The 127,402-nt window shown below is 41.2% G+C and overlaps 3 protein-coding genes across 3 annotated transcripts; all 3 read left to right on the top strand.

The window, feature by feature from the left end:
* Positions 1–26,141: 26,141 nt before the first annotated feature.
* emilin1a (elastin microfibril interfacer 1a) lies at positions 26,142–58,557 on the top strand. The gene is made up of 12 exons (XM_055044348.1): positions 26,142–26,511; positions 43,404–43,520; positions 46,867–47,054; positions 47,151–47,250; positions 47,677–47,785; positions 48,564–48,746; positions 50,395–51,672; positions 53,080–53,494; positions 53,827–53,943; positions 55,179–55,196; positions 55,303–55,428; positions 55,806–58,557. Exons 1-12 carry the CDS (start codon positions 26,399–26,401, stop codon positions 56,114–56,116), a joined length of 3,075 nt encoding a protein of 1,024 aa, XP_054900323.1. The 5' UTR covers positions 26,142–26,398; the 3' UTR covers positions 56,117–58,557.
* A 118-nt stretch (positions 58,558–58,675) lies between these two features.
* ankef1a (ankyrin repeat and EF-hand domain containing 1a) lies at positions 58,676–73,254 on the top strand. The gene is made up of 11 exons (XM_055044349.1): positions 58,676–59,491; positions 61,856–62,063; positions 62,535–62,696; positions 64,706–64,905; positions 65,002–65,151; positions 65,508–65,631; positions 65,939–66,764; positions 67,864–68,090; positions 68,315–68,382; positions 72,632–72,787; positions 72,920–73,254. The coding sequence occupies exons 2-11, from the start codon at positions 61,874–61,876 to the stop codon at positions 73,109–73,111; spliced, it is 2,295 nt and encodes a 764-aa protein (XP_054900324.1). The 5' UTR covers positions 58,676–59,491; positions 61,856–61,873; the 3' UTR covers positions 73,112–73,254.
* A 14,823-nt stretch (positions 73,255–88,077) lies between these two features.
* snap25a (synaptosome associated protein 25a) lies at positions 88,078–123,832 on the top strand. Its single transcript, XM_055044262.1, has 8 exons — positions 88,078–88,296; positions 107,310–107,453; positions 108,974–109,015; positions 111,627–111,675; positions 115,385–115,502; positions 119,946–120,065; positions 120,868–121,012; positions 122,038–123,832. The coding sequence occupies exons 2-8, from the start codon at positions 107,382–107,384 to the stop codon at positions 122,104–122,106; spliced, it is 615 nt and encodes a 204-aa protein (XP_054900237.1). The 5' UTR covers positions 88,078–88,296; positions 107,310–107,381; the 3' UTR covers positions 122,107–123,832.
* The last annotated feature ends 3,570 nt before the right edge of the window (positions 123,833–127,402 follow it).

Here is a 127,402-nt window from a genome sequence, read left to right as displayed (position 1 = left end):
CCACCAACTGCCGCTCCGCTAGAGCGGAGAATGAAGTGGATTTTTGACCCCAAACTAACAAATCGCTGTCACGACCACAAATATTGCGCTATCGGTATGAAACTCGGACATGACATCGATACGAATGTCGCTCCGGTAAAATGTTACGGTTTTCTGTCAAGGTGCTTTAGAGCAAAATCAAGTTCCAGCCTAACTGACGCTCTCCACCATATATTTTCATACTTTTATGGAAAATTTCAGACCTCAGCGCACACCATTTTTCTCTCATCACTGCAATTACTGTGAATGAGCTACAGATATAAATTGCAGGACTATCGGAGACGACAAATAGCTCTCTCAAACGCTTCAAACGGTTTTCCGATACGTATTACGGTTCCCGAACGGCAAGGAGTTGTTCGGGCTGCTTTTTCCATTAAAACTGACTTGGAGTCTCACATCTGCCTCACACACAAATGACAGTTGACCTCCTCTTTAGAACTACAATTCCTGAAGGTTAGAACTACAACATGGCGGAACACTCAGTGCCTACAAAAGAGGTCAGAGCTGATTGTCAGAACTACAACATGGCGGAACTGTCAGTTACTACTGAGGGATGAGCTGGCCTTTAGAACTACATTGTGTTTGGGCTTTTTATAACGGATTTTAAGCAACCATTGTTACACACAGGATTAATGTGGCAATTTTAAATTAAGCTTAATTAAAATTTCAAAATAAAAGCCCTGACATTCTTTTATATCATGTAATTGCTCTCTTGGGCATTATGTGACTTTTTTAACAAAACCACTGTTAAACTTTGGATTATTTTGGACATTTAAAATGAAGTTTAATGAAAATTTTAAAATAAAAGCCTTAAGATTCCTTTCTGGTTCATGCCTATTTAGTGAAAATGGCTGCCTCAGACTGACAGAATTATGTCTCCCCCTGTCTGACTCCATTACCATAGCAACAGAACACAAAGGGGCCAGCTGATGAGGACTACAAAAACGCATCACTGTAGTTCTAACTATGGCTGAACTCAGAGGAAAAAGTTTAACTTTAGAACTGCTTGTGTTTTGGGCCTAACTCATTTTAACCAACCATTGTTACACATGGAATTAGTGTGGCAATTTTAAATTAAGCTTTAAAAAAATTCAAAATAAAAGCCTTGACAAGTTTTCCATCAAGTAAGTCTTCTTTTAACCATTATCTAACTGTTACACATGGGCTTACATTGGCCATTTAAAATCAAGCTAAATGAAAATTAGCGCCGGGTCTTATCTTTTTCTCTCAAGTTAGGGCACTGTCTTGCGCAGCAAGACAGTGTCTTCGTGTCCCGTGTCTTCGTCTCCTCCCGAGTCGTCGCCTCCTAGTGCTCCTCCCGAGTCGCTGCAGCACGAGAGTGCAAGTCACTCTATACTTGCACTCTGCAGACCTGCCTGTTCAAATCTTTCTCATCTGGGAGGAGACGGCTTGATACGCACGTTCGCTGCGTATCATAGGAGTAAACAACAGTGGCTTTTTGGTGGTCGCCGTTCCTACTGACATCCCAATACCTGGACTGGGCAGTGCTGACACAAGTTTAAATCTCTCGAAGTGTTTGATGTCTGTCAATTTTATTGCTGTATTCAACTTATTCATGTAGTTCTTAAAACACAAATAGTTGTTCGTGATGTATAGGACTCTGTAACCGCTGAATTTTTTTTATTGCTTTTCTGTCTCTATTTACCATACAGCAGTGCCAGCCGGTCTTATACTCAGGCAGAGGTTGCTCACTCTCGGGAATGCCAAAAATCTCATGAAAAAGTCTTTTCTTTTTCCCGAAATGGAACGGGCTGTCACCGTTTCTGAAATGAGCAGCACTGAAGCTGCTCAGTCGAGCCCTTGCAGCAGCAAACCGACTGCTTAGGCTGTGGCGCTTGTGGTCGGCGTGATCCTTCTGCAGCTGTGAGTCGGTGGGTAAACGTTCCCAGAGAATTAAGAAGGTGTCATAACGCTCCTTTAGCACGGGGTAACTGTTAAAGATGAAGTCCACGATGAAGAACTTCAACCCGGCAGAAAGAACTAAGATGGTTCCCATCATCTGATAACGTAAGAAGCTCGTGAAGAAAAAGAACACCCACAGTAAAACGTAGAACTTCATCGTTATCTTTGGCTTGACCCACATGAACAAATTTTTTCTCTTCTCGAGGGTGTCGGCCATAAGTCCAAACAGGTTCTGGGCTTGATGAAGAACGTCCCTAATCTGATGGAGCTTCTCTCTGAAAGATGGGTTTGCTTTCGGAAGTCCCAGTGGCTGAGTCAGCTGCGGTACGATGTTCCACTTGATCTTCCAGCCTTTGCTTATTAAATAATTCAAGGACAGGCGGAGAATTATCAGCAGCAGCAACATGGAGATGGTCCAGCCATGCCACGCTGTGTACATGTATGCGAAGAACCAAAATGTAGAGAAATACCCAGAGGTCCAGTTCAGCAAGGCATCCAGGTCATTGAAGATATTTTGCAGAGGTACTGCATCACGTTCCACGCGTTTCATATTTTCTTCCAGCTTCTTGTGATTCAGTTCATCCTCTTTCTTCACAATCCCCTCCTCTGGTTGGACGAGTAGGTCTTCAAAGTATTCTTCACATTGATGGGACAAGCTTTTCCAATAGGTGCTCAACACAGACTCGTTCTCGTTTGGACGTGGCGGTATGTCAGCTGACTCAGGTGAAGAACCCTCAACTTTTGTCTGATGTCTGCGGTGTTCTTTCCTCAGTTCCCGTTTAAGTAAACCTATGTATTTTTCATCATTTTCAAGCTTCTTCATCAGGAGCTCTTGTTCTTGCAAAGACTCTTGCAGCTGTCTTTGTATTTTTTTGATATCCCCGGCTGACGCAGATAGCCCAGGAATAATGTGGCTTTCCTGCTCCTGTTCTGAATCAGAATCGCTGAGCTCTGGGTCTCTGTGCCAAGATCGTACCTTTGTCAATTCCTCATCACTGGAGTCCAGTGAGTTTCGCGAAAAATTAATTTTCTTGAAACACTTTGCCATTTTTGCTGCTGTGGACTGGAGTCTCTGTCAGAACTTTATGGGCTCAATTTTGGGATCAGTTCTGCATGAGTCACGCTGAAATAAGGACTAAATACTGAAATAATAAGTAATACTTTTTGTTTATTTAACATGAAGAGATTAACAGTAGATTTCTATGTGATTGAACTTTTGCGTTTGTGGTTTTCCGCTCCAGCGCCCTCAAAACCCTGAATAGGATCGCCGCCCATCTCGTCAAATAGGGAGTCGTCCCATTTTTGGCCGTTAAACATGCGTCCCATGTTGAACCGATACGTAACTGTCCCATAGACACGCCGATAATAAACACATCAACATTAAGTTTAACAATAATGACCAAAACAAAACACACTAAATATTAAGGTCAGTTATGCTGTCGTAGCGTTCAGGACCCCTGAACACTACGGACTGATGCTGAACGTCACGGTTGCCTAGAGACAGGCACTATATATACACTATATATATATATTTTTTTTGGGGGGGCAAATCTCTTTTCACATTATTGGGCCTTAATTTGAGGAAGATTACAATATTTTAAGAGTTGCAACCAAATGTTAACACATATCATATAGAAAGAAACAACCCTGTTTTTCTGTCTATCATTAAATCAGATGAAACTTTCCCTGTTTTAGACAATTTCAGATTGTTTGTATTTGCTGAATGCCAGAATCAGGGGAGAGAAAACAAGCCCATTTATACATGTGCTGGAGTTCCACTGGTAACAGCCGAATATTCATTCAACATAACTTATTGGGAGGTTTTTGAAATGGCTTCTTTCCAGACACCAAAAAAAACATAAAATTGTTGCCAAAAATGTCTGTGTGATTTATTTTAAGCACTTGGGCTGTTTTTTTTTTTTTTTAGAAGTAGTTGATACCCAAATGGAAGTGAATTTTGCATAAGTCCTCATTTAGGGCAAATTTAATGTCATTCAGAGAGAAAATGGGTTTTATGTATTTTTAGACTTTGTGGAGAAGTTTGTGGTTCCCACTTGACACTGAGGGGTGATGGCTGGTTTCAGGCAGAGCAGCTTCAAGAGTTGGAGCAGAGGCCAGTTCCCATCACCAGTTGAGCCCAGAACAAAGTGAAAACTAGACAATTTTCTTTAAATACAGCAAACTTTCAAAATCTCTGATGGTTTAGCAAAAAGGGAGGCAGACGTTTCCAAAACAATTGGAAGAAATTTTGAGATAATCTGAGAAATTTTCTAAAAAAAAAAAAAACTTGGAAATTTTCAACATTTGAAACTCAGAGAATTCAAAAGGTTGAATGTTTTTGACAATATTTTTTTTTTTGCTAGAACCTTCCTGACATTAATCCAAAAAATTCAGAATTTTGTTTTCTAGCAATTTTTCAACTTTTCAAATGCAGAAATTCATTTCAGAAAATTGACTCATTTCGGCCATTTTTAATCAACACTGCAAAAAACAGAATTTTTTCTCTGGCTTATAGTACAAGTACCTTGAAATACTAATTCAAACTAATTTACTCTAATTGACAAATAACTTATCAGCAAAATAACAGAGTTTATTTCGAGTCAATAATTTCTCAATACTGGTGAAAATGTAGCAGATCATTTCACAACATAGAAAATGTCTTATGAGTAAAATAATCTGCCTGTCCGGGTTGCTAGGCGACGGGTTTTCTATAGAATATTTGTTTCTGGTTACATCTGGTTTAAATCGAACACATTGTTTTCTAAAAAAAAAACCCAAAAGATTGCGAGACTGTGGGGAAAGTTTTTCCCCAAACAACATAGACGCTACCGCAACGATTTCTAAGTTCAGAGATTTTATGTTTTTTTATTTTTATGTTTTTCATGTGAACTCAAGTACTGCACCTTTAGTTTAATTGGCAGTTCGGGCTGGGATTTATCAAAGTTCCCCCCGAAAAAACATTTAAAGTGTGAAAACATTGGAAGTGATCTGATCCAGATTTCTCTGCGAGGCCGCACCATCTGGTTCAGAGAAATACACACTAACCGACAGAAGGTCTGCCTCAAATAGCTCTTAAAACAACCAATACACCACAACTGTTGCCCTGAGCGCTGTCAAACATTCCTGTGTTTGTTTTTTGAAGGCAGATCATTTCAGTTTTGCACTTGTTGCCTCCCTTACCCTGGCAGACTGTTGCTCTAAGACGGATAGGACAATATCTTCCTGCTTGGGACTAGATAACAGCTTGTTGAGGGGAAGAAAAAGCAGATGGTGGAACTGGGGAAAAACTGGAGAGACAGACAAGAAGCAGATTTTCTGTCTCTTCAGTCTCTCAAGACCCAAGTAGAAGACGTTCCCTCTCAACAAGAGAAGCTACGCGGCGGGAAGTGAAAAATAACCTGGATGGTTCTTTTGTCAAAGTGTTGGCACAGTGCAGACCTCATGTCCCATGGCTGAATGCAAATAATTGTAAAAGTGACCAAATGATAAAAAAAGACACTTATGTCCCATATAGTTTAAGTTCCACGTGTGTTTTCTGGATTGTTTGTTAAAACCTTGCGCAATTTGTTTTAATGCGACAGCAAAAAATTAACATGTTCTATGTGATAAACCAACAAAAACTAGTGCATAGCCATAATTTCAATAAAAGCGGTGCATGTTTCACAACTTAACATATAAAAAGTGGGGCCTCCATGGTACAGTGTAACCATTCCCCTTTAGTTGGATACACATAAATAAAATCCAGACAAAGTAACTGAATTCTCAGGTCCCAAAAGCATTGGAATAAAGTACTAAAAATATTTTTCTCCCTGGCAGATCTGACCAAAGTGTTTCTTCTCACTGGTAGTAAGATGTAGAGACGCCCAGCCAGAGTCATACTTGAAACTGACAGAAAGATTGGAGTGATGGCAAGTTAGCCTTCAACCTCAGAGACTCGTCAAAATACCAGTGTGTTCCTTGCTGAAATGCCAATAAAGATTTCTCCATTAATTATTGAGGAATGTTGAAAAACTTAAAACCTCATTTAAATTGACTGATTCTTGTAATGGTTTTTGTGGCACTATTTACAGGGGAGAGGGTTTGGTAGGAGAACAGGGGGGGAAAAAACATGCAAAGTTCCCAGGGTTGGGAATTGAAACCCTGGAAGGCTGTGCCAAGCACTAACAGGCTCCGTAGACGCAGTGCCCCACATCGATATATTCTTTTAAGACCTGTCTCAGTTCCTATCCAAACAAACTTCTTGGTTGAATGAAAATTGTTGCACATCTACCTTTACCAGGGTCATGAATTATCATGTAGTCTACCTGTGGGTAATTTATTATCAGTGTAAATCCAGCTGTTCAGGAAAGTCCTCTGAGGTTTGTTAGTGAACCTAATTACGGTGGTTCAGGCGTGCTGAAGCAGGACATATTTAAAAGTAGCAGGAAGCCGGCCCTAAGGGCTGGAGTTTGACACCTGTGGCATAGACCAAGATAAAATGGTGCATGATTGTGAAGTAAAATAAAACTGATACATTAAAAATCACCTTCAGATGACTTGTTTACATTTTTTCACAAGCCATGTACCGTAGGGGACTCAAGGACATCACCACGCTACACCACACCCTACGATACCATACCAAGGTAACTTACTTATTGGACCGTCCTATACTGTACCTCACCATACCACCCTATACTATACCGTACTGTACCTTACCTTACTGTGCCTTTCCTTGCCATGCCTTAGCCTTGCCTTGCCGTGCCATGCCCTATCGTATCATATCGAATTGTATTGTGCCAGGCCATGTGTGTCCCTGTCTTAGCTCTATCACGGACTGATGACATTGTTCAGGGTGCAACCCCACGCCTCTGGGATAGACACTAACCCAACATGACCCTAAAGTGGGTTCAGAAATTCTGCAGCATTTTAATGTACTTGCATTGCAGCAATGACTGATAAGTCCTGGTTGAGCTTTCTTTGGTTGTGTGTAGATACACATCAAATGGAGAAAATAAACACCAGGAACCCAAACTATGTTACAGTTAGTTACCACTTGCCTGAAAAAAAAAAAAAAAGAGTTTCGGCATCACTATTAGTCCAATCTTCGATGCTAAAAGCTCTCCTAGATTATCAGGCTAGCCAAGCAAATATAAGAGCACCGTTATGCAAAAGTTAATTTGAAACATACATAGCTCCATCTGGTCCACTGCTACTGGTCCTTGATCCTGAAAAATGGACACATTGAGGGATTCAAGGTTTTCACCTGACAGAGACCATAACTATCCAGTGACCACTGCCCTCCCAAACAGGAAAATGGCTGTTTTTCAAACTGTCACACTGCACCTTTTTAAAGGAAGTGTGGAATGATTATACTGCACCAAAGGGAGTGGGATTCAGGCTTAGGGGGAGGGCAATGGTTGGGAGGACCCAGCGTGAAATGTGCTGGCAGTGTGGGAGTGTTTGATGTGTGTTACGGTGTCTGCAAGGTCTATTACTTAAGCTGAGGGGGAAACAATACTCTATGATGACTACTGGTGCTGTGTGTGTGTGAGTTTGTGTGGTAATTTCACCTCTGCTTTGTGCTTTTACTCTCAGGGCCGAACATAAAAGACGGTCTTACTCTGTTGTTCAGAGTCTCTCAGCTTTACAAGTCCCAGCAGGAGCCCATCACCGAACAAAGTGCATTTAAGAAACAGTCCTATTTTTTCTTGGCTGCATTCCCACCAGACGTCTTTAGTTCTCTTTAATCAAACTCTAGATTGTTGGTTCAGAAAGTCCGGCTTGTTTGCAGAGGTGTTAATGCGCAATCGAACTCTGATGCGGACCAAAAGAAGTGAACTCTGGTCCGCCTCGTCTCTGATTGAAGTGAATTCTGGCGTGGTTCGAAAGCATATCTAATCGCCAGGTGCTCCAAAAGCAGCAAGGTAAGTATAGCGCAGAGCATTCTGGGTAAATACAACCTAAACAAATGCAAGAGGCTAACATTTGTGAGAGAAAAAGCTGGGTGAGCTTTTATTAAAGACAAAACAAAAATCCTACAACCGCTAAAATCTGACACTACTCTGTTTTTGTTTATGCTTCGTGAAGAAGGAAGTTGAGTTTTTGTCACTTTCAGAGGTTTTTCTGTTGCTTACTTCAGTGGTTCTTGGTGCAACGCCACCACAGGTGAGGAGGTCAACGAGATTATCAAAGGATTTTTAATCGTGCGGTGTGAAAACAAACTGCACCTGCTGAAAAATCAAACAAATGTTACAGTCTTGGTCCCCCGATCAAAACGAGTCTGGAATACTTCTGGAATACTGGAATTCCACACCTGGAATACCAGTACTGGAGTATTCCCAGGTTTTTTCGTGGAATATATCCCCAAATTAGTCATGGGAAAGTAAATATCAACATACCTTTGTTGTATGTCTTAAACAAAACAACCAAAAAAAGAATGAGTCAAAGGCATAAAAAATAATATTACATTAATGCCCAAGATAAGTTGATGTAAACTTCAGTCTTGATCTTTTAAATGAGAGGAAAATATGGAAAGACAAAAGCAGATCCTGTGCCATGTGAGCAGCGTCTTAGAGTGTGTGATGACAGTCAGTGTTGTCTGTCCCTTTAAGTGAGACTCATGGTTGAAGCTTTGCAGCCGTCTGTCCTGTCTGAGTTTGCGCAATGTTCCCTCAGGAGAGGCTCCCTGGACGTTCTCATAAAAGTGGTCAAATTAAAAGAAAATATATGGCTGACATTTCATAGGAATTTTTGATAACTTTCGGTGTTGGTTTGGATTTATGGCCTCCAGCTCTGTGGCGACTGGTTTGTTTCCCATGTATTTTCATTTCTATGTGTTTCCTGTCATTCATCTGAAACTTGGACAAAACATGAACACATTTTTTACTGCAATGTGTTTTTGTGGGATTTTATTAGGAGCTCACCAATAAATCAGCCCAGATTTTCTTCATTTCGGGAGACGGGAGATCGACCAAAGCAACGGGGAAACAGAAAAATCAGGGTGAACAACTATGGTCACTAAATTTGTCAAACCTCAGCCAAAAACTTTGATCTTTGAGATACAAAAGAACATAAAACGAGACCTTCATCGGTTTCTCTCGCCAGAGTTTTATTTAGTCTTCCTGGCTGATTTTATCTGTCTCTATTCATGTCATCTGTCACCTGAGACCATCCGCTGCCTGCACCCTTCCTGCCTTCAACAAATTTCCTGCCTGTGTTCCTGATGCGTGTCACTAAAAAAGCCCCCAAACCTCAGAAACTGTAAAAATACAGCCAGTCTCACGGTTGCGCCACCGAAACGTCCCATTGAGTTTCTGAACCAGTCCTGCAGAGTTGGGGTGGAGGGAGACTCCCAGATGACTGATCAGACTGGCTGTTTGAGAGGAGAATCATCCACAGCTGTAACAGCAGAGACGCTATGAGGAGGAAGCGTAGACATAACAGAGTCACCCAAACAAGGAAAGGTGAAATTCAACGAGAAGCCCAGGGAGGGGCGGCGGATGGAGGGATGGTTTAGAGTTTGGGTCGCTTGGTGTTTATGTGTTTTTGTGTCATTGGTCCGGACCTTCACACACACACATACACACACACAGACTAGCAAAAGCAACATTTACATTCGTCACAAACGATGGAGCCACACAAAGAAAAACTTGAAAAGAAAAATTTGAGGGAACAAAGTCAGAATATTGCGAGAATAACGTCATAATGTTGTGAGAATAAACTTGTATGAGAATAAAGTAGGAATAATATGAGAACATAGTCATAATATTTTGAGAATATATTCATAGTGCTATCATCATATTAAGAGAAAAAAGCTGAAATAATACAATCAAAAAGAATCAAATCAAAATATTGAGCTATTATGACTACTAGAAAGTAGTCCTAATATCAAAATATTGATCAAATTATGAGGATAAACCTGTGCAAGAATACAGAATTTTTATTTTCTCAGTTTGCATCGTAGCTGCATTCAGTATTTCAACTGTAACATGGTTTCAGCTCCTGATGCAGGTGTGAGTTGGACTCATATTATCGCCTGAACATGAGGAACTTTTCATCTCCGGGGAAGTTTAGAATCTCACTTGCGTTATGCAATAAAGTGACCAGCGAGACTTGAGATGTGGATCATTTGAAGGCTGTAGAGACTCTGCTGCACGAGGAGCTTATTGAATATGTATGGAATCCGATCCCGTTGGATACATTGAAGACTAACTTGGTCTGATGAAAGCAATAACTTAAAGGTTCTGAAGAAGAAATTCAAGTAGTTGAGGGTAGAACAGGAAGTCATGACGTTCTGTTCGGATGTCCGAGTACCTGCTGCGGGAAATCTAATAGATAATTGAACTTCGACTGGGAAAGTCAGAAGTCACGATTCAATATGGCCACCCCACATGTAGCACACTGTGACATGCCGGAGCAAACGTTGTATTTTACACTGGTTGTATGTGAAGCTGCACAGTCCTCCTCACACCGTCAGTGTGTGCAGTTTGCGTGTCTGCCCCAGAATTCGAGCAGCACAACGCCAGAATCCTTCTTTAATGTTGCTGCCAGGAAGTGGAGCCTCGGAGGCCAGCTGTGTGGGAAGAGCAGCCACCTGGACAAGGGCAGCAAACCAGAGCGAGGGAGGGCTCATGGCTTCGCGAGCAAAACTCTTTTTATCTCTGAGAACTAGCAGACGACTAGCTTCCAGCCGAGACAGTTCTCATGCTCTGCCATGACATCACCACCTTCCAGTCACTGAGCAATGGTCCCATTTCAAATAAACTGGTTTTGATGGGTTCAAGTGAAAGATCATCAGTTTAAAATGTTTTTAAAACCTTTTTTTTTTTCTTCTGAAACTATGTTGGGTTTTTTTTGTGTTTTTTTTTACATATTTGTTAAACATTTATATTTGTCAATGTTAACTAGCCTTAGCATTAACAGCCAGTGTGCTAGCTGCAGAAGCAGCAGAGAGCAAAAGGTGAAGAGAAGTATGATTGACAGCGCTAAGACCCGCCTCCTGGCTCCAATTGGTTGTTTCTAGTTGGAACGAGAAGGCAGAGGGACTCGATTTGTTTCACAAGTTATCTGTCTCAAACTGTCACAACATTGTGACAGTTTCAACAAATATGTTAAAAAAAAAAAAAAAAAAAAAACAAAAGAAATAGGCCTAGATTTATCCCAGGCTTTGTTCCTAAGCCACAAATGATTGTGTGAGAAAAACTTAAGTGCTTGAAGCAACAGCTCAAAGTCACCCGTCATGGTGAAACCTTCCCTTGTCATAAACGTTTTTGTATTTTTACTTTCACAAAAAACGTAATTTCGCCACCTTTTGCGCGATAACGGCTTACCAGCTGATGCGTGTCCGACCGTAAATCCTTCGCTGTTGTCACGAGTTGCACAACGACGCGGTGGAGACACCGACTAAGACTAGGTGGTCACTGGCTGACTGTTTGTGCAGCAGAAAGAATCCAGTCCCCTTGTTTACTTGACCCGGGCCTGCTGTTAAATGATAATGACCCACAGAGAGAGACTGTTTACAGAGAAATCTAACCAGGGCCAGAGCGTTATTAACGTCCGCCACTGGTGTTGTTACTAAGTCTCATTTTCAGCCTGGCTCATAAATGGGAGCAAGCTTCTGTTCTGCCTGGTCTGAAAATACTAAGTGATCGTGTGACTTCTTTCCCAGCCAAAATAAGCTAAGGAAGAAGTCACAGTCATGGTTCTCAGCTGACCTTCAGTGTCCTCCATCATGGCTTCAGTTAAAGCCATGATGGCTTTGTTTTGTCAAAAAAAAAATATATATATATACATGTGGCCTGTCAGAGCTAAAACAATATAAAATATTAGCATTAGCATCCTGGCTACAAACTGCAATAAATAGTCATCCTTTCAAGACATAGTTCACACTTTTAAAGGGGCGGTTTTATGCATTTTCCAGGTAAATAGTGTCATTTTATAGCACAAGTAAATGACTGTGTTACCTTCAGTTGTTATAAAATCTCCGTATATATCTATATATCTATGGCTGTGTGAGGCAGAAGCTTGGCTGGAGACTGCAGCTCCGGGGGAGGAGCTTTGTGTAAATAGGCGGGGCTTTGTGAGCGCAACCAGGGAGACATCCTAAATGGTTGCCATGGGAGATTCAAGGACTCCTAAAACATGCATGAAAGAATCAAAGCAACATTCCAGGTATGTTTTTCACGAGGGAACAACATTATAACAAGATGCAAACCTCAAAATAGTTGTTTTTACATAATTCTGCCCCTTTAACATAGGGATTTTGTTGACTAGTTGTTTATAGGAAGCAGCTTAGCAGCAGTGATGCAGACAGTTAATTAATGAGCCAGAAACCAGCTTTCCAATGCTGGATCTCAACCAACCTCACCTCTGGCTTGAAGAGCACACCTGGTATTTTGAACAGCCTCACAGAGTCCACGTCCTTCCAGGTACAACACCAGGAGACGCTGTTTTATAAGTAAATCCTGACATTCAGTCACGGTATAGCAAACCCTAGCGTTAGTGGCAGGCAGTCCTGGAGCTGCTTCTGTATGTGTATCCACTGTAACGCACCAGAGCCAGTTCATCTGGAGCTGGACTCTTGATTGCTTGCTGTCAATCAGTCATTTGATCCAAAGGTCAATCTAAAAGTTGAATCACAGCAGCGCACCAGGAGAGGAGTTTCGGGCCGCTGCTTTGGTCCATCAGCCCTGTGATTAGTAGCTTCAACTGAGCACTCCCCTGCAGACCTGCAGAGCTCAACTTCTGCTCATTTTCTCATCACAAATTCTATATAATCTGGGAAACAAAAGTCAATGTTGTAATTTAGTCAAACTGACGGACAGAAACACAGCCGGGTCCTCCGAACTCTCCTGCCGTCAAGCTTACAGTTTAAATCAAACATCAAACAGTTTGCAGTTGTTGCGTGTTACAAAGCTACCTCTCGGTCTGTGATCACGTCTCTTCAAAGATGCTGGATTTAACATTCAAAGCGTTTAGTTGGGAACCTGATTAGTCCAAGGCTTCAAAGACTAAGACACAAGTCACATAATTAATGGCTGCAGTCTGACACAGCTTAGAGAGTGGGCCTCGAAAGCAGTTCAGTCATTTCGTGTTGTTTCTTTTTTTTTTTTTACAGAACGAACATGATTTATTCACACATTAGATGCAACATGGCGACTGGAGCTTTGAGTCGGAGAACGTAAAGTGTTTGGGTTTGAATCATTGCTGCGTTCTCCTCTAACACTGACCCCTTCTTCTAGTCGAGGCGACTGTTCATTCAGAGCTCTTGGTGTTTTTTCCCTCTCCGTGAAATATCTTCCCGGTCTTTCCCTCCATTCGGCAGGTCCGCTGCTTTCAGTGTTACCGTCAGGGTTGGCTGTCTAGGACTGTAGAAGGACGTATGAATGCCCGGCTTTGTACGCTGCCACTTGTGGGCCGGGAACAAATCTAACTCTCTTACTGCTTAGGAGGAGCGGCCCTGGCTGACTGCTACTGTAGTAAAAAAAAAAGAAAAAAGATTTTTAATAGGGAAAGTCAAACTACCTTCTCAAGAGTCTATTGAGGCGCCTCTCATCAAAGCCTAGGGAGAGGCTGGGAAAGTTCTTGCTTTAATAAAAAGTAGGTTGTTACAGTTGGAGGGCTCAAGCAGTAGCACCATTTTACTTTCACTGCTGTAACTATTGGGGCTGTCTCTTCCAGGGAATTTTAGGCAGGAAGGAAAATAGAGGTGGAGGCGAGGAGTGCAGAGAGTAGGGAAATTACTGCCAGGTCTGTAAGAGTCAGTGACCAGCCCTGCTCCTGTGTGCGCATTCAGGTGGTGCGGCGGCTGGATCCGGTCCAGCTAAACGGGCCTCCAGGGCCGGCTTTAGGAGAGCGCTGACCTCACCAGAGCCATCCGCGGGGGACAAAGGGCGCCCTTTGAGAAAACAAAAATTCCAGGTTGCGGGAATCCAAAGTGAATGTGGTGAACGCTCTGTTTGCTTTGGATGGAGTTTCATTTTTTCCTCTCCTGCTCCGGCAGCCCAACTGCTCGTAGATGTTGATCAGGAAGGCCATGATGTCCTCACGCAAACTTCTTTCAATCTGTAGAGAAGCCCTGCATTCGAAATTATTTATTTCAGTTTTTCTATTGTAAAAGAAAATTTGTTTTTAAGCCGATTACTGTTTTTTTTTTATTTTTATGTCTTTCTCACCCTAACGCTCCTGCTGCTGCTGTCTGGTTGTTAAAGAAAGACTAAAGAGAGAATGAGTCAAGCAGTCAGGTTGAGACATGCAGTCAAGCACTGGTTTGACCTCAGAGACCTCAAACTCTAACGACTGGCATTACCTTTTAGAGAGTTCAGCGGCCACACCGAGTGTTTTGGGGGTCATTTCTCGTTAAATGTCGACACTTTAAAGCACTTGTCTCACACTCAGTTTTCCAGGGCTGCCGTCACGCAACCTTTGGATGTCTCTCTGGTTCAGCACACCTGGCTACAATATTAGCTCATTAGCAGAGCTTTGTGCAGCTTGACTGCATGCTAGTGAGGCATTTTAGCCATGTGATTCAAGTGTAGGACAAGGGACGCATGTAAAAGTTGTAGGACCCTGGCTTTTTAGGCTCACAACCACATAACATGTGGAAGATGGGATATTTTTGGCTATAGAATAGGAATCTGATGCTTGTTTAATATGTGAATGTCGCGTTGAGACAGCAGGAGGCAAAAAGCAATGGCCTCCTGCTGCCACAACCACAATACTGAGGAGGAGTTCAGCATCAACTGGTACATTTGTTTGTTGCAGGTTGCGCCGTCTACCTGATGCAGTATGTGCTCTTCTGTCACAATTGATGAAAAGGTTTCGACCTCAAGGTTGGAGTAAGAAATTACTGATTTTCAGTTCACCACCACACAAACTGTGGTCATTGATGAGGTTTTGAAAACTGAAACAAAGGTACTTTTTAAAGGGGTACTAACATGTCAAATCAACTTTTTTGAGTTTCACATCATGTTACAATGTTGCTCCCTCATCAAAAACATGCCTGGTGTGTTGCCTTATCTTCTCAAGCATGTTTGAGAAATCCTTTAATCTCCCATGGTAACCATTCAGCTAAGCGAATCGCCTCGGTGGACCGAGCCCAATATCAAAGCACTAAACGACAAAGTCACATTTCTTGTGTCAGATTTGATATGAAAGGCATTTTATACTTTTTGCTGTCATCCGTTTGAATGCTAGGTTGGTATTTTTGTGACTGTATTTACTGAAGAGATTGCTTCTGTTGGGGGATGGCATTATTGAATCTTTGGATAAAACTAAGATTGAATATGATGCCATTTCATTCTTTTCATTTCGTTTCACTTTTGTCCCTTTTTCACCAAAACAGCGATGGCGACTATCAACAGTCTGGTTTGTTCTTCCAGTCATCACATGCAGACAGAATCTGGGAAACATAAAACATGTGACATCCTGTGTCATTTTTAACCGTTTTTTTTTTTTTTTTTTTTTTTTGCTAAAACAGCATAAAAAGGTTCGTGGGAAGGATATAGGTGGGATCCAGTCGAAATATGTGAAAAAGAGTCCTGTTGTTTTGACAGAACTGTGAAAGAAGATGACTCTTGCCAGCAGTAAAAGATATCTGATTGTTGACCTTTGACCTGAGACAGCCCCAGGCCGTGTAGCACTACATCTCCTCCGTCTTTGCTTTGCGCTCCGCTTGAGATGCAGAGCAGAGCAAAACTGCAGCCAGACAGTTCAGAGTCCAGCAAAATCTCGCTATTTTGTTTTTTTTTTCTTCTTCTCTCTTTGAAGAACCCAGAGAATTTCACACCCCGTCACCAATTATCAGCACAAAGTACCAATAAGCACTCAGCGTCTGGCGAAGAGATGCAGACGGTGCGCCAGCACGGGATTGCTGGGAGATCGAGGAGAGGTTTTTCTCAAGGGGAACCAAACAAAACAGCAACAACAAAAACAGTAAAGCCTGCATGCGTTTGGGGTTCTGCGGAGAAAAATAGCAGTGAGGTCACCGCCGCACGCTGCGTGCGATCGCTGCAGACACGTGGTAGACATTAAGGGTCGAGTAAAGTGCTCCCAATGTGAGATATTTGGATGTTTTGTCTCTTCTGCACTTGTTTTTGCTCAATTAAAACTTGGGACCTGGACGAATTTCAAGGTCAGATTTTGGGGTCGGACATCTTTTCCTCTTCACATCCTGTCTGTCTTCCCGTTTCTACATCTGTGTGAGAAAATACTTTTTTTTATAAAGAACACCGCAACTGATCTAAACTTGTTAAGTGTATTTTTCCTCACTATGAAAGCGTTTTGCAGCTCAGGTTGGAGGTAGCTTCAGTCTGACCAACAGGCGTGGACAGTAAAGCTGTGAGTCCATGTGTGGTGAAGCGGGATGGGGGGGCTCCTGGTGCCTATAACCCCTGCAGTTCTTAATTCATTCTACCTCACACCCCCATAAACATCCTGCTGCAACTCCCTGGCGGTGTGTTTATGAGCTCACTCTCTTTGCTCTCTCTCTCTCACACACACACACACACACACACACACACACACACACATTGAAGCCCACACAGGAGCCCCCTGGCTTCCTCGTGAATGATAAAACTGGAATCGCAGCGCAAGGTGTGCCATCAAAGGCAGATATTAGCGTCGTAAAAATAAAAAGGAATGTTGAGCCATCAGCAATTATCCGAGAGGGAACCGTCGCACCTCGCTTTAATTTTCCACGCTGCACTGTGAGGCCCCCGGTAATAATCACCAGCCTTGTGTTTTGCAGGGGAAACAAGAGAGAAAGGGGGCTGCTGGGGTTGGGGTGGGTGGGGAGACACTCTGCAGATGTGCAGAGGGCTGAATAAACGCAAACTCGACAAACCGGAGAGGGTCGAGGCATCGTCTTGCTCGCGAGGGGATAATACCAGCCTGGCGCTGAGTCAACGCAGGACATCTGAAGACAAACATCCGTGATGATAAGGCCGGCGGGTAATGACTATAATGATGAGAAATTGTTTCCCCTGCTGCCCCGGCCCGCCCCGATATCATTGCCTCGCAAGTTTCAGCAGAGCGGGGCTTGGCATCAAAGGGGCCGAGGCCGGTCCACGGCTGTTTGTTTCCTCCCCTGAGTGATAGTGATGAGACGTTATCACGGGAAAATAAACGGAAGATCACCCTGAAGTGAGTCTTAGAAGCGTTCAAAGGGAAAGTGCATCGGGTTTTTTTTCCCTTTTGCAGACAAGGATTCAGCTTTGAAAATTTTGAAGACGCGTCCACAACTACTTAAAACTGAAAAAGCAGTAAATATCTTTAAGGAACTCACAACCGAAATGGATGTCAGATGAATTGTAATACATTTTTATTGCTGTGTGTGCTATTTCTCTCATATCTAGATGACTCCTACTGCTTGACATGTGTTTGGTAACGATGGACCCCAGGAAGAGAAGCTGGTGTAAAGCCATGAACTGGATGTTTGACAAAGGCACTGCCACTGGGGGGAAGAAAACCCCCGGGTGGGGGGCAGTGTGGGTAGTTCTCCAGCGATTTGTTTATGCAATGTGAATCTGTTTAAACACACACTGTATGCATAACCCGGCCACAAGTATTGATTTCGCCCTTCAAGGCATTGGGTCTAGGCAACACAGCGAACTGCAACACAAACTTAGTTTTGTTGGAGTTGCATGTTGATTCTGAAGCAAATTCAGGGATTGCTCTTGCAGCTGTGCTACCATGACAAATGTGCGCATATTTTGTCTATGTCAATTTTGCAATTGCGTTTTTCAGTTAAATAAGAAATTAAATTAAAATCACATGTAAATAAGCAACGGATGTAAACAGTTATGTAAGATATATTCATAATTCAGCGCTCATCATCTGTCAGCCAATCAGAGGAGACGTCAGCCATCTCATTCAGGAGCTGGAGTAACAAGCCCCGCCTTCTTGGGAATCCTTGCAGTCAGCCATTTTACAAGAGCGACGGATTCAACACAATAGAATCTGTAGTGCTGAACTATGCAGCGCTGTGAGAGCTCTGGAGGAGCCGGCTGCAGACTGTCCGAAAAAATGAAAATAAAAACAAACCATAATCCTCCCACCACTTCCTGTCGTCGTCTGTCGTTTTTGCATTTAGTAACATCTGACTGTTGATGACATGATGACGTGAATAAGGTTTTGATTGGTTTTACAGATACATCTGTTTTAATGCAACCAGTAAACCACATCATCCGACTGCAAAAATGTTTTTTTTTTTTGTTTGTTTTTTTAATTGTCGCGTCTCCATTAAGCAAATTTGCTTTGCACTTTCAATTTGTTCAGACACCGAGCTCAGTGGAGAACACACCTCAGAATGTGGAGTGTGACTTGGCGGGAGAAGTGCATAAATCAGCATAAAAGATAACAGTGTTAAGACAAAGCTCCAGAGTTTAGATTTCTCCTGAAGAAGGTGACTGAACTGAAATTCTGCAGACGGGCCGCGGGACCTCCTTTGGTGTGTGAAGACGCCAGAAGTCGTGATTTATAGTGCAACCAAAACCTTTGACTCCCGTCAGCAAACCGGATGACAAATGGCGAAACAACCTCAGTCAAACTTGACTCACCGCAGACACATTTAACTTTACGCTTTGCTTCCCTCTGTGTGACGAGACTTTTCTCCAAAGCGATGTAACTTCTGAGTCGGGATACGTTTCAGAAAGGAGAGCCTCCCTCTGTGTGAGGGAATCTGACAAACGTCTGGAGTGTTTGTTTAGGACTGCTACTACCACTACTATAGACTGAGTAATAAATTACTGTCTAACACAGGCCCAGGGAATAGTTTTCATGATATTTTCTTGCACATTTTGGTTAAATATCTGCAAGCTGCAAAGAAGTAGCCAATTCATTTTGTGTTGTGAACCTTGGACGTTGGGAAGGTCATTCCAGAGGTCGGATCTGTTCACCCTAAGTACAGTGTACAAAACTGAATCCTCCTTCAAATGCCTAAAAAGACTGAGACATTAAAACCCAAACAAGTAAAGCCTGATTATTTAACGAACACCTCAAAAAGGGCTGAAGATACCCTTTGAAAGTGTCTCCAGACGGCGCAACAACAGCTGGGGGTACTCTACAATAGCTGATGAAGACAATATACCCTGCCCTACGCAAGTGTGAAATGCGGGCCAAACCTCAAAGAATGTCAACAAGCATCGGAAACGGGCGCCAGTCAAACAGAACGGACACAAAGTCCAGATAAAGGGTTGGAGGAAGTGGCGGCTGGCAAGAATAAAGGAGGTACATTGAATGCAGCGCAGAACCTGCTATGTACACATAGTCAGGTGTACCGACATAAATATGTGAATGGGAAAATAGAAAAGCATGGTGTTTGTTTTGCTGTTTGCTAATCTTTCCTATTAATAACAGAGGGGACACGCTGGTTCCCCTGCAGGAATGTTAATCTTCCTAAGGGCTTGAGCCAAGAGTCCAGTGGCCCAGTGAGTAAACACTGCTCAGTTCAACGGGACTAACTACAGGTCATGGAGAAAAGATACAATCCTGGAAAAGAGGAAATAGAAGCTTCCTCTAAGGAATCTTTATGCTGCACTGCAGCCAAGTAAAAATGTGACAATACCAGACGTCCCCGTGTCCCTGAACCCCGTCTTCCACAGCATGGTGAACAGAAACAGGATGGCTCCTGTAGGAGGCCTGAGTTCTTTATTTACTACTTTGGCACTGATGGCATAGCTATTTTGAAAAAGTAACTTTTATCAGATTATTGATTATTCCTTGAAAAAGTAACTTAGTTACCGATTACTTGATTTGGAAAGTAACTAAGTTACATTATTTTAGTTACTTTCAGCAGCTGCTAACAACAGCAACGCTCCGCCACCTGTGAAAATGACATTGATCTTTGCCAATTCTTAATTGCACATTATTTTAAAATGTTAACATCAACTATGTGTCTCCACTTATATGGTTGAACTGAAGGGGAGATTGTTTAATGCTTACAGTACGAAAAGAAAAACGTTTGTAATTTGTGTGTGTGTTTGTGTGGTCTACTGTTGTTTGGAAAACTCTAAGAAGGATTTTAAAGCCCCCATCCCTGCCCCCAGCCTCCAGGTTCTGCGATACGGCCCTGTGTTTGCTGTCAGAGCGCAGCGCATAGAGCGCATAGATGGCTGCAGCACAGATTTGTGACATTAATCTTAATATTAATGATTATAATGCCGTTTAATTGCACAACTTTACAGACTGATGACGTGTCACTCATCTCAGGATGCAGGATGCTTGAAACTAAAAGTGAACCTGGAATCATGACCTACTTTCTGGTTAACTGGCCAATAACTTGTATCAAATTCTGAGATGGTCTGCCAATTCATATTTACTACTTCAATATGAAAAGTAATAATAAGACAAGGAGACAATGATGTCACATAAAAAGTAATATGACACGAGCCGTTAAAGACGGGACACTGCAAACTCAAAAGCCATGGAAAGTAAATAAATATCCTGAATAAAAACCTCTTTAATTCTGAAAATGACTTGCATCCTGGAGGGGAGGATTAAAGTGAGCTAGCCTATCAACACAAGGACTGGAAAGGGTGAGTAAAGAAGCATAATGGTTCACTTCTGAGGAAAAGCCCAGAGTGCCGATTTTCCGTAACTCTGACATGCATTACTCATTATTAAAAGGAAACGCTGTAAGAAAATGGTATTTATCTTGGAACAGCAGCCGTCTGTCTCTTGCTGTCACATTTCTTAAAAGTAAAACTAAGAAGCACTTTCATGCTCTATTCATATCAAAAACAGATCAGATGACATAAATTAGGCTTCACTGAAGATAGATTGAGCTCTTCTATTTTAAAACTGCTGCAACTGTGAGGGACATTGTCGCGTTTTCCCTTAAACAGACATGAAACAGACTTAATCTGTAGTCTGCAGGAAGATTAAACACCACATGGTGCACAGCACACAGAGAATTTCAATGTTGTTCAATGTTGTTACACTTACACTGCAAAAACACAAACACCAAGTATTTTGGTCTAGTTTCTAGAGCAAATATCTGGATCACCTTGAAATAAGACAAAACTAAGTTACAAGTAGCTTGTCAGCAAAATATAGGAGCTTATTTTAAGTAAATAATTCCTTAAAGACACAGTCTAATATATTTTCCAGGAACATAGCAAGTAACTGTTACCCTCAGTTGTTAGAAAAATGCTGTATATTAAGAAATTATATGACTTAGAATAAATATCATTTCCTAATATAAATCTCTTTAAAAAAACTGAAACTCTGACTTCAGGAAGTCATCACAATATAGAAACTGCAGCCCCGAGGAGGAGCTTCGCCTAGGAGGCGGGGCTAGGTCCCATCAGGCATTTTGCAGTGCTGAACGGTTGACACGGATATTCAGCGACTCCTCAAACATTCTCAAGGCAACACTCCAGGTACATTTTTGATGAGAGAATAATGTTATAACATGACACAAAGCTAAAAAAAAATGGATTTAGCATAATACTGCCCAGTTTATAAGGATAAAAATATACTAGTTCTATTGGTAAAGTATTTCACTTTAAACATTTTCCCATATTACAAGTGAAATGTGCCAGTGGAACCTATATTTTTTAATCAAGATTCAGGAATCACTGCCTTAAAACAAGCTTCTCTATCTTTCTGAAAAGTTATTTGTAAGTTATTTTTGTCTTACGTCAAGTATGCTAAGATATTTTGCATTAGAGACCAAAAATACTTTGTAAGATTTGCAGTGCAACAGCAGTATGACACATGATGAACCTCCGAGACTATAAAGTCGCTAAACCTGCTCGCATCCTCAACCAATTTAGGAATTTCTACAAATAAATAAGAGGAAGGCTTAAATTTGGAGAGGAAAGTCAATTTGGGACAGGAATTTGGCTAAATGTGTACAGGGTGGGACTGTCCATCTGAAGCTGTCTGGTATAATAGCTTCCACAGGATTTATTGTATTAAATAGAGGGGGCGTGAGTAGCAGTTTGTGCGTTCCTACATGATGAACGTCATTCCTCTTCACAACCTCCGCCCTAGCTTTCAGCCTCCTCCCGTAACAGTGCAGGCCCTTCTTCCATTTGGGTAGCGTCGTGCACCACGTGGCTCGTGGAGGCCCCTCATTTATTCTCAGCCTTATCACTTCAGGGCGGCCTGCTTAGTCTCTCACACCAGCCACACATCGTTTGAAAGGTACAGTAGCCATGCTCTTGCCTGCAGCTGTTTCTAATGAACCATGTGCTCTGCAGAAAGAGAGCTCTGGGCTTCCTGTGACTGAAAATGACTTTGTGCTTAGAGCGCCTTGCAAGGCATTCATACCAGTGAACTTCTTCACGTGCTGGCGTGTTACAACCACAGATTGCATCAACCTTCCAGACCTCTCAGGTCTTCCGGTTCTGGTCTGCTCTGCATCCCCAGAACCAGAACCAAGAGAGGAGAAGCAGCTTTCAGCATCTATGCACCAAAACTTTGGAACAAACTTCCAGAAAACTGTAAAACAGCAGAAACCCTGACTTCTTTTAAATCGCAATTAAAAACACATCTGTTTAGAATTGTTTTTGAAATGTAATATGTAACAATGTATTGTCTATTATATGTTGCATGACTTTGTGTTCTTGTGTTTATGATGTAAAGCACTTTGAAATGCCTTGCTGAAGTGTGCTATACAAATAAAATTTGATTGATTGATTGATTGATTAAAGGGGCAGTGCCATGTGAAACCTACTTTTTAGAGGTTTACATCTTGTTGTGACGTGATTCCCTTATCAAAAACATACCCGGAGTGTTGCTTTGATTCTTTCACGCATGTTTGAGAAATCCTTCAATTTCTTGTGGCAACTATTCAGCAGTGCAAAATGTCTGGTTGGACCTAGCCCCGCCTCTTAGGCGAAGCTCCTCCTCGGAGCTGCAGTTTCCATGCAGCTCCCTTTAACTTTAAGGCAAAGTTAAAGAGACAGAGACCCCATTTCAATTATAGACTCATTGCTCTGAGTGTTTGTATGATAGACCAACATAAAGTAGTGCAGAATTAAAGTGAAAAAAATACATATTTGAAAGCATTTATGCTTCAGAATCTAAAAAGTAGGACATGTATTTGTAATCAGCCACCAAATGCTGTTTCCCACTTACCTCGGAAGTTGGAACTCAGAGCTGGGTTTGATGTCACAGTGTTTCACTTCACAGAGTCGGAGAAGTCGGGATGTCAGCATGGAATTGATGGCAATACATCATTTTAAACTTTCAATAAACCTTGACCCGTAGCATTGTTTCAAGACACACTCTTGCAAGTGGCCATACTGAAACGCAAAGTTGGCATTACAAGTCGTAGCTAAGGGTAGTCGGAGTGGCTTTTGCTATCCAAGCGTAAAATCCGACTTGGGAAGGCATTCCAATTTATTTTTCCGACTTGGAAGTTGAAATTTTCCAGTTTCATACAACTGGAACGTAGCATGTCAGTCCTTAATCACTCCAAATCTTTCTTTAGGGGCATTAGAGTAAAATGCACCCTACGTTTTCCTTTCACTTCACAGTAATTCATTGTGTTCTGTTGATCTCTCCCAATAAAAATGTTATAGTCTGTGGTGGTGACATAAAAAGTTCTGCAAAAATTCAAGGGGTTTAAATCTCTTAGCAAATCATTCAAAGTCTTGTTTTTGCTCTACAAAAAAATTCAGGCGTCTCATTGCTGGGAATTCTACATTAAACTTGCATGGTTTGATTCACGAATGTCAAACACAGACATAAGGATGACAGAACAAGAAAAACAGAGCAACGTCTTGGCTGGTTTGGCCTCGTCAAACTGTGTACAAGATAATTTTTGTACTCATCCGATTCATGCTCCGAGCTCAAGTAAGCACAAAGTAACCAAGTATCTGTTTAAAATCACACACTAGCATGTGGCTGTGTGCTTCTGTTCTAGTCTCGTCTCAGTAAACTTGGCCCGGCTCTCTGTGGGGAGTGCTGTCACCGAGAAGCGGGGATTATTAGTGTTCTGATGGGAGGGCTGCTGAGCTGGGCATTCCTCTATAAAGGCTTTAAGAGACAATAAAAGTAAACAGAAATAAGAGCATGATGAAGGCGCTCTGGAAAGCTGATCAAAGGGAAGATGGCTGAACCGTTTCCAGGGGTGCATCCTTTCGATTCACACAGTGCCAACATCTGGAGTCCAGTTAGTTTGTCGAAATGTGTTTCAGTAAACTGCGCAGACAATCCACCGGAGAGACGTGGAATTCAAACCGACTTCTGGAACGCTGTGATACACAGCAGAGCTGCTGAGCCTGCAGCACCTATTTTTAACTTTTTGGCATCTAATGTACTCCAACTTTGGATCCACGTAACAACAGGGGGAAAGAAATGGTAGAAGGGGAAGTGAAGTGCAACATAAATCAAGGCCTGACATCAGGAGTGTCTCTTGGCTCCATGAAGACAACAACATCAATCACACCTTGGAAAACACCCTCCTTATCCAACTGATAAGGAGTTGCTACCTACATCCAGATTGCCCAGCTGGGTGTGTGTGCATGCGTGTGTGTGTGTGTTAGGTACATTTTGGACGGGAATGTGACTCACGGATGAAAAGGGACAGAAAACAGACAGGGTGAGTGTTTGAAGATCGACTTTGATGAGAAAGAGTGAGGCAAGGGCCATGTGTATCACTGGGAAAACATACACTTTGACCAATCCAAGTAACAGATTAGCTTTAAGGTCATTTCGACAAGAAGAACGACTAAATAGTAAATAGTACAAGTCGAGAAGAATCTACAATATGTTGTCTGTTAAAAAAAAATATTTTCACCCTTTTAACTTTTCCACATTGCAGCAACAAACATTCATGTTTACATTTGAGTCAAGATTGGTGAAAAACTAACATTAGCTTAAGTGCTATCAATATCATGTTGGCTTACACTAGCATGATGGCGACTTAGTCCATTCAGTAAGTCAACTTTAACCTGTAAGAAAAAATTAGCAAAAAAGCTAACATTAGCTTAAATAATATCAGTATCATATTGGCTTATACTAGCATGATGGCTAACATCAATATATTCCAATCAATTAACTTTAGCTTTTAAGTCAAAATTTAGCTAAAAAGGTAATGTTAGCTTAAATGCTACCAATATTATATTGACTTGTGCTAGCATGGTGGTTAACTTAGTCCATTCAGTTAATTAAAAATAGCTAAAAAGCTAATTAGTGTGTGAGTATTTTTGATGGTATGAAATAAACTGATACACACAAATATACACAAACTGTCATGTTGGACTTTATTCATAAAGGCTAACATGTCATGAATAAAGTGTTGCTCAACATTTATCTGTCAGTGGAACAAATGAACACTTTTGCCTGGCTGAATGTGCCTCTTGCAGTCTTCTGAAATGTGTAAAGTGTGACACGAGCCTTATAAGTGTTTTAATCTGATACTTGGAGTTGATTTAATTTATCCTTCCCTTTTCTCTCTTTTTTGAGTTTTCATTGTAAAGTATAAAAAAGCCAGATGAGGTCTCAGCAACTGATTATATGCTCTATAGCTATTAAAACCAATGCTAACTATGCTTTAGAATGTATATAAAGTCTCTACAGAGTCATTTGTGAAACAGGGATTGAGAATGGATAACCAAAAACAACATCATGTCCACCTTGTCTAATAGAATATCTTTTGCTTGTTGTACCACTTTTCTTTTTGTTAGACAGCAAATGTGTTTTACCAAAGAAGAGCGCTGGTGCTAACGTTTCTCTTTAACCGTAAGTTAGTTTCCTACATGAATATTCTGACTACTCAAGACTAATCCACACATCCACACTTTAAGGAAAGTAGCTGCCATTCAGCTCCATCATAAAGCAACCATGTGCCAGCGAGATGTAGCTTCAAGTAAGGCTGCAATTCGTTCTCCCGTTGCTCAAAAAGAAACAGTTTCAGCTGTATAATGTAATTGTGTAGTTTTCTGTAATAGTCTCTATGCTCGAGTCCTCGCTATAACAGCTTCCACCTGTTCCAAAGAACACAGTACGTGGGGGCTTGATTTCCTCAGCAGCGTTATTTACAGTAGATGTAAGATTACTTACTGGGAAGGTCCAGGAATATTCTTTTCACTGCCAGTGATGCGGTTTCTGTTGAATGTTAAAGCGAAACAGAAAAGGAAATAGGGCAGATTGGACGCGTATGCGCGCGCGGAGATGGGGTTAGGGAGGGCGCGTGCTGTCACACAGGGAGAGAGCGCGAGAGAGAGAGAGAGAGAGAGAGAGAGAGATAGACCCAGAGCTGCCATTCCGCCGCTGGAAGGTCTGGCAGGAAACTTTCTCATTCCTCTCCTCCTCAGCAGCAGCAGCAGTTCACCGTCTGAACCTCACATGTTCGGACCCAGCAGCCGGACCCGCTCACTCTAAAGCCATGGTTCTGCCGGTCCACGCTCCGTAGTAACGCTACTGAGGCTCGCGCACTCCGGGGGCGAACCTGAAGTAACCTGGAGACGCTTTGGACCTTCGTGACGGCGAGTTGTTTGGAACGATGGAGATTTTGCTTTGCCTCCTCGCCTTCGTGTTGACTCGGGAGGGTTCGGGTCTTGGATATGTCGCCGACTCCAGCGTTCAGGCGGGTCAGAGAGCGGCCAGCAGGCACAGGTGAGACCCCGGGGGGTTTTGGGGGTGGAAACATGATATTGTTTAATTCATAATTAAATCATGTTTGGACACCTCCACATATTTTGACGTCATTTGTGAAGTAAACTAATGAATCAATTATGAGTGTTTCCCCAAAACACTTTTTGTCTTTTCCTCACGTTCCAAATGGAAGATGACATTTTATTGGAATTTTATCCGATAGACCGACACGGCTGCATAAATAGGGCCGGGAAATTATCGTATCGTTTATCATTTATCTTGATAAGTTTATTGACAGGTTAAGATTTTTGATTTATCGTTATCACAATAATTTCCAGTTAATGTTAAAAAAAAGAAAAGAAAAACGCACTAAAATGTTATTTTTATTATTTTCTCCATTGTTTAATCCAGCATCAGTAATTAGAAGATTATTATTAAATGAAGTCTCTATATTAATCAGACTTCTTTAAGTTTGTGGCATCCTGCAGAAGCTTCTTTCAAATGGAAATAATTTTCAAGAGCAGAATTTATGTTTGTGGCGCTATAAATTTTGTCATGCAGTTACCTAAAAAAGAAGTACAAGGTAGTTTTAATCATTTTTTGACACTATCATAGGAATGCTGCGATAAAATTCTATGTCCATATCCCTGCATAAATTTTAAAGTAATCCCAAAAAGCATTATGTTTTCAAATTGGTTTTACAAACCTGAAATTGCATACAGTAATTTCAGGTTACTATATGCAACCTATTGTGAGTTATGAGGTGATGCTACAGTATTGTGAGTTATGAGGTGATGCTAAGTTGAACCACGTTTGGCTGAAAGATCACAGCTGCATGGTTTCAGTGTGTTTCTAAACCATGGTGCCACATGCGCAAATAATGTGCAGACTTAAGATTTTGTGCATTCTTCTTTTATGTACTTTTGAAGTCCTGCTGCAGGTTTCCAATTGGATTTAAGTTTGGACTTTGACTGGGCCGTCCTCAAATACAGATGCACTGGAAGATGAACCTCCGCCTTAGTCTCAGGTCTTCTGTTGCCTCTGACTGATTTCCATCCGGGATTGTCCTTTGTTCATTTCCCCAAACATCCTGACACCATGATGCTTCTGCTACTCAAGGTTTTGGACCAGAACAGCATGTGTTTACTGCCTCCTCCGTATGGCTTGTGACTGTACTAATATAGGCTTTATCTAAAAATTAAAACGGTCAACCTCGGCCTGTCAAATATTTCTTGTGGACTCTCTCTGTAGTTCCTTTCCTGTGATTGTCAGTTTACATGGACGGTCATGTCTGGCAGAGGTTTGCGGTTGCAGCATGCTCTACGTATGTGAACTCGGTGGGATATAATTTTATTATCTGCTTCCAACATTCGCTTTGACCTGCTTGCTGCGTCCCTTGGTCTTCATCATGCTGGTTCACTAAGAAACCTCTGAGTCTTTCATGGAACAGGCAGGTTACACTTCTAAGGGTTTTTGTTTGTTTAAAAACCATTTAACGCATGTCTGATTTTCCTTCCACTACACAATTTTGCCCCACTTTGTGTTGATCTATATTTGTCGTGTGAAATCTTAAGGAAATACATAGAAATGTCTGTTTGTAGCGGTCCAAAATTGAGTGAAACTACTTCTAAATGTGCTACATATCGATTTGTTATGATTTTAAACTCAGAAAAACATAATTTTCTGATTATTTAAAAGTGAACCTATGATTGATAAGTTCAATACAGTTGAATAAAGTGCCTTACCTTTGCAGAGAACCAATGAAAGGACCTCTGGAGTTACACATGCACTGACATTTCTTCTTTTTTCTTTTTTTTTTTTTTACAGGAAATGTCTCATTGGTTATTAGGACTCTTGCTCAGTGGGCGCTCTGAGTAAGAGCGCTGTGTGAGTGGGTGGGTGTGTTGGATGGTGTCGTGGGGATTCTTGGGATCCCTGAGATAGACAAGGACTGAGGACTACAAATATTTACTGTTCCAGAGCCTTTAGTGCAAGGTTTTCAGGGGGTCCATGACTTCTTTCTGAGGCCCTTCGCGTTGACCTGGTAGTGAAGGAATTCATTTCTCTAAGTCTGGAGGATTACGTTGACAAGGAAGTTGGGGGAGTAACACACTGCATGGATGGTTGTGATGAAATGGATCGAGAAGTGTCTTTTTTTTTCACCCCCTACTTTTGCCTCATATTTATTGTGACATAATTTATACCTTATGTGGGCTATAAATGAAATATTCTGAATTACAAACCTCAGCAGACTTTGGGTCAGTGTTTCAGCTGCTAATGGAACGCAAAGGAAATTATTTAGATTACAGTGATGAATAGTCGCTTACCGCCAAGATATGACTGTTTTTATTGTGCACCATTTTCCACCTTTAGAATACTGGGAAGAGGCCCACCACCACCATGAACGTAAATCTGTATGTACGTGTGTGCGTGTCCGTTGTGTGCTTGTAAATCAACAATTTAGCATACTTCAGTTAGCCAGATGAGTGGCGAACGGGATGGTGTGCATGTGCGAGTGTTACGGAGGTCACAACAGAAACATCCGTGTGAATGACTGACACGTCTCCCTCCATGTGGTGATCTTCTGCTTGTTTGCCTGCATGTGTTTGCACTTTGTGCACTCACAGCAGAGCTTTGACTAGGGTTTCCTGCTCAGTTTGGCTCAGTCGGCGGCTGCTGCTGCTTCTGCGGTTGCACTGGCTGCCTGAGTGATGAGATCTGGTCAATCTGTCGTTATACAAGGAGGCCGAGCTTTTGATTGCTGTGAAGGGAGGGAGGTAATGCGTTTGGAGAAGACAAGCAAACTGGATAAACTGAACTATTTTGTTTGGAGAAAATTGGAAGAAATGGTATTTGGGGTGAAAGTAAGCAAGCAGGCATGACAAGAGGGTATGAAAGTGCAACAAAAGGGGCAAAAGGGTCAGTTACATGACGGGAGAAAAGACAGGCTGATAGGGTGAAGTGGGGGCTTGGGTTGTTGATGTTGTTGAATGCCTTCTCTCTGAAGGAGTCTGCTTGACTGGCCTGTGCCTTCCACACAAACACACACAGTGACACATCAGGAGGAAGAATGCACTGGCCTGTGGCAATTCGGTTTGACATCTGTTTGAACTCAATTGATCTGTTTGACAGATGGGAGAAGTATTCCAAAAGTGGCAAAGGCTATTAGACAAGGTCTTGTGGGGGACCAGGAGGATCCAGAGCGGTTCAACACAACTCCTGCCAAAGTTTCAGTACAGCCTGTCATCCCATAAAATTTACCGAACAGGGCAGCGTAGTTCTGGCTAGACAAGTGAAGCAATTTTTGCTAATTTGATGAACAAGGTGTTCAATTCCCACTGGATGGTAGCAAGAAGTTGAAGTAGAAAAGGAGCAGGCCTGCCAAAGTTTTAAGCAAACATTGGCTGGCTTTATTTTAGTGAGTGTAAAAGTAGGAACTTTAATCTTACTTGGAGTCTATAATATCTGCGCTAACAGTGTAGCATAGGTCCATGAGGACATCCAAGGTCAACCATCACCTTAATAAAACACACAAAACTATTTCACCATATTATTGCACCTAAATACTAATTACTTTAGATTGAGTAATTAATCGAAAGTAATTACTTCAGATTACTTTAGATCTAAAGTAATCCAAACAAGCTGTCCAGCATGTTTGGTGAGCTGGTTTTGAGATTGGGTAATTAGATGCAATATTGAGTAATTAGACTCCTGAGCACAGGAGCCTGTGCTAAAGTCAGAGTTTAACAAAAATACTTGTTTTAGGATACCTGAATAAACTGAACACAAAAGCTTAACCAATGATTTGCCCCTCTCTAAGCTGGCTCATAAATCATCAGTCAGACTGGCCATAACCTGCAAAGATGTTTGGCTGCAAGAATAAAGTGAAAGCAACAGATGCTCGGAGTCGATGTAACTCATTCCACACAAAATAAGTGTCAGATATCTCCCTTTGTAAGGCGGATCTATTATGCACGTTTTGCATGTTTTTGTATATCCAGTTGGGTCTCAACTGCTTCTAAAAACAGCCCAAGCACTTAACAAAAAATCACCTATCCTTTTGTTGGCAATAAGCTAATGTTTTTTGGTGACTGGAAAATGAGCCGTTTCAAAAACCTCCCCAATTGTTCAGTCAGAATCGATGAGCACTGGACCACTACCTAGCATCCTCAGTAAAGCCCTGCCGCTCATATAGCCTTCCCAGTGGTGGTCAGCTGGTTTTACCTCTGTGTGCTCTGCGCAATTGCTACTGGCAAAGACAAGTGTTTTGTTGTTGACTTATTATCTAGAAGCCACTTGCTGGATTATTGTTGATTGTGCAGGAGTCTTCACTTCTGCTTTTCAAAGATGTACAGTTGTATATTTGCCCATCTGTCTGCAGCCATTTTCATGTGCGAATGTGATCGTTGAGTTGGGTGAGAACTTGGCCAGCGGCAACTTATTTGGATTTAAAGTGACAAGAGACCCTAAAACAGCTCATTCTGAAAGGAGCTGAAAATGGGTAGGACTGAGCAGACTAAAATCTCATTATACAAAGATGATTTTGTGCAAAAAAAAAAAAAGAACATGTTTTGTAGAACCCATAGATCTATCCTAACTTGTTCAACGAAGCATAATATGTCAAACACTTTTCACTTTATTTGTATTATTGCTACAGGAACTACTGTTAGCTGAAGTCCAGTGACCTGCTCTGTCTTGGTGCACTTTACAGTGATCTATTTATTTTAATAGAAAGAAATTGTTAGTGCAACAATAGTGACATGTTGAGTTTGCTTTGTAAACCCCTGGGCACTTTGTTGCAAATATGGTCTGTCATCGCCACATGACACCCAAAATGTACTCTCTGTTCCATAAATTATTTGAATGGGGTTGCGACTACTTCATTTTATGTTTCGAAGGGGTAACAGTGGCAAGTTAACTTTAACCCACCCCGTTCTGTTTTTGTTCTTTCAGAAACAGATTATACGTAGGCTTCTACAACTGTAAGCGTGCTGCTAAAGAGGCTGCAGATAAGTGTTTTTCACTAATAAGTGGGCCTCCACAGAGTATGACGTAATGTAGCACCAAAAAACCCATCCGTCTTTTTTTTTTCTCTCTCTCTCTCTCTGCTTGCATGCATTACCAGAGGCACCAAGAGAGTGTTGCCAAAAGGAGTTGTGGTAAAAATTGGAACAGGAACTCAGACAGGAATCAGGCTTGAAAGCACGGCAGAGTTTTGCCAGTATGGGCACAGGAGGCCAACAGCTGTCTGTAATTTAGCATCCATTAAAAACTGTCCCTGGGCAAAATAATGAATCTCAGTGGGTCTAGTGTGAAGAACTACAGTCTCTTGTTCTCCTCCTTTTGTGAATTCCTGGTGTTATATTGTGGGATAATAATAAACTACAATAGAATACTTTGTAGTGACAACGTCGGTGGGACAGATATCTGAACCAAACAATAAATGTTGATACAGATACTTCCTCAAAAGCTGGGACACTGGGTGAAATGGAAATAAGTCACTGAATATTACAGAAGTGATAAACCGTTGCACTTCTAAATCCAAATTTGCTTGTATAATATAAAAGACTCACACCGTAGTCTCATGGAAAATAGGTCTGTGCTTTCTTTTTCTTTTAATTTAAAACGTCTTGCAAGGCTTTAGATACACTGATAATAAAAACAGTTTAAGAGTAAACAATGACTTTAATAGGACTCAATTTCTGCCTGCTTTTGAGTGCGCACAGCTCCGGTTTTTGGCTCTGAGGACGGTTATGTCAGCCAGTTGGTCCAGACCTAAACACCTCTCACGGGTTTTCATTTAGGACCACCAAGGAGTCGAATTTTGTGGTTTTAAGTTATACATCTCAACAGCTATGGCTATAAAATGGAGATCACTTTGAAAATGACTGCAGCTCTCTACATTCTGCTTAGGTGGAATTCAACAAGGTTTACCTTTTAAACTGCAGAGGATATAAAGTAACCTCTGCAGTTTCCCACAGGTGGGCACTGCCAACTTAAAAGTTAGTTGTGCTAAGACTAAAGTGCTAACCATCAACATTAATACCAACACGTTATTTAGCTGAAGCTGAAGCTAAAGTGCTATACCAACATGGTGTTTATTTGCACACACCATCACCTGGCACCAATAGCCCCTCGCAGAAAACTGTCAAGGCTGAAATGAAGAGTTGACCGACTGGTATTATCTTAGTCTTAGATTGAGTAATTAGGTGCAATAAGATGGTGAAATTGTTTAGCAAAGACAACATGTTGTTGAAGCACACATTGCAGCAGAAAGCAGGCAGCTTGACTGGTGTGTTGAATGGAATCACTGTCTATCAAGGTGGAATCTGTTATGGAGCTGAAGTCCCATGGCAGGAAGACCTTTGAGCTGATCAGAGCGATCGCCCTAAACACGAGGCAGCACATCAATCACAATGTACATCAATGCTCCTGATGAACTCCTAAATCCTTCTTGTTTTATCTTGGTTGGTGATTCTGGAATTTATTAGACCGTAGCTTTCCTCCTTCTTCACAATGTGCAGCTTTAGAGGCTTGAGCAGGGTGACTCCCTTCCTTCAAGCACTATGAGAAGCTTTGATGTCTTCGTGTTAGACACAGGAAGCTGCAGTTTCCTTATGGCTTGAAGTAAACTTTTAATTTTGCCAGGGTCTGTCTTTTTTCACAAATATTACATAAACATAATATATTAACTTTTCTGAGCAGCCAGATCAGAGTTATGACCTGAACTTGATTGGGTGGAGTTAAAGATTAGGGTGACAGTAAGGAGGCCTTCCAACGTGAGGCAAGTCATCAAAATCCTTGTGGAATCATTCATAAAAGCTGGACAGCAATTCTAAGCGTTTGATAGTCGCAATAAATATTTTAGTACTGATTTCAGTCAACCACATTCTCATTTTTATTTTCCCATCATCACAATTTTTCCTCCCACTCTCTAAGAGGCTTTTAAGTTAAATAAGAACCTATGATCTGGAGGAGTGGGGGAGTAAAAGTCTGTGCAAATGACACATATATTATTTATATGCAGGGCAAGATACTGAAATGTAATAATTTATCAAATTCAAGTAGTTATATGTAATACTGTGATTATGACCTCAGTTAAATATATTGTGCAGCTCGAGAACAGACTAGATTTCCTCAAATCTTAGCTCAGATGTTGAGCAGCCGTGTAAAAGAAAGACTCTTCTATTTACTATTTTCAATGCCATAGAGATGTAATTGGTTGTTTTCATTTGATCATCACTGGTAGTTTTTTCTCTCATTAAAGTTAACGTGTCGCATTTTAAATAGAAAGGCAACATTCCCCTTTCAAATTAAATTCTTTTGGCACTGAAATGTGAACAGCAGCCTTTCGCAGTCGAACAGGATTAACGACAAAGCAGAGTTGAGTCCAATGTCTGAGTGAAGTGCTAGAGTTCTTCTTCACATGATTAACAAAAAGCAATACAAAAGTAGTTTAAGTTTGGAATTTTAAACAAGGCACTGCACTGATGTGGCCCCAAGCAACACACTCTTGTAGATGCTTATTGGTGAGTTTTAAAAGAAATGCTGTATAAGTGTGGAGCCATAAATATTTTGTACCCTTCCATCTTTCCAGATATCCATCAATTCATTGTTTTGTTTTGTGTTTTAGATTTGATTGGGGGACATTTATGTTCCTCTCCTAATATCTATCCCCCCTTTAAGGCTTTCCTTAATTCTGGTCCAGAAAGGACATATACTTCCTCCAGTTCGTTCTGTATCTGGCTCAAGGTCTCCTCCCAGCAGGCTGTGGACAGAAAACCTCAAAAGGGTGATGATGTGGTTCAGGACACTGATAAGTTCAGAAAAATTCAATCAAATACTGCATTACAGAGAAAGTACATGTCTAATCATTTGGAACCATGGAGAAATGTCCCATCATTATGTCGCCTCACATGTTCAGAAAAAAACAGGTTAGCATTTAGTCTTTTTTGTACACTTACATGTTCCAGTGTAAGAGGAAATGCTGTTAATGTCACAGTGAAATAAACTGGTGTGAGTTCAGGCAAAGTCAACAATTTGATCAACATATCAGGAGGGAGGATGTGTAGGCTGAGTTCAAAACTAGTTATTTCCAACTTTTTTGTAAATACCTTATGAGCCCCGACTCTGTGTCCTACTTCCACAAACAAACTAGCTCGACTTGAACAAGGAGAAGCCACAGCTATGTTGGAAAAAAAGAAAAAACCTTTGAAAAACAATCTTAGTTTCTTAGTCACGTGTGATTAAGTGATCTAGTTGCATAGTATCAATAGCAACAATTTAACAGTTTTCTGATCATATTAGAGGCATCACTTCCTTGCTTTAGTTTACCTCTTTTGGGTTGTTTCATGGCCCAGTTACTGACTTCCAGCGAACAGAACCGGATTCCACTTGCAAGTGATCCAAGACCTACATTTACAGGGAGACCGGGTCTTGACTTCTTGATCTATACCAGAGTTCAGTTTGTCAGTCCAAACAATACAGGTCCTTCTAAAGCAGACTGAACTGCTCTGATGTTAAAACCGCTTTAAAGACTCTGCACTCTTTCTGGTCCATCAGCTCTCTCAGTATCCATAGAGCCTCACATCTGAATGGTTTATGTCTTCAGAAACAGCTATAGTACATTGCTTAGCTATTTATTTCCTGCAATTCAAAGAGGAGGAATTAACTGTGTGTCACACATTCACACAGTTACACTGCATCGAAAGGTACCAATGTGTAATCAGGAAATAAAAGCATAACAGGATTTTCCTTTTCTTATGCACTTACAATCTATGTGTGATTTTTACACGATGTTAATTAACTTAGTACAGAAACTCTTTGCTTTTGGCAATGCTGTGGGAAAGGGAATGCATTCCAGGCTCCACCATTGTCACCTAATTAGCATATCTTCCAGCATTCATGGCATTCAAAAGCTTTTTTATGTTTAAATAAACTTTGAGTGGGCTGCGGAGGCTTGGACTGCCTCCCAACAGTTATCAAATCCCACCCTATAACAGAACAATTGAAACTATAAACCTCCTCTTAAAGCCTAAATGGAACAGCATGAGGAGCAAGGCTTCAGAGAGGATAGTAAAGTTTTAGCTAGCTGAGGGTCTTTTAGGGTGGCTGTTATTTTAAGGCTTTGTCCCGACTCAAACAAATGCTTCCATAAATGGCTTAAAGCGAAGCACCCAAAAAGAAAAAAAAAATCTCTTGAGATGTCAACACTTCATATCTGAGTAGTGATACTGAACCCAACGGCTGTATCAGAGACCTTCTGTGTATATCTTCTTGACCGTCAGGCTAAACAATCAGAGAGAGGGTTTACACAGACCTTCCGTCCCTCGATTTTGGAGCAGGAAAAGTCAGCACTCGCCTCTCTGGCTGTTTGTCTCTTGGAGTGTGATCACTCAGGCAGGAGGAGGGAGTTCACTCAAGTGTGTACGCTGTTGTCTGTGACAATATGTGTACCTTTGGGTTTGTATGTCTTTACAAGAGCGTCGTAGGGGTGCTTGACCTGAGTGGGTCGCAGTTCAAAGGACTAGATAGTCGCCCTCCCCAGGTCTGTGTCTGGGGGCTTTCCTTAAAAGCTTAATGAAAAGCTCCCTCAATAGGAACTGCCAAGTGATTGCTTTGTTAAATCATTGAACCTCAGCCTTCTTTTTTTGTTGAGGGGGCTTCGTTGATTCCCTCTTCCCCCCACATACTCTGTGTCACTTTTCCAACAGAATATTGCTCTTTCACCCCTCAGTCCTTCTTCCCTGTCATGCTCAAGCAGAGATGCTGTTGAGTGAAACGGACCCAGCATGTGTGGGTCGAGATGTCAGACTGCGACTTCCTGCTCGGCTCTAAAGCGTCTGACGTTTTATAAGAAACGAAGTTTATTGGGGGATAAAGCAATGCCCAGGCAGGTGCAGCGTTTCCACTCATGCTGAGTTATGGCTGTGTAAATAAAATTAAAACTCTTCAGCGGTCGGCTCACCGCTAGACACTTGGACTTGCTGTAATGAAGACCGACCAACTTGTCCAAGTTGCCATGTTTCCCGCTCGTATTTCTGTTTCGCGCCAATTGTGGTTGCTTACTTAGGATCATTTACATTTCAAGACGAGGTTGGACAATGCCATAAGCGTTTTTCACTTCACAAGAAAGAGGTAAAAGAAATTTTTGCAAAGCTTCGGAAAAAAACTGTTGATTAGTCCTTAAACTGTGCTTCTCATGCTTCAATAAGTCTATGTTGATGACACTAATCTGTTTGGTAAGGAATCTCAGTTCAGTGTAGAATAATCCACATAACAAATTTAATGTAAAGACTTGTGTAGCGCAATAATGTGAGTTAGCTGATGCAACAGTCAAGAACTGCTTTCTTTCTTACAATAGACAGTATATAATCACTGAGTTATGGCCTAAAGCGCACAGTTACACACCCAGAGCCCATAATGATAGCTAAAGCTACACTGTTTTCTTAAAAAACTACAGCTACAAGGTAAAAAGAAGTCAAAACACTATGATTAAGAAGTTGCTTAATTTGTATATCATGGAACAGGGTTATAATAACTTCTTGGCACAAGATCCCAGGTTGATAAAACACCTGAATACTTTCAGTCAAAGTTTAGTCTGTCTTGCAAAACAAAAAAGCTCTTTCACACTATTCCATTTCTGTCTTGTGTCTTAATTGTGTAGGAACAACCCTCCAGCGACTGCTATGCACTTCGTAACATCGCCGAGATAATTTGATGACCAGCTAAACCAAAGTGCCTGGGATTCTTTGGGCCGTGTTGGAAAATCCCAGCGCATTAACGCTGCTCTCGCGCTCCACGTGTATCTCGCCACTGTACAGGAAACGGAAACACGCAAACAGTCGTCACCCACTTCAAAATAAAAGCAACTCCTTGGAAGAGTTCTTGACAGTCAATGACCAATCCTTCAACACAGATGTTGAACTTTACTCAACTAAACGTTCACAAAACATCCAAATGAATTAGAACTTTAGAGTTTATTCAGGAAAGTTAATTTAGAGGAAGCTAAGCGTGCTAAACATTTGACAAGTTAGCAAAAGCTCTCAACAAACTGTTTTCACTAATACTCTGCAGCATTTCTGCATACATTAAGGTATTATACTGTGATACAAAAATGTGGGGTTTCAATTAGCTATAAGTACATTAATAAAACAATACAATATAAACAAATGTCACAGGAATGAATGAAACAAATTATTTTTGTGTGTTTGTTTACTCCTGTTTCTCACCTTTATGACACCTGGGAAGAAACCTTATGATTAAAGAGAGGAACCTTCATGGATGCTGCTTGCCTTTTTAAATTACAAAGCTATTTGGCCGTGTTCACGTGGATTTCTTGTTATTGTCATTATCTGTGGACGTGGTTTGTGGAGATTAAAATGATGGAAATGAAGTCAAGTTAATGAACTTTCTGTAGGAACATTTTCTCAGTTTTCATAGATTTATGGCACACTGAAGTGGTCAAAAAAACAAACTGAAGCAAACAAGAAAAAGGCCAGTTGAAGGCAGCACCCATGCAGCAGAAAGCCTGCGTGCAGGAACACGCACAAACAAACCTATTGTGTTGTTTTTTTTGGGGGGGAGAGGTCATGGTCCGTTGGCATTTTAAAGGCTCCTGTGACCTTTATTCAAACATGGAGAGTGACAGGAAGAACTCTCAGCCCATTTCATGTGGACCGCCCGCCCGCCCAGCCGGTTGAGCTGCCCAGGGCCAACGCCCACTCGCACTTAATTGCGCTTTACGCTCTCACTCGGTCCTGCTCTGACGAACACAAAGACTTCTCTCACAGAGTTCTGGGATGAAACGATGGAAAAAGAGCTGGCTGGCTGGGCGACACAGAGAGCGTGTGCGGACGCTGTGAAAACGGAGCCAGTTTGTAACGTGGATGAAGCGAATCTGTTTGGTCAGAAGCTTAAAAAAAGTGACAGATTGTTTGTGTAAGAGCAGTGGCTGCTCTCCATCAGATTAGATAAGGGCGTGCGAGTCGCCAGCTTTATCAGGGACCCGGCGGGTGTTGATAGTAAACTGGACAGAGGTTTCACTGAATCACCGTGTCAAAAACAACCCAGTTGGACCACATGAGAAAAAATCTGAACTGTTTTTTGTTTTTGTTTTTTTGCCATGTTTTCTCTTCTGTCTGTTTATTCAACTCCTGATGGCGATGTTAGATAATCTACTCTCCAACACGCACTGTATAATAAACAGAGACCGGAGCTGGATAAATGGACAAACCCATGGCAAAGTTAGAGCTCTTCTGATTTTGTTTAAGTCAGAACTGTTTTACCCAGAGCAGTTCTGATTTAAACAAAAAAGAAGCAACTAAATGTCTGAAAACCGCAGAAAACCAAAGCAAGAACGTAATATTGGATCACAGCACAAACCACAAATACAAAAAAAAAAAAAAATACATTCTAGAACTGTTTAGATAAGTGTTAGATTATTTCAGCCAAATGACATTCACTTATGCTGGAGCTGATTCTGGCTGCAGTCTGAGCTCGACTCTGTCTTTCAGCTTGCAGCAATATGATATGCTGTGAATGTACCAGATGAGCACAGTTTTCATTGGAAAGGCCTTCTCTACAAAGTCTTTCAATGTACTTACATTTTAAACAAAAGCAGGGGGATTCAGCGCAGAACCGTGTTTTATTTAGGGAGGTACTTTACAGAATAGTGACCTCAGGTCTAACTCACATGCTCTACTGTCCTGAAGCCATCATGACCTGTAACTTGTGTGACATAAACACCGTAGTCAGTAGCTTCCCCTGGACACCACCATATTCAGTTAGGTCCATCTTGTCTCTTAAACTATGGAAGTATTGTAAGCGGCAAGAATACCTTCGTACACAACTTGATTAACAAAAAAAACATTGATTTTTTTTCTTACATTTTGGACAAAATGAGCGGCTTTCATACACGAGGTCAAAATAAATCACCAGGTCCTGATGCAGCAGAACACTGCAAATTCCACACCTTTAATCCCAATACGCAAACATCATTCAGAACAGGTCCGCATAAAAGAGCAACATGCATCCTTCAAAGATGTGACAGGTCAAGGAATCCTCTTTTTTGGGGGGGCGATTTAGACCCATGTAAGGTTTTTCCAATACAGCGGCTTACGGAAAAGACAGAAAAGCTATTATGTTAAGTTTGGGATGCCAACTGGAGAGAAGTGCATCTTTGGAAAAATGTTTTCCTAAAAGAAAGCATGTGTGGCTTTCTTTTGGTTTGCTCCCACTGACGCTACCGTCAGAAAAGTAGAAAGGAGAATCGCACACTTTGCAATTCCGTCACGTAGTCTGGCTCTGGACCTGTTGCAGAGCAGTCTGGGCTCGGTTGTTTGTTTTTTTTTCTGCTGTTGATCTGGAGCTAAACCGATGTTTCCATGACGTGATGGTTTGTCGTGAATGCACTGATGACTGCAGTGGAAGAATCATTTTGAATTCCACAGTTGTAGATTTTTATTCTAGAAATATTTGACAATATTTCCTCAATTACCTGAACCTTGGGCTGGCTTTGGACCTTAGAAATCAAGTCTTTGCTTGAATAGCATGTTTGTTCCGTTTATTTTAGACAGATTTACCTCTTGAGCTCTTTGTTATTAATGCCTTCCTATTTTTTGGGTTGGGATGTGTTACAGGTAAAAATTCTGGAGAAAAACAAATCATGTAAATATTTCAGATTTATGCTGTCAATATTAAAAAATAAAAGTAAAGATAGAAAATACATTTTTAAAAATGTGGATTTTTGCACCACTATTGTAGATCTATATGATTAAAAGAAGTGCTGCTCAGATTGAAACAATTTCATTATCAACGTGTTGCTCATGTTCCCAATAGCATGACAGAAATACCTTTATTAACAGCAATGTATTGTCTTGTTTTGACAGTAACCATTGACACTCACTTATAGCGTTCCATTAATAATGTTTATTTTACACATACACTAACACGTAAACAGCAAGGTCATTGTGCCTGCTCGGTTAAAAGGATAAAAAGCAATGAGGCGGCTGGCTGGCAGCTAATTAGTCATGTTCACTTTCCCACGTTCATTACATGGAGGTCATGAGTGGGCTGTGGGGATCAAAACGTAATAACCTCTGCTGTCAGGACTGGAGAGGGTCCTAGAGAGGGACCACCTCCTCTCAGACTGGGAGAAGTAAAACATGAGGAAAGATAAAGCACATCATAAACAGTAACGGCTTGAAAGGAAACAGGTGCGGGGAAAAAACAGGAGCCGATTAAGGGAAACGCATCCAATGCTGGGAAAACCATGTGGACCTCTTAGATTGTTTTCACAGGTTGTCACAAAAATTTTTGCAGAACCTAATTTGACTAAAATTACAGCTAAATGCAAGGGCGCCCGCGCATGCTTAAAAAGTCTTCATTTCATGTATCTAAAATTATGGCTCTAGAATGTCTTAAATTCGTTTAAGATCAAAGTAAGTTGGCCTCAAATATGCTAATCACTCGTCTTAAATGTCGCCATGGCTATTTAATCCTTTACATTCAGGTAGATTCTTTTCCTGTGGCACGTTTCTATGAGGTTGAAGTTTGAGTCATGTGCGGACATCTTGACGCTAACTTGCTGCAGTCTCTGTTACGCTAATTTATCAGCAGTTGGCTGGATGACGTCACTTCTCTTGCCAACCCATGCAATGATACGACATGAACTCTGCAGTCGGAGGTTTTGTGGATTTTAAACATGGCGTTGAGCTGCTGAAGAATTTTATTCCTACAAAGTTGCCACAGGCAAGAAAAATACAGCTGAGAAAGAGGAGATTAAGGAAAAGCAGTAGAGCGTGGAACCAAGAGAACAGAGCCGCACATGCAGCTGTGATGACAGATAGGGAAAAGATTTAGGTCAACTGTGATCAATGTCTTCAACTAACTTTAAGAATGTGGCAAAATCTATCTGACCTGTACATTTTTTTATAATACAGGTCTTAAATGTCATTCTTAATGGTCTTCAAAGGTCTTCAGAAGTCTTAAATTTGAGTTGCACTGTAAATGTCTTTATAACTCGAGATTGAAAGCTTCACCTATTGTTCTTTACAAAGTGGAACAAACTGAACATCCATTTTAAGGCTCTCCACAGAGTCTCATTTAGTCTGGACTTTGACTGGGCCGTCCTGAAACACATATATGCTGTGATCTAAAACTATTCTATTTTTGTGATGACGAAAGGTGAATCCTTCTAAATTAAAAAAAAAAAAAAAACAAGGAAAACATGAAACCCTTTTTTATTTGGTCTTTTACAAGAAATCCATCAAAATGAATGGAAATTTGTATTTTGTAACGTGACAAATTGTAAGAAAGACGTAAAAAGAAAAATAGCCAGAATACAGCTGATCCAAAGAGGATGTAAAGCAAAATACAGAAGAGACGCGCTGGCACGCTACAAGACGCTTTGATGAAAGCTGCTGACTGACTTTCCAGGATGAACAAACTCCTTGTTTGCTCCGGCTCTTATCCAAAAGAGCAGCTCAGACTGACACTAATTATCCATAATAACATAGAAATACCAACACGGGGATTCTGGGAAGTATTGAGAATGACTGAACTGTGTTTTAAATAGTTCCGCTGCTGTTATCGGGAGATGCATCTCCAGAGGTCAGAGGAGGGAAGGGGGATGAAGACACACGCAGTACCCTGCAGGCGGCTGGAGAATGTGGGAGTGTTTCAGAAATGTTTTGGGTCGGAGCGTGATGCAGGAGATGCTCGATGCTAGTTTTACACGTTATTTGACTGTCTTGACTTCATGGGAGGTATTGTCTACTGATAGACAGAAACGTGGTTAAATATTTTAACTTGTCGTTCGTAGCCATGTGACATCTTCACAGTGGGAAAGAGTGGGAAAAGTGGCAGCAGACTGCGGTTTTTAGTGCATATTTAAATGACATATCACAAAATGTGGTCAGCGTTATTTCTTTGCCAGCATGTGTCCAATGTCCCCACGGCAACCAATTGCTTTACTGGGCGATGGTTGACAACGTTCACTGTTAATTCCATCAATTAGTAGGCCTAGGAGGGAGTAGGCCTGTCGCAATAAGCAATAAATCAATTCGTCACATGACAAATTAAAACGAGCTCAATAATTTCTACTTGAACAATTTCTCGATACTCTTTTCTCTCTTTCTAGCAAAAACTGGATGACTGAAGTCTTCAGCCTGTTGCTTTGGTCTCAAATAGCTCCTTTTTTGATGTGAGGTGAAGCCTCCATGGATCTGTCTTGCAGGATTAATGTCGGAAACTACCGCAAATTTTCAGGAATTTTGTCCAGTCGAGGTATTGGCAGCTCAGGACAGACTGGCACTTTTAGGCTGATAGTCAAAATGTTTTGGCTAGTAGGTTTATTTCCAAACTACTGCTGTTCTTTGAAAATGAGTTCAATGAAAGCGTTTGCAAATTTTGTCTAAGCCTGTTGAGTCCAAGACAAGGAGAAAGTTCTCTACAGACTAAAGTCATTCCTGCTTATTTCTACCATTTCCTTATGTTCATCTGGTTGGATCTATTGTTCGGTCACAGAAGGAAAACCTTTTCATAATGGGCTTCAAGGCAAAATGCTGGGAGTTTGCTCCAGTGAGTTTTTATTTTTTATTTTTATTTTTTAAAGATAGCAGTCCAAACACAACAATGATATGGTAGACTGTGTATGAGATTCAGTGGGGGCTGGTCAGCATTGGATAGAGAACACAATGGCAGTGTTTGTTTGAAACCACAGTTATCCTGAACTGATCTGACATCTGCACCCATTTCTGGAGTGCAGAATAACAGCCGAGTCCAAGATTTGAGATATTCATCTCAAAGTTATAGTTGGGCCTCGCAATCAACTAGTGCAATAGATTAGTCTTGATTTATTATTTTTGGGGTTTTTTGGGGGTCTTACCCGCATTTTGTTCTTTGTCCAACAGGAACTGGTGTGCTTATGTGGTGACGAGGACAGTGAGCTGCGTTATGGAGGACGGGGTGGAGACGTACGTCAAACCAGACTATCAGCGCTGTTCGTGGGGCCAGTGTCCCCGGATCCTGTGAGTATCCACTGCCTTTTTATGTCCTCTGGTTTCCCCTCTTCGCCAACTACAACATTAGCATCAATGTTCATCCTTGTCCTGCTAACTTCCTGTCCTCTGAATTTACATCCTCTCTTCATCCATCAGTTTCCTGCTTAGAAAAACTCATTTCCCTCAGCAGTTTTTGTTTCTACTGCCTTATGAGTCGACGGGAGGTTCTGGATGTAACTGAGCTCACCATATGATCTAACCTCAGGGTGTCATTATCCAGGCGCTAATGGCTAACGTTTTATGCTAATGTCTTACGAGTATGAAAGAGGGTGGACACACTGCTGAGTTTCAGACTCATTCAATGAATTAGAATATCAATGAAATGGACCATTTATTTAAGGAACTTTGTCACTACTTTATATAGATTAATCACACACAGATTGAAGTTTGAAAGCCTGTATTTCTGCTAATTATAATGATTTTCTGCTCACAGTTGATAAATACACAATGTTTGGAGTTAGCATATGGCGTCCAACCAATAAAAAAGCATTTTTGATACAGAGTCTTGGTGAAAAGTATTTTTAATACCTGCTTAACGGTTGTCAATTTTCAAAAGGTACTTTTAATCTGACAAACAATTGTTTTATGTTGCATATTTGAAATCTATTCCAGCTTTAGTGTGTCGTATTCTGTACAAAATTAACGTTTATTAGTCTTTGAGAAGGATGATGACGTTGTTATGCCATTATCAATATATTACTGGAGAATGGACTCAAATTGACAATATTATCATTTATCGTAATAATTTCGGAGACAATGTATCATCCAGTAAAATCTGTTGTTGTGACAGACCTACAGAGAGACATCAAAGGAAACAATTAGATCGGAGAACAGCCAAAATGGTCAAGATAAAGCCAATGATCAACCAATGATCAAGGTGATAAATGAAGGTCTGTGGTTACCATAATGATTAGAAAGTGCCTGTGTGAAGCAGAGCTGTAAACAATATGCCCCGGCAAACTCTCACTGTGGAAAAAACAACAGTGGCTGAAGAGGTTTCAATTTGCCAAAGAACACACTGACTTGGCTAAAGACAGCATTTTATGGATAAAAGCAACAGTGGCCTTGTTGAGTCTAGAGACTGCAGAAATGTTCTCAGATAAAAGATTTTCAGTCATGGTGGCTTGAGTCTTATGATATCCATATGATATTCTCATGCCGTTGTGTTGGGTTTATCGTTCACATATATGGGATCATGAATCGGTTTACAAGGAGACATCAAAGAGGAAATGCTTTCAAGTGGATGTTTGAACAAGTAATCCAGTGAACGAGAATCGTCTTGGTTCCAGACCAACATGAGCAATGCTATGGCGTGACCGATCTATCCCAAAATGACAGTTTATTGGTCTTTAAGAGGCCAAACTTGTTTTGTTATGCATATGGCTTTTATTTGGAAGCAAAAGTTAGTACAAAGTTTTTCAACTGTACTCACTTTTTCTAGACTCGGCGCTATTGATTTAAACCCAGCAGAATCATTTGAAGGAAGTTTTGCTGCAGTTTATCTTTTGCATGTTTCACTGAGCTGGTCAACCTATTGCTTTTGTCAGTTTTAATTTCTTTATCATTTATTTTACGTTGGCTGTTATACTTCTAATTGTAATTACTGAACAAATTACATTTGTGTTGTTTTTACATGTTTGACCAAACTTGTGAAGTTATTGGTGTATTTCAGTGGCTAAACCTCAGTTGTTTATGTTGGTGTGTCAGAAATGAAGAAAGTGGACCGTTGCACCCATAGTGCTTAGATGGAGTAATAGGAGAAGATTTAAGAAAAACCACACAGGCATCATAGGATCATGTTGCAGTGCAGAGACTTGGAGGTCTAGTCTAGTCTGCCTCCTGATTCGCTCCCAAAACTGCAAATCCACCACCAGAAATATGCTATTTTTGGGACTCTGCAAGCAATTTTTCCAAATGTGGACGTTGCGCTCGCATGAAAATCGTTACTCAAACACTGTCTGTGTTTCACCTCTTTTGAAGTTCTCCCTCTGTTTCGACCTTGACCCAGCCGTTTGATCCCCAGGCCTGCCAGGGGCCTCGGCGTAAACCCGGACTATGCTAAGAATGAAGCCAGTAGGGGCTCCAGGCACCACAATCTAGTCTTTCTTCTTAAAAACAATCTCTTCTTCATACCCTGGCTCTCCTCTGGCTTCTTTCTCTCTCTTCCTTCAGCTCCATAAGGCTCTCTCTATGCTTCTCCTCACAATGATTTATTTTTCCATCAGCTGACCTTTTTGTCACCTTGTTAAAACAGCCTTTGCAACCTTCAAGCCTATTTATGGATTGATACAAAAAGAGGATAAAAGTGGATGCCCTGGTCAGTGTGCCTCTAATGCCGCTTGCATCATGTATTGATATTTCTGGCTAAATCTGTCCTGTTTGTGGTACTTTGACTGCAACAGGGAGACTCTTTCAGCGTGGAGTTGAATGACACGTTCATGGGAAATCTGCAGCAGCGAGTTCCAAATAAAACATTTTACATATTTTTGGAGACCATTTATGAGCCAGTAACTCTGATTTAGTGTGAGATAAACGGAGTGGATTTCTGTTGGAAACTCATTGAGAAATAAAAGAGGCAGGAAGAACATTTTAAGCTCCGACAGCAGAGGTTATCCTGTGTGTCGGCTGATAGGCAGCCGTCTGTTCTGTGGATGCCAACAGTGAGCAAGAAAGTCTGAATGTTCAGGAACAGTTACGGCCTACGGATTGGGATACCGGGATCCCAGTGATGTCGAATTATAAATTGAACAAAAAAACAGGGAAATACATTTGCAGTCTCAAAATATGCCACAACTTCAAGCAGTTAGAAACGGGTACCAAGCCCGACTCAGCAAGTCTCTCCGCTCTTTTGAGTTATTCCTTATATTGGCAGTATTATGTAAAATCCACGTTTTTTTTTTTAGCTTTACATCATGATATGTTGTTATTTCCTAATCAAAAACCTGGAGTTTATTCTTTCACACGTTTGAAAAAAAATCCTTGAATCTCCATGGCAACCTAGCCCCCCTTTCAAGATACCTCCCCATCCAAGTTTCCAAGCCTCCTATCTTCTCCCCCACTCAGCTCCTTCAGACTAGCTTTTTATTGCTCTATTCCATGAAATGACTCAGAAATTAAGCCAAATTTGTGGCTTTTGCTGGGTTCTGTAATATTCCATTCCCAGTCGCTAAATTGGGAAGTGTTGGAAGAACGAAATGTTTCCTCCAATCAGAACCAGCAACGCTTCTTTGTGTTGGATCACACAAAAGTACCCCTGAAGTTACTTTCAACAAACAGTTTGATGAATAATTACTTCTTTTTCTGTCATCTCCAGTTACCGGACATACAGGAGGCCGAGGTACAAGGTAGCGTACAAGATGGTGACGGAAATGGAGTGGAAATGTTGCCACGGTTACTCAGGGGAAGACTGCCACCAGGGTCCGCATGGGACCCTTGACACTCGGGTCTACGGAGGGCAGACACAGACACCACAGCCCGGTGGTGGAAGGAAGGGCGAACAAGGTATAACGGTTTTAATTCCGTTTAAAAAGTAAAAAAAAAAAAGCTTGACTTCATGCTCCGTTCACATCCAGACTCTTTTCTTTTTCTCGATTTGAGGCGAGAGCGAGAGAATCCAGGAGCTGCAGGACACGATCACCGGACTCAAAAAAGAACTCCATGACATGAAGACCACCATTGACGGCATAAACCAAAAGCTGTACGTGAATGTTGTCCATCCATCAAGTGCGTGTGTTACTGGTGAAGTGCCGTCACCTGCAGGCTGCCGTCCTGTTTACGCCAAACCGGCCAGCACTAATATGTCCGTTTCTCTGCACTTCCTAAACCAAACATCTGTGCATAATTTACAATGTGTCAGTGTGTGTGACTGTTGGCCAGTTTTGGAGAGCAGACATCCTTCTCTTCTCAAATATACAGACTGGAAGAGACAAACAGTTCAATCTGAACAAGATAACATGATAGCATGTAAATAAACCACAGAATTAGTGGCTTCCTATTTGTCCACCTGACACTTCCCCGCTTCAGAAATGTGTTTAGAAGAAGTCGGACACTAAACACTTAGGTTTAGTGTTTTGTCACCGATCTTGATTTAGGTCTACGGACCGCTGCATGTTCTAATTTGCAGGCCCAGCCTGAACGGGGCCACCGTTCCTGCAGATTCAGCTCAGCCGTTCATGAAGGAAACCATCAACACCATCCAGACCAAGCTGGACCATCTCTACAACAGAACACAGGTGACCTGTAACATCGGCTTTAGTTCTGGTCTCTACGGCATTGTGCAAACTGAAATTACGAGAATGAATTTGCTCAATGGCATATTTTCCATCAAGCAATTTCGGAAAAAAAACTCACATTTTTCACTGGTGCTCTTTCCCAAACATAACTCGGTAAAAATTATCTTTGGAATTCAATTTGGTGTTCGTTTTATCTTAGCGCCTTTTCCCACAAGGATTTTGCTCTGGATGCTTTCTTTGGAAGACATGGCCTCTGTCTTTCAACCCTGCTCCTTAATCCAGACAGATAGACAACGCAGTAGATTGTTGTCAGATGTAGATCACAATCAGTACTTGTCAGAAATCTGTCCAGATCCTTCAGTATTATAATCCACTTTCTGTCCCGGGTTTTCATCACTCTCAGAGAAGCTTCCAGTTTGAGGAACGTCCCTGTTGTCCAAACGTGATGCAAACGTCTTTTTTGTCCAAAAGCTGATAAATGATCAAGTCATTCAAGAGAATGAAAAACTGCAACACAGCAGCACATCTACAAAAAGCCTTGTATTCTTGTTATGTTTAGTTTTTGTAAGAAAATTATCCATTCTGACGTGTTAGACTTATTGTCCTCTATCTTAGATCAAACCGTCCCCAAACGTTAAGAGACGGTTCGGATGTGTTTCTGTGCCCTGCTATTAAAATATCAAAAACTAAAAGCTGACTTTTGTACCATCCACCATGTCTGTCGCCTTAATTAACCCTGTAAGTCTATCACAGGCCATAATCTGATTCTGTGATTTAGGTCCACGATGAGACGCTGCTGAACATCAACAACCATTTGGTGAATGGAGGGGGAAATGAACTGGATGGAAATGTTGGGCCAGGAGGAGGAGGAGAAGGAGCAGGGGACCAGCTGAACATGCTGAAGGAGGAGATCCTGACTGAGCTGGAGCGAAGAGTTTCTCTGTCCTGCTCTTCATGTCAGGTACAGAAAATCAGACTGTAATCAGAACAAAAACCTATTCAGGTATTCAATTGTTCTGCTGCAATGATTATACTGCACTGCTCATGCAGCCTAAAGCAATAATGGAGTCATGCAGAGTGTTATGTATATAAAAAGAAACTTATAAAGGCACTGATAAAGTAAGTTAAAAATAAGTTAAAAGTTGGAACGGCAATATTCAATAGAAAAGTGTTGATTATATTTGCTATTTTGCAAACAGTGTTGCTCTTTACAAGATGCAAAAGGATTTAAACAAACAATGTATGGCACAAAAGAGAACAGTTTGTGAGTCTCTAATATAAGACTTAAGCCAATACTTTCAAGGGAGAGAGCAAAAAAATAAAAACTTCTGACATCTAGTGGTCTATAGTAAGATAGCAACCAACTAAAAAAAAAATGAACAAGAAAAAAAGCACGATGTGAACGTTTCCGAAATATTTGTATCGTCTTCACTCAGCCAGTTTTCTGCCCAAATCTCTGTTGTGTTTTTATATTTTTATATTTTGACAGGGTCAGCTTGCTAGTCATTTTCTGTTCCTTGATTTTCCTTTTTGTCTCTTGTCCTGTACTTGTTCTATCAGGGGATGTAATATGTTCCTTCTCTTCTGGAGAAGGATCCAAACGATCCTTCAAAGGAAAAGGAAACATAACCTTTTTATTAGCAGGCGGATTATTTTCTTTATGAATTATAGGCACGTTCCATGTTGTTGTTTACGTCCGGAAATGTCTTGCTTGTGCACAATGCCGGCAGTTAAAAAGACAATTATTTTACTTCCCATCCATAGTTGCGCTGCTGCAGTAGAACGGTTTCTGCTAACAAAATGAAACCTGGAGATGTATTATTATTCATGTAGAGCAGTGTGCCACAGCAAAGAAAACAATAGCTTAAAAAAACAACTTAAAACCACTCAAATTCTTTTTCCTCTCATTGTCTGTGTCACCTATACTACACGCCGACCCTTTGCCACAGCAACTGACTTACAACAGCGCCACTAGCAGGCAGAGCTGCTAGTGGCGCACCAACACCGAAAAACAGGCAAACATTTTCCACACAAGGACCAAAACATTCAGTCATATTTTCAGGTGTCAAGTGATCATCTGTGGTTCTTTAGCTGATTTAAACTCCTGATTCAATGGAGTTGGGTCGGTGTGTGGGTCGCCTTACTTTTTTAACTAATATGAAGCACACTGAATTCTGCACCACGTATTTGTCTTAAAGTTGTCAAAGTCAAGCTAGCATAGCTGACTTACTTTCCTCTCCCTTGGTATTTTTTTTTTAATTAAAACTTTTTACTGACCTGTAAAATGTAATGCTATTGAATTTTTTTGGATATTTGTTACAGTTTTAACATTTAACAGCAAATTACTGCGTTCATTTTTCGTTTCTATATTACACATACACTTAAGATTTAGCCCGTTATAATGACAACAGCTAAATCCACCATGTCTGTCGCCTTCTGTTGCAACATGAAGTCTTGTGTGTGTGACTTCATGTTGCAACCTGTCCATGCTGTTGCTGTCATTTCTGATGCTGAATTTCTGGCAATGGTAATTAGTCAAACTCTTTGTATGAGATGCTTGATGCCACAAACCAACAGTCCATTGTCCTAATAATGTTGTTTTCTTCTAGGTTGGTGTGGAGGACTTGAGACGGCAGCAGGCGGAGGACAGGGAAAGGATCAGAGCCTTGGAGAAGCTCATAAACTCCATGGACCAAAACATCAGGCGTGACTTGGAACTCTACCGCAGAGAAAACAAGCAATCCCAGACCTGCTGCAACACCATCACAGAGCTGGAGAAGAGGCTGTCGAGCATAGACCTTCGACTCACATCCACTTCGGACAAGTGTGAAATCATCAAAGGACGACTGGAGAAGGAGCTGGCTGGGGCGGGTGGAACAAAGGGAGGAGTCCCTGAGGATCGGTTCAACAGCAGGCTGAGAGAGATGGAAAAGAGATTCAACACCACGATGAGGAAGACAGAGCAGAAGTGCACCAACACTGGGAGCAGCTTGAAAGAAACCCTGCAAAGAGATTTCACCCAACTGCGTAACAACGTGTTTCTTCAACTAGATGACCACAGCTCTAAAATAGGAAAACTAGACTTGGAAGTTGCAGATCTCGGAGATACAGTGAGGGATCATAGCCGACGTTTGAGCCATCTGGAGAACGTTACAGTCTTCCTTGATAGAAAGCTAGCCTCAACCACAGAGATGTGCAGTGAGACCTGTGGGCACAACGGAAAAAACCCAACAACAGAGGAGACTGTGAAAACCTTGGAGTGGAGAGTTGTGACCAATCAGGAACACATCAAGAGGTTTAACAACACCCTGAACAACTTGTCTGTGACGGGAGACTCTCTGATTGACAGAGTGATTGACCTCACCAATGACATCAACAAGATAAAAGCAGTAACCGGACAGAACGGTGAACACTTCACCCGCATTGTCTCAGAGATCGACACACTGGGCAGAGATCTTGATGACTGTTTCGTTTGCCGCAACGTGGAGCAGGACCTGCGCTTTCTCACCAACGCCACAATGATCGGCCTGAACAAATGCCAGACAGAACTGACGGATCTGCGGAGAAAAGTTGACTCAGAGGAGTCCACCTGTTCTCAGGTTTGCTCCAACCTTCAGGAAGAGGTGGGACGTCTTAGGGAGGATGTGGAGGAATGTACGGGACAGTGCAAGACCAACATAAACGACTTGAAGAAACGGTTGGACGGTCATACTTTCCACAGCGGGAAATTAGGTGGGGATCTGAGGTCAGTCCAAGGAGAGCTGAACAATGTCATGATAACTTTTAACTCCATTAATAACACACTGAAGGACCTGGGACGGACTGTGAAGACACATAGTACCACGCTGACGGATCTATCCAGCACAAATTCAAACACCATTTCTGTGGTAAGCTAATGCAATATCACTGCGACTAAACTTAACACAGTACATTGCAATATTTTAAATGTTTATTAATAAAATGATGGCCCACGTATTTGCCCTTACTGTTGGTTAGTGTAAAATATTGCATATTAAACTTCTTGGTTTGATTTGCATCATAGCAATATCTGTACCTTTGCAGGAGGCTTAGCATTTTGGGTATTGAGACTGAGTGTCCTACTCTAAAGTCCTATTTAAAATGTTACGTTTAGTTCTAACAATATACCAGTATGTCTGGTTATCATTAGGTAGATGAAATTTATTCCTTGTTGGACAGGGACTTTAAGGTGAACATAGACACAAACCGTGGCTCAATAAATCAGTTTTAGCTTCTAAGTCTGTAAAATGCTCTTTACCAATGCCTAATGTTGTTCATGTGGTCACCATAATAAGTTTCTAATAGTTGGAAAGACCTCTGACCTGCCACTACTCTCCAAAAATAGTATCGCTTTTCTATGTTCTTCATTAGACGGCAACAGGACTTTTTTATCTAGATTATTGACATGTTCCATCTCTCATGCAAAAGACTTCTTTGGGTTTAATCGTATTTTTAAAAAAGAAAAACGTAGAACTTAAACATGGACGTCACCATTTGATGCCCTGTATCAGATTGTAGCTCTTAGCTAGTTTATATTAGCGTTCTCTTTATAGGTAAAATTTAGAAGAGAAACCGTAAGAACAGCGAAGAATCCAGATAATAATAGTTAACAAAAGGTACAAAGCCACCATAATACAGCAACATACTCTCATATGATCATGTCTTACTCAGCTGTAAGAAATTCAACACCAAGTATTCCATTTTAAAACATTACTGACAACAGCTCTGATTGGTCTTTGTCTTTTATTAATGAAACACAAAATTCAGTTTCTCATAAAGTCAAAACATTACTCCACTAATAAGACCACTAAAAGAAGTTTGTCAAAAAAAATGTTGACCCACTGAAAGTATACCCACGCACTGTACAGTGGATGAATTGTTTTGTTATAAAAACAAAATATTTAGAATTTCCTCGTCTAAGTATTTCTTCAGTGTCTCATGACCCCATTGACCAAAGCTACTCCATCATGCTGATTTGAAATATTTTCCACAGACTAAAACAGAACATCCATCAGATGATGGATCTATATTCTTATCTTCTTTATTTGTCTGTATGACATTAAAAATGTGTTTTCTGTGCACATTGTGAAAACATTGGACCACTCAAAAATCCTTCCTCGCTCTTTTGGAAGTTTGGAAGCACTACAGAAGAACAGCACAACCCTGCTGAGGATGAAGTGTGGCCGATACCATAGGAGAATAAATTGTGGCGAAGGCCTGCAACATAAAGCGACACTTTAAAACACAAACCAACACGATTGTGTTTTCTCTTCAAGGTGGAGGATTTGAGGAATGAGCTGACGGACCACGTCAACGACGCTGACGTCCGGTTCGGCAACCTGGGCAGAGAGATCCAGATTATCAGGAACAACTACGCCACAGAGGTGGGAGAGTGTCGGCGGTCCGGCGACGGCCTGGACCGAAGGCTCTCCAAGCTGGAGGGGGTCTGCGGCCGCCTGGACTTCTTCACAGACAGCCTGGAGCAAATCAAACAGGGCCTGAACAAACACGTGTCTGGCCTGTGGGGCTGCGTGAATGGCCTCAATGTCACTGTGACGTCCCAAGGAGAGCTCATTGACAACATCCAGACCGTCCAGCTGGACCGTGTCCACTCCAGGATACATATGCTCAACTCCTCTGTGCTGGACTTGGGAAGACAGTTCACCGTTTTCAGGGATCAGGACTTTAGGGGTGAGTTTCAGGGGAAAGGGAGCATGGGATTTCACTTTTGGACAAGGCGGATGCACATTAAGTAATGGAAGACATTAAAATAGACCAAAGAAAGAATCCAGGCTGTCATGTTTGAGAGAATTCACTTAAGAGCTTAGTAAAGTTTGTTGTCTTTCTAAAGGACGGCTTCTTGTAATCACACAGTGTGAAAGACACAGCTGGAGTCTCGCCAGGTTAAATGTCTTGGCTTTCCCGATGATGTGCCCGCCGTTTGAAGCTCCTCAGAACCATCAGCATTACTTAACAGGAGTTTGTGTGCGGTTTTTATGTCTCTAAATTGTCCTTTCTCTCAGGTCCCCCAGGGCCTCGAGGAGAGAGAGGTGAATCTGGACCACCGGGTCCTATCGGACCCCAAGGAAGAGTGGGACCTCCAGGCAGGGAAGGCAAACAAGGACTAGTGGGACCCCCAGGTACAAAAACACAAGAAATATGTTCAAGCAGTGATCTATAAAACATACACATTATACTGCGAGACTTTGTCACATTTAATGCTGAGTGTTATCATTTGTAACTCAGAATTGGGAAGTGAAAGAGCGATAATAGATGGTTCAAATTGATATTCTGAAGAGTGTGTCGCACATTTTTTCATCAGCTCCTTTAAAGCTACATGCAACTTTTACAAAAATATGTTTTGTACATAGTTGTACAAAACATGTCACTATGCTGTGACAGTTTGTTAGGAGACAGATAATGTCTGAGAAGATCAATATCCTCCACCTCCTCCCTGAGCAACTATTGTTGCCTGAAGAAATGAACCGCTCTAGACCAAAAACAACTAATCAGAGGCAGGAGGAGGATCTTAGCGCTGCAAGTCATGCACATTAACACGCTGCTAAATGTCATCAGAGTCCTCGCTTATTAGTCTTGGCATTTATGACAGACTCTGTTGTGGTGAACCTGCTGTAGTGCAGTAGAGAAAAAGGGGGAAGAGTATGAGTAACGCATGCACGAGAATTATTGGCAGCGCTAAGACCCTTCTGGCTCTGATTGGTTGTTTCTGATGAAGCAGTGTATTTCTGTAGATTGCAACAGAACCAGAAGGAAACACAGAGGATTATCTGTCTCATAACAAAGTGCCATGATATAGTGATCATTTTAACAAATATGTAAAAATACTTACTTATTTGTAACTTTTTATTTTTTATAAAAGTTACATACTGCTGATTTAATTTTGATGCAAATAAATAAAATCCATAGTCATCCTGATTAAGAAAAAAAGTCAACCTGTCTGTAATTTAATCTCTGTATTAATCCAGCTTTTCAGTGAAGACCTCAGAGGTTTGTTAGAGAACATTAAGGAGATAATAAAATCATGAAGACCAAAGAGTTGTGGAGAAATTCAAGGTTATGAAAATAATAATAAATCGGACAAGATGGTAGAAACATACCCTGAAAGGCTTGCAGTTGGACTTGCAAACAAAGCGACACCAGACATTAAGCATTTTTAATTTTATACGCTGCTTCCCGCTGATCAAACCCCTAAAAGTCCCAATAAAATACACTGAAGTTTGTGGACAGAACATGGCAAAATGTGGACGATGTTAGCGGTGTGACTATTTTTACAAGGCTCTGTTTGTTGAAACACCACTGAATGGCTTATTTGGATATTTACCTTACTCTTTATATCTTTCATCTTGCTTTTCAGGGCTCAGAGGAGAACAGGGTATGTACTGGAGTTACTGAACAACAGATGAAAGCCCTCATTCCACTTTGATCTGTAATTCTCACTAAGCTCTGCTCTGTTTCTACTTTGTCATCTGGTCTTCAAGGGTCCGATGCTCACGTGCCGCGCCTTTCTTTCTCTGCGGCGTTGACTCGCCAGATGAGGAAGACGGGAACCATAGAGTTCAACGAAGTGTTTGTCAACGAAAAGAACGGCTACGATCCTAAAACAGGTGTGTGTGACATTGTGTTTGCTTCTTTCAGGTCCACAGGTTCCGTTCTGTCGTTAGCTAGCAAAATAGCTAGTAAGTTACATAACTAGCAAGACGGATAGCTACAAAGATAAAAAGCTAGCAAGATTGACGGACGGACGTCTCTGAATAAATTCAACTATTGTTTAAAAAGTAAATTAATCTGTTTATCTATGTTTGATACTAGAACTTGTTTAACTGACTGAAACATTTAAGTGTGATAAAAAAGCAAAAATGCGTATCTGCTCAAATATATATTTTTGCAGCACAGGCCCCCCACAAAGAGAGACAAATGAATCTCTTCGTCACTCTTCCATATTTACCATGAACACTGAACTAACCGGTGTCCCGTTCCACAGGTATATTTATGGCGCCCCTGAGTGGCAGATACTTTTTCAGCGCCATTTTGACGGGTCACAAAAACGTGAAGATCGAGGCGGTGCTTTCAAAGTCGAACGTCGGCGTTGCCCGAGCGGATTCAGAGGGCTATCAGCACGAAGGCTTAGAGAAGCCCATGGCGGAGGCCAAACACATCCCCGGAGCCCTGGCTGTGTTCAACATCATTCTACCCTTAGAGGTCGGGGACACGGTCTGCATCGACCTCGTGATGGGAGAGCTGGCCGTCACCTCTGAGCCCTTTACCGTTTTCAGCGGGATGCTGCTGTACTAGACCGTCAGACAGGACGGAGTGTGATTTTCAGAGTTCATCTTGTTGTATTGAAACCTCTGCTTTGGACTCTTAACTCAAAGAGCCGTCGGCAGTGGGTGAAACGGATACCAGTGGACTGGATTCATCCAGCGGAGAGAAAAAATGCTTTGCAGCTTTAAGGAAAAGTTTATTATTTTGTTGATTGAGATGTATTTTTATATGGAAAAGAAGCCACTGCAGGGTGATTTCCAATGTTCCTGTAAACGTGGACGCTTTACTGATTGCACCAGGACATCCATTAAGTTTCACTTGTGTTTAAGAAAAAAAAAAAGGATATTTAGTCAAATGGAGAAAGATTAAAGATGTGGGTGTTTTTCTATTTATCTGCGCTGTCCACCCACGTCATGAAATCTTCAGCATTCCTTACGCACTCGATTAACCGTTGTATCTTTTTTTTTTTTTCCTTTTTTCTTTTAATGCAATCGTTTATTTTTGTGTTACTCACAGTTTCATTTTGACCACAAGTGAGTTCCCAGAAACGCAACGCTGGGTGCCAATTGTCTCAAGGAAAAAAATGCGGGAGGGACAAAGTCCAAACCACTATTCTTTAGGAGGAAATGCACAAATGAAGTCACTGACAGTTCAGCATAGAGAGACCGCAGGGTTTTATAAATCATGCGGCCATAAAACAATAAGACCATTTTAGGACTTTGGCCGTGCCCCGAAACACAAAGGAAGGAGAGGATTTGTCAAAAGCATCAGAGGGGAATTTTCTTCTCACTCTGTGTCCTAATAAGGGACATCTAAAGATAGAAGACGAAGACTGAGACCTTACAGTAACTGAAGTTTGCCGTCAGCATAAAAACTCTGCTGATTATGCAACATATAACTTCAGTGATTTTTTTTTTAAATGCAAGATTTGTGGTAAAAGGTTGGATTTATTGTCAATGTTTTCTTAAATATACATATATCACGGTTCCTTTAAATTAGTTTATTTCCTGACAGAGTCAACCTTTAAGCTTAGCTTCCAGAGCACTTCAACACCAAATCGTACAAAGTTTGTCTCGTCTGTTTTCAAGAGCAAAATACATTAGAGTGAATTTGAAACAGGACAAAACCAAGTTATTAGTAACTTTGAAGCAAGATGCTGGAGCTTGTTTTAAGTCAATCATTTCTTAATTATGAGAAAAATGTAGTTATCAGTGAAATCATTTGAACAAGTGCTTTTTATAATCAATAGTACGTAATTAATTACTTGAAACGAACTCTGAAACCTTGCTAAAAGTTCACTTGTAACTTGGTTTCAGCTTATGTCAAGCATTGTAAGATATTTGAACTTGAAAATAGACAAAGAATACTTTGTAACATTTTTTAGTTTTGCAGTGATTATTTTTTATTTTAGTCAGGCCAATGGAGAGGCCATTCAGGAAGATTGATGCAAGACTTCTAGAACTACTTTTGCTCCATGTTTGGAATTGTCGTCCTGTTTGAAAGGTCAGAGGATCTTTCTCTCAGATGAAGGCGAGATATGTGTTTGGACTTTCAGGAACCATTAAGGCCAAATTCTGTTATAAACAGGAAGCTGCTGGGACACCCGTGTCCTCTCCTGTTGTGAACTTACCTTAAAATTAACACAGACAACCAAGGAAGTAGCATTAACTCCAAAAATGGACCAAAAAGACTTGGACAGGGCAAATGAAAAACACTTTTGTACACAATTCGGTTTTCCAACAGAACAATCAACACCCAAACGAACCTCAAGACTGTTCCACGTTCAAATGGGTCAAACAGGCGATCGCTTGGATAAAGTGGTTTGACTTCCAACACAAAAAAACCCACAAAACCTCACCAGGAGTGTTTTGTCTAGTTTCTGGTGCAGGTATCTTAGTTCACTAAAAACAAGACAAAACTGACTTAGAAGTAACTTTTCAGCCAAATATATGAGCTTGTTTTAGGTAAATAATATTGACATAAAGTAGCCTGCTAGAGCCATTAGCAGATTGTTTTTCACTTATGAAAAAAATCACATTTTCACTTTTAACTTGGGTTGAGATGCTTATATTTATGCAGTGTACAATCTGCCAAGGGATATCTTACCATAAGATTAATAACTAATCGTATAAGCATTAATAATGAATGTATTTGCACATTTTAACCCTTTATAAATTAGGCAAAACACAATTTATTCAAAGTTGCAGACTTTATTCCCCCTCTTAAATCTGGTAAATGTTGTGTGGCCTAGAAAGGAACGGCTTAAATGCATCATTAAAAGTAATATGACCATCATGTCCCCGATTAGTGGCTTTAAACTTCAATAAATAGCACAAGTAAAGCTCGCAACATTAATTAATCTGGTAAAATTTATCTATTGAGCTGGTGCGAACACTTTGTCTTTGTTGAACTGCATTGCCGACCTTTAAAGGCTTAATTGCACATTAAATGAGGTCTGTGGATGTTGAGAACAGCAGTGTATTGATTTCATTTTTTATTTCAGACTGAGCATTCTTACAACAACCTTAGAGATTTCTTTTTCAGAGTACTTCTTTCTCTTTCTCTCTCTTCTTGACCTCTGTGGGTCACTGTTTCTCTTGCTCTCTGGTGACATCTGGCGGTCAGAGTGGCCGATCTTCTCCTTCCGCTCCAACCCGGAGGATTTGAAGAGAGCCAGAAACTCCCGGGAGGAAACGGGATCTCTTGTCTGTCATCCATGCATTAGTCATCTCGGGGAGCCACAGTTGTCTTGATTACCATCTCCTGATTCAGTGGCCTCTCGTTCCTCTGCCAGTCAGGCGCGCAAAAGTCAGGACTGAGTCAGTTGATCCGTGTGCACCAAGCGGTAACCGAACCTGGCCCAGTTGGGTCCGCGAGAATGCAGAACAAGATGCGGGGAGCGGATATGAAGCGGTGCTGAGGTTCTAAAATGGCAGCTAGGATGGCTGACCGATCAATGAGCGTTTTTATAAGTGAAGAGACATGAAAATATTCTTGTCAAAGCTACAAACATTCATATTGATTTGGTTTTCTTCCAGGAAAACCCTTAATGAAGCTGTTGTTCGTTTGGGGACAATAAAAACAAACTTTTCATCGAATGAAACGTCTCGTTGCTCCCGCTGCTTTTTCACTGTCGCGTGACCCGCCGGCGCTTACTTCCGCCCCTCGCGGGGAGTCCGCTTGTGCGGCGTCACGTTGCCATGGTGAGCATTCTTTGTTTTCCTCCCCCACAAAAGCACAACCTTCCCCCCTCACACCAAGTGAAAGGTTGTGCTTTCAGGTTTGTATAGAAGCGTTTTTGAAGGAAGACTGGGAACCAGTGTGGCTTGTCGATGAGCAGACAGAGGTTTTCTGAGGCAGCAGAGACCAGCTAACCCGTCTGCTGTCTGTTCGCCCTGTTTACAGGTGGGTCACTGAGCCTGCTAGCGCCGCCATCTTTTTAATTACTCTGTTCATATATATATATATATATATATATATATATATATATATATATATATATATATATATATATATATATATATATATATATATATATATATATATATAGCAGCTGTTAGAGCTCAAACCCGTTTGATTTATTGTTGGAATAAGTTTGGGAGGAGTCTGTTTGAATCTGATTATTTGGGGTCAACAGAAGCAGCCGAGGAGGGCCGTGTTATGATTTTATTGCAGAGCAACACAGTAGACACCACTACGCCCACCACCACTCTGAGGTCAATCAGGCTGATGACTTCAAAATAACATGCATGTTTGTTGACATGTCCGCTTCCTGTAAGCTGTTGGTGAAACAAGACGTTTCCCCGAGCGCTGACGCGACGTTGTATTTCAAGTAGCGTGGGAAAATATCACGTTATGAGCAGAATAATCTGACGATGGAACAAGTACTTTCTCATCAATATCAAGGAGGTACTGACTTAAAAACAGGCCCTGTTGGAAAAGTTACTTGTAAGTTAGTTTTGTTTTTCTACTAATATTATTCATTTACAAAACCAAAGGACCAGATTAGTCCTTGTACATCTCAAGATATTTGCGCCAGACCAAAATGACTTTGAGATTTGCAGATTTTTATGCTGCCAAAGAGTTCAAAGGTTATTCTTCAGCTGATTTGTGTATTTTGATGTCAATGAGGTGTTGTTGATTCCTCGTCTTTTAAATTGCACTGAGGTAATGTCTTTTCCAAGTTTTCCTTTAAAAAGAATTAGATTTTTTATCTCAGGTGTCTCCCAAGTTTGTCTCAAATTAAATGAGTATGATTCTGTAACATTTGAGTGTATAAAATGCAGATAGATTCACTGTCATTGTTTTCTTTTGCTAATATCTTGTAACTGTCACTTTAGAGGTCTGAATTACAGCCTCCATAGTAAGGAACATGCGCCACATACGGCTGAGAGAAAATAACCTAAGATACTGCTCTATTGGTTTGTATTATTATCACAGTTTCCAAGTAAACAAGAGAGAAATTACTCTTTCAACTGGCAAAACATTGATGTACAAAACAAATCATCGGTTCTGGCTGTGGTGGAGTTTTCTTCCAGTTAAAGGGGAGGTTTTCCTCCCCACTGTCGCCACATGCAAGCTCGGTATGAGGGATTGCTGCAAAGTCGGCGACACAATGCAAGCGATTTTCGCTCTGCCCAGGAGGAGTGAATGCTTCAGGTCGTAATCTGCTTTTTAACCAATCTGAGTTAAAAAGTCACTTGGTCACTACAGTCACTTGGACTTTGCATATTATTGGACTGAAATGACTTCTTTTTGCAAAAAGTGCCTCAAGATGACGTGTTCTGAATTGATATAAATAAACTGAGTTGAATTGAACGTCTTGCTGAATCTGTTGACATTTTTCTCCCCTTCATAAAATATTGTAACTGATTCATTGTGGGGAACTAACTCTATAGACAATGACTTCTCTCCAGTTCAGTTTATTGAGGCTGACTGGAAGTTCAAAATCTGAAATATCTTCCAAAGCTTCTAAAACACTTCATGTATCCTGTCAAATCTCTGGTATATAACTTTTATATAAAAAAAGGTTGTTTTCTTTTTACACATTTGTTGACAGTATGTTATGAGACAAATTTGTCTCATAACATACCCTCTGCCTTTTTCCAGTGCTAACCAGAAACAACCAATCAGAGCCAGGAGGCGTGTCCTAATGCTGCTAATCATGCCCACTAAATGGCCAAATATTTTGTGAGTTCTCAGACTAGTTACCATGGCCACCGATAGCTGAATGCTTTTTCTGTAACTGTAAGTTTTTTCTCCTTATCCACAAGGGTGATTGACGGCGCTAAGCCCCTCCTCCTGGCTCTGATTGGTTGTTTTTGGTCGAGCAACGGCAGGCCTGGAGCTCAATCTTTTCACACATTATACGTGTCATACTGATGTCATGACATGGTGACGGTTTTAACAAATATGTGAAAAGCTTTTTTTTTCTTCTTTAATAAAAGTTACACACTGCAGCTTTAATGGGCATTATCAGGTAACACAGAGGTAAATTTGTTGTGTATTGACATGAAATTCTGCATTTCATTTCCAATTTTATTGGGAAAAAAGTTATATTTTTAAGTATATCATAAAAAGAAATAAAAAATCTGCCTTGCTGTTTAAAGAAATGCTTACAGATGTATGTTCTCTTGCATTTACAATCAATTCTAGGACGGCATAACAGCAGTGCTGCCGTGGGACGCTACATCAACTCATTTATGTTGAATCTCCAAGCGTTTTCATTTTTCCTCCGTCACCTCCACCTTTCAAACCTCTCTCCATCAGGCTCTCAGGGACGCCAGAATGAGCTGGTCGGTGGCAACGGGCCGTCTGCAGGTCCTCCAGATCTACCGCCTGCTGCAGTGGATCCACAAAGGAGAGAAGGAGGAGATCCAGAAGATGGTGAAGCTCGGGGTGAAGAACCTCATCAACCTCACCGAGCCACAGGAAGGCCTGGGGGTGCTCCACCTGGCGGTTTCAGCCAACAACAGCGGTGAGGAGCTTCATCCTCGCTCTGTCTGATTGTAAATTCGCCGCTTCGATCAAACAAGAACTCGAGTTGCGTTTCACGGGTGTGAGGGTTTAACATTTGTCAACTGAAGCAACGTTTTATGAGAACAAACATTCAAGCGCGATCACGGCGCTCCATTTCTATTTCTATGTAACAGGAAAGTTGTATTTATTATACTGAGGTAATTTGAGTCGATGCGTAAAACCTTGGAAACTTCACTCTAAATGATTTGTTTGGTTTGTGGTAGGGAGGAATGGCCAGTGACACGCATGTTAGCTCTCATGCAAACAGAAAATGGAAGCAGACTGGCTGGATTTTTAATTAATTAATAATTTTTTTATTTGTTAGTCATTGGTGTTTGCAACCTGGGTTTCTGTTGCACACAGTTCCGCGGGCGCTGCGTGTCAGCTTCGACGTCCGTCTGAGTGTCTCTGTTGCTCTGTCTCCTCGCAGACCTGGTTGAGTTTCTCCTCTCCCTCGGAGCACATCCTGACGTCCAAGACAAGATGGGCCGCACGCCCGCCATGCTCGCAGCTGAGCTGGGGAACCAGGAGATTTTATCGCTGCTCTTCCAGAAGCAGCCTGACATGACCCTAACGGACGTGCAGGGCAAAGGTGGGCAGAGAGTGAAAACAGACTGAAATGTTCAGGTGTGATTCAGGCTGAGAGTTTGCAGAAGAACGAGTGAAGAGCTGGAAGCTCTTAAAACGCACAAAGTGTCACGATGACAAATTTTGCTGTGCGATAAATCGCCCCGGTGATTACTGCGATAGACGATGACATTGTTATTTCAAGACCGTTTTCAAGGGACATATTGATAACGGTGAAATAATCCAAAGACTAAAAACCTTTAATTATGTAAAGAACACTTCACATTGGAACTGGAATAACCAAAGTAAAACATGACAGCCAAACACAGTAAATAAAAATAGGAATGAAAGCCACATGCGACCAAAACTCAGAAATAGAATGGACTGTGATGTGTCATCAGTAAAATATGAATCATCACAATGGAAAGTTTTGCTTATTAATATATTAATTGCTTTCTGCAACAGGCTCGGCGGTAACTTTTATGGTCGTTACAGAGGGTATGTAGTGTTAATCCACTGAAAGCTAACTTTAGCTTTTTTTCCCCTGGCTATTTCAATATTTTTTTTCTATTAAACTGCTGAGTGCAGACGTAAGCATTTTGCTCATTTGAAATGCTACAGAACCCAGACGCTCCTGTAGGAGCCCTTCAACAAACTCCAGGATTAATTATAGATGGAAAAATGACCAGGCTTCTATAGCATATGTTGAAATAATTCTTTTCATGACTAAATTACGGCTGAATGTAAAAAAAAAAAAAAAAGGAAAAACAAAGGTAGAATTTATTTCAGTTAGTTTGTTTTCAAGGTGCAGAGCTGCTTTTGAACATGGTGCAGAGGTTTTTGATAAGTTACGGCTCGTGGTAGCCGTAGATAATTCAATGTTTTATCTATTGCAAAATCAGTTTTCCATGTGTAAATCTGACTTAAAATGGGGAAAAAAATCTTTCATTCACATTATGATTTAGAAAATTGAAATCAGATTAAGATGACCTTTAAACAGGTACTAAACAGAATTTCCATTAAGCCAACATGTTTGTGTTTGTTGTTGGTCAGATGTAATATTCTAACCTTAAACGTTGCATTTTTATAACCCGTGAACTGAAAATCATCATAACTAACAGGAAGAAAGGCATAAAAACATCACTAGGTGGAATTAATCCATGTAATATGTTTCACTTAATGAGTTGAATTACTGAAATAAATACATTTTTAATGCTATTCTTATTTAATTAAATAAAACCACACTGAAACCACACTTAAATATGTGGTTTCCGATCCAGGCAGGCAATTTGACCCTGCATGGCTCACAGAGAACCCATAATCATTTTTTTAATTTTGTAGTCAATGAGGAGATTTTTATCTTTTATTCTTCTCTCTTTTTAGGTTTTGTCAGGCAAATGTTGGCTCACATCTCAAGAACACGCGTGTTTACATATTGATGAGAAAGACAATCTCAGAGGATCCTTTCAAATAACCTGAGGCTGTTCTTGCTTTACCGAGAGTTGGCTTCAATGTTTGGACTTTTGTGTCCAAACATTGAATTCACGGCCGCAAAATGTCCTGTTTTTGTTGCGTAGCGTGCGGCTGCGTGTGTGAGTCTAATTACAGATCAAGCCGTCACAGCGACACTCTGATATGGAACCTGCTCTGTAACCTGATAGCGCTGCTCGCTCCCCAGAGGCGTGTTCAGCCAAAACGCTCCGCTCGCATCCCCAGGCTTCTCTTCAAGCATTTCGATCCCCACACAGTTTTGATTATTGTATACAAGTTTGAAAAAAAAAATACAAATTTAAATTATTTTTAATTAGCACCTGGTTATTTTTCTCAATTGGATCTGAATGTAAAAGTGAAGATAGATATTTAGCTCTGGCAACACTTGAACTACACAAAGAGTAAGAACCGCCCAGCCTCTCTCACCACCTCAGATGTATTTATTTTTTGTCAAATTCCAAATGTAAATGATACTTCTGTCATTTTTAAACTTTTGTTTTTGGCTTCTTCTTATTATTTTTTTTTATCTCATTTGTGACTCAGGCGTGCTATTCTACTGCAGCTACCCCACCAAGCGCCACGCCCGCTGCCTAGAGCAGGCGCTGAAGAACGGGGCCGATCCCAACAACATCTCTAGTAGCGGGGTTCACGTTCTAAGCATGATGTGTGAGAAAGCTAATGAGTGCACCCCCTTGTGTCTCACCCTGCTGGATTCTGGTGCAGACCCCAACGCGGCCAATGAGGTAGAAAACCCCCCCAAAAAAGACGGAAACGTGACGGAAACAATTTGAGAAACAATGGAGAAAAAGCCATTTAAAGTGTGATTTTTTTCTGCCCAGACAACAGGCGTGACGGCGCTGATGGAGGCTGCCAGGACGGGCTCCCTGCCAGTTCTTCGGCAGATCCTCAGGAAAGGTGGAGATCCGAACACCCTGGACAAAAACGGTTACAACGCAGTGCACTACGCCGCCCTGAGTGGCTGTTTTGAGGTGTGGTAACTAGAACTTTTTCTCTCATTTTCGCTTTTTGTTGGGTTGCAGTCCAAGACGCACTGATCCGATGTCGGTATCTGCATTAGTCCCAATATTGAAAAGACATTGTAGACTCTCACACACTATTGCTTTTGATTATAAATAAAATAATTGTTTTTCCTGGTTAGTGGAACTCGTCCTGCGGAATGGCTTTTTAAAAAAATGAATAAATTATGAGAATGATAAATTGTATTTATATTTGATAATTGTCTTGGCACTTCAGTCCTATTAAACACCAGAACCAGAATCTCATTTTAGGTAATTTAGGTTTGGACAATCCATAACACGTAACTGCGATGTTTCCCATCCTTCAGGTAATCATGGTGCTGTCAGGATTTGCAGCAGATATGAGTGTGATTAACAAGGAAAGCTCTACGCCCTTACACTACGCTGCCGCCGCAGGCAGTGTCCCGTCCTGCAAGTTCCTTGCTCAGAGAGGTAAGCCGCGACATTGCAAAGCGTCTCCAGTTTCAGTTTCAATCACCCAAAGTATTTGTTCATCTCTGGAAGAGATGTTAGGTCTCTGGACGTGTCCTCCGGAGCTTTGAGGATTTTGGTTACAGAATGAAGAATAGCTCTTTTGTGTGTTAGCATTGCAAGCTTATATCTCTGCTTTGACGCATGTGGAGGCAGGAAATTAAATCAAACAGAGCAGAATGCAGACCTGAATTAAATTAGGTAATGCGATCAAGTGGGTTTTTTTTGTTGTTGTTGTTTTTTTCATAGAAGTGTGCTCTGTGTTCAGGTTGTAACCCCAAAGTGAAGAACAAGGAAGGTTTGCTGGCACGTCAGATTGCCAAAGACTGCGGACTCAAGGCAGCGATCAAGGAGCTGAAGAAAGCAGAGAGGGCATTTGGGAAAACCAAAAAATCCACTGGTGGCGGCATGACGTCAGATCTCTGGGCCCTGATCTTTCACGATTGGTCAAACGAGTACCAGGCTGAATTAGTGGAAGCCTTTAAGGAACAATTTGGCTTTGCTAATTTAGAAACCTTCAAGTCTGTGTTAGAGAACCTGGGCGCTCCGGTTGAACCAGACCAAGTGGAGATGGTCTTCTCAGCACATGACAAGAAGGGAGAGGGCCTGATCAACGTGAATGACTTCATCAAAGGCACCAAGTACATCAAGAAACCCTTCCGTCTCACTGTGTACACGACTCAGAAGAAGAAGAAAGAAAAGGGGCCTAAGATGAAGAAGAAGAAGAAAGGCCCATTTGTCCTTCCCATACCCATTTGCACCCTTGTGCCGGAGCTCAAGCCCCGACGGCCTGATGGCGGCCCGCCTAACTTTATGATTGAGAAGTACCACAACTTGACAGACGTTCGCCGCTTCGACGACGAGCACCCGCCGGTTCACCCCATAGTCAACGACTCATGGTGGTACATAGAGAAGCCAAACAAAGTTTACATCAACATGAACTACTGTGTGAGGAACGGAGATTTGGAGTCTCTGGACCTCGCCTTCAACGACGGCGTACCTGTGGACACTCAGGATGAATTTTACAAGACCCCGCTGATGGAGGCATGCATCAGCGGCAACTGCGAGTTGGTCAAGTACCTTCTAGAAAAGGGGTGAGTAGCCACACCCGGCATCCAGATGTTTCCAGTCCAGGCTTGTCAGTGTTGAGACACACCCCAAAACAATGTCACACAAAACCCCAAGAAAATATGTTGTATGTACAAATACTGTTAAAAAGCTCTGTATTTGTTTTTCACTGGTAATTTCTACTAATGGTTACAAGAGTCAAAGTCAAGTCAAGATTATTTGTGTGTTACATTCCGGCAAAAAGGTAGTCCAGAGTGCTTTAAGTCATAAAGGCACCATACAAAATGCATTAAACTTTACATTTTGTCAAATGCCATCATCGAAATCGTCAAGCAAATACCCGTCAAATATGTTCATCAATGTTCCAGTTACTACTAATCAAAGCAAACTAAACAGGTGGGTCTTAAGTCTTGACTTAAAGCTGCAGTATGTGACTTTGACACAAATGTGTTTTTATTTTTCATATTTGTTATAACTGTCACTATGTTGGAAAAACATCTTACTATTTCAATAAAACTGTGTATCCCTGTCATTGGTGGCCATGGTAACTGGCCTTAGCATTCATGCCAGGCTATGTTATGATGAACCAGCAGAGAGAAAGGGGGAGGGTGTTAGCGGCATGTACACAAGAGTGATTAATAGCACTAAGACCCTCCCGCTGCCTCTGATTGGCTGTTTCTGACTGGGTGGTGTATTTCTGCAGTGACTAGTGGGCGGAGGCAGAGTATCTGGATTTTTTTCACATCTGTCTTTTGTTACACTGTGACGACAGAATGATAAGTTTAGTAAATATGTGAAAAACTTTTTTTTTTCAATAAAAGTTACATACTGCAGCTGTAAAGGAACTCAGTGTTTCAGCATCTTTGCAGTTTTCTGGAAGTTTATTCCAGATCAGTGCTGCATGGAAGCTGAATGTCTGCTTTCTGGTTCTGGGGATGCAGAGCAGAACCAGAACCAGAAGACCTGGGAGATCTGGAAGGTTTTGGTACGGCAACAGTGTATTTTGAAGTGAAATCAGCGATTTAAGAACTATCAGAAAGCAACGTTCTATCCGACATGCAGCATCTTCTCAGTAAGTAATGAGGTCTCACTGAACAACTCCAACTCCCACCTTGCGTCCCACAGGGCTGATGTGAACATATGCGACCAGTTCTTCTGGACGGCGCTCCACCACGCGGCCAACGGGGGATATTTGGAAATCGTGGAGCTTTTGGTGAATGCCGGGGCCAACGTCAACGCAAAGGCCCTCAACGACGGCACGCCGCTCATGAGAGCCATCGAGAGCTCCAGCTTCTCCTGCGTGGAATTTCTCATCAATGCCGGGGCCAAAGTCGATTCAGAGACCAAGAAAGGTACGACGCAGTCTGAACATTAAAACGGTTTCGCTTTTTATTTTAAACTTAGGTTTGAATTTATAGATCTTATCACTGTGCATCAACACAAGTGAAAACAGCAGTAGGAATAAGAAAGAAATCTGCTTGTTATTAAGAGCGCCCCTTACTGCTCAGAAGCTCTACAGAAAAATGAAAACAACGATAACTGCATTCATTCATCTTGGCCTCGATTTTTCTTCCAGGAGTGACCTGCCTTGATGTGGCCAGACACTTTGGAGAAACCGATATAGAGAGCCTGGTCCAGGAAAAGGTGAATGCTCTCCCAGACCCCAAAAAAGTAAAACTTAAACCTGCTAAAAAGTAGCCCTGCCGTTTGACCGCGGCTTACATTAAAAACTTTCTGCATGAAACTTTTGATGTGTGACACTGACGCTTTGTGTGTGTTCGTTCAAAGAGTAAAGTAGAAATAAATAATTGAGTTTGACATCTCTCAGAACACAAAGCATAGAATTAGACGGAATAGATCCATCTGGCCTTATGAATCAGGGACTTTGTAACTGAAACTTGAGCTAGATTTTTTTTTTTTATATCAGGACTTATACGTATGTTAATATCAGATTGGTGCACCTCTATTTATATGATAGCGTTTTAAGTAAGGTCATCCCAAACCTGTATCTGATGTATTTGAAAGGGAAGGGAGAGTGGAGAGTTTAGGAGGGTGGACTGGTCAGGTTTGGAAGTTGCTGGTGATGAAGAAAGTTGAGGAAGAAGAGGAGTCTTTAGGTTGCCAGTCATGGATTCCTCCAGTCTCCTGTTGAGCCGGTGGTAGAGAGGAAGGATTTCAGGTAGGAGTGTCACAAAGGAAGATGTGAGCAAAGGAAGTGGGGAAACATGAGGAAACAAGGAAATCTACAGAGCTAGAGGTGGTGAGAGGTTAACACTGAAGCGATGAATAACCAGCAGCTGATGATTTGTATGTGTGTGAGAACATCCTGATCCTCTGTCAGAGGAAAACACACACCAGATAAAACTGACCAAATTGAAATCACAAAAAGTCTCTGATCGGGGACGCACCATTTTCGAAAAAAAACTTGAACTTTATCAATAAAAGCTTTTTTGCGTTAGGATGAGGTGGATTGTGTTTCGCAAGACTGCAGTGAAGACACACGAGTCTCGTGATCGTCAACCGGACGTTAACTACTGGCGGAAATGTCAAAGTAGATGACAGGAAGTGGTAGGACGGTGGTTTGTTTTTGTTGTTTTTGGACAATGTCCAGACGGCTCCACCAGGGCGCTCACCGCGTCGCTCCATTCATGAAAAGCTGTGTGTTATTCCAACATGTTGAATCCGTAGCTGTTCTGTAAAATGATCGACTCCAAATTTCCCTGAATCGCAGTATACATACCCGCTCCCAAGGACATGGGGCTTGTTGCTCCAACGCCGGAATAAGACGCCCAAGTCTCCTGTGATTGGTTGCTGGACATCCATCTCTATTATGATCCTTGTTGACTAATCATGTGAACAAGCTTATTCACATGTGACTTTAAGTTAATTTCTTATTTAATGGAGACACCACAAGTGTTCTTTTGATATTAACAGAATTTCGACAAAAATGTGCACACAATTGTTAATGGAAGTACAACAATCCCAAAATTGGTCAAGTCTTTCATTGCACTACATTTATTGTTTAGCAATAAATAAATGTATTGTTGAAGAAAGTTCTTGTCATTGCTGAGAATAGACTAAAACTGTTTACTAAGAACAGAAAGAATTCAGCCAAAAAGAATAGAAACTGTACAACTTTCTCCTATTGAGACCTTTTCTGTGTTACATTTGTTTTGTTTTAAATCACTTTGTTGTAAAAAAAAAATAACCTACAGATCATGGAAAGGGGAATTTTAATACATTAGCTTTTTCTTTTTAAATTCACGTGGCCAGCACTGGCAGCAGTTGGTGCAATAAAAGAGAAGAACTCTTCCTTGGCGTGTCAAAAGTTTAAAAATCCAGAAGAAACCTCGGAAATGTAGTAGAAATGTTGGACAGACGGGAATGTCCGTCGTCTGTTTCTCATCACGGTGTAATTCTAGCTCTCAGCCTGTTAGCATGATCTGCGGTCTGCTTATCAACACTTCAATCATGTGCCTGCACAATCAAGTAAAACTAGATCTTTAAAAATATACACCTGCATGCGTTTCTTCCAGAGGGGACTTCATGTTATGTTTTTAGAGTCGTTTCTGCTAAGTGGTCCTGCATGTCCAGTAAATGTTCCACACAGCTGAGTTTCTAAGGTTACTCCTTCGATGTTGTTACTGATACTGACACCATTTTGAGATTTTTCTAGGTGGTTTTAAATAATTCAAGATGAACTGATTTATTCATGAAGGATTAGATTTAAACTCTCGCTAAGGAGAAATAAGTGCATATATAGTAAATTATACAGTAATTCAGCGTAAATGAGAAACTCGTGTAGAGTTATTTCACACAGCGTTTTATAAGTGATGCTTCAGGACTGCAGATGGATGAATCTCAGACTCCAGCCTCAGTCCACTTTGGGAATCCCCTCCAAACACTTGAATTGTCTTTGCTTTATAACCCCCAGATTGCTGCGGCTGCCTCTGTTGTTTGTGCAACTTCCATCGCCATGCTCATACTCACTGTGTTTTCACACCTGATTGTTTGGTAGGCTCCTTTCGATTGGGCACCAAAGTTGCAACATTTGTTACCATTTCAGCTGGTGCGCTTCACCCAGTATTTACCCAGAATGCCCGGCGGTATCGTCCACTTCCTGCTCGTGGAGTGATCTCCGGTCCACTTGGCCTTCCTATATGCATTCACCAGGGTTTTCAGGCGGATCAGAGTTCACTTTTTTTGGTCTGCACCACTATGGCTACACGTAAATAAGTTCACCTTTCTGGTTACTGAATCTATTAAAAGTGTCTCTTTATGAAATAAGTGTTTATTTGGAAAATGCTCTTAATTTGATGAAGTGCACCGTCTACGGAGCTGCTCCACACCTGCATCCTGCACTTTATTTCCTCAGAGTTGAATGCCATGTTGACTGTTAGAGAATCAGAGCCACGGCGAGGGGCTTTCACAGGTGATTTACTTTGGAGTAGATGAGTAGCTGACACAGGGACCCAGTGGAGACGATGCAAATCATCTGAGGCCAGGCCTAGCTAAAATACGGCTGCAGATAAACAGCCTTCAGCTCGCCGAACTGGAAGAGAGTGCATCTATTAATTCTCTTCATCTTCAGGCAAGAAAAGCTGGGTTTAGCGCCGGCCTCCATAAATAATCCCGTAGTGTTTCTATAACTCGAACTACCCTGAGTTTAAACTTGAGTCCTTAGTCTTTCATTTATATTTTTATTGTATCATTTTTGTGCCTAGTTTTACTCACTGATTTGTCTTTTTCAGCACGATTTGCTCTTTCATTTTTTATTTTCTTCTTTAACTTTTGATTTTTTTTTGTTTTTATCTTTTCAAAGATATTAACACATTTTCTCAGACATTAATCGGCACCTTTGTGTAGTGGAAATATAACGAGGGGCGGGCAATATGGACTTATTTTTATCAGAATGTTTTATGATAACTAAAAAAGTGACAATAAGAAGGTAATTGCATGGCTGTGACTGTGCGTCAACAGGAGTTACAGGCCTACAAACACAAATGAGACATAAAGAAATGTGATTTATACCTCTAAAATTGACACAGTGACTGAATTCAATCATATTTTCGAATTTATTGATCCACAATTATTGCACAAGCGATTTAGAAAAATTGTTACGTTAACAAATGAACAATAGTCCAGTAGTCTGGCGTTAACAGTCCAGACAATCCTGTCTGTATTCTCTACATCCTGACAACACAGACAGCTTTAGGGGGGTTTTAAACAATAATTGGAATTTATTGTTACAATAATAACCCAAAATCTTGTAAGTACTTTACCTCAATAAACTGTAAGTAATGCCCACCTCTAAATATTACCAAAGATGTTTTATTTTTTTCCCTTTCTACTTTACCTGGTTAACTTTCTTAAATCACATTTTGTCCTGAAAAATGCAAACATCCTGTGTGTCTGATCTTCAGTGCCTATGAAAACTATTCACTCCTTTGGATGTTTTACCCTCGAATTGCTTTTACAAATTAATCCTGGTCAACAGCATTTGGCTTTTCTAAGTAGAATATAATATTTTTTGCAAACATACTTTTAACGTCAAAGTGAAAACTTTTGTGCAAAAGATGACAACTAAATAAAAAGATGTGAGTTTAAGCAATTCCATAAATGTTCACCCCAATTGATGTCACTGACCTGATTCAACAAAGGTCCCTCCAATTGGACTCAGTAGTCTCACAATAGTCTTTAGTCAAAAAGCTACATTTAGTTGCTGAAAATTGATTTGTAAAAAGCAATTTAAAAAAAGAAAGGTAAAACATGGAAGAGAATGAAGACTTTTTTCATAGGTACTGTGAATATTTGGTTAATTTGTGATATTTCTGCTCCATTGATCTCATTCCTCTTGCTGCTCTTTACGTCAGTTCTTGGTCATTGCCTTTAGGTGGCTGCTGCAGGGAGTGCTGTGCGGAGAAAGACTTTGACTGGGACATCAGGGAGGACGCCCACACAGAAGAACTCCAAAAGCATCGTCCTCCATAACAGCAGGATCACCGCAGGACAAACCAACACAGCAGATATTAGCTTTGTGCCAAAAACAGTACGTTTGGTTACACCGACGCTAAACAACCTTGTATATAACAGCTAAATATCGACTACATTATGACTTCTGTTGTTCCCTGAAAACTCCAACTCTGATAGTTTATTTTGTTTGTTTGTTTGTTTGTTTCAGATTTGGGGTGAACCGCCCACCACCAGCCAGCTGATGTCAAACATAGCAAGTCGGAAGAGTCGCATAACCCTGGAGGTGGACTTCGACGACTTGTTGATCCCTTTCAGCCAGCGCTTCCAGAGAAGGATCCTGGAGATAACCAAGCCAAAGACCAAACTGGAGGAAAGCCAGAGACAGAGACAAGTCTCCTAATTATGTTACTCTGCTTATGTTGTCATCATCGTTGCCTTATTATTATTGTTATTATTATTGTTTTTGACAGCTAATATGAAAAACGACATTCAGCAGTTGTTGTTTTTTTGTTTTTTTTTTTACCAACAACTGAATCAAATATAAAGCCATGCAGATAATGAGAGTAATCAAGTGAAAATAAAAGGTTCTTTCCTCTTATGTCTAAATGAAGGGACTGTTTGTCTTTTTCGTTTCGATTTTAGGACTTGCTCTTCTGGTATCAGTTTCCAGTTTGGCCACAAATAGCAAAGAATGCAAAATTGTTCCGTAGTATTACAAGAAAAGGTGAGTAAGGAAGAATTGCTATGTATATTGGAGTATGTCGCTGCTAGCTTGTCGCAGCTTGTTTTTTCTCAAAGTTCTTTCCAAAGCAGCTTAAGATCCGCCATATTAATTATGGGCACGTGTTGCTCTCGCGTTGACTGAGATTCTTCCGGTACATTTCCTACCGGGCCAATCAGCGAGAAATCCACGTCATTCCTCTAATGACGTGGATTTTAAGCTGTAGGCTTCTTCCGCTACGTCGAAATGACGCATTACGCCAGGTTCGCGGGTTGGGTCAAAATGTGAAACTTCAAAGCGGTTTCCAGAGGGTCCAAACCTTCAATATGGAGTAGAGCGTAGAGGCCATCGCTTTTCACCATGTAAGCTGAAACCAGATTCTGTTCTGGTTCTGTTGTCTGAAGAGAACCGCATGTTTTACTGGACACAAACGTAAGAGCGCATTGCATTACGTGTTCGCCTGTAGGAAATGAATTTCAATGACGTTTGTCACGTCACAGGGACTTCAAAACTAGGTACCCGGGCGCCGCCATGTTGAATTCCGACTTCGTAACTGTTAGCTGTCGCCTCGTGTCCTTGACGTCAATTCAGCTCTCGAGTGCCAACATCCCAGATACGCAGCGTTTCACTGCGGTGACGTCACACGAAGAAGGAGAAGTATGACGTGTGTGTGACGTCGTACACGCTAACGTCACCTCGCGAATTAATTTTTGCATTGGTAAATGTCCGCACCTCCGAGCACTCAGTTAAAGTGGTATGATGACGCCATGGGGGGGCTGGTGAAGAGATTAAACGAGTCATTTTCCACCAAGTGGTTCTGATGTTGTAGAAAAAAAAAATAAAAAAAATATATATATATATATATATATATATATATATATATATATATATATATATATATATATATATATATATATATATATTTCTGAGGTATAAAAGTTGAAAATTAGACAAAAAACTCTTCACAGTTTCAGAAAGTTTCTTGGAAAAAAAAACACAAAAATGTAAGCGTCTCAAAAGTCAAATATGTTCTACCTTTGAAACTCAAAAATGTTCTGAGATTATTCCCAGAACTTTTGTTGTTATTATTATTATTATTATTTTTCCCCTGGAAATAAACTCCATCTACATCTATGTATCTCTTAAAGTTAATTCCTAATGGAGTTTAAATCTTTACTTATTATTTCATTTTCATCTATTTTTTTTCAGAGACGCAGATTCGTCACGTACATAAATAGCAGCAGCTTTGACGCTTTTCTTCCTGAACTTTCACGTGGTGGCCGGCAGGTGGTGCTGTTTGTCAAATCTAGCCACATAAGGTTTTGGTTGTTTAAGGCTGGTAATTAAAAAAAAAAAAAGAACAGAGGAAAGAACTTGGAAGGAGCTCTCTCTTCTAGCACAGAAAGAGATCAAAATGGCAGCCATGAGTTTTAGCTGCTCTCACATGCAACACTCTTGATGGCTGTAATATAAAAATTGATAAATAAATTGACATCTGCAGCATGAGATCTAAGCCTGAGCTCTTCCTGTAAGATGGGAAAGAATGCAGCTCCACTCTTTTGCGTCACGTTTGCCTCAGGCTATATTTTGTGAAATAAATAAGCTCAGAAAACACTGCAATTTCCTGTTATAAACAGCACGCTGAGGCACATTCATCATCAGCAGCAGCACTGTCGTAAAATAAAATTAGTTAGCAGTGTCTTCAAGGTCCACAGGGACACGGTTATATAACAAAAAAAAAAAAAAGCACTGGCAGAGGAGGTGGAGGCAGGCAGCTCTGAGGTCTGAAATGTATGCTGAGAATTATTCAAATATACATAAAAAGGATGTGAAGACAGAGAGAGAGAGAGACGACATGAAGAAGACAAACCCACATATAACAGAGAAACCTGAAAGCCCAGCAGGGCCGTTCACGATGCGAGCGAGACGGGGTCGGGGGCTGATGGCGAGGGAGCAGGATGGAGGAATGAGAGGCGGGGAGTGAGAAGATGAGGGCTTTTCTGGTGCGATCAGTGGCCACACGGGTTAGAGGGAGTAAACAAGGCTGGCTGCCGGCTCCAGCTGTGACGCAGTGAGTCCGTCAGGGCGTGGGCTCAGGCTTATATGGTCATGCAGTATCTGGGCTCGGCGGTCTGCTGGGTGTGTTGCTGTTGGAGCACACGCCACAAAGAGATGTGGGTCAGTTCACAGCAACAACAACAACAAAAAAGAAAAATACGTGATCACTGTCAACAGAAATACCCTCAAACAGCAAATCCTGAGTGATATTTTGAAGTGTCTGTGTGATTGTAGAGGCTCGTGGGACTGAATTTGTGAATGAAGTGGAATATGCATTGACTTATTGAGGACATTTATTTTTATTATTGTTTTAGAGTTGGTTTGGGTTTTGTTTTTTTCCCCCTTCCCCCTGTCAGTCTGAGCTCCTATCGACGTGTGCTGCAGCCAGCAGCACTGCGGTCTCCTCTCTCTGGCCCCGCTCCGCTTACTCAGCACTTCTCACCCTCGGCCTCCCAAAACCAGCACCGAATGTGACCGAGCCTCCTCGGCAACATTCCCCGTTGACTGCCGCTCACGTAAAGCTCGCTCAAACCCGAGACGCAGATGTGCTCGCACATGCATGTAATCTAATAAAATAAAAATAATAATAATTTTAAAAAAACATCCTGAAGCCACAAAGCTTTCACACACAAATTCTGCATGTCACATGCTACAGTAGACAGACATAAAAATCCACAATAACAAACAAGCCAGGAAATGTATTTACTCCTCCAGAGCTTTATTGGAGGTTTTTATTTTAATTTTGTCAGAATTGATATGGGTTTTATTGGCACTGAGCTGTCTGAGAGATCAATACGGAGCAGTGAATTATTCTGAAGCGAAAGGGAGAAGATGATGCTTTGCAGTTTTTGTTAAATATGCAGCGCATTTGTATTCAGGCCTGCTTGGTCATGTTCTTTAGAAAAATGTAGTTGTCAGACCAAACCGGATTATTAGAGGATGTTTCTACTCTATAGAGAGTGACTAGTTTAGTCTTTCTTTCTTTCTTTTTGTAAAATAGGATGTCTGGTGATGTTTTAAGTCCTGTCATACTCCACAACTGGATTTCGGTATAGGCTTTGACAGAGCCATTATTATTATTATTATTATTATTATTATTATTATTATTATTATTATTATATTATTATTTTCGCACCAATTGCAGTTTTCCAGTCGATCACTGATGTTCAAAAAAGATGGACACACAGATTTTGGCTAATTTTCTTTTTCTTTCTTTTTTGTTTGTTTGTCTGAAAAGTAACTGAAATCGCTGGTGTCTATTGTTAAACCGCACATGTGCAGACATGACCTGGTGGGCTGGGTATGTCAGAAATGTGCATGTTTGTGTGTTTTTTTCTAGAATCTTTTTTTTGATTAATCTCAAAATATCTGCGTTTTTTTGGCATTTTTCCAACTTTTCGGAGTTCAGAATTGTCCTCGTTTTTTCTGAAATTACTCTTAAAATTTCCGTGAAAAGTTACTCCTCTTTTTCTCCTATCTACAAGGGCCATATAGCACATCCTGACTTTTTGAAGCATGTCTTTTAAATCACAGGTTTAATGTAACTTCTTAACTCTGAGTTGCTCTGCAGAAACTATGCTCCTAACATGAAACGCCGCCTTGCAGAGACGGAGTCGGAGCTGATGACTGTAAACCCAGTGGCACTGTGCGGTAAAGCTGTGCAGAGCTAAACAATAGTGCCACTGTCCTGATGCTGCTGTGACATGCATTATTGATGAAGTCGGCTGCTTTAACTCTGCTCCCAATGATGCATGTGACTGCAGGAAGATACATGCGCACCAATATTCCCCAAAATGCTCACACAACACACCTGAAAGAGTGAAACTCTTCATAAAGTGCATGTTTGCATGTGTGTGTGTGTGTGTATGTGTGTGTGTGTGTGTGTGTGTGTGTGTGTGTGTGTGTGTGCGTGTGTGTGTGTGTTGTGTGTGTGTGTGTGTGTGTGTGTGTGTTTGTGTGTGGGTGGGTGGGTGGGTGGGTGGGTGTGTGTGTGTGTGTAACCGAAATAATTGTGTCAGAGTGAAGAGCAGTTTCCATAGGTCCTTTTATCTTTCTGAGCTGTTGGTTCTAATTTTCCGCAGGCCTGGAATGTTTAATATAAAGATATTGATTAGAATTTCATGCTGAGGCCGATATCGCCGGGCAGCAAACGGAGCAGCCTGGGAAAGAAACCAGAAGCCGACAGGATTATTATCTCACAGGATCGATTGCAGCTGCACGTTTCTCCTGGTTTTCTCTGCTTAGCAGGTTGCTAATTGCAAAACTGTTGATGAGCTTAATGTGTTTTTTCTTTTTCTTTTTTTTTTTTTTGCACGGCTGAAGGTTGATATTGTTTATTTTTAGAATGCGATTAAAGGAAATTGCCACTGTTTTGCTTTTTTTTTTTGTTACCCTCACACGTCAAACTAATTTCATATTAAGGATTGTTTCAGTAAAGGGAAAGTGTAATCCAAATCAAACCTGCAAACTGTCTGCAGTAGCTGCTGCAGCTGTGTCTCTGAAGAGGAATTTTTGCCTTTTCTTCTCCCCACTCTTCTTTACAGTAGTTTTAACTGAGCAACATTGGAGAAATTTCAAGCAGGAATAATTTGTTTTAGGTCATACTACAGCAACTCAATGAAATTAAAGCCCAAACTTTGACTAGCCTGCCTCAAAAATCAAGTCCTTTTCACATTTTTAGTGTTTGGTAAGATGTATGGGACAAAATTGGTGCTATAGTTTATTGAAAGGAAAATAAAAATTGAAACTGAAAATATAGATTTGAATCTGAAAAAAAAGTATATCTGAAACTACTGTTCAGATTCAAGTTATTTTTTTCAGTTTAAAACATTTTTTTCAGTTTATAAATATATTTTTTTAGTTTCTTTACTTTCTTTTTTTTACTCTTTTTTTCTTTTTAAAAGAAACATTATGGCCCCAGTTTAGCTCCATAGAGAAATGCAGATAGTTCCGCCTTACTCTGATTCCAGATTCTTTAAAACTAATTTTGTCATTTATGAAACTTTACTCAGCTTCTAAAGTAAAAACAAACAAACTGGGATTGATCATTTTTTCCAGAAAGTGGAGCTAAAATGTAACCTCCTTCCTATGAACTAAAGACAGTCATTTTGTCTTGTGAGGTAAATGTATTACTGCGCCCCTAGTGGCTAAATGACTCTTTTCTTTCCCTCTCCTTATTTGGGGGGATTTATTCAACTATAAAATGCTTAGTCAGCAATGTCATGAAGTGGGGGTTATCAAAAGAATTTTTTAAAGCTATGCTTTTCCTATTAAGGAAGCAAAAAATTACATTATTTGGGAAAAGATGCTGCTTAGACCCAGAATGAGGGTTTGTAGCTATTCGTTGCTTCCCAAACTACCATTTCCCTCAAAGCTCTGCGTTTCTCTCTTATTGTGACGGATTTGTCCCACTTCACGGTGAGGATGCATCATCCAGGACGGCAGCGTTCTGTGCCTGGGAGGGACGCGAGATTCTACGGGAGAAAACAAACAGCCAGACTGAAGCGTCGCTGAATATTCATGAACTCCTGATGCTATCGTGTGCAGGGAAGAGAGGCTGCAGGGTTAAGATGGGCCAACAAACGTAGGCGACGGTTCTGTTCTCGAACAGCTTGTGGATGATAAACATTGAAGGAGAGTCCACAAATGCTAATCGAGGGAGAGTCCGCATACACTAAACTCACTTTGACTGAGGAAAGGGTGAAAAGCAGAGCCGATCATGTTGGGGAGATTGATAGATGTCGGATGGGTGTAATTCCCTCTGCAGAAGCCGAAGCAGAGGGGATTTTCACTTTTGTAATTCTGCTGCTATTGCTGCTGCGCCACAGAATCGATCGAAAGGGAGAAGGTAGGAAACGAGAGGAGGGTCCGTCTGGTCCACGGCCGTCTCTCTCAGTCCCCCAATAGATCTCATTTCTCTCCCTCTTAATTGCAATCTAAATAGAGAGTGAGCCGTCTGTCTCTGCCTGATTGCGTTTCCGTCGGCCATCATTCTAATGCGACCTCCAGCTTGGACCTGATCCTGACGCCTGGCGCCCCGCTGTCCAAAACCAATCTGGCAACCTTGGGCACAAGTTGTCCAAGGGTTTCACGGTGAACACAGCTCTGTTTATGGCACTAAAGTCTTTCCGCAGTAATTGTTTCCAATGCAGTTAAGTGGCTGGATGGTTTTACAGTCTACAGAGGTTTGTTTTCATGAGCAAACAGAGGAACACAGCAGACAGGTCAGGATCACAGGGGAACCCTGAGCCGTTGCCATGGTTCTGGAGTGTGTGTGGGTGTGACCTTTTCTCTGAGCCACAGGTTCCCACCAGTGAAACCCCAAATTTAGGTTGCAGAACTTTAGCCTGCTGTGAGTTTAAGGAGTTGCTGGATGACCACTCCTCCCCTGATTATTAGTCAGGTTTCTTTTCACAAAAACCTTTAGGAGGTTTTCACACCCAATAGTCCGGTAGACTCAAGTCGACTGGGGACCAAAATTGCAACATTTGTTAGATTTTCACCGGCTGTTCTCTTTCACACTGGGATGTATCAAACCAACGAAACCCTTTGGAAGACCTATTAATCCTCTCACCTCTAGTGACGCTTTACCAACAAGTACTGAAGGAACTGACATAAAAACCTCTTAAGAAGACACTGAGTGCAATTTCCTTCTTCATGAAATGTAAACAAACATGGAATAGTGTCAGATTTTAGCGATTGTAGGATTTATCTTTTGTCTTTGGCAAAACCTGACAAGCCATCACTCCTAATTGTGATAGACTCATACAGAGAGTGTGTGTAGATATTGTCTGCTCCTTCTCCCTACTTATTCATTCTAACTCTTCTCCTTTGCCCCAAGATGTCAACCAGTGACAATTCATTGGAGAGAACTCTGAGATTTGCCAACTCATGACATAGACCACTGATCTGAGTTTGCCTATCAGATAAGAGATTCATGCCTAAAGTAGCATCTTGATGCTAAACATGTAGCAGCAGCACAGACGTCCCCAACGCTACCGTCAACATCCACAGTGCATTTCTAAAGAAGATTCATGAATGGTCAGCACTTTGCACCAATCGGATTTATTCTGTAACTTAGCAGCAAGAAGAATTTCTGAATTGAAAATGCTGCTTATTTTGTCAATATCTAGTTTTTGATTGAATGGCATTGATTAATTACAGGTCCTGCAATGGACTTAATTAACATTTTAAATCGAGTCCCACCACTTATATTGACGTGTTGAAATGGCCCAGTATAAGTCCAGTCCATCCTGGTCTGTGGCACGACTTTCAACTTGGTTTGCAAACACTCTCCATCCAGTCTGACTGAACTTGAGCTGCTTATGCTAATTCATACTAGCACATCCGTTTGAACTGTATACCAACACTGGTCGGAAGTTTTTGCTATCTGATTGTTTTGCCAACGCCGTTCATATGGTGTCCTTTACACTTTACAGTTGAACACAGCAAACACCCTCCAACAGTGTAACCCAGAGGAGACGATGTGCAGTTTGACTGGAGCTCTCCAGATGTTTGTGCCTCAAACCACAGACAGTGGAGGAGAGACGTGCGCCATAAATCACGGCGAGGGAAACAGAAAAGAGGGGGTGACTGACAGAGAGGAGCAGGAAACCAGACCAAACATGGGCGCGCGTGACGTACAGAGGATACCCAGTTTCCATAGCAACATGCAGGTGGAAGACACTGGGAGCTGGTCTTTGCTCTGCTGAGGTGAAACATTTGCATCACACTTTGATTAGCCCTACATACAAACACACGTACCCACATGATATTTTACAACAAATATCACTTTGTGAGGATCCACTGGTCCTTATGGGGCCCAAGGCTTTGGCCCCATAATAAGACGTGTTGTTTTTGGGTCAGGTTTTAGGTTTTGGACGAAGGTGTGAATTAAATTTAGGGTCACGGTTAGAATCCTGACTTGCTTTAAATCTGGTCTAAAAGCCCAACTGGTTAGGGCTGCTTACTGAAAGGATCATTGATCGACGTATGCAATGTGTATTGATCATCTTGATGATCTTCAAAATGTAATGTTTGTCTCTGGTTTCTCAATTGTTGACTCTATGTTGTTTTTATGGCTTCTAATTTTTGTGTTTTTATGATGTAAAGCACTTTGAACTGCCTTGTTGCTGAAATGTGCTGTGCAAATAAACTTGATTGACCAATTTATTGATTAAGTTTAGGGGCAGCCATGTATTGGTTATAGTTAGGATTAGCGTAACTGTTATGGTAGGGGTATAGAAACGACTGAATAATGAATGGAAATCGATTCAACGACCATGTTAGGATAGAAATACGAGGTCTTAAAAGGTGTGAAATGCTAAAACACACACACTCCTACATATTGGGCGTGGCGTGACACATTAATGATACAGAGGAGGATGAAAGGGCGGGGAGGAAGTGGGCCGAGGTAGAGATTAAAGTGGAAGGGGACCTGGGGGCACAGAGTGCTGATCCACACCCTGTGAGTGCAGCAGATGATGAAGAGGAGAAAGACACACTGAGGAGGAGCAGGAGGGGTGTGTGTGTTGCATGATGAGGAGAGCCAATAAGATCCTAGTGGTGAGACCGGGGAAGAAGACCCAGGGGTCCTTAAGGTGGGAAGAGGAAAAGTTCTGGCAGTGCTACACCAAGATTAATCCAAGGTTTGGTGTGTTCCCAATGAAAAACAGAAAACGGAGCTTTTACTTTGGCAAGGCCATGGCCTGTTAATTTCCTGTTAGTAATAATGACTCATTCCAGTAGCTAGTTTCAGTCTGGCAGTACAAAAAGGATTTGTTTCACTGCCCTCATTGGTTTGTCCTAATTATCAAAACGGAGGGAAAGTCAGAGGAACTCAGTTAAAATCGATGAAACAAAAGTGTGGATTGAATCATCGTGGAAAAGGCTTCTGGAGTGAATTCTAATCAGCTGCAGATGCCAAGATTATCAGAGATTGACCCGTTTGGTGTCAATGACGAGAAAAATGTTTGGAGGGGTCAAAGGTAAGATTTCTTATCATTCATCGCCATCTCAAATCCCTTCAGAGAGATGTAACTGGTATCCGGGTAGATAAAACGGCAAAGCCTAAAATAATTGAATTGTGTTTTCAAAACTCTTAAAGGGACAGTGAGTTTTTTCCAGGCACAAAGAATCAAATTATAGCATAATCAATAATCTATGTTACCTTCAGTGGTTATAAAAATGCTGAATATATCACTTATGGGACTTTGTAATTTCATACCTCAAAATTGGGTATTAGCTATTGCAGGGGTAGCTACACCTTGAAGGCAGGGCTAGCTCTATCCGGGTGTTTTGCACAGCTGAATGGTTGTCACTGAGATTAAAAAGCTCAAAAAAGTGGATTTTACATACTACTCCCCATTTAAGACGGGTGACTACTTTTGCAAAGAGTTTGAATATGTGAAACTTTCAAGGATTGGTCGAAACTGGTGCAACTTTTCCTAAAATGAAGGAGTGAATCTTGTGGCGTATTTGAGATGAAGCCGAAACACATTGTTAATTCTTTTGCTCACTATGCTAACATAGGGTCGACGCCGACATGCTCGTTGGTGTAGTTCTATGTTGGCTTGCTAGCTTCACAGGACAAAAATCATCACATAGACTCCCATGTTCCACCCATGCTAACACAAAGCTCTTAGGATTTCTCACTAGAGTTCCTCTGCAGAGAAATGTCAGCTGCTCTTACATTCAGTCAGAAACTTACATGCTCTTCCATCCATCACCTACATGCACATATGGGAAATTAGGACTGTGCACACTGTGAGTGGAGTTGGCTTTGACGTGCCACTTGCTGTGATCTGGCCAGGAGGGATGTTAGCGTGTGCTCCACTGAGCCCTCCCTACGTCTGTCCTGTTTTTATTTCTCTCCTCTTCTTTGGTTTCACTTCTGCTCTGTGCTAACATTCCCTCAACTTGCGCTTTGTTGCGTCACACCCCTTACTTAGTATTACTTAATGTTACGCTAACCACAGTTTTGTTTTTTTGGTTTGCTTCCTTGTACCTTAATGATACGATTGGTGGCTTACATAACCTTATGCTGCATGGCGTTGTACTGTTTCCCTGCTCTCTCTTGCTGCTCTGCTGCGTCATGCTCAGCTATTTCTCACTCTGTGGTACTAAACATACTCCCCCCCCCTTCCTTCCCTATATAAATACATTCTGCATGCTTCATGCTACGCCAGCATAAATAAAAAGCAAGGAGTGGATGCAGATTGAATGGAATGGAGGAAAACATTTAAGGGGAAGGAAGGAATCGCAGTAGAAGAGGCACAGAGAGAAGCAAGATGGAAATCAGAGGCTGGTGAGGTGCAGAGATGCAGGTCGATGAGGATTGATTCCCTCTCTGACAGCTATCCTCACCATCGGATACGAGACCTTCAGTCCCACACTCATCAACCTCGCCACCCTTGCCCAATCTATCAGTGCTTCAATTATCAGATTAAATATGCCTCTCCCCCAGTGGGCCAGATGAGACGGAGAGCAGGCCTTTGCCAATGTCCATTTCCTCGCGGTCCGGTGTTCCCATGAAGACATAAAAACACAACAACAGGCTTGCAGGAAGATGCTCTGAGAATTTAAACAAGACTTCTGAGGAGGCAGAGTGATGTCCCCGCTTCATGTCTCCATTCCAGCATGCTGCTTCAGACGGGGGGTGAACTTCAGCTGAGACGATTCATCATTAGTTTTACGTATTCTATGCATGAGGCCTCATGGGGACACAGTTATTGGGACTGTTGCCTTGCAGCAAGAAGGTCTAGGTTTCAAATCATAGCCCGGGTTCTTTCTGAAAGGAGACTTCATGTTCTCTCTGTGCATATTGGGGTTCTCTCTGGGTACTCCTACTTACTCTGTGGTGTACCGATGACCTATCCAGGGTGTAACTCGTCTCTTGCCCAATAATTGTAATTTGGGACAATTGTGGTGTCGGTGGTAGAAGTTTGTCCTGCTGTCGATGGGTTGCCAGATTCAAGGTTTCCCCCTGAAAACATGCTGAGCCCGGTGGTTGGCCGATAGGGGAGTCATTCATCCAGCGGCCCGTCGTGATTTTGAATTAAAATGTACAAGACTAGTTGTCAACCGAAGAACTGCTCGACATTGCTGATTGTCGGCAACTGTAAACGAGATGCGCTGTCATTACTCAGCGAGCAGCATTCATTGTGCTGCGGTCCAGACTGTCAGACAGCAAGGGAAGTTTGTAAACCTTTGACATGAAATATATAAATCTAAAAGCTGATCAGTTAGCAGAGCCCAACAGCAAATCCAACAACAAGAGCAACTGCATGTGAAAACAGCTTGATCTCCTCTGACAACCAGATCAGATGGAGGAGTCTGACACAAAGCATGCAGTCGTGACGAGGCGACGGTGAAGAGCTCTATTAATGTGTTTGGTACAGTGACTAATATGATATTTAAGAGAGCGGAGAGACAAAGGCAGAATTTAGTGCTGAGTCACAACGAGGCTGCTGCTGCAGCACCCCGTCTCCCCCAAACCCCCACAGCCTGGCTGACTGGCTCCATCTCTCATCCTGTTCTCCTTTTCCCCCCAAACACACGCACACACACACACACACGCACACACACACACACACACACACACACACACACACACACACACACACACACACACACACACACACACACACACACACTCTTCCCAATGTTTCTAGCCCAGGCAGGTTGTTTTTACCCTTCTTTTTTCTTTTTTTTTTGTGCTTCGTCACTCTCTCATCTCTAATTAAGAAGGAAGTCAATCACAGGACGGAGAGAGATCAGGGTGCGTGAGCTTGTCTGCCTCAACTGTAATCTTCCCCTCCACGCTGTGTGTGTGCTGCTCTTCAGGCACGCACATAGACACACACCTTTCTCTAAAGTAGCACAGTGACTTCAAAGACCTCTCGTCTAAAGTTGGCCGTTCTGTTTAATCTCTGCAGGAAAAAAAAAACGAGAACAAATCGCGGCGTTGTGGACAGAGAGAAGAGGAAGAGTTGTTGAGGACTTTGTTTTATCGATGACGCATTTCTGCTCTGACCTCCTTCATCCCACCATCCTGAGATTTAGATTTGATTGTTTTCAGTCGGCAGCTCTGAAACTGACCGGCGAGTGAAGCAGAACCCTGCAGAGTTTCCCCTTCGTTAAGTGACTCTGCCTCTGGTGTACACGCCAGAGGAATGTTTCCAGAAATAAACACATGGCAGCCGATTCAAACGGCTCGTGATTCTGGTGCAGAGAAAGTTGACGATGATGAGAAATCTGCTTTTCATAGAAAAGCACGTAAAATCAAATCAGATCTACCTCAGCTGCCGTCTTGTTTTCTCTAAATGTCTACGTCAGGGACGGTTGCAGCGTCTTCAACAGCTGCGCTTCCATTGACCGTACAATTGCGTAAGTTGACATATCAAAAATAAATTTGTTTATTGGAAACACTGCAATTTAAACAAAAAAACTTGTATTTGGATAAGTTTTGGTGCTGAGATGAAGTGTTGTTGTTTTTTTTTGTTTTTTTTGGTCATATCAAAATAGGGTCACCCTAACCCTGACCCTGAAACTACAGCGGAAACTTTTTTTTTTCACATAATTCGGTTGTTGCATCAGTGTCAACCAGATGATGCCACTGGCACAAACCACGAAGAAGAAGAAAACAGGAAGCAGTTGTAGGACTATCACATGTTTTTTTAATGACTTCAGAAACTTATTCATGTGAGATTTTAATTGTGTCTCTTATTTACCGGAAACTCTGCCACTGTGATGGAGCCAACACCGTGTTTCACTGTGTCTGTTTAAAAAAAAAAAAGTCCACAGTGAACTTTAAAACATTTAAATGAATTTACAATATTCAAAAAAGTACAAATGTGATAGACAATAAGTGAAATATGACTTTTAAAAATGTCTTAATGTGAAAAAGAAGAGAAAAAAATATGTGATGTAAATATAATGACAAAATGTTTTATAAAAAAAATACCCAATAAGAATAAATTGGAAAATCAAATAATAGAGATGAGGTACATGTAATACAGATAAATGATTTATGTTATACTGTATAATCAAATGGAACTTATTTTACTTTATATGCTATTTGTTTTTATGTTTTTGCCAATTACGTCAGAATCCATCCTCCATAAATAAATCGGTTATGAACAAGATAAACAAACTTCTGGTTTCTTTTCTAAGCTTTGAAAAAATCCTCCTCTGAGCTGATTGAACAGAGTTTTTGTTTCCCCTCTCCAAACAGAAACTCCACACACACCCTAACCAGGTTTGTTCTGCTCACACACTCCTGTCCGCAGAACATGCACCTGCAGTTTGCACCCGATAACAAAGCCCTGCGCGCAGCGACGGCTCTCTCTTTCTCTCTCCCTCTCCGCTCACTTTCCTCTCCTCTGGCTGTCCTCTCTGAATGGATTTTTCATGCAGAGTTATCATTGTCATTAATTTAGGAGACGGGTTCGCTTCAGAGCAATTCAAGACTCATTTGTTGCTGTGGCAGGCAGCGGCTGGAGGAGACGGGTCAGGGGAACGTTCCCACGCTGCCGGGTTGGCGTGCGCAGAAAACACCGTTCTGCTCCGGTTCTGTTTGTTTCACAGGAATGAGTTAAAACATAATCCGTCCCAGGAAAAAAACAAAACATAATACATCCACAAAACTAAACCCTATAAACTCTTTATCAATGTTTTCACCAGGGTTTCACTGAAAAGTAATACCTATTATGAGCTCTTTGCAGTTCCACGAGGTGTTTGCTAATTGCTGCTGGCTAGTCTGAAGGAGCTGAGTGGAGGTCTGAGACCAAAACTCGGAAGTATGGAATTTGCTGCTCAGAGGAGGAGCTGCGTCTCGAAGGCGGGGCTATGTCCATCCAGGTGCTTTGCACATCTGAATGGTTGCCATGAAAATTTTGAAAAAATCCTCAAAACAACACCACAGGTAAGCTATTGATGAAGGCATCACATTATGACATGATGTAACGTTATTTCAATCTGGAGAGACTCAGACGGAGAAAGACAGCGATCAAACAGGTCTATTGACATACTGGAATTAAAGTTCTTTGTGAGAGAAAACTGAAAATTTGAGATAAATCTCAGAAATTTTTCTAAAAAAACCCTCTGAAATGTCCAGTTTTTTTTTTTTTTTAGATTAATCCCAACATTTAATTATGTTTTTATTTTATTTTTTGACTCCTCCTATTTTTACTATAGTTATTTTCCAGCTACAGCGGCCTTAATACGTCATATTACGAAACAGGTTGATTTAAAGGAGCATGCCGCACTCTTCTGCCAGAAAAACCAAACGGCTTATTTTAACCTCCGGTAATCGATGAATATATGAAAACATTGAATAAGAAGCGACACTTAAAAAAAAAAATAATAAAGAAATTTTAAAAAATAACTACATGGGTGCATCTGAGGTGAAACGAAAAACATGTGTCAGGACTTTAACAACATGTAAATATTTTCTCTCTCTCGCTTTCTGACAGATATCTATTAAAAGCTGCTGCTGACGTCAAAAGTGTCCGCCATCTTTGAGAAGAGCTGCACTGCTCCCCCCGCCCCCACCCACCCTCTCCACCATTGAAGAAGAAGCGAGGAGGAAGCAGAAGGACGCGCAGTGCCTTTGCAGCATCCCAGTCACACAGAGAGAGAGAGAGAGAGAGAGAGAGAGAGAGAGAGAGAGAGAGAGAGAGAGAGAGAGAGAGAGAGAGAGAGAGACAGAGAGAGAGAGAGAGAGTGTTTCTGCACAGCTGCTGCTCGACACAGACGCTGCTCTCCATCATCCCATACTGACTGCGGGCCACTGACAGCAGGCGCAGGTAAGAGCTCACCTCAAACTGAACGATGCACTTTCTTTCCTTGTTTCTTTTTCACGAGAGGCTTTGACCGGATCCAAGCGGCTGACGCTTTTTCTAAATGTTGTTTCTGTTTGGTTGTTTTTTTCCCACCTCTTCAACTTCTCTGTGTTTTAAACGAAGCTAATCAGGAGGGAAAAAATGGCGTTATTTGTTGGTTGGAAAACGGATGAGTCGATTTATGCGCCTATTGACGCGGGAAGGAACAGGAACGGTGGGGAGGCGATGCGTGACCTCCGCTCCCTCCCTCCCTCCCCCCTACACGCACACGCACGCACGCATCCCCCCAAACCCCAAGAGGTGACGGATCCGAAACACGCAGCGTGTTGGCTGGGCAGGGACGCGCCGCTGCGCTAATAATGCGCATGTTGTGGAGGTGGGCGTTTTTCTGTTCAGCACCGCGGACAGCGCCGTAGATTTCCTGCAGGTGCGCGAGCGTTTTTAAGGGGGCGGGGGGCGTCCCAACACGCCCCCCCTCACCCCCCACCCCTCAACCCCGCCTCTCCCTCCTCCACCTTTTTTAATTTATATTTATTTATTTATTTAGATGTTATGTTGAAGCTCGCTGATGTCGCAGCAAGATGATGAAGCATGAATCAGTCTGACAGCCTCCAAGACACACACACACACACACACACACACACACACACACACACACACACACACACACACACACACCGAGCTTCCTGAGGCAAACAGGAGGCAAGGTGTGTGTGTGTACGGGCGCGCGCGCGTGTGTGTGTGCGTGTGTGTGTGGGTTGAGGGGTAATACTGCGGTGGAGCCAGTCAGGGAGGGGAGCGCGCGATCGTGCTATAAAATGCGTCGCTCCCTTTTTTTTTTTTTTTTTTTGTTTGTTTTTATCGCCTTCAAGCAAACTGCATGGCACCTTTTTATGTGATCGCGGCGCGGAAAGAGCGCCAAAAAAGATCTTGGTGGTGGGTGTTAAGGTGATGGGTGTTGGGAGGGGGCGTTGGGGTGCGGGGGGGGGGTTCCCTCCAGGGAGAGCCGTGGTGAAACCCGCACTATGACATCCACCCACCGACCCACCCGTGTGATTCCTCCTCTGCACTCTCCACCTTCAGGGTCCATCTGTGGACTCAAGTGGCGCAAATCGAGCGCCGTTACCCCGCATGCAGCTCTTCCTCCAGGCATCAGGAGGAACATTCGGGGCTGCTTTGTTGTTTAGCGGCAAGAAGATGACAAGAACACAACTTCACAAATTCTGCGATCTAAAATCAAATCGAGATCATCTCCTAAACTCGAGTGATAGCCGCGTGTTCAGACGGCCGTGAGACGTCCAGGCTCGGCCGACCTTAAATGCGATGATGCAGCAGATTGCATCTCTGGCGCAGCTGGAATTGCTTCACACGAGCCACATGGCGCACAGCGGAGAGCCGCATGGTGTCCGGTGGACTCTGCTTCAAGTTCTGACATCTTACGGTCTTACTGAGAAAAGACGTGGATTGGTCAAAGGGGGGAGAAAAAAGCCAAACATGACCATGATCAGAATCACAGTCTGCAGTCCCCCCCCCCTCCCCCCTCCCCTCCCCCACCGCGTTGGACTGCAGAGTGCGGGAGTCACGGTAACAGTGGGGGTTGTGAGCCGGAGCGCAGATCGTCTCTGCGGGTGAACGGTGGTGACTCACCCGGTCATTGTTTCCCAGAGACACCCCGGTCATCGTTCACTTCCCGCGTGAATCCGCAGCAGCCGTGAATGCGGAGCATTGCGTGTTATGCGTTTTGTTTATTTATTTATTTATTATTGTTATCATTGTGGGCCCAGGGCAGCAGGCCCTCATCTGTTTTCGTCTCCAGCTCTGGGTCGAAACGAGCCCGGTGAATAATGACGCCACCAAATATGGCGGCTGATTCGTTCCAAGTGGGAGGAAAAAACGAGAAATGGTTTTGAAACATTTTGCTTACAAAAAAAAAAAAAAAAAAAAAACAAAAACAAAAAAACCAAAAAAAAATAAAATAAAATAAAATAAAAAAAGAGGAAAAATTGTGACTCGTGCCGCAATACGAACCTCTCCTTGATGGCCCAGAAGTGATTAACAGAAACGGAGTCCGGCTGTTCGCTGTAGATCTCAGAACGTTCCAGAACAAACATGGCGGGTCGAGGAACATCAGACAGGTCAGGGAGAACGTTTTGGACAAATACGGTATTAGTTATGGCTGTAATGACTATTCTAATGACTCGAGTGCATTTTCTTGAGGCAAATTATCAGCCAAGCAGCTTTGTTAAATTATGTTTTATTATTTATCCCACCATAATTCATGTCAACAAGTTGTTGATAAATGCTAAGTGCTATTAGCTACCAGGGGGATTTATTTGAGAAATGATAATGTCTGAGTTTTTATTGTTTTTGGAGAAACAATATGCAAATATTATTTTAGGAAGGTGATATAATGATAGTAATCTACCATTAATAGAACTGTTTGGTGATGAATATTGGAGTATTTTTTTTACTACCATTTGTAGTTTTGACAAATAAATGTGATTATATTCCCTTATTGTTTCTTAATAAACAACATAAACATTTTGTTTGATGGTTTACAAAGGTTACTGTGAATTAAGCAAAGCACTTATGTTTTCCTCTTTACAGTAATTTTTCTGTTGTTATTTTTTGTATAGGTTTTAATGTCAATTCTTCACAGTGTTTGATTCAAATGGCCCAACTACCTGCTGAGCTGGTCATAAACACAAAAACAAGCCACACATTTCAGATTGTTACTTGTAAAAAATCGTTTGAACGTTACGTATCTTTTTCCTTCCACTTTGTGTTGATCCGTCATAGAAAATCCAAACAGTTTAGATTTGTGTTTGGAGCATAAGAAAATGTGTAAAAAAGGTAACATATAGGGTGATTTGATCATAGTTTACTCTTGTTTTAGATCTAATACCCTGCATTCAGGGTATTAGATCATATTTTGATGAACATAAAAAAGAAACCTCCAACACAGATCCGTCCTCCCAGAATGGGTTCAGCTTCTGCGTTCAGGCTCCTGAAGGAGATGATAAATGAGCGAACCTGCCTGCGCTCCCACTAGTAAGCGACTGCTATTTTCTGCTAAAGCGCCTTTTTTCAGTCCACTCAGGCAAAAGATGTGGACCACCAGCTTTCGTCAGCTGGTTCCTCAGACCTCAGTTTAACTGCAGGTTGTACTGTTTACCTTCCCTTTGTTTGAACACCGCCAGTGGAGCCATGACAACCATGTGCAGGAATTGGATGTATTAACTTTACCTTCTCCTCTTTCACTCAAAGTCCATTAAACATGGATTTTGAGAAAAGGTGGATGAGATTCAGATAGCATTGAGTATCGAGCCTGAGTGGTGACCGGCAATATGGACCTAACCTTTAGATAAATGGATAACATTGAGTAAAAATAGCACATTTTGTGATTTTAAGGTATCGACAGACATAAATGGCTTTTACTCAAAACGAAAGAGTCGCAATTATGCATGATGTTGCTGAAAAATACAGCAGATTGATCAGTTCACTTACAGGATTAAAAGTGTAAAAAATGTCAAACAGATTTTTTTTCAGGAACACTTGCTAAATTTTAAATGTATTTATTGAGTAGGATGTACACAGAATATGCCAAGACTTGAAATTTTGTGGTATTTTATCTGGTGATAATAAATGTGATAACACTTTTCCACAAATATTTGATGAAAACTGAAATATACTAGTCAATAGACATCGTTTCAAGAAAGCAGCGGAAAAATAGTTTGAACATCAAAAGTATCCAATCCAAATTTCCTATCAATTTTTTAGGCTTCCAAGTTTTCCCACTTAGGGTTCATTAATATTCCAGATTGACTCGTTGTTATCTTAATTGGGTTTCATACGAGATGGGCAATGTCCTGCGACAGACTGGCGACCTGTTCAGTGTGTGCCCTGCTTCTCTCCGAGAACGTTAGCTGGACAGAGGCACCAGCACCTCCTGACCCCAATAGGGACACGGGTATTAGAAAATGGATAGATGGATGGATGAGATGGGCAATAATTTTGGACATGAGTGAGAAACTACCAACGGGAAGATGTTTCAGAAACCAAACTGGAAAAGTTCCACAATCACAGAGTTCTGACAAAGTCTCCGACCTAAAAATCCAAAATGGCTTCTCAGCTTATGAAACCATAGAGAGATGCAGTAATAAGCAGTGTTTTACACCTGAATGCTACTAATTGTACACATGTTTAGGCAGTGTCTGACCTCATTGAATGGAGTGGTATTCAATGCGTTGTTAATATGTCGGAGCTAAGTCTCAGGCTAGCTTATGATCCTGCTGATTTTCTGACTTGAATTTGTGGAGTTTGGATCACAGTGAAATTTGATGTTACACAAATCACAAAATGGTTTGTTTTTCAGCCTTTACTCAACAACTTCTCCTTGTTTGCTTTTCAGACACCAGCCAAACATTCTTATATGACAAATGAGACACGGCTGAGACACGGCTGATGTTTGTGTGTTTTTGTTGGTCTGGATAGTTTGCTGCAATTGTCTCCGTATTTTTTCTGAAATCTACAAGAAAAAAGATAATTTGTTTGTTAATTACAACAGGGTCAAGTAGCCTGAGGACAACAGTTATCAGCCATTTCAGAAAAGTGAAAATGCATCAACTAGCATCATCACGCTAGTTGATCCCAGTCACTCAATTGCTAGAAAGATTCCTAGACTTCACCAATGGCTCGTTTTACCAACAGTGCTATCGCTTTTCAGTTGGTATGTTAGTTGTCGATCTACTGGGTACAGATTGTTTAACAGAACATAATGGGGATTAACAGGTGTGTGTTGTTTGACAATGTTTGACACAAATTTGAAGTTTTGTGTCAAACATTGGTGACCATCAGCCCCAGGGCTCGTCTCCATGTGTCTCTCAGCGCCGGTGGCGGCTGTGTCCTGAGTGTCCGCCGCTGCCATGGTGTTTTCTTCCTTTTAGCTTAGTTAAGACAGCTAGGCTAACATTGTTCAATGTGTTTGTTCACAAAGTAGTTGCTTCTTTACTACTTTATTGAGTATTGTCCTAAAACCAAAACTGCTTTAAAATGAAATGTTCCATAAAAGATCATGTCATCATGTAACACAGTAGCAACATGTACTTTAAAGATTATATTCACAGATTGTAAGTGTGACATAGCTTTCTGAGCTACGCGAAACACTAAAGCTCTGTGCTTCACATTCTTCAAGTTTGGCTTTAAAAAGGCTAATTTTCCTGAAAAATATTGAGTTCTTTAGACAAAAGAGAAAAGCAGAGCTCCAGTTTGCAGTCTGAGGTCGTTTTGAGGGAACTGGAAGAAGATCGTTGGGTATTTCTGCAGGTGGGAGCTGCCAAAGTTGAGTTTTTTCTGTCCAGTCAGCTCCTGCGAGACTGTCCTGCTCGTTCCGAGAAGCGCTCTGTGTGTACAGTAAACAAAAACTGTCCACGCAGAAACAAAATGGCCCCTGCCCAGACGCAGGCCTTCGAGCCGCGGCGGCGCTGTGGAGCCCCTCTCATATGTATCCACAAAGAACATTATTAATTTTAGCTTAATATTTGACGCCTCCACCATAGCAAAGCCAGTATCCACAGAGTGGAAATGGTCTAAATTTAGTTCTAATCATTGTTACCTTCTCATCGAAGAAATATAGCAGCTGCTATAATGTTAATGTTGCCTTAAAGTTCCCATTTTTTCCTTCTGAAATCCACTTTAGTGTCTGTGACGCAGATCTATTTTGATGGTCCGGTGCTGCCATCTTACCGCCATCTGTCCCTGCTTCTGCTCATATAATATCATACTTTTGAGAGCTGAAAAGAAATTAAAAGGAAAGCAAAAGAATATAAAGCTAAAGTAAACAGACATTAGTGATTTGAGGAGAGAAAACGGCATAAATATCCCGTAAACAGGCAGCCGTTATTCATTTCTGCGTGCGTACGCAGGAAGCGACATAAACAGCTACAGTTGCTCATCGATCTGTGGCTCCAAACGTCTCGTTTTCACCCCAGGATCGGCCACGCCTCGGACCTGATTGTTGTAAGTTGAAACCAGCGTCCACGTCCATGCCGTCCGCTTTCACTCTGAAATCATATCCAGGCGTTGTATGTTTGGGTCAGTGAAGTGAGAACAGTCAGCACATTTCCTGTTTGTTGTATGCCAGAGCGCACGGTCTGTCCACTGTTTGCTAAAGGACAATGTTGTGATGTGGTCAAGCAGTGGTGTTTCCATGACGAATGCCAGCAAGTCATTTGTATTTATGAGACGAGACATAATCCAATTCAGATTTGAGCATTTTACGCGTTTTGAATTTTGTCTTATGGATGATCCAATGCACTCTGGATTATTCAAAAAGTTGTTAATGGTATATTCATTTGTATAAAGTTTCACCATTAGCATCACTAGCATTCTAAGGTGCTTAAATTGTCTACAACACCGAGGAACCTTTTCATGTTGGACATTCTCAACACGATGTAACAATAGGAAATTTGTTTTGGATGCACAGACAGACAATTTTGTGTGAGTGCTGCCCCCTGATGGCATGGTGCCCTGGGCAGTGAGCCTCATCATCACTGGCATGTTGAGTTTGCTAAGCCTTCCAGAGAATGTCAGAAGATTTTGAAATTAAATTCCTCTTGCTGGTTGGTGTAGCAAACCAAAGCACATTTAAAATCTGAATAAAGTTCACATTTTGTCAAACGACTTAAGACTGAAAGTCAAAAGTTTTGAACTTTAACTTGATTTGAGGATTACTTAATGACTTGCAAAACAATCACTTGGCCCCACCTTCTGAGGCTAAACGATCAATTCCAGTTGCTCTCTGGAAATCTCTGCCTGCAATTTGTCAAATTTAAGACATTGCAGTTGAGCATGGCTACACCCAGAACTTCATTTGAACTGCATTTTATTTGAGAAACTAATTTATATTCATCTTTTTCATAAACATAGTAGGTATCAGCTATATTCTTTATACATGTATCTTAACATACTTAAGCTGTTTTTTATGCAAGTCCTGAATGACTCAACAATGTTCATCAAGTGCTTTAAAGCAGTAGAATCATAAAATCGACTTTTTTGACTTTTCAAAAGCATACCTGGACTGTTGCCTTGATTCTTTCATGCGTGATTGAGAAATCCGTTAATCTCCATATTCAGCTGTGCAAAACGCCTGGATGAACCTAGCTCCGCCTTCGAGGATGAAGCTCCTCCTCAGAGCTGCAGCTTCCAAGCCTGACTCCCCCAGTCAGCAGTAAGCAAACACCTGGTGGAAGCTCATTATGCAAACTACTTCTCAGTGCTAAAGCATTGTTAAAGGAGTCTTGTTGTAATGACTTCCAAAGGGCAGAGTTTCAGGAAGAACAGGAATTTCTTAAACAGACATGAGGCCCAACTTCAGAGTCACATTTATTTTAAGTCATATTTGAGATATATATTAGCATTTTTAGAACAACTGAAGGTTACAAAAGGCTCTATGTTTCTGGAAAACACATCCTGCCCCTTTCAGGGTTTTTAAGCCATCAGATCTGTCCTGTTTGCCAAATTTGATAGAAAGAAACCCGGGGATTCTTTCGGTAAAGTCCAGAATGGGACTGCAGTATTATATCCTGCGTCATACATCCCAAGGCCTTACAAGGCTGTGCCTAGCAGAGCAGCTAAATTTGTTCAGCTGGATTAGAGGATGACATCTTGACGGGACGCTGCAGCATCTCTGAAAAACACGAGGAACATCTTGCACCGCCGCCGCTCTGATCGCGTCCTGCCCCGGGATTCCATCAGCTCCGCAGAAAATAAAACCCACATCTGCTGCATTTATACGCTCATAAAGTAGAAGTGGCTCGCCGTTCAGGCTGCGGTGGGTTTGTGCATAAAATCCTCGGGTGATTACCTGTTATATGTTTATCTGCAGTACCTTGCAGTACGGAGCCATCTCTCTTTTTTTTTTTTTCCTTTTAGCTGTACAGCATACTGCCGTGAGCGCCCCCTCCCTGTCGTATCTGGCTCGTCAACCGTCATCTCCCCCGGGCCGTCTATCCGCTGAAGTGTCATCGGCTTTGGCCACATGGTTATGAATGTGACTGTGTGGGCTCCAGACCGAAGAGGGAACCGAACACAAATAAATGACTTTGGCAGGGTTTGATCACAAAGCTTTGTTCTTATTTTAGTCCCTTTTCTTAATCACAACATATTCCTTTGTACTTTCTGTCATCTTGCCTTTGATTCTAAAAATAAAGACCCCCAATCTGCGCCACTGCTTTTCTTCTTTTACCGCCTTGTTTCCTCTGCGCATACGGACAGGAATATTCGCCGGTTAGTTCTGAATCAAAAGCCTCGTCCAGTCCCTCAGGCTGTCTGATCTGAAAAAAAAAACAAAGCTGAAACATTGCAGGCAAGAAAAACAGTTCTGGTTTCTGTTTTTGCTTGATGACTGCAGATTCCGACGACATTTTGGGGATTTTACCTACCACCTCCTTTTTTTTTTTTCCTTTTAGCTGTACAGCATACAGCCGTGTCAGGCATTGGTGGTTGACCCTTCAGCTTCAGTAGATTGTTGATAGCTCAGTGTATCCTATAAAGTCTGCTGTATTCAAACTCTCCGTCATAAACCACTGTTGGCAAGGATACAACACGCCCTGTAGAATTTGCATTGGTGTTGTATAACATGCCTGGTAGCGCATTGTGACGCAGATTCCTTCTGAATGCCCCTGTTTCTGCATATAGACATCTTAGTCTACCCAGTGGTTATAGTTTTCTGAATGATCTGAGAAACCCATAATAACAGATATTACAGATGTTATAAATCATCCTCAGAGTGACGGTTTTGCAATGTGATTGATAAAACTGGAGTTGGAGAACCAAACAGGTGTGGTGGATCAACTCAGAACATTCTGTTTTACCTAGAGGTAAAATCTTAACTTGCCTTTACTGGCTTATTGACTCTACAACAAACCAAACATTTAACGACTTGCAGTGAGTCTTTTGAGCCACTCTCCTTTACAGAATTGTATTAATTTGCCACTCCAGAAAAGGTTCACCATTGTTCTGTCTTCTCTATTTGTGGGTAATGTGGGTCTCTTGAATCCTAAAGCCTTAGAAATGACTTGATCTTGCCTTCTTCTTGTTGTCATATCGGATCTTCTTCAGTGGTTTGTTTCATTCTACAGGGCTGACAATCAGTCCTGGTTGTAGCAACACAGTTTTGTCAGAGCCGTCAGAGAACCAAACACACATGTCCCTGTGGCGCTACAGCCACAGCGTCACTGCGGTCTGAGACTTTGTAACTAGCACAGACTCAGACTGTAGTAGCTTTCGGTGCTGCTAGCATGCTAACGTTTTACATTTTTCCTTGGCTTTTGTTTGAGTTCTTTATTAAAGCATTGCAGATAAAGTTTGTGACTTTAAAAACATTTACATTTAAACATTTAAACTGAAATTCAACATGGCTTCGTCACGCAGCAACAGTAGTCACAGCTGGATTGATAAACTCTTCATTAAATTATCAAAGGATGCAGTAGTTGGTAACCCTGTCTGTAAACAGGTTGCTGCAGCAGTTAAATGAATAAAATCCAGATGAATACATTGTAATCGTTTTGCGTTGCTAACAGTTAGCTCCCTCAGTGAGCACAAAGCAAACTTGTTTTCATATCTGTGACTGCAGAGGAGTTACGCTAGGTATGAGGTCATGACCTGTTTCTGATTTCTAGTGGCCGACTTCTCAAACACTATGAAGAACAACAAAGTGGAAACAATGCATGTCACTGAGTACAAAACTAAACTGACCATTTCTAGAAACAACTAGCTCAGATTTGTCCCTGGTGACACATTTTTGATAAATCTCAACCTGCCTCTCATATTCAGGTTTAAAGCATTAATCAAGTCACAGATGGAAAGCTTCACAAGTTCCAAAACATAAAGGATCTGTTTTCTGACAGCACAGTGACATCATGCATTTTGCAGTTGAATATAACTGCAAAATGATCTTATCTGGAGCCCTGCAGTGTTCTGTTACCATTACAGTAAGACAGCTGCCAGGTAGAAACTATTACAAACACAGCTATATTCCTCTGGTTTTTCTCCACTTACCCAGTGTGTCTGTGCCATGTGGGCACTAATGGTGGGAACAGATGAATAATTGATGGCTTCTTGATCTTGCCTTCTCTTGGTCAATAATGCACAACATTTTTAGAGCAGGGCACTGGGATGTCACTGCAGGGGCCTTCAGCTTCAGACACTTGGTCTCTCAGACTGAGGTTGTGGTGCTTTGCTTTCTGGAATAGAAGTGCTACTTCACTGGGAGACTTTAATGTCCTTTCATCTGTTGGCAACCTCTACATAGATGTTAGAGGTAACAAGTTCAGAAGGAAAGCCCTCTACTTCACTCTGCCAAGAAATTCTCTGGCCAGAGAGTTCTGATTCTCCTTTCCGTAGACGGGACGACCAGACTGCCTCAACTGACTGCTTTCCACTCAAAGGAGAAGAAAGCCATCCTAATGGAGAGGTTCATTTCAGGTGTCAATACAGGATATTGCGCCCTCAGGTGAGGTAAATCATAAATAAGGAGTTGGTGTGTTTTCTCACCTGATTGTCTGGTAGACTCACTTTGATTGGGAACCAAATTGCAATATTTGTTCCATTTTCAGCTGGTGTGGTCCGTTTTTACACTGAAGTGTCTCAAACTAAGCAAACCGTTTGAAAGCCCTGTTCACCTCCACACCTGTGGTGGTGCTGCACCAAGAACCACTGAAGGAAATGACATAAAAACCTCTGAAGAGGACACTGAATGCAACTTTCTTCTTCATAAAATGTAAACACAAATGGAGTGGAGTCAGAGTTCAGTGGTTGTAGGATTTCTCTTTTGTTGTTGGTAAAAGCCATTTCTCCCACTAGCAGTAGGTTTTGTTTGTTTTGGGTTGTATTTACCCAGAATGCCCTTTGTTATTGTTCTCTTCCTGCTTTAGGAGTGGTCCACTCTATACGCATTCGAATCACACCGGTTCACTTCAACCGAGTCGAGATCGAGATTTTTAGGCGGACCAGAGTTTGCTGTTTTGGTTCACATCAGAATTTAATTATGCATTCACATCTCCCAAAACGAGCCGGGCTTTCTAGGCAAATGAAGCAGAGTTGGACTTAAGCAAACTAAACGCTTCTGGTGGGATTGCACACTTGTGCATTTTTGACTCGGCTCGTTCTTCACCATCACAAACCACAGTGTGTTTTAAAGTGTTAGTATCAAAGATTTGTTTAGCAGAGAAGATAGAAGGATCCTGCCTTCATGTCACGGTGCAACTCATTTAACTTGTCTGGTTTCCTGAAACAGACCCAGCTTTTTAGGTAGAATCCAAAAAGGTGTATGTTGGTTAAGATCAGAGCCACAATAGGAGCCAAATGCTAACCTATATTGTCCAGTCTAACTGTGTGTTTGGGATTCATTGTGCTCTTGGAACACCTTGTTCAATCATCCATTTGTTGATTTGATGTGAAGTTGATGAATTTAGATTTAGAGGTGCGATTTCCCCTAAAACTTTCACTTGGACCTCTAAAGACATTTCTTCAGTCTTTCGCTCCTTTAACTTTATAATAAATTAAAAAAAAAATACTTTACTTGATATACTTCACTTGAATGTTTTTGTTGCTCTGACCTTATTGAATTGGTGTCATGAGCCGTACCATGCAACAGCTTACCGTGGTAACTCCAACAAACATCTGGTAACATGGTGGCAATTTCACCAGAAGTTTATGAAGGAGTTATGCTTCTCACTATTTGTAGGCAATTTTCTGTATTTCACTTTCGTGACTACATGTGTCGTTCAAAAGGTAACAGACAAACATGCAGAGCTAAATGAAACATTAAAATGTGAAACCAGTATTGGATGTATTGGACCAACATGGAGCAACTGACTCACCGGACAGAGAACCATTGTGTGTCTTTGCCAAGCGACAACGAGGTTCTGCAGTAAAACCAAGGCAAACAGAATAAATTATCTTACGAAGCAAAACCTGCAGCTTTCTGCAATTAAATGCATCGTATAATACGTGATGAATTGTTTTGGTTGTTGAGATGGAGAATCTGGGAAATGCCCGGTGATACACTGTGAGATTAAGCGCTCCACTGTTAATTCTGTCCAAATAAATGCTGAAAAAAACAGTCAGAAATTTAAAAGGAGAGTAAACATGGTGGTGACTGCAGAGATGAGGCAGAGCTGTTGTCATTTTGTCATCTATTATTTCATTAAGCAAAATGAATGAAATAAAATAGAAGATGAAATGAAGTTGAGTTCATTTCAGTCATTTAAATTGAAACATGATCATTTTGATAATTCTTTCTTTCGGTTTCTGAAAACACAAAATCCTCTTTCTTGGAAAATTGCAGTATTTCATAAGATTAATAACAGGAATGATTTTTCATAGCAGAAGTGTTGTGTTGTGTTGTGTTATGGTCTATGTACCATTTTCACTTTCGGTCACATCAAGATCATGAATTTTCTTGTCGTGTCAGAATGTGTTGATAAAACCGATTAATTAATAGCTGCGTCTGCAATCATTGAGTACGTCCTACAATTAAATAATATTGAATATCTTCTCACGTTGATCAGTCCCTGCAAGATTTTGCTATTGTTGAAATCAAAGTCACTGAATCAGTGGCTAATTTTGAAATATTTGCAAGAAATTTTGCAGTATTTGCGCTTATGTTTTTGACCATTTCTGTGGAAAAGTCACAGTAAACTTATAGAGGATTAGCGTGAAGAGGTACAGAGATCTGTTGATTTTGAGTGAAATATTGAAGGATTGACTGATGTAATTTGTATCATACATAGAGAGAAAAACTGCTTTGATTTGACTGATAAAATAATATTTAAGCACACAGCTGTTATCTTGGAAGTTTTTATTCATGGAGCCTAGAGGGCCGCATAAGAAGCTGGGGTGGACCAGATTTGGCCCCCGGGTCTCGGGTTTGACATAGGTGACCCACACAGTCATGGAGAAGACGGCTGACTTGACATTTTCTAAGAAGCTGTCTGTTCACAGAGTGCAGTATCCAGTGATATTATTTGGGAAGTTGAATAGAAGGAGAAAATCTCACCAGCATTAGCAATAACAGCAAAGTGGAGGTCTACAGAGCAGCATCCATTCAAGTGTTTGGTTGAGATTGACGAATCATTGCTCATATTTAGTCACTTCTGAACCAGAGGCGACGTCAATTGAGATCAAAGATTATTTTGCATTTATTTTAGGACAGAGTGCATGTTGTTTGAAGTCCGTTGTGAAATTTCCACATGAATAATGATTTAAGATGCCATGTCATGTATTTGTTGTATTTTTCCTGCTGCTCACAAGCTTTATGGTGATTCTGGTTTCATTATCCAGCAGGACTCACAAACGTGAGCTAAACCTCACGTTTGTAACTTGCAGCGGGAGTCTCCACTGAGTACATGTTCTTTCTGGTCAACATATTGTACTTTCAGTAGGGTAACTTTTTTATTTGTAAAGGGGCTGAATTTTTTAAATGTAAAATTTTTTAGCCTTACATCAGGTTATAATGTTATTCCCTCATCAAAAACATACCTGAAATGTTGCTTTGATTCTTTTATCCATATTTGAAGAATCCTTGAATCTCCATGGCAACCATTCAGGATGCCTAAATGTTTGCCCTTACAAAGCTCCGCCTACTTATCCAAAGCTCCGCCTTAGACCTGCAGCCCCCACACCTTCTCCATTGTGCCCCTTCAGACTAGCAGCACCAGCAATTCACGAACACCTGGTGGAATTAAAATTCTGCTGAGCTCATCATACCAACTACAGTTGTAAACAGCATCATGGAGAAGTAATGTTTTGAAAAAGTCCTGAAGGTGGACCGTCGGATAGAGTAGGAGCTTCTTAAAGAGACAGAGGCCTGATTTCAAGGTGTCAGATTTCGAAGTTAAATATCAGCTGAATGTAACATAGTGCTATAAAATGGAACTATATTCCTGGAAAATTCATAATACAGTCCTAGTCCTTTTCATGGATCGGCTGTCATGAAATTTTTTTTAAGAAACTGAAACTGAATTATCAAACTTGATATGAAAAAATGCTTGAAAAATGTCACAGACTTCACAAAGAAGCTATAATATAGTTACATTTTTTGAATTGAACTGCTGAAATAAATTACTTCTTCAGATGTATTCTAATGTACTGAGATGGACGTGTTCTAGGCAGCAGTCGTAAAAGTTCAGTGACGTGTAGCAGCCTGTAGCTATGGCACCTTTTTAAAGCCATAAATGAAATCAGCAAACCTCACTCTGCCCTCATCCTTGGAACAAAATGGAGGCACTAAAGCGAGAGAGTACATGCCTGTTTGCACGCACACACAACGGCGGTGGAACACGGTTCGGTTTGTGTATTCAGAGCACCAATCAACAGCCTGTATTTATGATTTTAATAACCGGCAGTGTGATTCCTTCTTTTTTTTTTTCCATTCCCTGTGCTTCGCTGTCATCCTGTTCGCATCAGGTGAAGAGGTCACACTGCTTACTGTTAGCCACCATAAACGTCAGCGGGAGTGTAACAGCCGATGACAGGGTTATAAAAAGTCAGGAACAAAGGACACACGGGTCTGTGGGGACTCGGAGCCGCAGACACAGTGCATTGCCTGGGTTGTAAATCTGAAAAAATGTGGGTTTGTGAATGGAAAAAATGGAGGTTGTGCCACAAATACGTCAGATTATTTCTGGAAAGAAAAAAACTCATGGAAACAAAGTGTCTCACTACGTATCTGTATGTGCATGTCTGTGAAGACGGATGCTGCAGTATTCTCTCTGTAGATTGAGAAGATGGCAAGAACTAGATTTAAATAAAAACATTCATGATTAGCATCATATTCAGGTGCTCCAATCCTTTCCTTTACCACAAGTATATAAAATCAAGCAGCTTGGCAAAAAACCTGTTCTGACAAAAATGTGAAGTAGTTGGTTTTCCTCAGGAACTTAGTAGAACTCCAGCTCGCTTCATTACAGAGATAGAATGCAACTTGAGCAATAAATCAAATCAATAATTTTCTTACAAAAAATTCCACAGTGAATTGTTGGTAGTACCACTGCAAAGTGGATGTGATGGTAGGCCATGGCTGGTTGGTTGGTTGGTTGGTTGGTTGATTGGTTGGTTGGTTGGTTGGTTGGTTGATTGGTTGGTTGGTTGGTTGGTTGGTTGGTTGGTTGATTGGTTGGTTGGTTGGTTGGTTGGTTGGTTGGTTGGTTGGTTGGTTGGTTGGTTGGTTGGCTGGCTGGCTGGCTGGTGGGTTAGTTGGTTGGTTGGTTGTTTGGTTGCGGCGTGTTTTCAGGCATTTCGATCTGCCCCTTAGTTCCAGTGAAAGCAATACATTATTGCTTATTTCCAAGTGAACAACGACCCTTAACATACAGCTACCGCTGCAATGGAATGGTTTAGATCATTCATGGGTTAGAATGGCCTAGTCAAAGTCTAAATCTAAATCTATTCTGTGAAAAGACTCTGGTCACAGATGATGTCCATCAAAGCTTTAGATTTGCTACAATGAATAAGAGCCAAATATTCAGTTGATTCCACAAAAGACTTCAAGCAAAATGTGAATTTATAAAGTAAAACACAACCGAGAGCAGTATACTGCACGCTTTCCTTGTTTGTCTGAACGTGTTGATCTACCAAAATTGTAATGAAATGATTAAAGATATGTTGGCAGTAAAACACCAAAAAAGTTAGAGGTTACAAGATGTCTGTCAGTTCTAAATCTTAATCTGTATCTCAAAACAAAATGAAGATTCTTTCTCAGTGAACTGCCGGTAGCTGGATTTAAAAATGAAATGTAACTCAGACAGCTTCACCAGAAACTAAATCAGATAGCGGACTCAGGTCTCTGTCCTCTGTAGTGGAGGTATTTCCTGGATGATAGCGCAGCCTTCCTAACGACTCACAGGTCAACAGTTTGATCTGGAGAGCGATGTCTCTCTGAAGCCAGTGGAAATGACAGAAACAGTGTTTGCTTCACGGTGGTTCTGATTTAAGAGGTATTGCGACAGCCAGTGATTTACCAGGTGAGAACATGCTGCTTTTGCCCAACGTTCTCTCTGTGTTTCATGAGAAAGCCTGATGCTGGCAGTGTGGAGGGCAGCCAAGATGCAAAACGCTCAGCTTTTGATTGGGGATGTAAAGTAAAAGGTCGCTGCAGCCTGTGAAAATTTAATTGCCTCTACTTGAGTTATGCAACGACACGGGTAGGCAATGACGCTTCGTCTTCCTTCAGTGTTTTTGATCCAGGCATGAAGCTCTGCACTGCGCTGACCACTCCGGGGTTTACATAACCAGCGCAGCCAAACGCCGAAAAGAGGCGAGGATTCGACAGAGAGAGAGAGAGTGCGTTTGCATGTGTGTGCGTGTGCATGCGTGTGTGTGTGTTGAGGGAGAAAGAACATGGGAAGAAGTGGAGCAGGGAGAACTGGATCGGGCATGTTGCGTAAATACAACAGTTTCCGCCTCAACGTGCAAAGCTTCATTTAAATAAACCGTCTTCTGAATGAATGCAGAGGCCTAATCATTATGATGCAGCTGTGGATTTAGCATAGCGTCTGTCCACATGCATGGAGGCAGATGGGCTCCTTTCACTATACCAGTTAGAGTCGCATTGAATTCTACACACACACGTATTAAAATGCCAGATTTCAGTGGACAAAAATATTCTGTACCATTAAGCCACATTTAATCTGCCTTATAGCCTGTATTATTCAAGCTTCAAACAAACAAATGTTAAAGGAAGAGATTAGAGGGGAAGTACTATGTAAAATGTACTTTTTTGAGCTTGAAATCTTGTCAGTGTTGCTTTGATTCTTTCTTGCATGTTTGAGAAATCCTTGAGTCTCCCATGGCAACCATTCAGCTGTGCAAAACGTCTGGGTGGACCTAGCTCCGCCTCCGAGGACGAAGCGCCTCCTCTGAGCTGCAGTTTACGATCTCCCCCTCCCAGCGATTCCCCCTCTCAGCTCCTTCAGACTAGCCAGCAGCAATTAGCAAACACTGGGTGGAACTGCACTTCTGCTGAGCTCATCATACAAACTACTTCTCAGTGAAACCTGCTAGAAACATTGTTGAAGGGTTAAAAGAGGAGCCATGTTGTGATCACTTCCAGAAAGAGAGGTTCAAAAAGAGCAGGAGCTTCTTAAAGAGACAGAGGCCCAATTTTAAGGCATTAAATTATGAAGACACATTTTGTTTAAGTTATGTTTAATATATCGGATTTTTGCAACTAAACAAGTAGCATAATTACTTGATTGTGTTGTAAAATGGCACCATGTGCATGGAAAACAATACTGCCCCTTTAAAAGAAAAGGATTTTAAGAAGCAGCAATAACACAGTTGGATAAACTCACGTAGTAAAACTATTACCTTGTTGAAGCAACTTTCAATTCAGTTCCACCAATCAACCTTCATGGGAGCCAAGACGAAAATGGCTTGACCATCATCATCTAACGATGTGGACAAGAACTGTCACAAGATGTAACCAAAAACTTCAACAAAGTTTTACTCTAAGAGCATACACACTTCTGTATCCAGCTTTGTGTGTTTTATTCCCTCAAACCAATTTGTTTGGGGATTTTTCGGCTGACTTGTGAAGGACAAATGTGACACTGAAGGTGGAAGCGATTCCTTTTATCCTTCTCAGAAACCTTCTGATGTGGGTGTGTGCTGAGGAAGGCTGTGTGATCGCACCACAGCCAGGCTTCGTGACACAATGAGTAGAATCAGCAGATGCTTGTTGTGATGTGACTGAGGGCGCCTGGAGCTCTGATGCAATATATCAAGCAACCGCTCGCTGCGTCACAACAATGAGATGCGTCCACTAGGCCCAAACCTCCTGTTCCAAATTACACAGACTCTCTTCTGAAAGGCATTGTCACCCGAGAAGCTTATTGTACTTAGTAATATGCTTAGCACATAGCAAAAATGGTAAAAATATTCTAAAAAATCAATCTGATTAACTGTATTGTTTGGTTCATTTGCTGATTCCTATAAGGTTAAGTCAAGGGATGAACAGTTTGTGAACAAAAGAAGGTTCCCGGTGTTAAAAACGCCTCCAGACAGAGTCATGAATTTAAAAAGAAACATCCCAGCTGAAATTTGCCTAATTAGGTTTAAGTGTATTGATGGGAGCCCAGAGTGGTGAGGCATCCAGCAATATGAAGCCTCTGTGACCTGTTGATACTCAGCAGGTCGGCTCTGGTACTACTTGATCAAGTACCCATGATGCAGAAGGGGAAAATGTAAGAGAAGGAAGTTTATTTCATTCTTAAAAGCATCTGGTACTCGTGCTAACATTAACTTGGCTCGTAAGGATCCAGAATTATCAATCAAGCTAGCTAGTCACTAGCGTGTTTTGTTAAGTTGTTTTATGCCTGCGGTGCTAATAACTTGTACTTTTTTATATATCTTTACCCTGCGATGATTACATCTGTTGATCTTGAAAGTGGAAAACACATAGTGAGGTACCAGGTGAGATGAACAATCTGTTTATTCCAGTTTTCACACGGCTATGTGTCAAACGAACCAAACCCAAACCTGTTCCCCTCCTCGCCTGTGGTGGCGCTGCACTAAGAGCCATGGAAGGAAACAACACACAACCTTCTGAAGAAGACACTGAACACAACTTCCTACTGCCTAAAATGTAAACAAAAATGGAGGGGGGTCAGATTTTAGTAGTTGTAGGGGAAAAACCGTTAGGTTTTTAAAATGCTCTTAATGTCAATATGAATGGAACTTTACTTAGAAGAAATGACTTGTGAACTCCGCTGACTCTTTTTGTCTAATCCGTCAAAGATTCTCATTTTATTCAGGAATGTTACACAGGAAGTTGAGGATATTCCAGTTGGTTTCCTCCTGTATTCCAGTTTTTAACCATCATAGTCACCTTCTTTAATAATAAAGTCCTCACTACATGACACCAGCATTTGCTAAACTCAGCTAAAACCTTCATTCCCTCTCTCTGTCTCTTGCAGCCCACCCCTGATTCCCATTAGGATCTTCTCTTCCCTCTTGGAGACCCTCTCCACCCCCCACATCCAGCAGCCATGGCCGATGACGCCGACATGCGCAATGAGCTGTCAGACATGCAGCAGCGCGCCGACCAGCTGGCCGACGAGGTGAGAACAACACACTTCTGCCCGGACGCAGCTGTTCGGCGTACGGTGGAGTGAAAAACACCCAAGCAGCCTCGTGACAAGCACAGATGTAAAGGCTGAAAAATGGGAATACTGTGAAAAAGTTCAGAATGTTTTGCAAATCATTTTAGGAAAAGAAGCTCATGTGTTTTAAAGAAGTGTTTGACTCATTTTCATGTCAGGCCACATCCAGATGCACACAGAATGTATTTATAAAGCTTCCTAATAACAAACTGTTAAAATATTCTAACTTTCTTCTCATTCAATGAGAACTTAGAAAAAATGTAATAATACTGAACATCTTTTCACACTCTCCAGTCTGGAGTTTTGTTCTTTACCAGACAGTTTTTGAAGGACAGTTTTGTTTACAGACTTCAGAATTAATTTTATTTGTTTATTGCTTTTGTTATTTTGTTTGTTTACTCTGGATATCTAAAATGTCTTCCAGTTCCAATGTGAAATGTTTATTAAAATTTTAAATTTACTGATCTTGGAAAATGTGTGCTTGCATTGTAATACCATTACCACTATATCAGTTGAAAACGATCTCAAAACAATTTTATCACTTATCACAATAACATCTGGGACAATATACCGGCCAGCAAAATCAGTAATCGTGACAGATCTAACAAAGGCAAGTGCTGCAAAATGTCACAAATATTTCTCAAGTAGCGCCACAAAATCACGTGATTATGATTGAAAAAAAAATATATAACACTTAAAAAAATACTGGAGGGACTGATCAGCATGAAAAGATGCTCGATATGACTTATTTATTTATGAGTTAAAAGTGTTTTATTAATACATTCTGCCACAACCAGCCCATTTGAGGAAATTTATGGTCCTGATATTGACAGCAAAGAAAAATTGTCTTTGCACACAATCGCTAAAAAAAAAAAGTGATTTTTAACTGAAATGTTAGGCGTCTGAAAAGAGATTCAGGAACTTTTCCGTGATATTCTCATTTTTTAAAAAATCAGATTTAAACGTAGGTCGCACAGGTCAGAGAGGAGATAGCTGCGTTGTGAGGGCAGCAGCTCCGTACAGAGCCGACTGCGCGGCGGTCCGGCTGACGTTCCAGAGCTCTGCTCTGTTCTTTGTGAGAGCGTGTCAGACTGAGAAACAACATCGTTGTGATGGCCCGGAACAGACTGGCCCAGAACCCTGCAGCTCTACATATGACTCACTGTGGCACAGCTGAGCAGAATATTAAACACACACATGCGCACATTGGCGCAGAGCATACTCAAAATGGCGGTTCCAAAATAATAGCTTCTTTTTCCTTTTCTTTTCATTTTTTGCTTCTGACTTTAAAGAAGCTTTTAGGTCCAGACATTGACTTCAGAGAAAAATCAGAGCTCCTGCTTTAATAAAAGCAAAAAATTAAAAAACAGCTGAACCATCATGAAGCAGAGTTCATTTGGAGTCGACTGTCGTTTTCAAGCTGCTGTGTCTGTAATTTCACACGGAAAATAATAATTCCATCTTCAATCTCTTTGCAGTCACTGGAGAGCACTCGTCGTATGCTGCAGCTGGTGGAGGAGGTAAGAAAAACCCGCAGCACTGAACAGTCATCCATGGGAAACTACAGCAGTTTGTAAAACAAATATAGAAAGAAGCCAAAAATGAACTTTTGATCGACTTTAGTTTGCAGTGCAAGTGCGTGTGGACGCAGAAGCTCACAAAAGCACAGGAGCTTTTGTCATTGTGCAGCCTCCAAACAAACAAACTTCAGTGCATTCTATTGGGATTTTATAAAAAATGAAATCTGAAAAGTGTGGCATGAATTGATATCAACCCTGGTTTACACTAACGTTCCTAAATCAGTGGTGTCCATTTCATCTGTGCAGCTTTTCTCTAATGTTTTGTTAGTACATTAGAGAGCAAACGTTGTCATGGCAGCCGAGGGACAAAATGGAGGCAATTAGTAAAGTTTAGTAAGTAAAGTTTATTTATAAAGCGCTTGTCACAGACGTGCAATCACAAAGTGCTGTACAATAGAAAACCATACAAAAAAATAAAACCAACACAAGAAACACAGTAAAATTTAGATTGGAGCAGCTTTATGTTATAAAACAATACCATATCACAACTATTCATAATGCAATCCATAAATCAGATGTTTTTTATATAAAAGAAAAAACATCTGAACCTAAAGAAAGGCACCGATGAAAGTAAACCATCCCGTTAGAAGCTACAAGCTTCGTAGGAGAACAACATGAGGAAGAAGATGCTAAGGCTGCACAACACATCAGGCTAACGCTTGTGGTTCTGTGTGTGACAAAATGCAGAAAAACTTATTTTGTCGGAGAACCTAAGAAGCAAACACACCTCTGGGTTTGAATTGCTAAAGACATAAAGGATCGCAACACATCTGGAAACGACTCAAAGTTCTCTTATCAACTCAGAGCGAAAGGAGAAAAAAGGCGATAAGTTCTTAAATGCAAAGTAAAAAATAAAATAAAGTCCAGAGTGCAAATTCAAAGTTCATCTTTAATTTGTTCATTGCTCCCTCCATCTCGAGGTGTTTGCGTCTTTAATGCCATCACCGAGTCAACCATGAGTCAGCTGAATGACGGCGTGAGCAGCACTTCACAGGAAATGAGCAGCTCGAGATGAGGCGTGCACACACACACACACACACACACACACACACACACACACACACACACACACACACACACACACACATACACAAACACATGCACATGCAAAACACAAAGCACATTAAAGTGAGCAACGCTAATGGCTAGACGATGATGGCACAATGCACAGAAAGGGAATACATTAACAAGCAAACACAGAGAGCAGGAGGGAGGGAAGTCGGGGTCTCTCAAGGTCAGATTGATCATCGTCGGTTCTGTCAAACCTAGGAGGAACGGGAGAGACGGGTTCAAATCCCACCGGGCTGATGAAACGGGGCGGAAAGGAGGAGGGAAGTGGAGGCAGACTCTGGCGAAATAACTTTTTTTAAAAAAAACACAGGAATCCAGCAACATGCACATCTGTTTTGTTATTATAGATAATCCCTATTGGCATTACTACAGCAGTAAATAAGACTTTTAAATTTCCTCCCTGAGATAAAATGCTTCATTTGGTAGATTTGTGATTGCTGCTCAAAATTAAAAGAAGAAATCTATAACTTTGAAAGATCTGGAAAGAAACAAGTAGGAACATCCAAAAACTGATTACAAGAGGGTTGAAAAAATTTTCATGCAGATGTTTTTATAAAATGTGAAATAAAACTGCGTCTTTTTTGTTTTCTTCAAAATTGAAACCTTGCACATTGTGTCACTCCGTATTGAGAGGAGTCAGATAAAAACTTTGCGATTAAATTACTGGGTAGTTAAATCTAAATCTTAGCTGTGTGTTATCATGTCTGCTCCTGACGTATTGATCCTTTGGTGAATCTTGACGCCCCAAAAAGTTTTTTGTTTTCTTCATCAGTCACCTAAATCTTCTGATAGAGCACGTATGTTGGAATGAAGGGTGTAAAAGTTCTTATTGCCCTGACTTCACTGCCTGTGTGTATTTATTTCCTACTGATTTAATGATCGCCTGACCACCTTGGGTTGAAATTTCAATTCTCTAAACGACCAGAGGAGTCAAATTATTATTAGCTCAATCACATAGAAAGTAGATACCATTCAAGCATTCAGCATGCAGAGGTGAGTTCAGTTTTTATTGGTATCAAAAGACAGATTTAGACTTTAAAATATAGCTTCATAACCTTAATGTAGTGGATTTTTTTTTTTTTACACCTTTGAAGCCCATCAATAAAAATGTTTATATTTGACATTAGAATGCCTGGACAGTGTATTCTGCTGAGGAAAGCTCTAAATTAAAGGTTTTATAGTGCATTTCTAAAATAAGGTTCCTGAAAGGAAGAAGATTTTTTTCTTTGCAGAGCAGCAGATTAAAATGTAATCATCGCTGCCATCATCCTAATAAACTACGACTTACAGATTTTCAGGTTCATACAGAATCTGTTTGGACCGGAGAAAGTTATCGACATCTTATCACACTGTTACGGGGTTTTTTCATTTCCAGGACACCATTGTTGACCATCCTGTTGACTTCTGTTCTGTCTTACCCCCTCACCCTCCTATACCCTCCACCCCTGTCCACCTGTGATTCGGCCCTGGCCTTCCATAGAGCAAAGATGCTGGAATCAGGACTTTGGTCATGCTGGACGAGCAGGGAGGTGAGTCAGCAGGAGAAGAGATGGTCATAATGTTTTGTTGTAATGACTGAGCTTTTTAAATTATACACAGCTGCTATCTGTTCTGTTTTTGCTTTTTGTTTTTTACTATAAGTGTAAAAATATATTAATGTTTACATTTTAACTCTGTACTTTTGATGTTTTTTTACATGATAACCAAACACTTTGTGAATGAATGAAATGTTCCATTTTCAACTGCTTGTTTTCATTTAAACGCATTTAAAACAAATTCACTTTTCCCTCCATTTTTTTTTTTTTTTTTTTTTTTTTTATGCTTTGAGGTTTTTTAAATTGATTTCTTTTCACTGCATGCTGAGTTGATCGTTGACGGTTGGGGATTTTTTTCATTTCTTCCTTTCAGCTTCTTTTAACTTCTCTTTACGTTTGGCTCACATTCTTCTTCTTCTTCTCGGTTTGCCTGACCGCTTCTAATTAATTTGCCACCAGCTGTTTTTTTTTCTTTCTTCTTCTTTATTTTGTCCTTACTTCCTCATAGTTTTTTTTTTCTTTATTTCAGCTAAGAAAGACAAGAGAATTTTCAAAAGTGCCAAAACCTTTGACAGATCTCTTGGAGAATGTTTCCAGCTGCCACTGCAGTACCTCCCCTCTCCCCCCCACAGCTCAGCTTTATTTTCAGACTAAATTGTGTCTCTGGGTCAATTTGCCCCTTCGCCAAGTTGTACCCCAATCTTCTAAAAAACGTGTTTCTGTTTTGTCCTTTTCTACTTCCTGTTTGAAGGTGTAAACAAACCATTTGGTGCCCATATGCTCAAAACATAATGGGCTTTTCTCAGCATCTTCATGAATTATGAGGAGAAATACTGAAATCTCACAAAACTGAACTCTATTGTGTATTCTTTCCCGGTGACCTTGTATTTCACCAGTTTACAGAGAGGAATTTAACATCTTTGTAAATAATTCTCGCTAACTTCGTGCAGGTAAATATTGGCGTCTTTCATAAAATAGTTTAGTCATAAAACTCTAAAGCGGATCCTAAGATATGTTATTTTAGAAAGAAATCAAGCTACCACTGGTCCTATGTGTGTCAAACATGTAACAGTGCTTCTGCTGGGCTGACCAAAAAACTCAGACGGTGAAAAAGCTAACGTTTTTAAGTCGGTCTCCATATCCTGTCAGAAAGCAGACCATTTCTTTACAGCCGTTATAAAATTTCACAAACTGATTCATTATTGATGCGTCATTAAGAAACTGCCTGCGGTCCGCATCTAGGAAACAAGGAAAACTACAAAGGTACAAAATGGCGGAGGGGCGAAACAACCAGCAGTTATAAATGGTCCTTTTGGTAGCTGGTGGTTGAGTAACTCTCGCGCTGTTCTCAGATCTGTTTACATTGAATCCTTTTGCGTAAATTAGGAACCTACTGGGATAAAACTCCCATTTCAAATTCACATATTTATTATTTACAATGAATTAGGAGCTGAAGCTGTCTCCGGCTGTTCGTCTGATTGGTATCTAGAGATGGCGAATGGTTAAACTGGTCTGAGAACCGTTTTGCCAGGTGTACAAAGAAAAGAAGTGGGGAAAGAGAAACGATCGATTTAGCTGGTAATGACAAAATATTCTATCACTTCAGCCCACTTAGTGATTCGTACAATCCCTGGTTGCACCTTGAAAGTGTAAAAACTATACAGCGAGTGCACTTAATATAATGTTTGATATGCCAGGAGGAAAAAAAATCTATGAAGGTTCCACCTCCCATTGACTGGAAGTCAAGTTTTCATCAATTCATAAAGTCTGCAAGAGGGCATCCTTAATTCTGTCAACAGGGAATGTAAGCTGCAGTCTGTCTGTGAACAGTCATGCGTGGACTCTAATGCATCAAACCCCCAGAGTATTTCTGCACCTGCAGATTATTACTAAACGTTCTGTGATGATGGACTATCTGCAGTCTGGGAGCTGAACACGGATGTCCTCTCATCGGACTGAAAACCTTTATAGTTGTAAAGGAGAAAATCCTGGCCATAGGAGCATTCATTCCACCGCTGAAATCAAACTAATAATGAATATGCCTATAGCACTAACCCAACTTTAACACTTTCAGAAGTGCATGCCAACCAGGGATTGAACGAACCCTAACAGTCGGTGAACAAGTTCCTGGATCCACTCCATATTTAACTGTGCCACATGCTTTCACACTCTACTTATTTCTCTGTCCCAATACAAATTTGCTTTGAGAAATAGTTGGCAACTCACCATCCACCACATCAGCATGGCAAACCAGAGTCTAGTCACAGTCATGGTCCAGTCAAAGTCAGGAAAATGCCAGATGAGATTGTACATTCAACTTATCTAACTGAAAAGAAAGCTTGTAGGATTGCTAATTCATTTGCTTAGCAACCACGACAACTGTCACTAGCAATGAAACCCGGAGTGCAAACAGTATTTCTTTGCCTTTTAGATATTAAAGAATGAAATCTCAGATTTCCCACGTTGATGTTTTAGTCCATGGCACGGAGAAATTCAGACGTTTGAGTGCAAAAAAAATGCAGCATGAGAGTGACGAAAAATATTCTTATCAGGAATAAATTGAGTCATTGCAGTTTTACTGTCCTGAGGCTTTCACGTGTAGAAAAGGAAATCCTGTTCAATTTTAAGTCTTTAAAATTGCACAGGTTCAATTGGCTCTTTATAGACAAATTGTGAAATAATGAACATGACTGAAAAAGTTTTTCAGTCTCTTGCTGATACTCAAATGGCCGATAAGCTTAGATTTTAGTTTAACTACAAACGTGTAGCTAAACTGTATGTTTAGCTACAGACTTAGATTGGTCACTAACTAATTTAGTTAATGCTCATTAGCTTTAGTATACCTAATTTAGCTAGTGACTAATGCTACTCACTTGCTTTAGTATACCTAATTTGGCTAATTTGACTAATGCTCACTGTCACGGTCTACTTCACTGTACTTAGCTAAAACCCATTAGCTGTTGCTAGTAGGCTAGTTGATGAGTTATGACTATATTTTCGCCATAATAGGAATCTCAGCCTACCAGTTTCATTCACAGTCTTAAGTTTTAGCCAGTTGTTGGTTGGCTGAGTGTTGTTCTCCTGGCGGCTCTTATGCTAAGTTAGCATAGTGGCCTGTTGTAAGTAGAGTTGTATTCATTGTTTTTTCTCATTATTCCAGGCAAGTTGACTGTAATCGTGCTCTACTTAACATGGTTAAAGTCTACTTCTCCTGTAAACCCACAAACAGCCATTGCAGTTTGCACATGAGGTCACACACGCTCACGTCGACACAGTTGCTGTTCATCATATATCATATTTCTGTCAATCAGTCAATGAAATTCATTCCACTACTGTCATCCCTTTGTCCTGACCAGAGCAACTCGATCGTGTTGAAGAGGGCATGAACCATATCAACCAAGACATGAAGGAAGCCGAGAAAAATTTAAAAGATTTAGGGAAATGCTGTGGGCTTTTCATATGTCCATGTAACAAGTAGGTACTGACAATGTGCCCCAAAGGTTCTTTGCATATGTGGTGGCGTCCAGTTTTTCCTTTTTTTTTTCTTTCTCTCGTTTTGTTTTACTTTCTTTTGTCAGTGAGTGTCTGAAGTTGTTGTCTTCTCTCCTTTGTCTTCTCTCTCTCTTTCTCTCTCACCTTCTTCCTCTCTCTCTCTCTCCTCGTGCTTCATTCTGTGGGGGATAAATGACTTGTGTTTAATCAGAGCAACTGGAGCGCATCGAGGAGGGAATGGACCAAATCAATAAGGACATGAAGGATGCAGAAAAGAATTTGAACGATCTAGGGAAATTCTGTGGTCTTTGCTCCTGTCCATGTAACAAGTAGGTGCTGCTTGCCTGCCTGCCTGCCTGCCATTTAAATATGCGACTAAATACCAAATAAAATACAAAAAAAAAAAAAAAAACCGAGGAAGAAGTGACATCACAATGGCCATTAGCCAATAGTCTGCTCTGCTCCTGTTCAGAAATAATAGTAATAAAAAACTCTCTTATCCTTACAGTGGGGACATGGGTGGATATTCTTTAAAATAGTTCTAATCTCACCCTCACATAGACACTTTGTCCCTAAAGTCGAACTGAAGATGGATATTTTTCAGTGTGAAAGCACTCAAAAACTCACTTTTAAATTATTAATCTTCATTGGATTGGTGAAGTTTCTTAGTCCATTGTTCCATATAATGATTCCTGTCCTTCTAAGAGGACATGTGGGAAATAAGAAGTGATGCAGTTGTCTAAATAGTTAATTTAATAATCACAAATCTTCTCTTGATATGCAGCATCCACTGGGGTGTTTGTTGGTGTTTCATTTGCACTCGTCCCTAGAAAGGAGAAGCATAGACAGTGTGATCCGATCGATAGTTGGGTTACATTAGATTAGATCAGAAGATTGTTTTGAAGTTTTCTTTTACTGTTAGTTTTAAATCTGTTTCATTTTATTATTAGATTTAAAGTTTAATTTTTAAAAGCCCAGCCAAGGTCAGAGTTAGCCTTTTGCAATTTAAGAAATATTAAAATTAAAAAATGGTTAAATGTGAACTTAAGTGCATGATCTACAACAGGACAGTGATTAAAACAATGCAACAAGTAGAATAGGACGTACATGATACAGTTCCAGTTATAATATCACCTATTAGATTTATTTAAAGTTATGTTGAGACGCAGAGTTTGGAAGAAATCTGGAAGAAACATAAACCAAATTTAATGTTGGGTTTTTTAAGTGTTTATTGTGCAGAATATTAAACTATTTTCTCAAGGGATTTTTTTATATATATAGAATTGCATTTGGGATGCTGTGAGTGCATATTTGTAGGTTATTTACGTCTTGTGCTGAGCAGTTCAGTTTCCATTGCAGAAGAGGTTTATACAGCCACAATAAATGCATCAATAAACGCTCCAGTAATATTTCAAAACGTGGTTGGGCGCTCTTATTGTGTGGTGCTGAGCAGCACATTTAAGTCATTTGATTTTTAGAGATTTTTTTGTATATGTTTGTGATTCTCTGAGGCTAAATGGTGACACAATTATGGCCAAAAAGATTGTGATGAATTCTTTTTATTGCCGGTTTTATTGCATTTCCATAAAGATCACCAGAGAAAATGTCATGTCTTTATAGCCTAGTCCTTGAAATCATATTTGTCTACGTTAATAAAGTCAAACACAGATTCACTTTAGTTTAACAGACTTAATATGTCTAAGATGGAATGTAAAATATGGCCTTTCAGTTCGACTTTAGTGCAGATTTGTGTAGGACCTTCAAATGCAGCAGCCTGGCTTCCCACTGGATAAACCTGCAGATATTCATATTCATGTCAGTGTAAGGCATTCATACAAGTTTGGCCAAATGATCCCATGCATAACCACTGCAATTATTTACCATTATACAGCATGTAACATTCATCAAATCTGCTTAAAAACCTTTCAATCCAAGCTAAATCTTGTTTTTATGTTTTCCTCCACTCACCAGTAAGTGCCTCCGTTAACGTCCTCCTTCTAAGAGCCCTATTCTCTGAACACACACTTCCTTAAACAGCCTGGCTGGCTTTTGAAATCCAGGTGTTCCTGTTTTGGAGCCTTTTGTTCAAATTCCTCCTGAGCTGGATTGTGTTTTTCCAAGCGCGGTGGGAAGAGGCGACTTTGCCAACTCTTAAAAACAAAATAGGATTCCTTGTAGAACAAACAAAGAGCAGGGCTGAGGGCCCCAAAGCATCTTGGCACTCAGATCTTCATTCTGGAACAATTTATTTACATTTTTGTTTTCTTTTTCTCTGATCTTGGTCCCAAAATGCATTTGGGCAGCCTGGTCCAGGACTGTTTGACACTTCTCCTCATCTGCATGATGTCTTCCACCACACAGCTCTAACATCCAGTAGATCCTCACCTTTGTGCAGGGAAGAAGACCCCCACAACCCCCCCACCTTACCCCTCACTGAGTGCAGATAACATGGAATGACTGGAGAGCATGACCCTCTGAATTCTCATGCATGCTTGATAATGCAACTCATAACAGCGATTTTACTCAGGATGATACTGAAGGTTCTGATGATGATGGTGGATTATGAATACATCTTTTTAATGTTTTTTCCTTGTTTTTGTTGTTTTAGTTGTAGCAGCTTGACAGTGAGACGTTCAGGTGAATCGGGACAAAACGGCAGTCATAAACTGCATTATTAAAGAAAAACAAATTAATAAATAGCGATAACATCTGTGTTGTATTTCGGAATAACAGAGTGTTGTTTTTAATCATTTCTTAACAAAGGGATGTCCAGTTCCCTTAAAATGATCCTGCGTGGCCCCTGTCAGCAGCTCAAAAACGATTAAAAATGATACATAAAATGACATTTTTTATAAAAGGCAAAAATTTAGAAACAAAGTAGAGAATTTACATTTTAATTAACCACACTGTTGTTGTTGTTTTGTAACTTTAAATTGCGATAGGACCAAAAACATTCAGTGACTCGTTTATTAAACTGGGATAAACACAGCAAGTGTTTCTTGTATATATATATATATACATATATATATATATATATATATATATATATATATATATATATATATTTTTTTTTTTTTTTAGGACAATAATACCCGAATTTAGTTAATTGTTTTCATGTCTGTGTATTTTTAGATCAGCATAAAGATAACAGAAATGCTTACTTCATGTAAATATTGTTTAGTTTATTTAAAATAAGACCATTTAAAATACATTTTTTTAAAAATTTAGTGGCTTACCAGAACCTGACATTTGTGGACAGAAGTTTGGACACTTCTGATCTAAACCATATGAAAGAAAAATCTTCCATATTTTAGGGCTTTTTTTCTGTGGCAGCAGTGAGAAAATAACATTTCTGAGCCGCATTATGAGCGCAGTGATAAAGGGCATGACACATTCAAAACCATAAAAAATAACAAAATAAAAGGGGGTGGTGTGGCTGCGAGCGGGAGTGTGGCGCAGCGGAGTTGGGTTTGACGTGTAAATATCTCCATCGTGCCTCCAGTTCCCTTGTCTCCACACGGCTCCTGTAGTGACTGAGTCGTCCTCTGCAGTGCCGCCTCTCCTGCAGAGCTCTGTGCTAAATTAGCCTCTCTGTCCCGCACTGGCTGCTTCAAAACATCACTGTTCGCAAAGCCCCTTCCCCCCTTCAGGAGGCTGGCTCACATGTAGGTCAGCCATATCAGATAGTGGCAGGGCGGCCTGCTGGGACGTTGACTCAAACTGACTCTGCAAATAGATGTTTCTTAGAACCAAAAAAACCAAAAAAAAAAATAGATTTTGTTGGATTTCTGCGGTTCAGACACTCGGACTGTTTATTCTGAATCCGTTCGACCTGCCGCCTCAGGCTTCTGAATCAAAAAGAAGATGAAAATTATTGAACTTGTTTTAATTTGGAATGCGGTTCATCGTTGAGGCCTATGTGAGTATGCTCAGTGAGGCTGAGCTGGGCGATAGAGCGCGGGTTGTTAGCGCAGCTGTATTTGTCGGTTTATTTCCCGTTTCAACCTCTTTCTGTCCAAACTCCTACCGTTTCACTCTGCTGACTCGCTGCTGCAGATTACCACACAACTCTGAGTAACGGAAAGCAGAGTGATGCCGCATGAGACACTCCAGCCCAGGTCAGGGGGGTGGGGGAGCTGAGAGGGGTCAGGCAGGAACACTGTTATTCTCTGTCGACCTTCTGCCAGCTTTTATTTTGATATCTGTTGGTTTGTTTTGCTCTGTATCCTCTTGTGGCTTCGAACGGTCTGTTCTCAGTCATCCCTCCTAAGAGCGTCACAGTCCTGTTCCTCTGTGTTGTGTGTCTGCAGACGCCGTGTGTCTTCTCTGTTTGGGAGAGGGATGGGATTGCTGACAGAGCAAAATGTGGGATCTAGTCCAGTTTTAGCCTGAAGTGATATTTTTAGTGTGTATCGTATGTTATTTAACAGCAGCAGAAATGAGCTGCACTAAAACCCAGTCCATGCCTGCTACGCTTTGCTTGACTTAGTCTAGTCCCCTCCCCAGCCCCTACATTTATTTCTGTGCTGGATGCATGAAGCCAATTAACACCTTTTGTCCCAGCTGATCACGCTACGTTCAGATAAATATCAATGTGACTGCGAGCGCCTCAGACCCCAGGCTTTTGTTTTCGTTTTGTTTGTATTTTTCGTTGTCGTTTTCTTCTCTAGATTATCAGTAATAAGAAGTCAGCCTGGTTGAGGTCTGTGACGGTTTCTGTCCAAATGCTGAGTCATTGTCTCTCCTCCCCCACCGTCGCCGCCGGCGATCAGAATGAAGAGTGGAGCCAGCAAGGCCTGGGGGAACAACCAGGACGGGGTCGTGGCCAGCCAGCCCGCCCGCGTGGTGGACGAGCGCGAACAGATGGCCATCAGCGGAGGCTTCATCCGCAGGTAGCCTTCAGCTTCACCTTTCAAATCACGTACGGCAGAGAGAGGCCAGGAGGTCACCGAGAAAGTCAGCTGAAATAAATGACATACTATTGGGATGTAATATCTCCACAGATGAATTTACAGCAGCGACAGTACCCTTTATTCTGATGCCACTAAATGAAATCCAGTGCCGATCTTCAGTAGCTACCAAATGAGTGAAATGCCACAGCAGGTCTCATCAATACGTTGATGAAAGCTTTTGTTTAAATTGTTTTTGACGAACATCGATATCCCTCTTTTAGAAAATGTTTTTTTTTTCTTTGTCAGTGTTCCAGTTGTCATGGGTCCAAAGCAGCTCTAACCCGTTTTGTAGTTTTCTGGTAGTTTGTTCCAGATTAGTGGTGCATAGATGCTGAATGCTGCTCCTCCAGGTTTGGTTCTGGTTCTGGGGATCCAGACCGTTTTGTATGTTAACTCAACAGCAACGGTGGCTTAAAAAACTAAAAAACAAACCCAAATGTGTCATCTAAAACTAGATCTGGAAAAATTTTTGTTTCCAGTTTGTCTTCAAGAAAAAAACTCAATTTAAATTTTGACTTTTAGCTGCTTAACATCTGATTTAGCAGTTAGCTTCTATTCAGAAACGCATAGGATTTATAATATTGGATAAAGTTCTCCACACAACAGGTGTGCTGCACCTGATCAGATCTCAGATCTCAGGTCAGATCCTCCTATCCAAGATAAAAGATGGCCGACGTTGTTCCAGATGGTGCTCTTCACCCGTTCGGCCCTGTGTTTACGTCTCTATCCTTCCTGTGCGCAGGGTAACAGACGATGCCCGGGAAAATGAGATGGACGAGAACCTGGAGCAGGTGGGCGGCATCATCGGCAACCTGCGGCACATGGCCCTGGACATGGGCAACGAGATCGACACGCAGAACCGCCAGATCGACAGGATCATGGAGAAGGTACATCACTCGCCACGGTTACACCTCACGATGGGAAACTTGGTTTTCCTCAGCCATAGGTTCGTGCTTTGCATTTGTTCTTGTTTCAGGGAAAATCAGGTGAAAAAAATTTTGATTTCCAAGGATGACCTAAAACCAGAGGCGTATCGGTTATCATTTATTGTGATAAACAATAATAATTTTGATTTGTTGTTGCCTCCAAAAGTTCCACTTAATGATGTTCAACAAAATCCAAACCCAGCAATTGCATTTACAACTATACAGTTACCTAAAAAAGAAGAAAAATCATTTTTTAAAAACATTTTTATGCATCTTTGTCATTATCACAACAATACCGTGAAATACTGTGATAAAATTTGCAGTCCTTATCACCCACGTCTAACCTAAAACCCTATGAGGCTGAACAGACATGGCCCTTTCAGCTCAGAGGCATCCAGGATGAACTGACATCAGAAACTTGGACTGTGACTCAGAACGAATAAATGAAGGACAGAAGTGGCGCTTCAGTGGACTATTCAGGCCTGAAGATGGTATAGTTTTGCTTATTTGATCCTATCAGAGCTCATTTCCTGTTCTGCATTAAAGCGGAAAAGAGCACTGTGCTCACCAGAAGTAGAAATAAAAACTTCCTTTATCGTCTCGCAAAGGGAAAATGAAGGTGCAGCAGCAGCAGACATAAAGGGTCACACCAAAAGGTCACGTGTTCAAAACAACAGGCGTGTTGGACTCACAAGCCAACAGAGTCGGATCACTTTTTCAAAGAATGTCCATCACGGGTATTGAACGTTTAAAAACATGAATCCCTACATATTGTTGGCTTCAGGCGTTCCATCCGCTGGCAAAATAAATCAACTTAACGGAAACAACGACAATTTCAGGGGGGGACAAAAAAAACCTCCTGTTTTCCCATCAAAATGTTTCGGCGCTGTAGGAGGAGGTGGTGGTGCGTTTCCACAAAACGTCAACGGGAAACCCTTTTTCTTGTCTTTTCTTTCCTTCGTGACCCGCCTCCTCCTGTCTTGCAGGCCGATTCCAACAAGACTAGAATCGACGAGGCCAACCAGCGCGCTACAAAGATGCTGGGCAGTGGCTAGACGGCGCGAGGCAGGAGCGCGGTCTTCCTCGACGTCCCACGCCACACGTCACCCGGCGCTGATATGCTTTCATCATGGTATTGACCTTCTAGGTTTGCACACATGCACATATCACCTCCCCTTCCTCGATTTAAATGTCGTTCTGTGTCGTCTGTCGAGCTTTTTCAAGATGATTGTCCTCGTACAAAGATGATTTCTTATACTCCGTATATCATTCTTTCCAAAGGTTGTATATAGTGCTGACTTGATGGCTCTCTAGCTCACTTGTGAAGTTTTTATTCTCTTTATCTCTCTCTATCTCGCGACATACATACATAAAGTATACATATATATACCTATGCACATGTCTGTGTGTATAGATATATATATCTGAAATAAACTACACTGCTCTGGATGACAAGTATATAATAGGAATGCTAAACAAGCTGTTTGTTTTCTTCTTTTCCTTTTCAGTATCTCAGTATCGTCTTTGTAACGCCGTGTCGTTCCATTTAGGCTACTGTCATGCTCCTTATTTGGTGTTGTCACGACAACAGAGGGAGCAGAGCGATTAAAAAGACACCCGTAACGCGGACGATGAATGCGGCGGCGGCGGTGACGATGGTGACCACGGCAACCGCACAGCGGTACAGCCGAACGAGATTGCGAAAGAGCACTTACAATCAGAAAAACGGAGGCGGTCGTCGATACGTTTTCCCTTAATTGCAATCACACTGAGTTACTGTTTAGACAATGTGCAACTAGACTCTGTAGCTGTATTAGACATTGCATTCCAAGTGACGTGAATTGTGCGTTTCTCTGCATGACAAATGGTAGATTTTAGTCTCATAAATAAAAACCTGTCTGAAAAATATATATAAAAATAAAAAATGGCAAAAAAAAAAACCCCAAAACAAAACGACAACATGGCAGTAGCAAATTGACGAAAACGCATGCTCGGTATTAGGACACAGTTGTTCGTTCCATACTCCTGCAAGTTTGCAATAGTGCCACTCTTTCTGTCTCGATATATTTACCGACTGTGACCATCTCGTTGTACAATAAATGCAAAGGGGATCAAAAGAGGCGAGATAAAGGTGGGGGGAAAACAACAAAATCAATAAACAAACGTGAGGACTTTGTGGGGGGTTGTGTTGAAAAAAAAAAAAGACCTGTTTTCTAAACTATTATGCAGTTCATTGATGATGAAGATGTTGATTATGTGTTGAAAGAGGAGGACTGGCTGTGTACTGTATCATAGGTTTTGGATGCTCTGAAAAAATAAAAAACGAATAAATAAAAGTTTGCAATGTAAAGCAAAGACACATATTTCTGAGAGACCTTACTTTTATAAGAAGACTGTATCTGTAAGTTTATTTTCCCCCGTGTGGTTTGTTATTGGTAAAAAACATATACTGGTATTATGAAATGACAATAACTACACTCTAAAACGAAACAAAAATATATATATACCAAGTTTTCTTTTCTTTTCTCTTCTTTTTGTTTTTTTTTTGTTTTTGTTCTTTGCTTCTGTACTTTAGAGCTATGCACACCAAATCGCCAAAATGTTCAGTAGTTACAGCAAGGTGAATAAAAACCCTAAACCTGAATGACACAATAGGTTCAACTGTGAGATCGATGTCCTCAATGCATGTAATAGTAACGACCCCCCTCTCTGTATCCTGTCAGTGTGTGCAGTGGTGGACATTTTGTAGCTAGCTGAATTGATTAAAAGTAATAAACCCTAGCTGCTCCGGTGTCTGTCTTCATTGCTCACAGGGTCTCTGGTTCTTATGGCAGGATCACCAGGGTCAGCTTCAGGGAGCAACTCGTCTTTTTTGACCTTTTGATACATAAAGGTCGTCACTGATTCGGCAGACAGTCCACCAAATGTCCACAACTTCTTGTGTAAAAAAAAAAAAGGAAAAAGAAGCACCAAGTAATTTCGTCGATCCTGCGTTCAGACGGAACACGTTTTCACGTTTTGCGCGTCCAGCACCTCGGGTTTATGGCAACATACCAGCGATTTTACCAAGTGTGTGGCTAAACAGTGACGTAAAAAGAATTGCCAGATGATAGCTTAGAATTCTGTCAAATATGGCAAAAGTAATTTTTTTTTTACGACTATCGTCTGGACACCAAACCCTCCGGCATTTATTTTGGTCACTGAAAACCGTTTTGAAAGCGGTCGTGAGTACTGAACACCATCACGCGTTCAATGACCACAACAAACGCTGTGAATTTTTGCCATTCAGGAAGAATCTTAAAACAGTGTGAAAAGCGGCGCTTTAGATGGAGTTTAGTTGTATTTTCCCAGCTTTCTAAACCACAAAGTGTCATTTTTTTTGCATGACTCTTTAGTCAGACGGGTGGTAGAAGTGGGTGACGCATGGCCCACTTGGCTTGCCGTACAAGTTGGACGTTTGTGCACTTTGAAGTCAGGCGCTTGAGATCGTGCATCAGTGTGGAAAGTGGAAAGAAGCACCTTAAGAGGAGCCTCTTGACTACTACCTTTTATTCCCCATCCTGGTTTCTGATGAAATATTGAGTCTCTTGACTTTATTTACTGAAAGCAGAAGATCGTTGTCATCGTCGCCTCTGCACCGTGTTCAAACCCACCTGATAATTTAGACGTATTGTGAGTTTCATAGACGACGTGTCCATAGGGACGCTATGAGCGCTGTTTTCCTCTCTCAACCTGCTGAACCACTTTGGTGCCTGCACCAATAACACACCTTTAAAAATGTGTGAAAAAGACAGCGGCAAATTCACACCACAGAAAACAGGACAAGATGCACCTAATGAATTTATGAAAACGTTCATGCATCTCCCTTAGGCAAGGTCTTTGGATTTAAATCCTTCTGATTTAGCCAGACACTCATATCAAAGCTTTTCAGTCACATAGCTGAGTTTTTCTGATTGGTCAACATTCCATGTCCAGCTCAGATCTTCCAAATCCAGTGTCTCCCGTCAAACACTTGAAACGCTTCAAACCTTTGTCGATCTGCCCTAGTGACGCGTCCAGACTTTGCACGTAAACCAGATGCCCTGACTCTCGATGACGTTCAGTCTGAACGCAGCATTAACTGAAAGTTAGCGAGGTGAAACAAAAGAAGGTGAATCTAGGATCTACACCAGTGGTCTCACGCTACATTCTTCGAGGACCAGACTCCTGCACACATTTAGTTGTGTCCCTTGTCCTACACACTTGAATTCAATGGATAAACTGTCTCACTAGCATGTTGTCCAGCTCTACAGAGCTCTGCTAATGAGCTGCTATTGGAGGACTGGAGTTTGAGACCATTGAGCTACACACACTGGCATCAAAATGGAGAAGAAAGGGGACTTAGTGGCTCTAGACATGGCTAGAGCATGTCATTGTTGGTGAAAGTCGGGGTGTGGGTATTTAGAAACCTGCCAATCTACAACAATTTCTCTGGCTTACAGAGAATGGTCCAACGTAGAGAAAATATTCACTGATTACTGCAGTTGCGTGGACAAAAATGTCTTGAAGGCAACAGAAGCTGAAATTAGCTGTCCTTACAGCTGAGGTAGGCAGAATAATGTTTTTAATTAGCAAAGCATTGAGCCTTGAAGCAAATGGGCTCCAGGAACAGAAAACCACAGAGGGTCATACTGCTGAGGCTGCAATTCCCCGAGACGTCTGAACTGATGAGTCTAGATTTCAGCTGCGACATCCAGATGTTAGGATCAGAATTTGGCGGAAGTAGCATAAACTCGTGGCTCCATCCTGCCTTGTACCAACAGTACAGATTGTTGTTGGTGGTGTCAGTACCAGCAGAACATCATCTAAAGTCCACAGCCCACCTTAGAACTTAGTGCTGCTGAATATCCCCAACCCTTTATGACCACTGTGTCACTACTTCCTGTAGAATAATGTTCCATGTCACAATGTCTACTGACTATAATCAGGACACAGTACTATGTTAGCCTCCAAGGTCTCCAGATCTCAATGCAGTGGCTTTGAGATTCTCCTCACTGATCTACAGCTTAAACATCTACAGCAACTGTATGATCATGTTAATATCGCCCAGAATAAATGCGTTACCTTGGTGAGCTCTGATGGCAAACGGTGATTAAACCAGGTATTTACAAAATTGCATCCAATGATGGTAAATGAGTGTATGCTATTATTACGAGAGTAATGACTCTGAAGTGTATAAAAGTGTGTTCAGTGGTCCAGATGCCTCTGTGAGATGAAGTGCTAGACTTGCATAGGCTTATATGACTGAAAACAGGATTTTATTACAAACAAGGCCATGCTGCATTGATTTATATGCAAATCAAAACCAATGGAAGAGTTTCCTCAAACAGCTGTTGTCATCATGTCTTTTTATAGATTAGAGACGACACGCCAACAGTCTGAACCTGATACGAATCAGAGTAAACAAACACATTACGATTTTCAGATATACTCAAACAAAATAAATGACTTCCATCATTTTTACAACATTTGGATATTTTACCCAACTGACCAAAGTAATATATTTCGGTTCTGTTGCAGAGGTAAAGTTGACTACATGGTAATCGAACCCTGAAGCTTATTAGCTAGTTAGCGGTTAGCATTGTTAAATCGCATCCAGAGGAACGTTGGTATGAACCTCTGTGTCGAAAGTCCAAGTGGCTTTTCTCCACAGTCCAAACTCATACACATGAAATAACTTACCGCCAAGAAGAGGAGAATTCTGGAACGTTGTGACTTCGGCTTTGAAATAATAAAAAGAAACTCGTATATATACAACAGAAAGATCTGCTTAGGGGTTGAAAAATGTTCTCAAGCACAGGAAGCCCTTGATGGAAATCTCTGTCTTGATTAATAATTCACGTCAAGGTGCAGTTGAGTAGCCAGAGTGGTTGATGGTCTTCTTGCCACTGTGCAGCGTCCTTCAGTTTTCAAAGAGTGCAATGATGGAAGACAGAAGAGAGCTCTGAAATATCTCTGACTATGCTCTTAGTTTGGGATTGTAGCAACAAAAGAGAAGCAATCCCTGTCTGCAGTAAATTGAGTTATCTTAGCGTTACGACCAATACATTTTTGATTCACTGAATGATATACATTACACACAGAGCTCATCAATTGTTGCTAATGTAGCAAGAATTAAACTCTGTGCCCCAAATCCTCATGCAAAACACCCTATGCCGACCCAAGTAGGAAGTTAAAAAATGCCTCTATGCTCCCATATTTTCCCCAATCAGTCGGGAAGGCCTTCCTTGACCCTGCTTGATTAATCAAGTGTAGAAAATGGATGGATATGTTGAGGGGCTGAATCCTAATGTGGATTTTTTTTTTCATTTT

The sequence above is a fragment of the Poeciliopsis prolifica genome, unplaced genomic scaffold (assembly GCF_027474105.1).
Source record: "Poeciliopsis prolifica strain line A6 unplaced genomic scaffold, Auburn_PproV2 SCAFFOLD020, whole genome shotgun sequence".
NCBI lineage: Eukaryota > Metazoa > Chordata > Actinopteri > Cyprinodontiformes > Poeciliidae > Poeciliopsis > Poeciliopsis prolifica.
Note: the sequence above shows the minus strand (reverse complement) of the source record. Positions and strands in the feature narration are given on the sequence as shown.

Bases quoted from the DNA above. Each gene is read 5' to 3' on its own strand.
- emilin1a (XM_055044348.1), top strand. From the start codon at position 26,399: ATGGAGATTTTGCTTTGCCTCCTCGCCTTCGTGTTGACTCGGGAGGGT. The intron at 47,251-47,676 runs GTACGTGAATGT...TCTAATTTGCAG, and splicing joins GACGGCATAAACCAAAAGCT to GCCCAGCCTGAACGGGGCCA. The intron at 53,495-53,826 runs GTGAGTTTCAGG...CCTTTCTCTCAG, and splicing joins CAGGGATCAGGACTTTAGGG to GTCCCCCAGGGCCTCGAGGA.
- ankef1a (XM_055044349.1), top strand. From the start codon at position 61,874: ATGAGCTGGTCGGTGGCAACGGGCCGTCTGCAGGTCCTCCAGATCTAC. The intron at 62,064-62,534 runs GTGAGGAGCTTC...GTCTCCTCGCAG, and splicing joins GGTTTCAGCCAACAACAGCG to ACCTGGTTGAGTTTCTCCTC. The intron at 68,091-68,314 runs GTACGACGCAGT...TTTTTCTTCCAG, and splicing joins CGATTCAGAGACCAAGAAAG to GAGTGACCTGCCTTGATGTG.
- snap25a (XM_055044262.1), top strand. From the start codon at position 107,382: ATGGCCGATGACGCCGACATGCGCAATGAGCTGTCAGACATGCAGCAG. The intron at 109,016-111,626 runs GTAAGAAAAACC...GGCCTTCCATAG, and splicing joins TGCTGCAGCTGGTGGAGGAG to AGCAAAGATGCTGGAATCAG. The intron at 111,676-115,384 runs GTGAGTCAGCAG...GTGTTTAATCAG, and splicing joins CATGCTGGACGAGCAGGGAG to AGCAACTGGAGCGCATCGAG.